This window comes from Pan troglodytes, chromosome 5 (genome assembly GCF_028858775.2).
Source record: "Pan troglodytes isolate AG18354 chromosome 5, NHGRI_mPanTro3-v2.0_pri, whole genome shotgun sequence".
NCBI classification, from domain to species: Eukaryota; Metazoa; Chordata; class Mammalia; order Primates; family Hominidae; genus Pan; species Pan troglodytes.
Genome location: NC_072403.2, coordinates 96,678,785 through 96,822,963, shown reverse-complemented (window position 1 = coordinate 96,822,963; position 144,179 = coordinate 96,678,785). Strand labels below are relative to the sequence as shown.

At 38.9% G+C, this 144,179-nt stretch overlaps 1 protein-coding gene, 2 long non-coding RNA genes and 1 pseudogene across 5 annotated transcripts; 1 reads left to right on the top strand and 3 right to left on the bottom strand.

The window, feature by feature from the left end:
- The first annotated feature begins 43,215 nt into the window (after positions 1–43,215).
- Positions 43,216–90,430, top strand: TBX18 (T-box transcription factor 18). Of its 2 annotated transcripts, none has more exons than XM_530953.8 (8): positions 43,216–43,957; positions 45,099–45,303; positions 47,495–47,596; positions 50,980–51,151; positions 59,759–59,926; positions 63,705–63,769; positions 69,442–69,536; positions 70,624–75,419. In XM_530953.8, exons 1-8 carry the CDS (start codon positions 43,666–43,668, stop codon positions 71,346–71,348), a joined length of 1,824 nt encoding a protein of 607 aa, XP_530953.3. In that variant the 5' UTR covers positions 43,216–43,665; the 3' UTR covers positions 71,349–75,419. The 2 variants fall into 2 exon arrangements, with proteins under 2 accessions (XP_530953.3, XP_016811442.3); XM_016955953.3 differs by lacking the exon at positions 70,624–75,419 and adding an exon at positions 90,090–90,430 and having other exon boundaries at positions 43,244–43,957.
- On the bottom strand, positions 61,255–61,312 carry LOC112209631 (U6 spliceosomal RNA; annotated as a pseudogene).
- Positions 71,737–83,674, bottom strand: LOC129144299 (uncharacterized). Its single transcript, XR_008548599.1, has 3 exons — positions 83,581–83,674; positions 82,490–82,557; positions 71,737–71,815 (listed from the first exon to the last, which is right to left on the bottom strand). It is a non-coding gene; the product is annotated as an uncharacterized LOC129144299 (long non-coding RNA).
- Positions 90,431–98,496: 8,066 nt separating the features above from the next.
- LOC100609683 (uncharacterized) lies at positions 98,497–118,554 on the bottom strand. Of its 2 annotated transcripts, XR_001718564.1 has the most exons (5): positions 118,415–118,554; positions 113,987–114,066; positions 112,869–113,067; positions 101,313–101,449; positions 98,497–98,756 (listed from the first exon to the last, which is right to left on the bottom strand). It is a non-coding gene; the product is annotated as an uncharacterized LOC100609683 (long non-coding RNA). The 2 variants fall into 2 exon arrangements; XR_680865.2 differs by lacking the exon at positions 101,313–101,449 and having other exon boundaries at positions 118,415–118,553.
- Between the last annotated feature and the right edge of the window lie 25,625 nt (positions 118,555–144,179).

The window sequence follows — 144,179 nt, the reverse complement described above, 5'->3', positions numbered from 1 at the left end:
GATTAAACATAATAAATAGAATATATATATCTTGAATTCAGATGCCATAGAAGAGATGAAAGGTTATAATGAACTGAGAAGAATTTGAGGGTCACATGTTGCTCATGATCCATGCAAGGAATTTCTAGTGATATTAAGTTAAAGTTGTCCAAAAGGATTGAAGTCAGTATGTGGTCATAAGGACGCAGTTCAGATTTTACATCTGAATCTGCCTAACACCACAAAGTGGAACGTACATTTCAAGGTCCAGTTAACAGCCTCAATAAATTTAGCCATGCCAAAGCACATACTGAGAAGGTATGTTAAGAAGGTGCCATGGGGAGGCACATAACATCATAAATGAAAGCAAAAAAAGGCTGGTCTCAGGAGTCAGAGGATTTGGGTCTAATGATTTTCTGGGTCACCATGGATAAATACTTAATTTTTGTGGGCTTTAGTTTCCCTCAGGCTGGCTCCCCTGGATTCTGGTTACTGGCATTGCTTCCTCAGACCCAAAATGAAGCTACTCTGTGTCATTTCCTAAAAGTTCACTGACAATGCCATAAAGAGGGAAAATATAACTGGGAAATGCTGCCCTTGACAAATCATGGGATAATATGTGTATATTTGTAGGTGAAAGTCAGATAAGAACTTTACCTTCAGTTTATAGCCTTATAAATAAGCAATTACTAATGTACCCTTACTAATAGCATCAGAGCAAGAAATTCTGCATGTTCTTGTGGGAGAAAACAAGTAGGAATTTGTCCCATCAAAGAGTCCCCTCAAATTCTGGAGCAAAGGCCCCACAAGAATATGTAGCTCCCTTCTCAATATATTGAACATTTTTACCTACATTATATTCATCAGCTATGGTTATACTCATTTATAGGTAATAACTGTACACTACCTGTGATAAAATATTTCTCATAGTTTTGTGTATTTATGTATTTATAATCATCTTTATTTACATTAGCTTGGGTTCCATTGGAACAATAAAGATGTTCAATGAGTAACCAAATGACTAAAATTGGAGCTAAGTACAATTTTAATTCCTTAAAAATGTTGTGCTTTTACATCTATACTCTTATGAAATAGAACAATTGTTTGATTATGCCAAAATTTTATATCTCAGTATTTCAAAATTTAGCTTTGTTTAGACAACCCATGAAAGATTGTTAAGAGTCCTGTTAGTCAAATGAATTAGGGGTCAAAGCCCCTAATGAATGTGGGGCTTAAAACCTAGATGACAGGTTGATAGGTGCAGCAAACTACCATGGCACATGTATACCCATGTAACAAACCTTCATGTCATATACACCTATCCCAGAACCTAAAGTAAAATAAAACAATTAATAAAAAGAGTCCTGTTGCTTTGAATGGCATCTGAAGTATAAGGCACATGTTAGTCTAATTTGAAATAAGCCACATTTCCAAATTTAGTTTTAAATAATGATCCTGTAATGGGTATTTAATAAATGAGATTCCTTATTATTATAACCTTCTACACATGTAATGATAGACAAAGACAAAAACTGTAATAATTAAGACAAACAATTAGATTCTAGTACTTATTAAACTAATGACTTAGGATGTAAAATATTGTCATAATCTCTAAATTAGTCACTGAATAAGTTGAATAAGAATATTCCACTAACACTACCATTAAGAGAGTGTTATATCTCATGAAAAATGAAGTATTATACAGAGATAGAAGCACTAGGGTCTAACAACCAGCTAATAATGCATCAGTCAGAGCCACTAAGAAGTTATGTATATTCTTTTGTTGTATACCAATGCAATAAGTATGTACAAAGCTGCTTTCAAAGGAGGCACGTCTAATACTTCTAGTAACAGTGTAACGTAGTTTCACCTTTGAAATGATCTGCCTAGGAACATACATGGGCTGCCACAATGTGACCAGTTCCTAATTATTTGAACTAATGAATATCCTGGATAAGTTAAGTCAACAAATAAACCCAGATCTCTTATTTTAGACATTGTTTACAACATACTTGTTAGAAGCGTTGCTGGGGTGTTGATGATATTTGGTTATAAGACCCAAAATAGATATATTCTACTCCAACAATCATCCCTCTGAAGAGGTACTTGGTGGGCCACCACAAACACAGACACACACACACACACACTTGCACGCACACACACACACAATAGGCACAAGGGAAGCAAAGCACAAAGTGTTGGAGGGCTGGGAATTGGGGGGTGTTTGTTTTTTACTGGCTTAGCCATGGCCAATCACCTCCAGTACCAAGTGAAGGTAAAACAAGTTTGACTCTTTATTCAACATAATCTAAATAAATAAATGGAGCCTTTTCTTTATCCCCAGGCCCTTACTGACATTAGGCTGTTATCATCTTCTGGCCAGAAATATGGTACAGAAATCAAAGCAATGATTAACAAATGCAGGTATGCTTTGGGAGAGAACAAGACAGCATTTGGCGTTCTTGCTGCACTAGCAGCAAGATGCAGGGTCACAGTAAAGAGTTCATAAATGCATGGTCATGAACAAAGTGACCCTGACCACCAATCAGTCATCCCAGACTATGAACAATCAGCTTAGCAGCCCTTCCTTGATTGGGGACGAGCGTGGAAGAGGCTGAGCAGACAGGGATTGAAAAGGTAGGAGGATTCTCTCTCTGCTTCAGTTTTCTCTTTGACCAACAATCTATCAGTTCTATATGTTTAATGAGATAGGCTGGGAAATGGAAAATAATTGTCAGATTTTTTTTAATGACATATTAGGTGGGGTCAAAAGAAAGTCTGCTTGCTAACGGTGATCTCACAATGAGTAACTTTAGGAAAGAAAACATTAGGAAGGTGGAAGTTGTGGGGGAGGCAATAGAGATCTGGGAATTACCTGGAGTGGCATTTCATGGCAGTCTATGGACTATAAAATGCTACAGGGATAAGTTTGCTGATGGCTCATAATTCACTGAAATCCCTTTCCCCCACCAACCCATATATACCATGTAGCATAGGGATAATGAGAATATGAGTCCACCCCACATGAAGGAGCAGGTGGACCATCTGTTCCACAAACAGAACCTGTCTACTGTGTAATCATTAAAATGATGTAACTTACATCTTCCTCCTCTGAATGAGCGAAATAACTTTTTTCTAAAGAAAGAAAATAAGAAAGGCTAAAAAGATGGGAATTAAATACCAAAGAAGAAAGGGAAAGCAAGAGCCTAAAAGAAACCACAAAGAAATGAGTCAGACCTCAGTAGTTAGGGTGATTGGTACTGTGATAAATCGAATAGTTTCCCCTGAAGAATTCATGTCCACCCAGAACCTGTGCATGTGATAATATTTGGAAATACGGTCTTTGCAGAGGTAATCAAGTTATGACGCAGTCATACAGGATTAGAGTGAGCCCTATATTCAGTATGACTGGTATCCTTACAAGAATAAGGAAATTTGAACACAGACACAGAGGTAAGATGGAAATGTGAAGATGGAGGCAGAAATTGAATTATGCTGACATAAGCCAAGGAAAGCCAAAGACTTCTGGCAACTACCACTACCTAGGGGGATGCAGAAATCAATCTCCCCCTGGGGTTTTCAGGGAGAGCATGGCCTTGCTGATACCTTGATTTTGGACTGCTAGCCTTAAAAACTGTGAGAGAATAAATTTCTGTTGTTTTAAACTACCCAGCTTGTGGTAATTCATTATGGCCCTAGGACACTAACATAGACACTAATGGTGCATTACTAGAACTTGTATGTTTATTACATTGCTTTTTCTTTACATGACAATTTATTCCATTCACGCATGTACACACACACACACACACACACACAAACACAATTAGCCCTTTCCATCGGAAAGTAATACTATTTATCCACTCCCAGAAAAACATGCCCTTGGAGTTTTTTTCCCATTAGTGGGAATTTATTGGTACCATATTCTCCCTCCACTTTCTCTTCATTTCTCTTGTAATCATCATCATGCATTTGCAACACAGACTATAAGGATATGAGTACAATTTTTAATTATGGAGCAGAATGTTTCTCTATGCTATCAGGCTTACATGAAGATAAGATCTACAATCCAGTCTCATTAGGACTATTATCTCCTGAATGACCGAATTAACTGATCCAAGCCACAGTGAGGTCATGAAAATGATTACAAAGATTACATAGACAAATTGCATTATTTATCTTCAGTATTACTTTTCTTTCACTATAATATATTTTGTATTCAAGAACTTGGATGAAATAGCCTTGCTTCTCTAAGTTGCAGTAATGCCTTTTTATGTGCTTAAAGAATTTTTTCCTCTACCTCATGGTACTGATTAAGAATTTCTTCTCTAAATTAGCTTAATTTGCATCAAGGGATACATAAAAATGAATGGCACTAACCATTATCTTATAAATGTATTCAGAAATAATGATGATCAGAACTATCCTGCTGTGAGTTTTATCAATCACAGGAATATTGGCAAGGGTAGATTTATCATATAATGGGCCTAAGGGAACCCAACTTTTGGTTGCACTTAGATGTTGCCAAGTATCCTGACTTGAGCTGAGGTTTTGGTCAAAAGCCCAGCTCTCAGCATTTTTATCTCAGTCCCTATGTCTGGGTCCTAAATACAAATGATCATCATGATAACAGTAATGAGAATGACAGCTAACATTCATTGAATACTTGCTATGTCTTAGGAACTGTGCTAAGAATTTTACCTATATTAACTCACTTAACCATCACAAAACTTCTGTGATGTAAGTGCTATACTTAGGAAATAGATTTAGAGACGAAAGATAATTGTACCTGATGGGATCCATCCCAGCAGGGAACAGAAGGAAACTTCAAAAGAGGTAAACAAAGATAATTAAATGAAGGGCTATTTACAAAATTGTGGGAATGGTTAAGGGAAACCAGCAAGCAATGGTGAAGGGATAGCACCATTAGAAAGTCCTTATTGTCCCAATCTGGAACATTGCAAGACCAGTCAACAGCAGCTGAAGCCTTTGAGACAAGTGCACAGTGATTGACAAACTGTGGCCTGGAAGGCAGGCATCTGGGAGAATAACTACCCTCCCCTCCCGCTCTTCTTCCTCTCTTGGATCTTCTGAAGCATCTCCCATTAGTTGAACCCAACTGTAAACCAGAGGTAAAGAGAACTTGGCAATGCAGTCCCTAGAGGCCAGCCTCCAGGCTGCAGAGCAGGGTGGAGAAGACTGGAGAATAGATTTGGAGAAACAGATGAAGCCTAGTACAGAAATTTACCCAGGACATACAAAAGCATTTTGGTGGGTGAAAGCAAATGCAAATCTGGGCAGGGCTTACATTTTTAACCACTACACTGTTTATGAGAAGGAAGAAAATTCTGATAAAGAACCCAAGAGGTATTGCAAAGAATGATGTTTCTCTCTCCTACCCTTGTAGAAATCCACCACAGCCTTCCTGCTCCAGCTGAACTAATCTTTGCAGAGAGCTCCTCTGATGCAGACAAAGAGGGTTTCTGCAGAAATGAGGGAACACACAGCCATACCCCACTAGAATGTAAGCTCCCTTATTATGGAGATTTTAATAAGCTTGTTCACTGCTACCTCCCTTAGAATTCAGTTGCTGAGATAAAAGAACTGTCTTTTAGACCAAAAGATAATGAGCTATCCATCTTCAAAATGAAACCACCAAGAAACAGAATTTAACAAATGAAATATTCTGACTCCCTGCTTATCTTTCTTGTTTCCAGTCCCTCATTTCTTTGATCCTTATAGTTGTGAAATGGTTCTAGTCTTTAATTAACTGTTGAATATTTTTACAGGGAAAATCTATTGAGTGTGATGTGTTATGTTTTGTGCTAAGAGCTTTATGTACATTATCTTACTTGGTCCTTACCACAGATCTTTCTGAGATAAACACTATTATTAACTCAATCTTATTGTTAAGTACACTAAGATTCAGACCCAGGTATATCTGACTCCAAATGTTAAATAAACTACTTACCTCATACTGCCATCTGATTCTGATTCTTAATAACACTGTTAAAAAGCAACAACTGAGCCGGTCATGAAGGTTCATACCTGCAATCCCAGCACTTTGGGAGGCCAAGGCAGGTGGATTGCTTGGACCCAGGAGTTCTCAACCAGCCTGGGCAACATGGAGAAACCTCACCTCTGCAAAAAATGCAAAAATTAGCCAGGTGTGGTGGCGCGTACCTGTAGTCCCAGCCATTCAGAGGACTGAGGTGGGAGGATCCTTTGAGCCCAGGAGGTGGAGACTGCCGTGAGCCACGATTGTGCCACTGCACTCCAGGCTGGGTGACAGAGCAAGACCTTGTCTCAAAAAATAAAATAAAATAAATACATAAATAAGTTAATGGAGAGTTATGTTCATGGACTAGAACTTCAATATTACGAAATATATTGTTCTATAATATGTCTCTCATTGTTCTATAAAGTTATATTGAAATATATTTTTTAAATTCCTTCATAAATAGAGAGATATGCCATGATTATATATTGAAAACTCAACATAGAAAGGTTCTAATTACCTCCAAATTCAGCCATAAAATGATACAACTACATGAAAAATATTTTGGAAAATATAAATACAAAGAAAATATACAAAAAAAAAAAGAGGTGGCTAAGTTGTTTTGATGCCCTATAGGTGGATGATGAGTAACTGTGAGTCATTAACAGACAGTTAAAACCTAACCGTGAGAATCAGGACAACACTTTGGTAGCTTAAAAAGATGCCCTTATCTCTGAAGTGGAAGAGTAGACACAGCTGAGCAACACCCTAGAGCTTCGACAGTTGAGTCTCAGAGCTCCAGAGACACTTCAACTTTCACCCAAGGCAAGTCTGTTATGCTAAGAACCCTGGTTGGGACACCCTAAACTACTGGATGGGACACCTGGATGGATTACTCTGAAAACGGTTCTGCAGTGTTTCCTGAGACTGTTGGAATTGTGTGTCATCTCATTTTGGGTAACAGTACGAGAGAACTTCTTCACCTACAAAAAGGATAGGTCTCTCTTGTTAGAAAGAAGTATACAGGAGTGCACATGGAAGCTGAACAGTTTCCCTTGATGACTTTGCAGCCCTTCCAGTGACCACCTCACTGCAGTCTTCCTGTTGTCAACACTGGCGCACCCCAGAACTTGCACTGGCAATGGCGCCCTAAACCCTTCTCCATGCTCACCCACCAGCCCCAGTTCACCTATACCCCAAAAGGTTGTTTTCTGCCACCTGACAAAAGCAGACCAACTTTGGCCCAAAAAAACCAGCAAACATCTCAGCCATCCAGTTGCGACCATACCTACTCCACTGAGGTCTGAACCCTGGCCTTGGGAGGACACCTTCTTTCCAAGATGTTCCTTCCTTGGATATGTTTCCTTAGTCCTAGGAATCACTTTAGGGTCATTTTTATATCTTTATAGTTATTCCTGTACCATAGTTTAATAATTCTTTACTTTTAAAACCCTTTGTTCATATTACATTGTAGTTTCTGGTTTGTAATTAGACCCAGATTGGTAAAAGGTACTATATCAAGGGATCCAGAATGTAAGATTAAATAATCAAAAATTTACTGGCTTGAGGACACTTTCTTGGTGAATTATATTTAGTACTCTGGCAAAGACTCCAGGTAATACAACAAACTCACTGCTAGAGTAGCTCTTTGATGCTCGAAGAAAGTTACGGCAAATGCTGAGAAAAGTGGAAATTCCTGAGTTGCCTTGGCTTATAGTAGAGGCTGAGGGAAGAGTGTGTGCTGGAATGGATATATTGTTAAGACTAGATGATTATGTTCTACATAAAGCCTGGAGAGCATACCATTCACTAAGGCCATTAAAAATGCATGGGTGGGAGTAGTATGAGCATCACTGAGAAGTACGTGGTACCTCTCCTCAGAAGGCTAGGGCTGACTTTAGGGAAGGCAGTCATCATTAATATTCATGATGATGATGGGACCTGAAAGTAATAGAGGCTAGGTGGGTGTATTTAACCAACAGAAACCAGGAAGGTGCAATTACCATAATCCCTTGCAAGGTTGTTGAGGTAGCTAAGAGTCTTGTCCCACAGGGAATTGTGAAGATGGTTATTAGGACATGGCATCTTCAAGTTATACAACAGACGAGTAGCCAGAAAGTGTGCTGTATAACCTCTACAACAAGTAAAAAGGGAAGAATGGAAGAACAAGAAGCTGAGGACAGTCGCCCTAATTAAAAGTTACAATCTCTTGCTCAGTTTCTGGAGTTGGGCCAATTTGTAGATCCAAAACGCCTTGACTTCAAGGGGTCCCTAGAAGAAGAACACTGCAACACTGCAATAAACATATACCGTAATGATTTCCGCAGTCCTTCCCCAAAGAGATATATGTCCATATACTTGGGTGACTGGATACACTGGGAAAAGAGGAATACCCAGACATATCAAGACACAAGGTCTGAGTCGACACTGGTTCCCAGAGACCCAAAGCATCATCATAGCCCCCTTTTAAAGAGGGAACTTTCAGATGCCTGATAATAAATGGAGTTCTGCTTAAAATCTAGCTTATAAGGTGTATGGACCAAGTGGTCATTTCCTCAGTTCCCCATTTTATAACTGGAATTGACATACTAGGCAGATGGCATTACCCTACATTGAGTCCTCAGCCTATGGAGTAAGAGCTATCATAGTGGAGAAAACTGAATGGAAACCTCTGAAAGTGTTCTTGTCCCACAGACCAAGACAGTCAATCAAAAACAATTGCACAAACCGGAAGGGAAGGCAGAGATTAGTGTCTCCATTAAAAAGATGCCAGGGTAGTGCTCCTGATTACATTTCTGCTTAATTTGGCAGTCTTCTCCCTGCAGAAAGCAGGTGCCTCTTTCCAGCCTTAAGCTTCTTTATCCAGAAACAGACCAGAGAGTGATTCTGTTGTCACGATTATTACACATGGAAATTTCATCACTTGAACTCTGATTTATTACTCAAATTATGAATACTTGCAAATCACACCAAATTAGGACTCTTTCATTTTTTGTAGAGTTTTTTGGTTTCGTTTTGTTTTTCTTTTCTTTTCTTTTTTTTAAAGAGCTCGAGAAAGAGAACAACCTGGGTATGCTTTTGGACAGGGAAGATTACATTCTGGACACATTATATTCATCTTGACTGCACTCCATCAACAAGAAAATTCATGACATTCTCAAAAGTGGCACATTGCTGTTTGGTGCTTTGCTTCTCCAAGTTCCTCCACGTGGATTGTTTTTTTCCCTATATTTTGCCAGATACACTACAGCTTCTATTTTCAGACCCAACACAAGGGCTACCTTGACCAGGACACTTCCCTGAAACTTCATCTACACACCACATGAGTTTAGTTGTCCTTTCTTGGTGCTCCAGCAATATCCTCTGCAATTTAAAAACTGCCAATAATATTGCACTTATTTTATAACCACATTTTAATATATCTGTCTCCTTCTTCAACTGAGAGCTCCTTGAGGGCAAAAACTGTGTTGCATTCATCTTTGAGCCTCAGTGGTTTAGGATAGTGCCTGACACATGCTTGGTAGTCCATAAATACTTGCTAAGTAAAGGAATAAATAATAAAATAAATTTAAATGTTCTAGTGTGATGCTTGGATTGTATACCAGATCCTTAGAATGCAGCACTTTATGAGCAATTTCCTCCAGAACACATTAGACTGTTTCATGAATGTGTGTGTAGGCAATTTTCCAGCTCATTCTTTTGAACTGGAACAACATCCTACTCCAGACCACCCAGCGAGGACCAGTCTCTTTGCTTACCACTCCACACCCAGACTGAAACATTGGCCTTCAGTTGATTCCAGGTGGACTTCTTGGCACACACCATCTCCACAGATGTGTCCACAGAAGGTCAGAAGAGTTATCAACAGCAGAATTATTGATTAAATTGTGGGACATAGTGTGTTTCCTGAGGGCCTGGGGTACTGCTAGAGCCTCACACCTGCTTCATCTGTTAAGGGTCCCTTTAGGTGATGCCACTTTTTACTTCCAGCTTAAAGCATCATTTTACCAGGCTCCACAAAACTATGTCTGTCATGTGCCCAGTGAGAAAGTTCTGTCATGGCAGTTAGGTCAGTTGCATATCTTAGGTTAGATCTTATATTAATTCTCAAGCCATACAAGCCTGATTTCACCACATAGAAGAACCTGCTGCAATCAAAGCTACAACCAAGATCTGCATGCACCACATACAGGAAAGAATTACAGCACAATTAACATAAATATTTAACTGTTTAAACATCTGTGCACAGCAGCTAATAATATGTTGGTTACTCTTTTATACCTGTTTCCCCTGCCTGATTTGTTTTTCCTAGGTTCAAAGTATAAAAATATGAAACATCAATAAATTCAGATATATGTCTCTACCAGAGCAGAAAGGATCCAACTATATGTTAGGATCAAACAACTTCACATAGTTAGATCTTTTATCATTGTTCAGGGACATCAGGGAAGGAAGTGGGATTATCAGCTTTTGAAATACACTAACCTAGATTCTTATCTAGGCTCCACCACTTACCAAATGTACAACTTTGGACAAATTATTTCATCTCAGTTTTATTCATTCAGCTGCTTCCGTCTTATGCTGCTCCTCATTATGAGATATGATCTTTGGTCTTGAATATATGGTTCTAAATGGGAAAAAAGACAGAAAAACAAGTAAAATACAATTTAAACACTTTCCAGTTACTCAGGAAAGTATTGGCTCAGGTTTCTAGGAAAACAGAAAAGGCATTCAAGTTAAAAACAATATATACATGCCTCTCCCAGAGGCTCATATAGAATATATACTATGGAATAACAATATCATGAACACTTAGGATCAGAGCTACCCACTTAGTCATCATTCTGACCCCAAATGAGTGTTTATATCACTTGGCTATGTAATGTGCTTTTTAATGTGCAAATAAAGCCCATCAAGCAAATTCCAAATGTCTGTGCCATAATACTCTGCCCTCCGGACGTCTCAGCATAATTGATCCCAAATTGAATCTGCCTACAAGTTAAGATTCAGTAGCTAGCAAATCTACTACTTACTAGCTACTTGACCTCAGCTTCTCATCTGTAGAATTGTTTATAATACATATCTCATGGGGTCAGTGTGAGGATCAAATGTGGTAGCATATTCATTTTAAAACATGCCATCAATAATTGTCAAGCTCCTAATTGTGTCTTCAGCATTATGGATAGAGTGATAAATGAGAAAGAATAACCACTCATGAGGAGTCTTAAATCAACATTCATAGCACAGTGCCTGCCACAATATTCTGCTCTACAAATAGTAGTTTGTAGGATTCAAAATCTGACAGCCAGAAGGACATTCAACTGTTTATAGTCACAAGAAAGATACATACCCTTGCCATATCCTGATCACATGTCTACAACAAGGTTCTGTGCCTGTGGTCCCCATATCTATATTACTCAATTTTGTGATCATGGGCACACTCAAAGATTATTGCAAAACAATTTAGTTCCAGAAGATTCCAAGGATGATTTATACCAACTGCCCAAGGCTGGGCAATTTACAAAAGAAAGAGGTTTAATGGACATACAGTTCCACGTGACTGAGAGGGCCTCACAATCATGGCAGAAGGCAAGGAGGAGCAAGTCACATCTTACATGGATGGCAGCAGGCAAAGAGAGTGAGAAAGAGCTTGTGCAGGGAAGCTCTCATTTTTAAAACCATCAGATCTCTTGAGACTTATTCACTATCATGAGAACAGCACAGGAAAGACTTCCCCCCATAATTCAATTACCTCCCACTGGGTCCCTACCACAACATATGGGAATTCAAGATGAGATGTGGGTGGGGACACAGCCAAACCATATCACCAACCCCCACTTAAAAAGCTCCCACTGATAAATACTTTTGCTGCTATGTATGTAACATTTATTTAAACTTAATAAAAGGAATAGTATTTATTTCCAAAAATATCCCCTCAAGTGGTATGATATCACTTATTACCTATGCATAGTTTTATGTATATCAACCTAAACTGCATGTTATATAATTTCTTCTAGCTGAGCTTCTGTTTTTCTCATTCTTCCATAGAGCAAGTTATCAGATCTAATTTTGAAATATGAAAGCTATTATTCAAAATGTACCAATATTTCCAGGTGCACTTTATGGAAGTGCAGAACTATTTCTCAGAAGCATAAAAGAGTCATTGAAAAATGCTTTAAAGTGCCAACAAGTTAAAAGTCTGTTGAGTTGAGCAGGGTCAAGCTCAGTGGAGTGGAACATTGAGATCTATTTGTCCCAGTCCCACATTCATGATGGGCCTCATATTCAGACTTTTGACAGCCTATGGTAATAAGGGAATTATAATAATTATAATAATTACAATAAGTTTTACTTTGAGAGGTAAAAACATTATTTTATTGCTTGTAAACATTTAAAATATACTACAGTTATTTTAACTCCATGTAATGTTTATTATCTAATACCCTGCAAGCATCAAAAACAGCCCAGGCTCTCTCAAACTTACAGAAGACCTGGAGGAGACAAAAGATGTTCAGACAGCCTTTATATTCTAATATATTTGATTTGTCAAAGCTTCAAGTTGGAACATTAGTGATCAAACAATTTCTCTAGTGATCAGAATTTTGGAAAACTTACACAAGTGAAGGTCATGAGAGTGATTTATAGCAAAACCCCAAATTAATGATTTACTATTAGAAGTACAGCATATCATTTACACTAAGAACAGGAAAGCTGTTAGGAAAGCCTATTTAGGGGCTCCCATCATGAGTAGAAGCAATTTGCTGATGTTATGTTTTTTGTTCTTCAACAAGCATTTATTGAATACCTAAAATGTTCTAAGTAGCACATCAGGTATAATGGCCAGTGGTAAAGAGAGCAGTAGAATTGGTCTCTTTAGAAGATTTCACTGGCCATTACAGTGGATGCTTAATCCTTAATGCTGAGCTAAACTTTGATCCTTAATGCTGCAGTTACTCCTGTAGACATAATTAGTAGTTAGGTCCCTACTCTACCTCATTCTAGACTTCCCTCATCCTTGGCTGGCATTGTGCTGACTTAGTGGAATTAGACAATCATTCCTGAGAAGTCAAAGCCTTCAATTATACTGCTATGGTGGATGGAATTGCCCACTACCCCTTATCACTGGCCACAGAAGCACATCAGTAGACAAACCAGTGAGTCCTTTGGCTATCAGACATAAATTATTCCATGCCCCCAAATTTGTAGTCACAACCCAAGGTCCTAATGATAATCAAGATTCACTATGCCTGGCTTTGTTGGTCTAGTTATGCTTAATACAGAATGGCCAGGTAATAATTACAGCTTTCAGGTCAGTGGATCTGACTTTGTCTCCTAGAAGAAGTCACTACCATCTGTGACCAAGGAACTCTAACTCAGCAGACCCTAAAGAGGCAGGTCAGGGAAACAGAAATTCCATAAATGGACTACTGGGAATGGATAAATCCTACTTCTACCTTATATTAATTTGTATCATCATTCAAGAAATACTTTCTACCACTCCAAGATGGTATTATTTGTTCAATTTATGTATTAAGGAAAATGCTTGTGGTAGATAAAAGGAAGAGGAAAAGGAATAAACAGTCAGAGAGTGCAATTCAGGTCTGATATCTGTGAAAGGAAGTAGGGAAGGTGAAATGCTATCTTTGCTATGTAAATGAAATTGCTTTTATTTCTTCCTACTGCTGGAGATCAAAGGAAAGCATTCCCCAAATTAATAGTTGCATACCAAGTGTCTCGATGCTGTAGTAGCCAAAAATGAAGCTACCAATACCCACCACCACTAACACACACACACACACACACACACACACACACACACACACTACATTTCCAGTAGTCCTCTTTCATCAACCATGATCCATCTGGTTTTTGCAGAGGTCTGGTTGGTAAATTTAATGGAGACATGATGGAAACCACTTTACATCTTCTAAGTGTTTGATAGCAGTGCTCATTTCAATACCCCTCAGGATGCTGTATGCTTTTGGTACACTTATCCTGGTCAAGAGAGTGGAGGTTAGCCCTAGGAGCTTGTAATTGGCCCTTCATTGTGAGGAGTCTATCATCTTCTAAGTATATATTTGAAGTATAACCATGGGGTAGATCTGTGAACTGCGTGGACCCACAATGAGAAAACCTTGGACTAAAAGTCCGTATAGTATCTGAACGTCATAAATCTCCACTCTACCCAGAGAACCAGCATGGTTCAGATCTCCTATTATAAGTGTCAGCTCAGCCGCCATATCTTGCAGTCTTCAAAAAGTCTAGATGTTCCATTTTTCCCAGAGTAAAATTACCCTGGTCACAGGGTCTTTGAGGAAAAGACCTGAATACATTTATCATATGTATCTGAGTTGGCACTTCAGGTTGTTTTTCCAAGAGGAATAGCCTCTTTTTCACTAGACTCTGCTGCTGTGAACTATACCCAGTCTGGAAACCAGGTAAGGTAATGATTTTTCCATGGCTACAACTGATGTCAGCTGTCTGCTTTTTAGATATCAATTATTTTTGTTATACAAATCAAGCAACACTCAAGTCAACTTCCCCTCTATCTTGGTCCTAAGAAATTTATAATCTATTAGCCATCACCATAGGTCTGTGGTCAAGGCTCACTGATTGCCACTCTTGTCTTACTGCCCATTATAGTAATCATGTTCCTTTTACCTCTGATAACTAATGCTGCTACCAGCCTCAGTTGTTATATAATAACATCATCCCCATTGATATTGGGATCCAAGTTCTATGACCTTCAGAGGACAACCACAGCCAAAGGTCTCAAAGATATTGGAGGTTCCCTTCACCAGTGCTTACTGCTTTAGAGAATGGATTTTTCCCTCTTGCCTCTCAGGGACATAGTCAGGGGTCTCAGGTGCTAATTCAGTTCTAAGATTTCCACCACACCAAGCCTTCTGACCTTCTTCAATACTCTGCCAAAAAAAGTTCTGGCATTACTACCTTACTTACTGTAGGCCACTGCATATCCAAGTTTCAAGGAGTTATCTCAACAAATTATTAAGACTAGCTATAGACATACTCGTTAGAACACTGAACTGGGTGAAATCCCTATGAATTCTCTCTTACCCAACCCATATGCTTCACCTCACCCCAGTTAACCCCCTCAAGATCCCATCCTGCATGTAATCCCATGTTCCTGCTGGTGTGTGTGTGTATTCATTAATATATATATATATTCATATTCACATATATGTATATATACATACATCCTGTTTCTACAATTCTGTTGGTATGTAATTGTTTCTTCTGCATCAGTCTTGTACTTCCCTGCTTAGGCTGTGCTGGGACCTAACCCCGGTTATTGTCTGGAAGCAATGAAATATGGTGGGGACAGATCTTAATGACAATGAACATCATCGTCTGGGGCATTGACTTACTCGAAGTAATCACATACTCTCCAAGGCCTGGCAAAGGGTTACACATACTCTCCTTGACCTCCTTGGGGTTAATGGCTCTCAGGCATATTCACCCAAGTGTTTGTACCCCAGTTCTCAGAACTCTTTTCCTTATCAGAACTCTCATTTAGACACAGAGGAACTATTGAGCCTGCACATTTAGTTTTTTGTACAGACTTGCCATCTTATAAACAGATCGAGGGACTGAATTTCAGTCCAGTCAGTCATGCAGTTACAGGAGATGAAAGTTTTGTTAAAATTGCCATAAGGTCCTCTGACTGTCACAGCATGACATAGGTTATCAGTCAGCTGTCTTAAGCCCATATTTTTTTTTTGCAAGGCTTCTGTTGATGTCAGAAGCAGCCATCAACACTGCAATCCTTATAATTATTGTTTTCTCAGATAATGTTCAAGTACAGGAGATATATTCTAATGCTATGTCACTCACCTGTACCTCAGCCAAATTAACCATATGTAACAGCTTTAACAACATATTAAAGCATATTAATATAGTAAAGCACAACAGGGGTTAGTACAATGACACTTCTATACCAATTGCCTTACACTGTGTTTCCTACAGCTTTGTAACTCAAAATGTGATCCACAGACCAGCTGCATTGGCATCACTTGGGAGCCTGTTAGAAACAGACTCTCAGTCCCCAGCCCGAGTATTGAATCAGAATCTGTACTTCATTGAATTACTCAGGTAATTTTTATGAACATTAACATATGAGGAGGTTTACTCTAGAAAACAGATCCTGAAGCAAAGCTTATATGCTGCCACTTTTTTGGATAATACAACCCCAGTGAAACAACAGAAAGGGAAAACTGAGGTGGAAAAAAAAAAAGGAAAGCAAATGCATTGTCAATTCACCGTAACTCCTCAGGAAATCACAGGCTCAATAATTGGTCACATGGTATTTCTTCAGGGAGACCACATATAATCATAGTAATTTGGAAGAGTCTGTTGTTGGGAGGAAATGGGGGAAGTGAGCAATTTATGTGCTGACTCATCTCTGGTTTCCTATCTATTGGTCAAAGACTTCCACAAGAGGCTTTAGTTTCCCAGCACTTCTGGGTGTACTACCTAGCCCCTTTACACAGCCACCCCAGAAGCCAGAGTTTCTTCAGGTCCTGTGAGACCATACCTAGTTGCTCGATCGTACCCAGACATCCAGGGAAAGTCTCTGTTATAAAATATGTTAACCAAAGTAAATCTAGAGGAAGAGCATCTTAGAATAAACAGTATAGTGAGGTGAAAACTTTACAAAATCTATTAATAGCAGCAGAGAAGACAAGGTAAGTGAAAATGTATTGCTTATTATTTATAGAAAGTTTCAGTTGAAACTTCAATTTTGTCATATATCTTCTAGAGTAATTTATATCAGTCTCTTCTGCAATGTTACATGTTCTAATCTTGAAATATGAAAGCTATTAGTCTACAGTAAAATAAGAGATAAAAGATGGTGCATTTGTAAGGCAAAACAGAAGGATTTTTTAAAGAAACATTCAGGGAAAAAGGGAAGAACCCTTCACAAGTAAAATATGATAGCAGAAATGAAAACTATATGGAAGGAATGGAAGTAAATTTGAAGAAATTTCCAAGAATGTAGAGCATAAGGACTAGGTAAAATATGAAAGAAAAAGTATATGTAAAAAAAACAAAATACATAGAAGTTCAGTTCAGGAGGTCCAACAAAAGAAGTTTTAGAAAAAAAAAAAAGATACAACGCTAACGGGAAAATCTACAAGGTAATTTCAGAAAATTTTTTGTAGCTGAAGGACTTGAGACTCTAGGTTGAAAGTGGCCTAATGTTCAGCATAATAAAATTTAAAAAGATCTACACCAAGATACGTCACCATGAAATTTTAAAACAGTGGGAAGAAAGAAATTATAGGACTTCCAGTAGGAAACAACAAGTTACATCCAAAGAATCAAGAATCAGAAAATCAGATTTATCTACAGCAACATGGAAGCTAGAGGAAAATTGATACAAATAATGGATTTAATGACTTTAAAAATTGATATAATACATTTGGAGGAAAATTGACTTTCACCTGAAATTCAATATCAGCAAAACTTAGTCAAATGCAGGAGTAAAACGAATAAATTTTAAAACATTCAAGCTCTGAACATTTTTACTCAGTGTGTGTGCTTTATCAAGAAGCTATGGAAAGAGGTATTCCACCAAATCAAATAGTACACCAAGAAATAGAAAACACTGAGTCCAGATAACAGAAATCCAAGAACAGAGAGAGAAAAAGAAACTCCCCAGGACTCCCTTAGATCCCAGAACCAGAACTGTGCTCAGTGAGTAACTGGGACAGATTAGAACAGGTCAAAAAACTCTGGAATGCAAACCTAGTAGAAAGTGTAATGTGTCTGAATATATTGAAGAGAGGGTTTGACATTTAGGTATCAAACAAGCTCACCTGCAATACCATTTACATAGTCATAATAATGTAAATACTAATATAGATCTAAGTAAAATTGTGATATAACTATATTCTGAGGAGAGGAGATGAGAAGTCGGCAAGTGAGTGATGAGGGAGAGAAAGAAGAGGTGTGAGAGAGAACTAATTTCTCCCCCACCCAGTGTTGAAAGTTAGTAGATAATGCCTTAAAATGAAAAATTAAGAATCTTAAAAACATGGTTTATATGTAAAAAAAACTATTTTGTTAACACAATTTCGTGTTTTAATTATGTTGCTATGAAGTGTTTGGTACCATCTGGACCCATTCCTCTTCATTAATCATATTTTTAAGTATGCACACAAACACCCCTCTGCCCCAACGTGTTGCGTGCACACACACACGTGCATGCACACACATTTTATTTTTAAAACAGTTTTACTGAGATATAGTTCACATATCATACAATTTACTCATCTAAAGTGAATTTAATGTTTTTAACATATTCACAGATACATGTGAGTATCATTACAGTCAATTTTAGAACATTTTAACCACCCCAAAAAGAAACCCTGTATGTCTCAGCTACCACCTCTCCCCACCCTCCCTCAACCTCTTCCAACCCTAGGTAAATACTAATCTGCTTTCTGTTTCTATAGATATGCCTGTTCTGGACATTGCATAAGAATAGAAGCATGTAATATGTGGTATTTTGTGACTGGCTCCTTAGCGTAATGGTTTTCAAGTCTCATCAATGTTGTAGCATGTATCAGTACCTTATTCATTTTTATGGCCAAGCAATATTCCATTGTGTGGATATACCACATTTATTCATCCATTCATCAGTTGGTATTTAGGCTGTTTCTACCCTTTGCCTATTATGAATAATGCTGCTGTAAATTTTACATTTGTTTCTGGGTGAACACATATTTTCATCTCTTTTGGGTATATATTTAGCAGTGGACTTGTGGACTCATATGACAACTCTATGTTTAATCATTTAAGGAACTGCCAGACTGTTTTCTAACACGGTTGCACCCTCTTTTATACTCCCACTAGCATTGCATGAGAGTTCCAATTTCACCACATCCTCACTAGTACTTGCTATTATCTGACTTTTTTTTATCATAGCCATCCTAGTGGTGTGAAGTGTAATGTCATTGCAGTTTTGATTTACATTTCCCTAGTGGCTAATGACGTCAAACATCTTTTCATGTGATTATGGGCTATTTGTATATCCTCTTTGGAGAAATGTCTATTCAGATCTTTTGCCCAGTTTTAAATTGGGTTATCTTTTTATTATTCAGTTATAAGAGTTTTTTATGTATTTTAGATGCAAGACCTTTATTGGAAATATTATTTGAAAAATATGTGTAGAATTTTGTTTTTACTTCCATAGGTTTTTTTGGGGAACAGGTGGTATTTGGCTACATGAGTAAGTTCTTTAGTGGTGATTTGTGAGATTTTGGTGCACCCATCACCCAAGCAGTGTACACTGAACCCTATTTGTAGTCTTTTATCCCTCACCCACTTCCCACCCTTTCCCCATGAGTCCCCAAGTCTATTCTATCATTCTTAAGTCTTTGTATGCTCATAGTTTAGGTCCCACTTATGAGTGAGAACATATGATGCTTGGTTTTCCATTCCTGAGTTACTTCATTTAGAATAATAGTATCCAATCCCATCCAGGTTGCTGTGAATACCATTAATTCATTCCTTTTTATGGCTGAGTAGTATTCCATCATATAGACATGTACACAGTTTCTTTATCCACTTGTTGATTGATGGGCATTTGGGTTGATTCCACATTTTTGCAGTTGTGACAAGGGACTAATACCCAGAATCTACAATGAACTCAAACAAATTAGCAAGAAAAAAATCAAACAATCATATCACCAAGTGGGCTAAGGACATAAATAGATATCTTCAAAAGAAGATACACAAATGGCCAACAAACATATGAAAGATACTCATCATTACTAATGGTAAGGGAAATGCAAATCAAAACCACAATGTGATACCACCTTACTCCTGGAAGAATGGCCATAATCAAAAAATAATAGATGTGGGCATGGATGTGAACAGGGAACACCTCTACACTGCTGGGGGGAATGTAAACTAGTATGCCCACTATGGAAAATGGTGTGGAGATTCCTTAAAGGTCTAAAAGCAGAACTGTCATTTGATCCAGCAATCCCACTATTGGGTATCTACCCAGAGGAAAAGAAGTCTTTATATGAAATAGATACTTGAACATGCATATTTATAGCAGCACAATTCACAATTGCAAAAATGTGGAAAAATATGTGTAGAATTTTATTTGGCATGTTTTGGTAACTCTCTAAATGATCACAATCTCCATTTAGACATATTTTCTGTATTCAAGTTAACTTCAGCATGTTTTGTAATTAAACCCTTAGAATTAAAATTAGATGTGTTGGATACATATTAGCTGTGTTGCTTAGGATGCTACTTCACTTTTCTAAGGCTTAATTACCTCACCTGTAAAATGAGTCTAGAGATAATATCTACTATATGGTGATGTACTAGTGATTAAACTGGGCTAATAGAGTAATGATTTGGCTGCAATTTCAGACAAAAATAGCAATAGCTATTATGTTTATTATTGTTGTTATTATTACGATGTGTACTCTGTTCCAAGTATGTTTATATTATCTAATTTAAACCCTCAGAAAATTATATAAAACCAATATTATCATAGATAATATTTTCCTTCTCTCAAAATTCAGGAACACTTTAAAATATTATTGTTCTATAACCATAAAAAAAGCATTCAGGCCGGGCGCGGTGGCTCACGTCTGTAATCCCAGCACTTTGGGAGGCAGAGGCGGGTGGATCACGAGGTAAGGAGATCGAGACCATCCTGGCTAACACAGTGAAACCGCCTCTCTACTGAAAAAACAACAAAAAAAATTAGCCAGGCGTGGTGGCGGGTTCCTGTAGTCCCAGCTACTCACGAGGCTGAGGCAGGAGAATGGCATGAACCTGGGAGGCGGAGCTTGCAGTGAGCCGAGATCGTGCCACTGCACTCCAGCCTGGGCGACAGAGTGAGACTCCATCTCAAAAACAAACAAACAAACAAACAAACAAAAAAAGACGCATTCAATAACCACTGCCTGGCTAAAGATAATTACTGGATTAGAATATCTGTTAAAATTATTTAAATTTAATTTTTCAAAATCCTGGTTTATTTACCTATCCTTGTGGAGTTTAATTATTTAAACCTAGTATGACTTAAATATATACTGTTTTGTTTTTAAATATATACTGTTTTATTTAATGAAAAATATTGACAGTGTTTATTTTGGCATCCAGTTAAATTCTTTAGCAAACATTCACTTTTTTATTAAATATATTTTCAGTTTCCTCAAACATGTTTTAGTGATTTATATTCACTCATCACATTAATAAACTAAATGATAAGCAATTAATTAAAATGTTTATTTAAAATACCAGAGGATAATATTTCAGTAGACAGAATTTTTTAAACAGCACATGTTAAAAAAGAAAGAAGGAAAATGTTTTGTGGCGTGTACTATAAAATTCCATTGTCTCTGAAAACAGTCATCATGCCTTTTGTATTTGCTGAATTTTTAATTTACAGATGGCATTAGAGTGCTAATTATAAAGACACCTTTTGGAGGGCTGCAGAAAGTTTCTATAGGCAGTTATTAAAACCAAATACATTAATCTGTGTAAAGGCTATTTCATCTTTGGATAAATAATGTATATGCTCAGATTCCACAATTATTTGAGAACCAAACACTGAAGTGAATGCTGTCATATCCCTGGAATATTATTTCTTTTACTCCTAAGAGCAATGAGTAGAGGCAAGTTTTATTATTACCCCTATTTATACAGAACAGAAAACAGAAGTTAAAAGAAGTTGTATGTCTTGGCAAAAGTTCTTCAGCTCCGAATATTTAAGAAAAATCTATTCTGTTGCTTGCATCACGAGTAGGTGATGAAGTCTTAATTAGTGAGTAGAGTGGGCTTTTCTTTCCTTCTTCTTCTTCTTTTTTTTTTTTTTTTTTTTTTTTTTTTTTTTTTTTTTTGTCCAACAACTATTCTATCCTTGGTGCTCTATAGCAGTGATTCTTCAAGTATAGTCCTGGATCAGCAACAGCAGGATTGCCTGGTAACTTGTTAACAATGCAAATTTCCCAGGCTTACTGAATCAGAATAGGAGGATAGAGGGTGGGTGTGGTCCAGTATTCTGTGTTAAACAAGCCCTCCAGATGATTCTAAAGTGTAAGAATCACCACTCTATAGAAATTGCTCTCTCAAGGATCACTGTCAAACTCTTAATTCCAAAGTCATTGACCTTAGTTTCTATGAAATTTGCCTCTTTGGTGGCATTTAATATAACTCACCAACATCTCATTCTTCAACATCTCATCTCTTTCAAGAAACTCTGTTTTCTTGAACACATTTTTGTCTTTTCACCCCTTCTGAAACATCCTCTCACTGGTTTTCCTCTTTATTCCTAAAGGAGGAGATTTCCTAAGGTTCCTAAATTCTCTTTTTACCTCTGCTCAGGATTGTTCATTTCACCAGCATTATACATATATCACTGACTTCCAAGTCCCATCTCCTCCTGAGAACTTTCAATTTGTAAATTATTTTGTCATTAACACCATTTGTTGGGACATTACAGGAAAAAAGAAAAACATGCCCTCAGGAGCAGATTATAGAAATTTACAAAACATTTGTATGACGATTAAACCTTCATGTTTTATGGGCATTATCTCAGCATTCCCCAAGTTACTAAAATCACCTTTCTCCCTAAACTTTATTTGCTTTTTGAGTCCAATATCAGTTAAAAGTACCATCATCTACATTGAAACTATCTGACCCCTCGCTTTCCTTTATCGCCCATACCTGGCCAATACCCAAGTCTCTTTGTTTCTGTAAAAACATGTCTCGCATGCATCTCCCTTCCTCACGGCCGATGCCTTGTGTCATGTTCTCATCTATGCTGTAGTAGATTGTAGTATATAATAGACTGCAGTATATTACTACCTGCTTTTCCATTCTTTTCTCCATCTAATATATCTTTCACAGTGTTGTCTTATTTCCCTAACATTTAAGTTTTAGTATTTAAAGTCACAACATTACTCTGCTTAAAAACACCCAAATAAACAAATGAAACACTTTAATACTCCAAAGTGCCCACAAAGACAAAATTCATAAATGAAACACTTAAAATTCTAAATGTAGCTTTAAATTCACCTTTCCCACTTATACGCTGGGCTGTGGTGGAAGGCATCAAGGCTCCATCTAGCTTGTGGCTGTGCTTTACATGGCCTCCATTCCCAAGACAGCTAAACATATAAAGGAATTATGTCCACTTTCCAGTTATTTTCCTTTCAGGAGGCTTCCCATAAGTTGTCACACTGAGGTAGCTTAGAGAGGGTGATCATAGCCTCCCTTAAAGGGGCACAAACTTGCCATAATGATGGAGAGAGCAAACTGCTCAACAGTGCACAAATTGCACCCTGAGCTTCTGGCTAGAACATCCTGCAACAAGGGAGTAAAAGAGCAGAAGGGAAATCCTCATATTCACGCAAGTACAGAAACCCATGATTAGTCTCCTTGGGCTGACCTATGCTCACTATAATAATAAAAAACACACCCCTGGGTGGAGAATTAAAATGTTAATGAGACATGTCATATATGTACTAGTATGTACAGCAATATCACATGCACATCCAGGAGACCACTCACAATATGCTTAACAACAATGCCCATTCCCATTCCTTTATAAATAATCATGCAAGATTCCCATAAAGGAAGTTTCCTCAGTGCCAGATGGTATTGTCTCATTCTAGAACAGTCTGCTCTGACCAAACTATCAGAGTGTATTTTCACTTTGCAATAAACTTCTTTACCTACCTTCACTTTGGACTTGCTCTCAAATTTTGTGTGTTGAAGTCAAGAACCTGAACCAGCCCACTGAAAAAAGCACTTCTGCTTACATCCTATTGTCCAGAATTTAGCGCATGACTACAGCAACTGCAAGGAATCTGGGAAATGTAATTTCTATTCCAGGAGTTATGAGTTCAGCTAAAGATTACGGGTTCCGATACTAAGGAAGAAGGAGGAATAAAAGGTGCAAGACCATCAGCATCCTCTTACCCAGTGTTTCAAGCTTCCATTCTCGGAGAAATTCCCTAATACACAGTCTCAGTCTCACTCTCCAACAATACATAAAGGAAGCATTTCTGTATTTGAAAGATAAGTGCCCCTCCCACATCAGCATTTTACTGTCAGAGTAGAAAATACCTTAGAGATCATCTCCAGTGATAGTCTACAAACGGTTTGTTACTAAGGCATAAAGAGGTAAGATCAAAAGTTGAGAATAAACACTTAAGAATTCACAGAAATTTTACATTTCTGTAACATCTAAGCTCATGATCAGTATACTTACCTCGTTGAATAGAGTACATACCAGTTTGAGTGTAATCTAATTCTCTTGGTAAATCATACGTGGCACAAGCTGTGTGTAAGTCATGTATACTAGGACCATGTATCAGTCCAAAAAGAATTGGAAATTTTTTAAATTAGTCCTTGACAGAGTTTGAGAAGCATGGATCTAAGCCAATTTAAGGGAAGATCTGGGGCCAGAACATGGGGTTTCTGACTTCTGGACCAGCATTAGCTGTCAGGTTCTTAACTCTTCAGATGCTGGCATTGATGCCACCAATCCACATCTCTGACCACCTGGGGGTTCCATAGCCATTCCTCATCAGAGCTCTAAACCTACTGTGGCTACTGCTGAAATCTGATTGGCTTCTTTCTATCCAGACTTCAGTGCTCCTGGGATGGGTCTTGCACACCTGAGTTCTATGGGATACATTCCCCAGCATTTGCCTCCACTCCTATCTCTTACCTTCAACACCATTCTAGATCCTTCCCCAAATTGCATAAACTGTAGAAAAATTATGACTCTCCTACCCAGCTTTAAAAATTTCCACTGCCTAAATGACACCCCTGCAGTATTCCCCCTTCCGTCACACACACACACACACACACACACACACAAACACACATGTGAAAAAAGCAGTTTGGACACAATCCACTCTCATTTGAATCAATAGTCACCCTTTACTGGTCTGACCAAGTTGTTAAATAACTAATTCACTGAATTGTTATTGATTTTTTTCAAAATGTTAGTTTTAGTGAAACTAATCAGTAGTAGATTTAGCAAAACTACATCAGCAGTTTTCACAGATGATTTCATAGGTCTGTTCATTTCAATGTCAGTTTCCCATGTGTTTCACATTTCAGATGCTGAAGCATTTTTCCAGGATTTAACATTTAAAACATAAGCAGACAAGCTTTCCTTTAAGTACAGTTTACAGCCTTCTCTTTTCCCAGTGGCATGTGCCCCATCCTTGCCTCTACTTCTGCTAGTGAGAAGCCTTTTAAAGCGCTCTTCTTTCTGGTAAAATGTACTTCCTGGATGGTTACCCTGCAATTGGTAATCTGGCAAATTGATTTTCAGACAACTGATCTAGAGCCACCACCAAGGGCTACCTCCTCTCATAGTTAAATTATGTCTTTATTCACAAAGCAAATGTTTTCAGCAGCCTGGAAGCAAATGTTTGGTGGAAAAATTATTCACCAAAATTACTGTTTTTACATATATTCAGGATGCCAAATAGCATATCAAAAAATTCTCCCCCCCCCCATCCCACCTCCCTAAAATGTGTTGCTTCCTGTTGGCTTCTTCCATGTGCTGAAATGAAGGGTCACAGCTGTTTGTGTGTGGATGTGGGGGTGTGGAGGGGGGAAAGGAGAAAGCAGAGAGGAGAGAATGACATGAGGAAGTACAAGAGTAAGGCCTCTCCTTGCCTTTACTTTATGTGGCACTTTACCATCCTAAAGCACTTTCAAATATATAGTCTCATCCAACCTGCAGAGTCAGTTAATGCATTTGCCAGGGCCCACATTACGCTCTTCATTTTTCATTTGAGGAAATGGAGGCTCATAAAAGTTAAAGAACTTACCCAAAGTCATACAGGTAGTAAGTGAAAGAATCTGTACCAGAAACAACCTCTCAATTCTTATGGTTTGCTTTGTCCTGACTCCTACTTGGACACTTTTTGACATTTTTCCCTAAAAGAATATTACCCAAATATTTTTACCTACATTTCCTTTACGTACTATCATGGGTTTGCCTCTGACTATGCTTTCCTTGCTTTATTAGTAGAGTTAATTGATTTTTTATTTACCATACAGTTTACTTGGCTATAAACTCCTGAAGGCCAAGGCCACATCTTCTCTGTGGTCAGTACAGTTTGTAACATGTATCTCCTGTCACTCGGTGGATCTCCATTAAATTATTTTATGTGGCTAGAGGCTTCCTTAGGTGCTTTTGATATGGCCAGTGAACATTAGCCAATAAAGCAATTTATAAGATTCTGGAGGACTTGTAAGACTACCATACAAGTTCAGAAATAAGAATAATGTTAAGCTATTTTAAACAATAAATGCAATTGTTCTAAAAATAGACAACACAGATGTTTTTCTAGTCTCTTTGACCCAATACAGATTAGCTTGCAATGTCCATTTTCTCTCCTAGAATAGAAAGATTTCTAGTTTTCTTCTCTGCTGTACTTATCATCTGGAAAATTTGATGGTAATGGTGTTGAACCAACTATCCTAAATGGTATTACAATATACTGTTTGGTGAGAAGGTAAAATGCAAGACTGTAATGGAAAAAAAAACTTAACAAGAACACTGCAACCACTTTAGAAGTATAAAGCTCCTTCCACAGGGTAGTTGGGACACTAAAACTTCCATCAAAGCACAAGAAAATAACATCAGTGGTCTGTTATCCTCTCATAAATTAACCAGACCTGAGCAAAGACGTTAGAGCAATGTCAGCCCTTGTCAAACCAATAACAAGATTTGACATCTGTTAAATCATTAAAGATACAAATAAAGTGTTAACCAAGACAGTTTGAAGGGCGAGTGCTGATAGCATGTATTAGTACTAAAAGTAAAAGACCAGAAAAGAGGTGATCAAATCATGGATTTTGGAATATCACTACAGCTTGTTGGCAAAACTTTCCCAAGTTTCAAGTCACTGGCAACTACTTTGGTAATAAAAAGACTATGGAAATCTGTAATAGAATGGCTTTGGGGGCTTTTAACACTGATACGGCTGTTACCACAATAAGTGGGTATCCCTTAGTTCTTCACATCCTCATCTTCCTGCGGACACCTTGTTTCAATTCCATGACATGTATTTCTCCCCGACCTCAAAGAGAACTTTGTCCTTGAACCAGTTCCATAAGTGCAAAGCCAAATAATGGCCTATAGCACTCCACCTAGTTTTTACACCTGATTCAACAGTAGATTCTACTTTCTCTGTCATTTGAGTCCAGGGGCATACTGGCCTTGGTGTTTCTCCAGCACAGAAAAGATAAAAGTTTCCCTTTAAAACTTATGACAGACAGAAAGCTAGGTAGTCATCAAATTGTTTTATTTCCTTTTTCCTGGGAACAAAGAAATGCTACATTTCTCCAGATTCTTCTGCAGGTACATGGGGCTTTGGGGATGATTTCTTGCCAGTAGAATGTGAACAGAAATTACAATGTCACTTCCAGGCTGAGGTAATTAAGAACAGGTGCACTTTCTCTATACTCTTTCCTCCCTTTCCACTGCAAACATGGAAGTCAAGTTCCATGGAAGTCAACTCCACAAAAAGGAGTTCCATGGAAGTCAGCTCCACAAAAAGGAGTTAACTTCTGGGTCCCTGAATCACCAGTTGAAAGAAGGATGCACAGAAGAGCCACCTGATTCACTCGGCTCTTAAGTGAGAAGAAAACTATTGAGTTATTCCACAGTTATTCAGGGATTGTGTTATATTGCGGTTAGCATTAATTTTGATGACTAATGAATAACCGCTAGAATGTTGATAGCTTCTAAAATAAATAATCCTAAGATTTACAAGATAAATGTACTGAAAATCTACCATATAAAGATTTAGATAATACATGGATGGGAATAAACATACATCCAATTGAGCTCAAGGAAACCTAACTGGCCTGAAGGGGAACAGAGATCAGCTTCCATGTGTCAATACATGGAGATTCCTACAGCTACAAGGGGAGGTACAAAGGAAGTACTATTTCACATCATACCCCACCACACCCTTGGACCTGGCAGTCAAGGAAAAGATCTTCAGCAAGAATAGCCAGAGTGCGTTAGCTCACTGAAAAGGACTTTCACTGCTGTGTGGGGATGGGGCTAGGAAAAGAGAAGCAGGAGAACCCAGAGCAGGAGGGAAAGGCAACAAAACTGGACCACTTTAGCAATGCCTCCAACATGCAAGATCCAAGCTTGTACCCAGGCTCAGCAATGGGAAATCGGTTTGACCATGGAGATGGCATCAGTAACAGAGGCAACAGCAAAGTTCAGCCACTTGGTGGCATTCAGCAGTAGCAGCAGAAGCTCCAGAAGCACCAATCTTCTAGGGAAAAAGTGTGTGAATTCTGGGCCAGCTGGCTTAGGCTGAGGCTCTGGGTTGGCTACAGCATAAAAGGCTGCTTGGGGGAACTTCAGTTTAAGGTGAGTATAACGGCCTGATGGAGGCAGGGCTGCAGTCCCAAAGACCTCACTGGTAGAAGGAGTTAAAAAAAAAAAAAAAAGACTCTTCATAGGGATTTATTGTATCTTCTCTTAGCAGTATTACTCTAAAGATCTAAAGAGCAGTCTACTGGTTATTCTGGAATCCATTACAGAAGAGGAATCTAGAGACATACATTTCAAACAAGAGTAGAGCTGTCTTCTCACTCCTTTTTTTTAAAAAAATCTCCATTTCCCTGGGAGAGTTTTACAGAGTTGGCAAATATGGACAAAGAAACCATGCCACAGGAACAGGCAGGCCTCTCCGTCTGCCCATACTGGGGACTAGGGAGACACAACTCAATACCCACTACCTATCTTCATCAGATGAGAAAAAATTTCCCCCCATGTGTCTTTCTCCTTTCTGCCATCATAAAGCCTCCTTCTTTTCTGCCACATTCTATACATTAGCTAAGGGAAAGAGGTGAATAATTGTTCTATACCATTCAGCCTGTACCCTTCAAACAAAAATAACAAGCACAAGCATGACTGTATATATCCTGGCTGACATGGAGACAAGACAGTAATACTTGACAGAGAAGGAGCCTATGTGTACCAGTGCCCCCAAAGTCTAGCTGTCTGTGCCAAACAATGGGAGAGTGTTAGCTTGCTCTCTAATTATTTTTATTTTTTTGAAGCAGGGTCTTGCTCTGTCACACAGGATGAAGTGCATTGGTGCAATCATGGTTCGCTGCAGCCTCAACTTCCTCGGCTCAAGCGATCCTCCCACCTCAGCCTTCCGAGTAGTTGAAACTACAAATGCATGCCACCACAACCAGCTATTTTTTGAAAAAACAGAGATAGGGTCTCACTATGTAGCCCAGGCTGATCTCCAACTCCTGGGCTCAAGCAATCTTCCTGCCTCAGGCTCTCAAAGTGCTGGGATTACAGGTGAGAGCCACTGTGCCCAGCCATTGCCCTCTTTTTAAATCAAATTAGTGTATGTTATAAAGGGTCAGATTTTATTCACTCGAAACTACTTATTGAGCACAGTTGTGCAAAACATGGAGCTGGCTCTTTTGGAAACACTGATGTAGACACCTGTCCTGAACTCATGGGGCTTATGCCTAACAGAGAAGATAAGAAATAGTTTGCAATCACTATAATACCAGGTAGGAGTGCTATATCCCTTAAAAGACGAAGACAGAAAATGCCATGGCAGTTAATTCAGAGAAAGATGAAGTCAGTCTCAGCTATAAAGTGGATTCAGGACCATAAAATGTTGGTGCTATGTGTCACTATTGGGATCATCCTGTCTAAATACTTCAGGTAGAAGCTCAGGATGTTGAGTAGTTACTCAAATTCATAGAGCCAGTGACAGAGCCAACAAGCCTCGGGCACCCTCTTCTGACTCCAAGTCCTTGTCCTCCCTGCTATGTCATGTGGCTTCTTGGAAGTTTAGTCATGGGGCTGCATCAAGCTGAAACAAATTATCTGCTGTTCTAGATTTGGCCAATCAGTACATAAACATCATGAGGTTTCTGACCTTAGGAAGCTTACAATCTACTAGAATACATCAAACATGCACATATACTTCCCTATACTTTTCTAAGATACAGCTAACCTTGGGAAATATAATATAGGGTCTTAGATACACTGGATTGATAGTTAATCTATTATCAACCCACAAGTTTTTGCAGGAAGAGAAGGGTAAGAGTTTAGTGGATGCTTAGCAGGTGAAAGAAGGGAAGACAGAAGAGGAACAAAAACAGAAGACCTCTCTGGAGGCCAATTGCCTGGATAGTCTTAGGTGATAGATCCAGAACAGAGAGCTCATCTCCATAAAACCTGGCACCACTGCTGGGTCTTAGCAAGTACTCAGTTTAAAAGCACTACACAGGAAGTGGCAGGATGAGGAAGGATGGTGGGAAGAGAGTGTGACCTTTTTTAGGCTCCCCCAAATCCCCAGTACTGAATACTTTAAAAGAATATTGACTTTCTGTAGTGACATGCAAAACCTCCCACTCCAAAATAATATTCTTTACCTTCTTTTGGATATACTTACCTCCTTTTGGAACTAATTCATGCCATGACTTATCCCAATATTAAGGTGATTCAGCTAGCTGCCATCCCCACTGGTGACTAGGAGTGGGGCTGCTACAGAGAGCAGTCAGGGACTGGCCCACTCCTGTACTTGCTGATCTAAGGCACATCTTACCAGCACTCACTGCTCTCTCCCAGAAACTGGCTCCACTCTTTAACCACTACAGACAAGCAGGGAGCGTGAGGGAGCTCAGAGATCTTGCTCATCTGTACTGACAGATCTTGGAGCTCACATTTTAGCATTCTCCTTTGCTCTGAGGTCCAAAAGAAGAAGTACCCTTGAATGCTATGAAATTGTGAAAAAGGGAAAGGAAACTAACATTTGTGGTACATTGATGACAATTAAAACAACAATAATAGCCTAACACTTATAAAAAGTTTCTGACATGTCAGGCTATAGAATAGTCTCTCTTTCAGCTAATAGGATAGATTTTTTCCATTTTAATAAAAATATGGGGTCTCAGAGAGAGAGTGAGAGAGAGAGAGAGATGAAGTGCCTTGCCAAGGGTTACAGCAGAGCAGGAAGTCGGCACTCAATCCAGGTCTGATTCCAAAATTCAGACAGCAAACTGCCTCTCTATTATAGAGAAGCAGCTTTAATCTATATGTAACAAAGTAAAAATAGCCCAGGAAGAACAGCTGTGTGTGTTGAGGTGAGGCAGGGACAGTTGGTTTCCCGAACAGAGCAGCATGTTAAACATACTATTGCTACTGCAGCAAATATCATATCATCGTCATCATCATCATCATCATCATCACCACCTTAGGGAATATATTGCTTTCTGTAAGTAACTGATATGATTTCTTCTTGTCTTTTGATAGGGTCATGTTTTGCTTTTTACTTTTGCTGCTAGGAAGCTCTAAGACAAATTTAAAGTTCCTCTTTAACAACTATCTAGTATTTTCCATGCATATCAGAGTTCTTATTTTCTTCTAATCTTGACTCTGGATTGTGATTTCAGTTTTACCCGGTTTTAATCATTTACTCACCATTTACATATTTATTATATGTATTCTCCAGAGACTTCTCAAAACCTTAGTGGAATAAGGTAAGGTATGCATGACATTAAAAAGAAAAGTAATTTACCTGGGTAGGGCTTTCATCTGTAGCATCACACAGATTCTTTAATCCTTTTAATTCTATTGCTAAAAAAAATTCTGAAGAAAAATCAAGACACCATCTGGCTGCCTTTGGAAAGACAGAGGTACTTCGGGTCTTTGATCTGTTCTGCACATGGACTGGGAGAGGGAGAGAGGACCAAATCTCCCTGACACAGACAATCGTTTGCTTTATTAAACAAGTGTCTTGTATTACACACAGAGAGTATGCATTATGTGGACGCACACAAAAAAATATGATGAAAAGTAGATACTAAGCATACTGAGTACTTTGGGTTTTGAATCATTAACATCACAGCTGTTTCTAATAATTTTTCCCTAAATGCAAGCTTATTTCCACAACATGTACTAATGTAACTGTAACTGCCCCAAAATGTTTCATTTTGTAAAAAATGAAGTCTTAGAAATAACTATGCAACTGAGAGTCCGTAAGCACTTTAGATCACCACCCTATATGCCTTTACTTTGCTTTTTTTTTTTTTTTTTTTTTGGTCAGCTATCATTCAAGATGGGGGCAGTTTGAAACAGTTGATTTACTGATAAACTTGTGAAATGTGCCTTTCTAAACAAAAAAAAAAAAGTGGGGGGGGGCAAAAATAACTTCACTAATGAGAGAAGTCAAAGAAAGTTACAGGTGGAGTGTCCTGGGATTTTAAATGGAAATGCAATGGAGGAGTTGCTCATTCATCCACCACTATATGGAGCGATGATAACGGTAATGGGTCTTGGGAACTTGACTGGGAAATATCCCTTAGCTGGCCAGGGCTTGAGGATACTTGGCATTTTTGTTTGTCGGTTGGTTCGTTTGTTCCATTAAAATTCTGAGGTTTAGACAGAAATTCATAAAATAAAATCTGGGGTTATCTCACACTCAAGCGCAAAGAACATTTACGTTAATATTCCTTTCAGGTCCCTCCTCCTAATTACCTTTTATTTTTAATTATTTCCCTCCATCCATGTGGTTGCTCGCTTTTCCAGATGGCTTCATATTTTTGTAAACGGTTGGGAGACTTAGAGTCTATCTCGCGGAGGTTCGGCGCACAGAGGCCAGTGCCTTCTTTAGGTCGCTTCTGAGCGACTCGAGACGGCCTCCCTCGAATCCGCAGCAAAGAGCAACAGACAGGGCTTCCCTTTCAGTCTGGGTTGCCATGGGGCACAGCTCCTGCTCCGGCCCAGAGTGCCAGAGTCTCCCAGGGCTGCTGCCTTCAGCCAGGTGGAGGGGTCAGCGCGGAGCCAGGTACAGAGCTCCTCCGAGCCTGAGGCGGCGGGAGGTGCTCGGCTAGGCTGCGCCTCCCCAGGCAGGACGCCAGGCAGTGCGGCGGACGGTCCCCAGAGGGCGCCACGTGCCCCCGCCCGGTGCCCGGCGGCGCTCACCCGCCCGCAGCCCGGGGAGTCCAGCGGAACCTAATTGCCCATGAACCCCTTTCTGCGGGGTCTGGAGAGGGGGAGCAGGCCGGGGCCCGAAAACCCCCCACCCCACCCCTAAATCTGGGCGGATTGTGAACAGCCACACAGTGGGACAGTTAAGTGTCTCTGCCAAGCTCGGTCCTTCCCTCACCGGGATATATTATCCCGCCACCATCCGGCAGGCCGGCCGGGGATTATTATCCCCGTTGTAACGCAGAGGAAGTTATGGCCGGGACGCGGTCAGGGTCACGAAATAAAAACATGTGGACCCACGGCGCGAGCTGAGCTCTGCCGGCCTACCCCGCCCCCGAATCCTGTAGAGCCAGGCGAGGCCGAGGCCCAAGGCCCAAGGCCGGGGCGTATTCGGGTTTACGTCTGCGGGAGAAAGAGGTGGGTGGTGCGGCTGGCGAAGTCAGTGAGGGACCGGAGACAGCCAGGCCTGGAGAGAGCCGGGACCGGAGAGTCGGGGCGCGGGCGCCGCGGAGGCTCGGAGCCGCAAGGAGGCCCAGGCTCCCCGGGACGCGGCCACTGTACCTCCATAGCCAAAGCGGCGGGCGCCCAAGGCCAGAGCGCTACCGACGAGAAAGTCGGGGCCGCGCCGCCCGGGAACTAGAGCTCCTCGCGGGGACTTTTAAGTTTTCACTCACTAGGCTCTGAACCTATTTTTAAAAAGCAATTCTTTATTCAGATATGTAGAAGACTATGAATGACAGCTCCTTCTCCCCAACACCATTCCCGCCGGAGCTGCCCAGGTACTCCACACCTACCGCCTGAAGCGAATCTGCGGGCGCACGCACGCTCGCCCGTCGCGCGCAGTCTCCGGGTCGGCTTCGCCTCATAGGCTGCCGGTGCAGTGCGGGAGCGCAGCCCGGGACACCGTTTGCGCGGTGGTGCGGTCTTATAGGTTCCAGGGTTTCTGAGGCTTTTGGTGAGCATTACGAGTTCCCCTTAGAGGAGTCGGGCGCCTTGCGGGACTAGTGGCATGTGTTGGCCGTGGCTGCGCGCCCTTCTCGGCCGACGCTCGGAGGCGCAGGCGCGGCGCGGACGCCCGCACTAAGCTATAACCCTTGACGGGCTCTGAAACGCAGGCAGCTGAGAGGCGTTTTCGAGACAGCCGCCCCGGGAGATGATGTATTTATTCTTCGCACTTACTGTGCACTTAGCACCGAGAGGGCCGTACTTTGCACTTATCAACAGAAACCCGCGTTCCGCGCTCCCTGACTCCCCGTGGCCGCCGAGTGACGTGCTGCCGCCGCTGGCGCGGTTCTTGGGCCTGGGCTTTCCAACAGGTGGAGAGAGCTGGAAGCGACCGGTCGGACGAGCCCCGCTTAGCCTGACACCCACGCCTCGGGGGTTCGGGGGCGCGGCCGGCCAGGTCTTTCCAGGGAAGGGGGCGCGGGCTGGGCTGGAGCCGGGATTCCGGAGCGGGGGCTTACACTGGAAAGTGAATGCGCAGGCGGCCTCAGAACTCCAAGAAGCCGCGTTGTAGAGCTTCCCTAGGCGCCGCCTTTGATCTCTCTTAAAAAGGGTATCATTGTTAATCGCTGAGACGAATCTCCTTTTCTAGTGACTTAAGCAATCAGAGGGACTCGTCTGGGATCCAGATAAGTTGGGAATTATTTCGCCTTCCTCAGTGCTTCCCACCCAAGTTTGCCTCCCAAGTCTTTTTTGATTTTACACGCACACACACACACACACACACCCCACTGGAGAATTCTCGATGATGAATTAATTAGGAGGTCGCTCCTGCGTGGGCTTGCCTTTCTCTCCCAACACGCCCTTTCCCCAGAAGACTCCGAACCCCTGGCGGAGTCCGATTCCTGCCCGGGCTCCCGCGACGGAGCCCCGCTCTCTCGGACTGGGCGAACCCAGAGGCAGCTGAGTGCACCTCCGAGCGCTCAGCGTCCCGACGCCACCGCGACGCTGATTTATGGTCCAGTCGCTCGCTTGAACCCAAACGCTTTGGCTGGGTTAATTTTTGTCGATTGTTCCTCATCACACTCAGATAGTTTGTAGCTTGAGACGGATTTTATTTATCACCCTGCACATGTGAAATACAGTCAGACATAAAAATAACTGACTCTGGAACTCTGGCACAATATTGGAGCCGTCGGGGAATAATTTGGCTAAGCGATTTAGACGTTTCACCTTCTAAACAGAAATGCAACTCTCAGTCAAACTGTAAATCAGATTGTCTTCGGCAATGTAAAAAAAAAAAAGAAGAAGAAAAGAAAAGAAAAAAAAAAGCACCAAAACCAGAAAGAACGAAAACTAAATGAAAGAAAACGCAGATATTGCCCAAAACAATATGAGCTTCAGAAACCCAGACTGGATTTTAATTTCAGCTGTGGAACTTCATCGGAAATACGAATTCCTTAGTATTTTACCAGTGGGAACCGCCCCCAGGGATTTTAGGGTGTCCCCGGAAACTGGACTGACTTCTTTCTTTTTACTTTATTGAGAGTTTTGTTATTAAATAATATCAAGTAATAAATGCTACATAAAAAATTAATAATCCCGAACTAAGCTTACTCTCGGATGGAGTCAGGTTGGGGCCCCCTTACAAAGTTCTAATTATAAGTGGAAACAAGGGGACGTGGAATGGCCTGGACAGGGCAGGACAGGAGCTCAAGAAGCAACAAAAACTTGGAAAATAAAAAAATCAGAAATTTCTGCAGCGCTCTCCTTGTTTCCACCTTTCCGTAGGCAGATGGAAAAGAAGCTGATAGGTTTTTCTGCGCCTCATTCGTCTCCCACGTCTTTCTGGAAACCCATAACATGAAACGCTCGATTCCTCACTGTCTCACAGAGACCAAGTGATCCAAAGCCTGGCCAGGGGGAGCCCTGGGCAAAGCAGGAACTGGGAAAGAAGAGAAAACCAATACTGGCGACCACTCGATTGATCGCAAAGGGGAAATTCAAAACACAACCAAATAAAACTTCTGCCTGGGTAGGGAACATTTGCTGTAATTTTACATTATTCTCCCCTCAAATCCGTTTCATTCTTCTACAACAAAGTGGAGACCAATCTTGCGTGTTTCCCTATGCCTCCACGATGGAAATCTAAAGATGGTTTTCTTGAAGCGAACTCACAGCGAACTTACCTGTAGGCACCTGCCTACTTTCAGGGTATTTATTTGTTTGAACCCATTTTTGACCAAGACCATTTAGATAACTTGCTTCACAAATTTCTCCAAATAAACTGAAACAAGAGAGCTCTGACTCTTAAAATCTACAAAATTAAATGTAAATTTAAAGATAACAGGGTGCTACAGGTAGAAAATTAGAGTGATTTTTTTAATCACTTTGAAGGTGAAGGGAAGATGTCTTGGTAGTTGATAGTACTTGATATCCATTGATAATACTGAGTATGTAGTATTACATTATTATTGCAATCAAAATGTGGTTTCAAACGTGTTAAATGAAATAAATTGAATATTTTGATGGAAAATAAATCAGCAAGCACTTGGAATTTTTTCTCAAAAGCAAGTTTAATTGGTGTGTTTTTGACATATGCATGGTCCAGATCTTAATCTGATGGTTTTTATATCAGCCCCAAGCTGGCTTTCCTCAATTGATATCTCTGCTTCTTTGTATAGGGAATTCAATATACAGCACGCCCTGCTGACAGGTACCTCCCGTGTTGTGAGTAATTATTTGCCAATAGATGGCCTGATGTCCTTTTCAGTATAACAAGCTGAGAAATAAAAGAAAAATGTTTGCCACTCCACATATTTATTTTTATTTGTTAGGGTTTTTTTCTTGATTTTTAAAAATACAACAAGATAAGTTCTTTATCTTAGAATCTCAAACCACAAATATCTCAAAAAACATATATTTCAAAAATTAAATCTACAGATGTAATACATACTGTGAACCCTATAAAATGCGTTTACAATTCTGACTTAAAGAAAGAAATTTATAACTTTCATATGTACCTTCCTTGTGCAATAGGCAACTGCCATATGTTTCCGACTTCCATAATTCAGTTTTCCTGGACATCTGTAGCAGGTAGTGAGTGCTTCTTAAAGTACATTTTATGTAATTTGAGAAGGAACCCGCACTGAAGACTAGAGGTGAACATTAAAAAGCACAAGACTTTCTAGAAATGCTAGTTATTCTAAATTTACATCACCTGTTATGCATGGCCTGCGATAGGTTTTTTTTCATTCCCTTTTCTTCATGTGACTGAATTTGGAAATTCCAAAACATGTTAAGTGTTTTGGTAGAGTTCCTCTCATGATGACTACTCTTTAGCCTTTTACTTGAGGATTCTCGTTTGACTATTTCTGAAAATTCAGCTTGGAAATATATTCCAGTATGATTATTGTATTTGAAATAAATTTTAAGAATTCTATATTGAAGTGGGAAAAACCCTAAGCTGTTTCATTTTTTAAATTTTTTCTTAATTGTTTATGATACACTTTTTAAAGGACACAATGGTTTACACAATTTAAAGTGAAGAAAAAACCAAACCAAAAGTCATGCTGAAAAGTCATAACTTCTTGTCAAACTTTTGCTCATGTGTTTAAATGCAGGGTTCATTCCTAATGCTAATACTCTTTTTTGATTTTTCAATAGCATATTTCTTTTTGCATAATTCCAGTGCTGGCTTTAAATTAATCCATTAAAAATCCTTTCATTCAGCTGAAACTGAAATGCCTCATCTGTCAGTACAAAAATATGAATAAATTCCAGCCACGTTTTTCATTGTTTATACTTTCAGCAGATTATATGAATGTGCACAAAATTTCCACTGTTTAAGAACTGTCGGTATCTACAGATGTAAAATATGAGAACAGGACCTAATTTACAGCCAATTAGAGGGTGCAATAATTTTTATTAAAAGCTAAACACTAAATCTAGTGACTCTTAAATGGGGCCTAAACGGGAACATTTATTTCCATTTTCAATTCATTTTGTAAAACCAGCAGACTCAAGGTAACTTTTTGTCTATAAGGAAAAATAACATTAAATATTTAATTCAAAGAATAGGAAGCTGTGTATTTTAAATATCAATTTAAACATGTTTTTATATAGCATAGACTATTAAAATGCTCATTATAACTAATTAGAGAATATTAGTTAGCTTCCCTATTGAATAGTTTGCTTTATGTCCAAATTGATCTGTTGCAGTGTTGATATTAGCAATGTCCAGCTAGGCATCTTCGGGTATTCATTTACATCTGGGTGTTAATTTCAGTACTTCCTTCAAGCCATCTTACATGTCACATATTAGTGATAAAGACAAGTGTGGCCTTCTTGAACATTTCTGTTACTGATCCCTCAACACTGTAGTTTTGTGGGAGGAGTGTGAGTCAATAAATGAGGGAGATAGGGCAGCGGTTTTTCACCCACGGGGTGAAAAAAAATAATTGCAGTGTTGTTTGGAGGTAGAGCAGATACTGCTGGAGATACACCAAGCATGAATACGGAAGCTCATTTTCCCAGAGGGTGAATTTTCTTCTGGACGCATCACAGATTCATTACTTCCTCAATGTCCCTCGACTTGGTGGGCCAGAAGACCCCTTCTCCCCTTCCTTTCTCCAAGCTGGAAAACGGAGCGGGGGAGGGTGGAGAGAGAGAGGAATGAAGACAAGCTTACCCTGGGAGTATACTCTCATTTGACACTCCAGAAACCGAGCACCTCCCTGGAGCCCCAATGAGAAATGATCATTGATTTTAAAAAATCAGCGCTTAAAGAGATACCCCGCGGGCTCAGACCTGATTCTGATTCTTCTACCTGAGAACTGCGGAGTTGTTCCGTGGGCTGCACAGGTCCTTTGTAGAGGGCTTCAGTCTCAGCTAATCGGAATTGAGAAGGACGAATTGTTGGGGGAAGAATGGAAAACAGTCGCCAACAAGTGGGGAGGCGATGTCTGTGCGTGCAAGTCAGCCACAGGAGTGAGCAGGGAGGAATTGCAGCTCCGGATCGCTTTGTTCACGGGGCCTGGGTTTGCATCTGCAGCACCAGACCCGGCAGAGAAATCCGCAAGAGTGCAGTCCTTGAGCCCTGGGACGCCTGAATTTACTACCGTAGGCTTTATAAACTTGTACAAGATAAAATATTTTCATTAACCCAGATCAGAAGGAGAGGCGAGAAGAAAAGTATGTGCAAAGAGAAGAAAGAGAGTGGGAAAGAGTAGGGACAGGAATCGCGGAAACGGGAAGCCCTAGCCCATTTGTGCGGCGCTGCCTGGTGACTCAGCGTAGGCTGATGTTCACGGTCTCCAATTAGGCTATGGCTCCTTCCCAGATTAAACTATAGAGGAACGCAGCCAAATAAGTACCCCTCTTGGTGTTTGGATTTGGCCGTTGCCCACCCATACTCTCTGTCCCATTTCTGCTTCTAGCTCACTTCATCTTTTACTAATAATAAACTTCTCTATGTGTGGCAAAGAAGTCTGGGTCCGGATTATTTGGAGACTCGGGGACCATTTGATGTGCCCTGAGATCAGGGGCAAAGAACCGATTCTTGTCTGAACAGACTCAGGGCTTACCTTATCGAGTCTGAGAAATTAAATATAGGGGTTAAATACAGCGAGTGTCAAGTGTAAAAGAAAAAAATTCAGTCTTTCGAAGGAATGAAGACCGGACGCATAGAGCTTTAACAATTATAACCTAAAAAAGAAAAATTGTTTATAAATAAAATGTAAGTATCTTATAAATCAGGTAAGATGAAATAGCAAACTATACACAACTGGCCATGTATCAATGCTATGTAAACAGGCTCCAGGCTAAAAAGCAGAGTGGAAGCCGACAGAGAATGAGTTTAAAACAACAACAACAAAAAAGCACTATTTCGGAACTGTCCAATTTTAAACTGCACCAAGAAAAATAAAGAAGAGACCGGATATGCTTTTTAAAAGTCCATCTCCCGCCCCTGCACGCCCCCTCCCACCAGTTAGTGTTGCTGTCCGGCAGGACATGGATTCCACTGTATATCGTTGTCCCAGATCTGGGAGCTCAAGGATCTTTTGCCCTTCTCTCTCTCCCCAAGTCCTTGAGACTGATTCATTCTGACAATATTCTCCTCTGGCTGACTTTTATTTAACATAGAATCCGGCTGGTCTTGAGAGAGGCCTGACAGTTTATTTCAGTTTTGTTTCCTCAATGTAGCTCAATACTGGGAAAAGACATTTTAATCTCCTAAAGCAACAGAAGACACACATTCTCAGGTACTTAGACCCCAACTGCCAACAGACACATTTACACTTGAGCAGGTGCACATGCTCACGCACACATGCAAACACAGACACGTGCACACGCGCGACCGGACATTGCGATTACGCGCCCTGTCCCCGCTTTCTTTGCTCTCTTGACTTGCAAAGTGCGAGGGCCTGGCGCTCTCCTCGAAAGGGCATGCCGCGCTGTTGGTAAAAGGCCTTGCTAGGACGAGGCTTTGCTGTCACTCGTCACTCTCAAGGCTGCCACTCCGCCCAGCCAACTCGGAATGTCTTTCCCTCCCATGCCCAAGAGAGATTCGACGCCCCTTCTCCAGGAGCCGAGGTTGGAGTGGGCTGCAGTCTGTGACACACTGCCCCTCGGGACCTGAGTTAGCTGGTCCTGCTCAATCCAGTAGCCTGAGCCGAACTTAACGCAAGTTGGAGGCGGCGGCAGCAGTGGTGCGGCTCTACTGCTATGATTCTCCTTAGCCAGTAGCAGGACTAGGGGGCAAACGCCTTGTCCTGTCCTCGGCGCCCTACTCACACTTGAATTATTTCTAAGGGCCACGTTCTAGAAACATCGTGGATGTAGACGAGGCTCTGCTTTCCAGCCTTTCGGCTATGCGGACACCAGTCCCCGGGTGTCCCCGCCTGCTGGGGTCTGCTGCCCAGGGTGAAGGCGAAAGACATAAAGAAATGGCAGAGGAAAAGAAGAGGGCGTGAGGCTGTATGATCCCGAGAGCGCCTTGCAGCCCTGTGTATCCCTTTCTAAATCAGTTTGAGCTGCAGGACATATACAGGGAGAACTCCTTTGCAGAATAGGCTTTGCGTCAGCAAACAGTGTTTGTCCCTGGCAGTTTCTCCCAGGGTAGGGGCTCCCACTACCCCTGCTGAGCCCCAGCAGGCCCGAGGGCTCCGATGACTACACCCCTGGGCAGCAGCAGAGTCTCCAAAGCTGTAAGGACCGCTCGGAGAAGCACCGGATATCTCCCTTCTTGGGGTCCCCGAGAGCCTGGGATTGGGGCGGGGCACCTTAGCTGAATGGAACTTCTTACGGCGTCTACTCCTGCTAAGTTAGCTCCCGCCTTGTCCCACTCCCACTCCCGGCCCAAACTCTCTAGGCGGCCTCTCAGCTCTCCCTGCCGGCGCCCGCCTTCGGCTAAACTTCAGAAATGGGATTTGCGCTTCTTTTTAATGATGTAATACCGGCCTAGGGTGCCCCGGAGCTTGGAGACCCACTAGGGACCACACAGCTCTAAATCGGTCGCAAAGCCTTCATTTTGTAAAATGCAAAACACCTCCTCCCAACTGAGTTTGTTTCTCAGGCGTCTAAAAGAGGCTTCCTCCGCAAGGACATTACAAAATCATTTTTGACCTCAAGGCTGCCAGGTTTGGCTGGGCGGCTTGCTCGTGCCTCTGCTCATCGCCTGCCAGGTTCCTACTCCCGCTGTGGTGTCCGGCCTCCAGGAACCGCGCGTTCTCTTCTACAATAAAAGGATCAGTCTCAGTGGCGGATCTACCCCCAAATGCTACTCTACTGAAAGTTTACAGAGAAGTCAGAGATAAAAGGGCAGCCAACGGTTGCGGAGATTGAATTAAACGAGGGACGAGGGAGAGGAAAAAATTCCTTTGTTTTATATATATATATATATATATATATGTATGTATGTATATACACACACACATATGGAGAGAGAGAGAGAGACAGAGACGGAGTCTTGCTGCGTCGCCAGGCTGGAGTACAGTAGCGCGATCTGGGCTCACTGCAACCTCCGCCTCCCGAGTTCAAGCGATTCTCCTGCCTCAGCCTCCCGAGTAGCTGGGACTACAGGCGTGCACCACCACGCCCAGCTACTATTTGTATTTATTTACTTATTTAGTAGAGACGGGGTTTCACCATGTTGGCCAGGATGGTCTCGATCTCTTGACCTCTTGATCCGCCCGCGTAGGCCTCTCAAAGTGCTGGGAATACAGGCGTGAGCCACCGCGCCCGGCCTGCCGTGTATTTTATACAAAAGATGGAGTAATATGCACGATTAATTTTATTCCACAAGAGATTTGCTCTATTTATACCAAACATATATATATATATTTGTTAATCCTAACAAAAAGTCGAGTTGAAACTACAAAACAGATTGTACAAACAAATATATATGGTGTCATTTAATTAAAAAGCACTGATTTTATTAAATTTGTTTTAAATAAATCAATGGACTCCTTAAAAGCCTGAAGTAACGATTGTAAATTGTCAAAAGTAGGCCAAATATAAAGTTACTTAAATCACAGAGAAGTTTTTCAAATGGGGAATTTTATTGCGTCTTCATACTTATTTCATTTTGCGAAGTTTTAAGGGGTTTTAAAGTTGTCCATATCGTTAAAGACGTACAGAATGAAAATCCCATGACCTACGTTTAAAAATAACTACCACTCTTTGAAAGAAAAGGGGGGCTGCGGAAAGGGCGTGCTTTTTCTGACATTTATATGACGGACTGAGCGTTAACGTAACATTTTGCACTCCTAAAGAATTTACATATTTCTTAACCTGGTATCCCCTAAGAAAAAAATCACGGAGTAAAGTTTAAATAAGCCTAAGCCATATCTGGCGCAGACTGAGTGCAGGAACATTTAAATGAGAAAGGAGGGGCCTGCGAATTCTTCCCAGCTTCCCAGTATTCTGAGTTGTAGCAACATTATGCGATACGGAAGTGGGACGGCAATTTACGGAACCTTGAAAGATTCCTGATTTTCTAACTTGTTGAACGTCTAGTTTAAAGCCGGGAACTTCCGCCTTTCCAGGTCCTGGTGAGGAAAGCTGGAGACTACGGGGCTGGACTCAGCTACGGACGTGAGAGACACGGAGTTCAGCGTCCGTGTGGCTGGCACATCCAAGCCAGACGGCGGCGCTTTTCACTCCTGGTTTTTCGCTACCTTGTAAGGAAGTGGGCGCGGGCTGCGCGGAGTCGGCGCCTCCTGATTGGCCGGCCGTCTGGGTGATGGACAGGGACCCGGGCTCCGCCCCCGCCGCTTTATTGACACTAATGAGCAAGTTCTTCCCACCGCTCTCCTGCCTGGAAGTGCTGACAGATCAAGGCAACAAATTTCAATTACAATCCCTAATTTGTGTCCACAGAGTGTTTTTTACCCATGTTAGTCCTCTCTGGCGCATCAGTTGAGGCAGACCTCGGAGCAGCAGGAGGAGGTGGAAGGGGTGGGAGCAAAGGAATGCATCAGTGAGAGAGCGCGCGAGAGAGACCCAGGAAAGGAGACTTGGCCGGCGCGTCGCCGGTTCCTCGGATCCCAACACAAGCGAGAAAGCGGAAACGCCAAATCTGTTTTTTGCCCGCGGTGGGGAAGGGGGCAGATCTCGGGAGGCCCCGAGAGCCTTTTAGTTTTTGGTGGGGGAAGAGCGAGAGCGCGCGTGTGCCCGCGTGAGTGTATATGAGAGAGGGGCGGGCGGGCGCGGGGCGGGGGGGATGGCCGAGAAGCGAAGGGGCTCGCCGTGCAGCATGCTAAGCCTCAAGGCGCACGCTTTCTCGGTGGAGGCGCTGATCGGCGCCGAGAAGCAGCAACAGCTTCAGAAGAAGCGGCGAAAACTGGGCGCCGAAGAGGCGGCGGGGGCCGTGGACGACGGAGGCTGCAGCCGCGGCGGCGGCGCGGGCGAAAAGGGTTCTTCTGAGGGAGACGAAGGCGCTGCGCTCCCGCCGCCGGCTGGGGCGACGTCTGGGCCGGCTCGGAGTGGCGCAGACCTGGAGCGCGGAGCCGCGGGTGAGTGGGCCCCTTCCTGCCTATAACGTCTCTCCGGCGCGAACCTGAACTTCTGCGAGTCTGTGGGTGTGCGTGCGCGCCGCGTCCCTACATGGCCAAGGCCACTCAGCCACTAGCGCATTGGCCGTGTCAGTCGCAAAGCTCGCCGCACAACCTGGTCACCCTCCAGACGGTTCAGATACTGCTTCCAGCCTCGCCTCGCGGGCGGCCGCCGCCCACTCGGCGACCCGCGCCTTCGGCCGCGGCTGTTTGCTGCGCCTAGCGGTGCAGCTCTGTGCTTCCTGCATCTGCCTCCCTTGGGGTTCCAGCCAATGGGTGCTCTTTTTTGTTTCCTAACTTTTAAAAGCACAGTGCGGGGAGGAGGGGAGCGACGGCATACCCCACCCTAAAACCGGAACGAATGCCCTAAACCGTTTGTGCAAACCAGGAAGAGGGCGGCGTATTTGGAAACTTGGTTTCCCGAAGGGTAGTTGAGCGGTTCCCTTCCCTTCTCCTCTTGATTTCTCTGCCAAGGCCGACGGCGACCGCGGGCTTGCTTTTCACACTTTTCTCTGCTGGGCTGGAAGCGCAGGGCGCCGGGAGTTTGGCGAAAGCGGGGTCTGAAGAGCCTTCTAGAAGATGCCTCTGGCCCGGCCCAAAAGGAGGCCCAAAACGAGGCGCCGCAGACACTTATGGCTTAAGGAGGCCCAGGCTCTTGGGACCAGAGTCCGGGCGCTTTTGCTGCGTGCGCTTCGAGGCGCAGGTTGCGTCGGAGTTTGCACTGGGGACTCTGGACCCGGGAGCTCCTCTGACTCCGTCGGGCAAGCTTCCCAGACCCCGGCGGCGGCGTGAAGCCTTTTCTGCTGGGGCCTTGGCCCTGCGGAGGCCCAGCGGGTGGGGTGGACGCTGCCCGCGCGCCTCTCCCGGGCTTGGGACTTGGGGACCAAGCAGGCCACACTGGAGCTCTGAATGCGCCCCTTCGACAGGCAGAATGTGGGTGTCTATCGACTGGCTTGTTCTTTAGGAGGACCTGATGGCACCAAAGCTTCCCCTTTTCTCCCGGTCATTTTCCTCTTCTCAGCCACCCGGTGGGCCCGTCTCCGCGGCTGGCTTCCCCTCTGTTTCCCTCACCAGTTCCCTTTCTCTGTCCTTTGCTGTCCAGGCGGCTGTGAGGACGGCTTCCAGCAGGGAGTTTCCCCTCTGGCGTCACCGGGAGGCTCCCCCAAGGGGTCCCCGGCGCGCTCCCTGGCCCGGCCCGGGACCCCTCTGCCCTCGCCGCAGGCCGCGCGGGTGGATCTGCAGGGAGCCGAGCTCTGGAAGCGCTTTCATGAGATAGGCACTGAGATGATCATCACCAAGGCCGGCAGGTAATGGGCAAGCTGGCGTGGACGCCCCTCCCTACCCCAGACCCTGACCCTGTCTTCACTCACCTCTAGCTCAATCAGGAAGAAGGGCCTGCAGCTCGGTGGGGGTTCTGGATAGCAATTTCGGTCAAACGGGACCAGGCCCCAGACCGTGGTTCACTTTGGAGGCTAGCTTTGTCTACCCACCACTAGTGCAGTCGGTGCACAGTCCAACTGCCCTCTGGTTGAATGCCAGGGAGAAAATTACTGTCGCCGCTGATGCCACAGCTGTCGCGGTTGATGTTCTGCGTTCAGGGCGGTTATAAATTTGAGGTCATATTTACCCTTGTCCAGGTATTTAGGCTCTAGTTGTCAGTTCTGGAACTAGGAAACATTCTTTTTTTTTTTCCTTTCTCTTTTATTTTTAAACAGCAGTTTACTCCAGTAAACTATGATTTGCTTTTTCAGATTTGAAACTCCCAGGCAGATTGGTTCTTTATCAGAAGATATCCTGGCAATTTGATAAGATGATCTGTCCTGCTATTTCATGTTAGACTAGGAGGAAAAGTCACTGGACTCACCCACAATACATGTTTAATCATGTATAGGTGCAAGAATAATTACCCTGATTTTTAAAAAGCATCCTGTTTATAGATTTAGAGTACCTGGTTATTTATTTATTTATTTTTGTCCTAAATGGAATCCAACACAGCCTGAATTTGCTGAGGAATACTTAAAAAATTTTTATAAAAAGGTACATAGGTTTTTTAAAAAGTGTGAAATTTTCCCATCCATTGGTTAGTAAAATAAATGGATTTGTTGGGCAGATCATATTAATTTGAGGTAGGCACATGAATATTTGCATTTTAAAGTTTTCAGTTTATTTAGTGCAGTGAAATCTATGAATAATGAGCTTCCTTAAACGGAACTTTAGAAAGCACACACAACTCTTTCAGGGAGTACACATGGTAAAAACCTGGATAGCATAAAAAGTATCCAAACTTATTAGAAATTACAAAAAAACATATTTTATTGAATCCACATGCTACCTTCTACATTTTCACAGAGCTTTTATTAATGATCCAAATTCAGTCTTCACCAACACAAAGCAATAGTTGTCTTATAAAGGATGTAGTTAAAGACCTTTACTCTTTATCTTACAGGTGCACTGAAATAATACTAAAACAGCCAGCGTATTAAACTGTTCTCATACCTAGTTAGGAGTAATAGACTTTATTTTTTTCTAGAAGTAGTCTTTCATGGTATTTTTGTTATAGAAAAAAATTTGGTAAATAACTACTAAAATTTCTGTTATAAGGTTAAAATTAACAAAAATTAGATTTCCTTGGAAGAGACTTAAACGTAAGTCATTAAATGATATTTAAAAATCAAACTGCTGTATTTGTTTTTTATATACAATAATTTACTGTTGTATTCTTTGCTGCTGTGCCTTTTTAAAAGGATGGGTGCATTTACTCTAGCATCTCCTTTGATATGCATCTTTGGGAAGCCAGGGTAAATGCAAATTTTCACCTGTTTTAATTAGCAAAGTTTTAAGTGTGGTTAAGTAAGAAAACATTTTCATGGTATGGCGGGGGAAGAAATGATTTGGTAAATATACGTTGTGTTTAGTTTCTGCTTTCAATAAAGAAGTTTTACTATACCTTTCAAATTTAGAGCAACTTTTGCACTTCACCTTTACCATGCTGCAGACAGGAAGTCCTGTCTCAATAAAGAACATATTGTTTGGTTATAGCATGGCACATTGGCTCCTTGTGGTTTTTTATAACCCTTTAAAAATTTCACATTATAATGTATTTTATCACTTTCAGAGATCCAAATTTTATATTTCTACCATTTGTTACATTTTATTAGTTGTATTACTAAAGTAAATATGCTTATCAATTTTGTTTAAAAAATAAGATGCTTTCTTTTGTGCCATTACTCCCTCAGTGTAAAATTATCTTACTTTTAGCTATACTGACATTTCAGTAAACACAGAACACATGTACACAGGGTGCAACAAATTACATTTAAAAATCTCAGTTCTGATATGTTCTATGTCCTGACTCCTTGAATTACATTGGCAAAGTGAATACTATAAATTTATCCATATTAAAAATAGAGATCCAAGAGGTTTCTTTGCTTATTCACGCTCCATCCTTAGTCACAAACAAAAACCCCAAACCCTCTTTCTCTTCGCCTTTTTAAATAGGCGCATGTTTCCAGCAATGAGAGTGAAGATCTCTGGATTAGATCCTCACCAGCAATATTACATTGCCATGGATATTGTACCAGTGGACAACAAAAGATACAGGTACAGTGATTAGATACTGAACAATTAAAAAAAAAACACTAGGATTTTGCAGGCTAGTGCCTGTTTGATCTGTGAGGACTGTGATCTTTGCTTCCAGAAGTCTGTAGAATTTCCAGATCCATACTCTAACGCCCATGGGTGCCAGCGGCCCAGATGGTGCCTTTTCTTGCGGCAAATGTGGAAACTTAATTTTTGTTTTGTTTTTAATAGATAGAGAAATGTTTTCAAATACTGAGAACTTTTTAAAGGGGATAATTTGGTGTTGCCAAACTAAATGTGTCTTTTATATTGACTTACACTTCAATTCGAATTTTGAGAGGAAATGTTATGTAATGTTTATAGATATAAATTATATTAAATGGAAAGTCATAATTTCTTTGTGATCTTTTGGTCATGTAAATTTCCTTTATCTTGTTACATACAAAACCATCAATGTTTGTAGGCTTTTTTTAAAATTTCAGAATATTATTTAAGGTTTTCTACAAGTAAGAAAAATTAAAATCTTCTAATTTATGTGATATTAAGACATCACTAAACTGGTAATAAATTTTTACCTTTCTGTTGTTTTTTTGGTATGTGTTATAACTTTTAAAAACTTCTAATATTTGGATTTTGAAAGAGGACATATTTATGTAAAGATCAAGTAAATTTTGAAAATATACACGTTCTTCAGTTTCAAACCAATCTTTACTCTTTTTTTTTTTTTTGCAAGAAAACAAATCAGGAATTTTCAGTGACAATGCTTTATATTTTTCTGAAGAGCTAAAAACATTAACATTTAAATAAGGAAGTTTTGTGTGTTTGGAACATTCGAAGATACTGTTTTAAATTTTGCTTGTCTTCGTTTCTTTCTCGCTTTTTGTTGTTGCATGGGACAGAGCTTTTAATAAGTTTAAACAAAATCAGATTTGTTTTTTATCACTTCAACAATTTAAGGAGTCGCTTTTTTGAAATAGCCTACTGGTATCAAAAGTACACAGATTTTAATTAGTACATGGACATATGGAATATTACAAAAAGGGGTAATAAAAAAGACAGTCTTATTATTTGTTTTGTGTATAAGTTATTTTAATTAAATAAGTCATTAGGGAGTTTTGCTAAAATGATCTACCACATGACAGAAGCTAGAAAACATTAAAGTTCATTTTTTAAATATACTTGATTTAAAACCCATATTCCAAATGGGGTTTTGTGCTGAGGAAGATAATACAATTCTTAATAAGCTTAATAATTATTCCTTTTTCTTCTAAGTTTGTCTCCTATTTATTTTCCCAATGTCTTCCCTACATTTTGGTTGGTTTATTTTACTTAATTGATTCAAATTTACTCTCATAGAAATAAAGAAATTTCAGAAATTAGTATTAAGATGTCAGGTTTTAAAAGATCAAATTGTAAAACATAATTTGTTTTCACTTATATTGCTTCCCAAGAAGAAATTTGTTTGTACTATTTGTATTTAGAATGTTTTACAAAGAATGTGTAACTTGTAGCTTTTATTTTGTCAGTGGGTGTGGAGTTTTGACTATTCAAAATGCATACTTTTTCAAGGTTTTGTTAGAGCCTATTACTCTTTGTTTTGGCAGTAACTCAATTCATTTCCACAGTGTAATTTTTCTTGAATCTCTAAGATTTTCATTTCATTTATCAATGTTTTCAGCAATATTAGGAAAAAATTTGGCTTATTTTCTAATGTTTGAGTGGTATTTAGTCAAGTTAAAAATTATTGTCACTTATTAGAATGTAAAATTAATATTCACAAAAGCCCACAGTTAGGAACTTATTGAAATTACATCATACCAATTAAAAGAAAAAGGTTTCTTTTTCTTTCTTTCTTTTTTTTTTTTTTGAGATGGAGTCTTGCTCTGTTGCCCAGGCTGGAGTACAATGGCGTGATCTCGGCTCACTGGAACCTCCGCCTCCCAGGTTCAAACCATTCTCCTGCCTCAGCCTCCCGAATAGCTGGGATTACAGGCGCTCCCCACCACACCCAGCTAACTTTTTGTATTTTTAGTAGAGACTGGGGTTTCACTATGTTGACCAGCCTGATCTCGAACTCCTGACCTCATGATCCGCCTACCTCAGCCTCCCAAAGTGTTGGGATTATAGACATGAGCCACCGCCTCTGGCCTAAAGGAAGATTTCTGAAAGACTATCCCTAATTTTATGATTGTATATGTTTTCCCAAGAAAAGAAATGAAAGACTAGAAGGCATATTGAGCCCAAAATGAAATATGTGACAAAGAATTGAAACAAAGGGCCTCATCAGAGACGTTCTGAAAATATTTTATGCTCTTATAAAAAGAAATGTGTATATAACACAGGTAGACTTTTCTGAGACTATTTGCAAATTATAGCTTTAAATTGTATGCTAATCTTAACACACAAATGGAAGGAAAATATCTAAGTATATAATTTTATTTTATAATTTTTTCTTCATTGTTATACTAGTTTCTAGTTTTTTAATTAGCTTATTTTAAATTATTAATAAATGGTAATCTTAATATAGTTAAATATTAATATTTCTTACTTGAGGCATTGTTATTCAAACGTATTATTCTTACTGAGTCAATATATTTGTCATGTAAAGAAATAGAAAGGATGTTTTGTTTCCTAATTAGAAAAGTAATATTAATTAGATATACCATTATTTTCAAAGTTTATTTTTTGGTTAGCAATATTTGAAAATGATTTGAAAGAATTTTTTATAAGGATCAAGAAAGAAATATAGGAGATGAATAAGGGGCTACATTTTATGATAATACAAAATTTTCCAATTAAACTGAATACTTTGTCCTCAATATATAGTATCATAGTATTAGAAAAAATACCAAATGATAACAGATAAAACATTTTTTCCTATTAAAATAAAAGTTTCTAGAACTTCTGACTATTTCCTCTTGCCTTTCTACTGTCTGTTCCATAAGCCTTTACATAGTCTAACATCAGAAATGATCTTGAAGGAAGCGGGGCATTTTAAAATGTAACTCTCAAGTATTTTTGAGATTTACTTAAAGGTGAACTTGACAAGCTATTTGTTTTTTCGTGTCGATGGAATATTCAGAAGAAAAGTGGAAAATATCAGAGATGGAATGTCTGGGGTGAATAAGTGTCATTCATAAGAATGAATATGCTTGCATTTATGGTGGTGATAGTATGCATATTTTTCACTAAGCCCTTAACACGCCCCTTAGTCTGAATTATCAGTAGGCCACTGCTGCCTCAGAATGGTTTGGAAAAGCGCTTGAAATTTTATTTTTAGTGTAAAGAGGAAATTGATTTATTTTAAAACTGAAACAAAATAGGCACACATTTTGTCTGATTCTACTGAGTTGGACATGCCAAGATAAAAACAGTATACTGAACGCCTGGTCATTGCCTTCTAGGTATGTTTACCACAGTTCGAAATGGATGGTGGCAGGTAATGCTGACTCACCTGTGCCACCCCGTGTGTACATTCATCCAGACTCGCCTGCCTCGGGGGAGACTTGGATGAGACAAGTTATCAGCTTCGACAAGCTGAAGCTCACCAACAATGAACTGGATGACCAAGGCCATGTGAGTAGATGGCCTCTCTAATGCATCTGTAGATGGCACAGCCACATCTACACTGTGCCTGACTAAAGGAAATGGATGCTTCTAAGATCATAATGTTCATTGCCTGATTGATTAGTATGTACACTGTCTGTGCAGAATCAAGTTTATATTGCATAGACTGTGCCTGTTGCCAGAATTATCCGATGAGGCATTTAATAGGTTAAAACTAGATACTGCATTTTTATTGGAATGAAAGTACTGGAAGCAGAGACGTTGTTAGGCAAAACATTTGTGTGAAATCTCTTGAGGTGCTAATTATTATACTGTGAATATGAATACTTTGGAGTTGGGTTAATAAGGATAATGATTTATTGTGTCCTGCCTGCATCCAGCTTTGTCAGCTGAGGCTCATTGCTTCTCAGTAATTGTCTAGGCTTATGCTGTTTGTGTGTTCCATCTGCAAGTTCCCAGTTGTTTTGTAATGACATCTAATGTGTCAAAATGTTACAACAATCATTCCTTTTATTCTTAAAACTGCTGAAACATGATACATAAGTCAAAGTTCAGCCGTTCCAATAATGCAGTCATTTTTAACACCTTAGTAATTTTTATGTAGTATTGTTCCCAGGCAAGATTTCTACACTATTATTTTAATAAATAAGTAACTGGATACATGCTGATTTCTGTTCAAAGCCAGCATTTTTAAAATTAGGTTTCTGTTATTTAAGATAGTTTTGATTGAGGCAGGATTAAAATGCCTTTCGAAGAATATATCATACATAAAAGAAATACCAACTTGTTTATTTCTCAAAGGAGTGATATAAAGATAGCATATTTATGAGAATATCTTCTAAAACAAAATGCAAGTTGTCATAAACTAATAATATAGTGATGACAGGATATGGTTTGGAAGTTGCTAAACAATGTCTTAAGAAATTGACCTTAATGAGAACATTCCAGTACAAATTTCACTGTGATACAAATGCAGTAGGTGGATTTTTAAGATGCAACTAGTAAGATCTCACACTGCCAGTGTTTTTGTTTCTTGATTGTTGCCTTTTATGACTTAAAATGGAAATAAAAAAGTAACATAGTAGATTTCTTTTCTGTACCCAACTTCATGTCCTGTATTTTAGTGCATTACTCCTTGGCTTTCCTTATTTTTATTCCTTATTTTTACAATTTAACACAGTCAAGTTGTAACAATTATTTTTCACAGGAATTCAGTGAAATAACCGATTTCTTCTGTGTCCCTGAGGCAGCTGACTGTGAAATATACTCAGCACATTCATTGAAGGACTTTTTTTTGGAATAGAACATTTTAGACTTAATGTTTTTAGTGTTACTTGTTATCAAAACCTTAAGTACACTACCATTTTTTGTGAGTTCTACAGTTTAAAGAATGTATGCTCTAAAGAGATAAGTGGGGATAAAAACTATATACCTTCATGTATATTATAAACTTCTTAATAATTTAAATCAATATAATCATTTTACAGTTCTAGTTCTTTCCGTTCAAATTACTGGTTTTCTATCTAATATCTAATGTACTAAATATTAGATATAGATCTAGTAATTTATCAACCTATATGATATTAACTTTATGATTTCAATAGACTTTATTTAAAACAGCATTCTTCAGAAAATAGGGTGTGTGCATGTTTGTGTGTGTGCGTGTGTAGAGAGGGAGAGAGAAAGAAAGAGAGAAAAACAGACACAGAGAGAACAATTTATTTTAAGGAGCTTACCCAGGAAAATTTGGGTCCTGACAAGTCCGAAATCTGCACAGCCACCTGGAGACCTAGGGAAGAAGTGATGTTGCAGCTTGAGTGTGAAGGTAGTTTTGTAATAGAATTCCCCCTTCTCCAGGGATTTCAGTCTGTTTTCTCCTACGGTCTTCAACTGATTGGATGAAGCCTACCCACATTATGAAGGGTAGTCCACTTTTCTCAAAGTCTGCTGATTTAAATGTTGATCTCATCTAATAAATACCTGGCAGCAACATCTAGACTGGTGTTTGACCAAGTATCTGGGTACTGTGGCATAGCCAATTTGACACATAAGATTAACTGTCACATAGCATTTGTTTAAAACACAAAATAATAGATTACAAATGAAATTCAGTTACTTAAACCTAAATAATTATAATATTTTACTATTAGGGAAATAAATAACATAGCAGAAAATAGGCAAAATATAGAGATGTATATTGTCTAACTGCTGAAATTTTTCTTTTAAGGTTGTAGCAGGATGTACTAGTTGAATAAATACAGGTACATTAACATGTGGGGAGCAGGGAGAGAGATGTACCTGTACAATTTGGAAGCAATTGAATTGCCTTTGGTAATGGTAAAAATGTACATACGTATTACTTGATACTAGAGGATGATGTAGGAGGGAAAGTGCTCTTTTCCATTATTCATTTAGAAAAGATACTTCGGAAGATGTTATCCTGTGTGGTAAAAGATGCAAAGCTGGGCACGGTGGCTTGGCCTGGGCATGGTGGCTCACGCCTGTAATCCCAGCACTTTGGGAGGCCGAGGCAGGCAGATCACCTGAGGTCAGGAGTTTGAGACCAGCCTGGCCAACATGATGAAACCCCGTCTCAACTGAAAATACAAAAATTAGCCAGGCGTGGTGGTGTTTGCCTGTACTTCCAGCTACTTGGGAGGCTAAGGCAGGAGAATCACTTGAACCCGGGAGGCAGAGGTTGTAGTGAGCTGAGATCATGCCACTGCACTCCAACCCAGGTGACAGAGTGAGACTCTGCTTCAAAAAATAAAAAATAAGATAAAAGCCATGATCTCTGCTTTCTGTGAGTTTCTAGCCCATGTGGGGAGAGAAGAAACCATGAACACAGATTATCATCCTGCCAGCTCAGAGAAGTACAGATGCCAGTGTCACCGTATTCCAGCCAGGAAAGATGGGAAAGGCTTTATGAAGAAAGAATCTGTTTATTTACTCAGCTTGATGACCCTAAATTAAGAGGCTAGATTAAATATTAGGAATTTGTTTCTGATTTTATTGTTGATTGTGTTCAGGGTATAAGAAGACAGTAGTATTGTTATGGTAGGACTTTCTAATTCAAGTCCCTTTGCTGATGCAGAGACCTCTTGGGAACTTACCCCTCTACCCTTACATAGTTGAGGTTCATCCCATCTGCCCCTGCCCACCCTCAGCCCTCAATTCCAAAAGAAGTAACACTGATCTCTAATTAGTAAAGCTATTGACTCAAATGAGAGGTGATTTTCTAGCTTGCTTTCTAAATTGCTTTTTTTTTTCTCTTCTCAGTTCCTAGTTTTACTCTGCCAAGTCTGTGCAAGTGTGCAGCATAGTGACTTGAGAACTCCTTAGAGACCTGGGACTTTATTAATTTAACACAAAATGATTGCAGGAATCAAATCTTTGCAGTGCTTTGACTGGACGTAGGAGCACATGAGACATGAGATGATGTGACATTGAGGTTTTCCCAAAAGTGACTTTTCAGTTGTTCAAATATCATGAATTATTTGGAGAGGAATAGTGGTGAAATTCCAGAGTGGAAATGTTCCAGCACTCCACAGCTAATTTTTGAATGTTTTGAAGACCTTAATCTCTTCCTGATCCTTGGTGAATCCATAGCGAGCTTTATGCTGGCTTTTATACAAATGAAGACTGGTCCTTGAGCTACCCATATGCAGAAGAGTTAGTATGCTTGAGTAGGGTAATTCCTTCCCATCATGTACATGTTTCCCAATTCCTCTGGAATTTTCCATCTGAAGGAAAACATTTAGTTGACCATTTTTATTAAAAATTAGAAGACATTTAGCAGGTAGTGGTGTACCTTAAGCCTCAGAAGGATTTGTACCCACGGTGCTGTGGTGCTTTGGAAGGAAGCATGGCCAGACAGCCACAGTGGGACCTGTGGGAAGACCTGTACTCCCAGCTGCTGAGGACTCAGTGATACTGATGCCTTCACTCTTTGTGTTTCTCCTTGAGAATCAGGTGTGGAAGCAGCAAGTTATAGGGGAGGTTGCTGAGGTCTCCCTGGTGGAAGGACCTTGCAATTACTTAGAGGTATGACACATTTGTGTTTGTTGGCAAGTCACTTTCATTCTCTGAGGGTTGATTTTTCTCATGGGTTATATTGGAATCAGAGAACTTAGGGTGAACTAAATGAGCTAATGAACTCGAAAGGACGTATTTGTAAAGAGTCCATTATATACAGCATCATGCGTAAAACAAAAAGAAGGCTACCTTGCTATGGAGTTTGTGATTCATTGTTACAGCCTTGATTCCTACCATTTAAAGGGAGTCAGTACGTGGTGTTACCAAAAAATGTAGGGAGCAAGGTTTTTGTTATCTGTTTCTTGTTGGTCCTTTGATTGACTTATTATATCATGGGAATTTAGGTCATCTGGAAAATTTCCAGTCAGCAGGGAGTGTTTTCTTATTGAGCTATCCTGTAAGACTAGACACAGTTGCCTTTCTGTCAGATCTCAGGCTCTTTCGACTCATCAGATGAGAAATAAACAATATTATGCTTTTTTTTTTGACTCAAATCTAGGTGTCCTTAAAGTAGAAAAATGTGTATTAGCCTGTACTGCGAATGCAGTCTGTATTTATGGACTTCTGTGACTGTAATACTAGCTAAACCCGAAAGAAAATAATCATTCTAAACAGATCAGAGAGCACTGAACATTACACATCACATAGAATTATTTGAAATTATTTGTGTTTTGGAGATGGGCATCATATCATTGTGGTCTTCTTGTTTATACGACCAGTGGTTCTCCTGGTTCTATTTGCTCTATTAAATAAGCAAACTTTTATTGAGCATTCGTGATTGTAAGTTTGGTAGTTAATAATCAAATGGTTCATCCCCTGTGCCCCTGCCCACCTCAGAGCCCCCAATTCCAAAAGAAGTTAACACTGATCTCTAATTAGTAAAGCTGTAGACTCAAATGAGAGATGATTTTCTAGCTTGCTGTCTAAATTGCTTTTGTTTCTCTCCTCAATTCCTACTTTTACTCTGCCAAATCTGTGCAAGTGTGCAGCATGGTGACTTAAGAACTCCATATAGATCTGAGACTTTTATTCATTTCGCACAAAATGATTGCAGGAATGAAATCCTTGCAGTGCTTTGACTGGACCCATGACCACATGAGACATTAAAAAGCACATAATGCTATCATAAAAAGAGGAACTGAGGCTTGTTTCTCCATCCCTAAAACATTCCAGGGATACATAAAGTTCTTATAGATAATACTGAATACATATTATTTTTCTTGAGCAATCTTCAGATTACTATTGATAGTTGCTTCTTAACATGCAAACAAAGACATACATCAGCCATTTCTGTATCCTACTCCAATATACCCCACTTGAAGTCTTTTTTGAAATATGGTAAGGATATTTTGAAAAGTAACCTTAAAATATATACAACTATATGGAGAAATCTGCTTGAGAGAACAGTCTTCATAAAACAAGAACCTGCTTTTCATTGACTAGTAAAAAGAAACCCAAATGAATCTTTGTTTCTTTAATTACAACTCAGTCCAATCTTCTGAAATTGGCTATGCATTTATTTTTGTTTGTTTAATGTAAAGTAACTTTTCTCCAATTTTTCTTCTGCTTAGAAATTTGTTTCTAAAAGATATGCTAATTCTCCCTGGGAGTTTATAAATGTCATTGTTTTGTCCCTTGTTGTTTGCTTACCAGTGGCATTTTGTTTCTTACCTTGGAGAAGAGGAAGGGTTCTCCCTTAAACTCCCCTGCTCCCCAAAATATCAAGTGAATCTCACTTTCTAATGAGATAAATTAATTAAGAAATAAAGAGGGAGGGGGAAAAACAGAGTTAACATTAATGGTTGCTATGATATGATTGGTCATTTGCTGTTTTATATTTATATTAAAAGAGTGTGTTAAAGAGTATGTTAACTAATGAGACACCAGGTGGGGCTTAATTAACTGCTTCTATAGGCTGAGACCCTTTTTTGTGTTTCCTTTGTTGGACCTGGCCCTGTGATGATGCCTGCCCAAAAAATACGAATTTATAATGAATGCACATGAACGTGGTGGTGGGAGGACGAGCATGGGCCAAGGGACCCAGCTTCCAGGTTCAGCCTTGAGGATTCAGAAGTCTCTTGCTTGTGTAGACCTTAGTTTTCTATCTGTAAATTGGAGTATTAATGTCAGTTTTTTCAGACTTAAATATATCTAATGTAATGTCACACAGAACCCTGCATATCAAACAGGGAAGGGAAGCACCTCTAATTGGAGGGCGGTAAATAGACCTCAGAATCCATCTTGCCTACTCCTTTTTCCTAATGTAGTTCTGAAAAAGAATATCTACTGGGTCCACATGTCTGCAAGATACCTTTCAACCCTGCTGAGATATTGTGCTTCCAAGAACATAAACTTAGATTTAGATTATGCCTTTTTTTTTTTTTTTGAGATAGAATCTCGCTCTGTCACCAGGCTGGAGTGCAGTGGCATGATCTCGGCTCACTGCAACCTCCGCCTCCCGGATTTAAGCTATCCTCCTGCCTCAGCTTCCCAAGTAGCTGGGACTACAGGCACGTGGCACCACGCCCAGCTAATTTTTTGTATTTTTAGTAGAGACAGAGTTTCACCATGTTGGCCAGGATGGTCTAGATCTCTTGACCTTGTGATCCACCCACCTCGGCCTCCCAAAGTGCTGGGATTACAGGCGTGAGCCACCATGCTCGGCTGATTATACCTTTTTAAATGAGGATTAGTGAACATATTACTCAGGTAATATACAAAAGAAATGAGAAAAATATCCATATTCACCAAAAATCTGTTTAGAGTGTGCTGATCATTAGAACCATTAGAATTAAATGTTGCTTCTGTGTTTTTCAAACTTTCTACCTAACAGCAAGTTATATATTTTATTTTCTACTTTATTTTGTACTTTTATTTATTTAAAAAATTTCTGGTTGCAACCCTTCATGTTGATTTCATAAGTCACTAATGGGTCATTAAAATTCTTCCCTTTACATAGAGCAAAGAGAAATTTCCAGAATTTCTAGAATTCTGGAAAGAGAATTTTCCTGAGATTGCAGATTTGCTTGTGTCCTCAGGTGATGATGAGGGCTGTTTTCCCCTGTTGTCCTTTCCTCACACTCATGCTTCCTCTCCTAGTGTGTCTGGTTGGCATGATCATGTGCTATCTAGGCATTTCTTTCACTGATAGAAGGAAAACTGCAGGGTAAAAAAAAAAAAAAAAAAAATCTTAGCCACAGCGCTGCCAGAAAGTAAAGAATCTTCTTGTGGCAGCAAACACACTTTCCAGATATAGGACAATCTGTGTTTGGGCTGACCAAATATTCTGAATGTGTCTTATTAAACTGCCCACATCATAAACACAAGGCAGGCCAACCACTACATTTCCCTAAGACTTTTCTGTAAACATTTGTTCTATAAATTCATAATGGCTCAGAAATTGAATTCAAATCTTATAGCTCAGGAAAGATACAGGTTTCTCAAGGAAACTCCTTAATGAGTACCTGAATATGGAATCCCAGCAGCAAACAGAAAATCCCATTGGATGAAGCTGTTTCTTCACCCTACCCCATCAGCCTTGAAAGCATAGAACATACAAAGAAGAAGAAAAAATTCACTCACAATTCCATCATCTAGAGGCAATCACTGTTTATATCTTTCTATGGGTCATTTTTACTCTATTTTTATGTAGTTTTAACAAGCTTATAAACAATTTAGGTCATTTTTTAAATTTAAGATTTTAAAAGTATTATTTCATTATATGGTAAAAAAAAAATAATGCTGTATTTCATTGTGTGGATTTCATTCACCTAACTAATTTACTCATGTTGGATATGTAAGTGGTTTATAGTTTTTCTACTGTTACAAATAATCTGATGCCCGTCTTTGTACATGAAAAGCTTTTCTGAATTTGTAATATTTCCTTAGGATAAATTCTCAGATGTGGAATCATTGGGTAGAAGGTAGTTGAACCATATTATCAGATTTCCCCAGCAGCATCTGAGAGGGCCAGCTTTTCTGTTCTCTGCAGTCTGAGTAATGGAAGCCTCATTGTGATAGAGGCACAGATACTGGGCGCTCCCAGCAAACCAGAGACTTTGTGAGCCACACAAAAAACAGATGCTGGAGTGTCCTTAAAATTCCCTTTGCCCTTGAATAGACATATGTAGTCACGAACTGGGGAAACATTTCCTCTGAAAAAAACCTTGTCTGTGAATACTTATTTTTTAGGGGATGGGTGTGGTGCAATTTAAATGATGATTTCAGTCTCATTTGTAATTTTATTGGTTTGGACTCTGTGTTCCATTGGGCTCATTATAAATAAAATGCTTATTAATTTATTCCTGTGTTTTTAGCAACAGAAAATTTGATATTAAGTTCACATGGTTGTACACAGGGTTTCACTAAAATAGTGCTTTTTATTTTGTATTTTTATGTACATTTTACAAATAACTTCTTAGCCTTCCTTCTCCAGTTCTGATATTTCTTATTAAATTGACACCTCTGCATCCTTGGAAATGATTTCCAATCAGAATTGATTGTACACATTAAATATTTAGTCAGGTTGTTGAGGTTGGGCAGAGGCTTCTGATAAATTCGGCTTTTCCTTCTTTGATATAGATTATTCTTCATTCTATGCACAAATACCAACCGCGAGTGCACGTCATCCGTAAAGACTGTGGAGACGATCTTTCTCCCATCAAGCCTGTTCCATCCGGGGAGGGAGTAAAGGCATTCTCCTTTCCAGAAACTGTCTTCACAACCGTCACTGCCTATCAGAATCAGCAGGTATTGTTCTCAGAATTGGAATCTTTGTAGACTTTTCATTTCAGGTGAAGAGAGAAAGTTAGCTATCCTTCTCACTCTAAATATTATGAATTATAAAGCATTGCCATATATGACATTCAAAGTGTATATATATGAATAACAGTTCTTTATCCATGATTTTCCAAGTAAGTCTGCTCTAATGTTGACTTCTTTAGACAAACCATGTCTTGTGACCGACAGTGTAGGTTTACTTTCCATTTTGAGCTTTTGAATTATGATATCATAATTAAAATTAGAATGTATTTTTATTGCCTAAAAAATAGACATGTAGAATATTAAAAATGAATTGTATCATAGAGCATGGGACTTGATAGCTCACTTTATTTTTAAACTACATTCTTAAAATAGTTCAGAAACATTTATCCTGTATAGTCATTTTGGTACATATACAAAAGGGCTATTTCTTTCAAGATATGCTTTAATTGTGATAGAGGATGATAAACTTGCTTATAGTCTGAGAGATCAGCAATGGTAGAATACTTATTTCATAAAGTTAGAAATAGTTTGAGAAGTGAAATATTTCCTTTCTATATGGGTAAATATATATATTTCTCTAAGGCTATGTTTATATGTGTCAGTTAGGTAGAGAATTGAATCAGAGGCAATATGTAATCCATGCTGGAATTCCAGCTGGTTTTCATAAGAAATATCCATGTAATATAAGCCGATGTGGCCTGTGGTAGATTTTTTTTTTTTTAATTTCAGTGGTCAGCAGAATTGTTCTGGGTCTCCATTTCTCTTTACATTTATATACATTTCAATTACAAATTTAAGGCTTTTAAATCTCTCTGTTGTGGTTTCTGTTGTTATAAAGCTTCTTAGAAGATTTGGATCCTATCCCATGTGTTCTTTGGGCTGAGAGGCTCAATAGCTCTTATCCGTATGGAGACATCAGTATCACAACCGAAGCTGTCCTGTCCTCTCACACTCATGTTGCCACTCTTTTATAAGCTTTTAGGAAGGAACATGAAATGTAATTTTTAAAAGATCCATGGATAATATATTTATTATCTATGCTAATAGATATAATTTATTATCTATGCTAATAGATATAATTTATTATCTATGCTAATAGATATAATTTATTATCTATGCTAATAGATATAATTTATTATCTATGCTAATAGATATAATTTATTATCTATGCTAATAGATATAATTTATTATCTATGCTAATAGATATAATTTATTATCTATGCTAATAGATATAATATAGGACCATGCTAATAATATAATTTATTTATTATCTATGCTAATAGATATAATATAGGACCATGCTAATAATAATAGGACCATGCTAATCTTCTCTGTATTGTTTCAATTTTAGTATATGTGCTGCTGAAGCAAACATATTTAATATAGCATATTTAACGTATTATATATAACATATGTAATATGTTTAATATAGTATATAATTATAATGTATTTATAATTTTAATATATTTAATATAATAAATATATAAGGTATATATACATTATATAAAATATATTTATAATGTATGTAATTATAAATAAATGTATTTATGATTTTAATATATCAACTATATTAAAATTATAAATATCAATATAAATATATAAATAGTAAAATATACTGTAAAATAATATATAATATATGAAATGTTATATAATATATAATTATAATATACTTAATATAATTATATTTAGTATATTATGAGATATAATTATATATTTAATATATTAAAATATATTAGGGACAGAAAATGATTTTTTGGGAGAAAAAGTAATACATGAGAAAATAGCAGAGGCATTTAGTATTCTTTTAACAATCTCAATTCGTCGCCTCTTTCTGTCTCTCTTCCTCTCTTTTTGTCTCTCTCTCACAAACAAATTAACTGTGCACTTTGCATATTTTCTTCCACCCTCTGTGGTACAGTAAGTGCAATGCAGTCAGCTTTTGGTACATGTTGTGACTAACACAAATTAGTGAACATTGAGAAGTTGATTAAGATGATGGACAAATTAGAGGAGAAATTGATAATGATAACATGCAATCACATTTACTTTTTAGTTTCCTGGCTACTATTTTTAAGAACTTAACGGAACATTGTTAGCAGATTAGTGGTTAATAGCATGAGCTCTGCAGCCTGTGGTCCTGGCTTACTTAAGCTTCAGTTTAAAATAAAACACAAAACTGAGATAATAGCTATACATAAGTTGCTCTAGTAATTAAATGAGTAGTATGCCGAAAACTTAGCACAGTGTACATTTTATGCACTCAATACATATGTTAGTAATAAAAATGATGATAGTAGCAATTGTGTTATGTCTCTGTTTTAACAAGGCACCATTATATAAATCTGTACTTTTTAAAAAACAACATTTTAAATGAACATTTACATTGCTTAATGTTTTTAAACATTATTAAAATAAACAGAAAATTGAGCTATATTGATCTGTAAAGAAGAATTCCTTCAATGACAGAGTGGCAGACATGATGACTTAATTAGCAAACCCTTTCATTATATCATTTATAATGTAGTTTTATCCACATACTAAGATAACATCATATGGAACACATATGTCTTAAGTGTTGCGTGGCTGACTGGAGGGCGTGCACAAGCAATGTAGGGGGACTGCAGATGACTTTTATTTAACAGTTTTTGTCCTTAGCCAAGATGGTGCAATTAGAAGTATGTTCATTAACTTTGTAGAGTTCATTAAGCCCAGGAATTTAGAAGCCAAAACATGATGTGTCTCTTAGAAAATAGGCTGTAAATTCCTCTGGGCAAAGTGGAGATCTGGTAATAAGCAGATGGGATGGTATTTATTAGTGTCAAGTTCAGGATGGCATAACTAAAAAGACTATTAATGGAGATAATTAAACCATTTGTAAAAAATTTCCCTCTTAATCTTGGTGTCTTAGTGAGCAAAAAGTTGGTTATGAGTCAACAAATTAGAATTCTTGTTAAAACTAAAACATCATATATAGGAACCATTTCACTACCTATACATATTTCATAGTATGTTGTGTACCTCCATATAACACAATACAATTTATTTTGAAAGAAAGTTAAAGTGAAAGCATCATTTATTTTTACTCCATTTAGTATGAGATTTGATGTCATTAGAACCTTCAAGTAGTGGTTACCTCTGGTTAGACATTCACTGTAGTGCTCTGACCAGGTTAGGACTCCACAGATAAAAGAATAAAACTTTCAGATAAAAGCCACAAAGAATATTAAAGGAGAGACAAAGAAAAATACAGAGACAGAAAATTAAAGGAATGTGTACATTATTAGCTAATTTTAAAGAAGAGAAAGCTGTGTAGGAGCTTAACAACATTTAAATGGCTGTTAAATAAAAGTTGGATACAAGTTATTCCTCATTAGCTTTATTGAGATAGAAACAGGATTAAACCACATCTCAGAGTTAAAGGGAAGAACTTCAGTTCAGAGGGAATTGTCAATTATAGGGCACGTTACCAACAGATGATTCAGAATCTTTTTTTCCAGAAATATTAAAAAACAAAACTAACATATCTATTAATGCAGATTGAAAAGGAGTGAAGTATCTTTTTTAGAGCAGATGAATGTTCTAGATGATTTCTGAAATTTTCCTTAGCTTTACTGCTAGGATATTAAAATACTTGGGGAATAAAAGAGGCGTATACAATAGAGTCCTCTAACAGTTAACTTTTGACTCATTGTAGTTTTGCAACCAAGTAAAAACTTGCTTGACATTTATATAAGATTTGATATTTTTTTTTCCTACTCTGCAGATTACTCGCCTGAAGATAGATAGGAATCCATTTGCTAAAGGCTTCCGAGACTCCGGGCGCAACAGGTGGGCCTTAGTGAAGACCATTCCGGTTATGATAAATATATTTGATATTTTATTATGAATTTTCTATTACAAAGTAAATGGCTAAATTTACTAATACGATATTGAAATCATTTCTGATGAGGACTGTTGTGCCTCGGAGATAACTTATTTTTGTAGTGTAATGGTGTGACCTACCCTAAGGTGAATGTTCATGTGCGCTGCTGAGCTGAAAATCGAAGCTCTCAGGATGTACACTGCATGCTGTTTCTGAAGGGGCCTTGAAGAAACCTGCCCTTACAGGCACAGAGGCTTCAGTATCCTAATTAAATATCCTCTCTGCCTCTACTATTGGTTTAGAATTTCTTTAGTGATGATGCGACTATCTATTGATATTGTCTGTGGAGTATGATAGGGTCTTTCGTTAAGTCATATTTCCAGCTGGAATATGAAACTACTCTCCATTGCCAAGAGAGGTGATGTTCTTTAGTTTCCAAATTTGTCTTGGCTCTGCTGACAGCCACATACTTGTTTATTTTTTCTGTTTCACGTTTTGTGGTGTTTGTACTAAGTGGTAGAGCCACAATAATGAATTCCACTCTTACTTTTATCAAAAAGCAGATCACCTAGTCTATGTGCCAAAGGGTTTTTGAATTTATTGATATGACTCTACTCCAATATAGTTCAGTACAACATTTTCTAAAGTAACTGTTAGTAAGTAGTAATAGAGAGTAATAATAGACTACAGTTCTGCAAATGCCTTTTCAGAGTAAGGCTTCTACTTAAATGTTTTTAAAAGCAGCTTGTTTTTAAAAAGAAGTATTTGAACAATCTTTATGACTTTACTCCTGAAATTATTCTAATACTCCTTGAAAATCCCCAATTATTTTAGAGGCAGTTTCATTTGAAATTTTAGAGGGAAAACAATCCAGATTCTTAGTTCTTTCAGTTGATTAATTGAACAAGATGGGTGACAGAGACCTTTTCTCAGAATACACTCAAGTTCTTGCAGAGATGTGACGTCATTGTTATATGCAGTGGCATCATTGAAACACCACGCAACATGAGGACTGAAATGCAGCTAAAATGCACTGAGAGTAGAGTAGCCTTCAACTTAGTGCAGGTAGATCAGGAAGACTAATAGCAGGGCTTCCCTCTGAAATTTTTCACTCTGTAGGAAAGTTTGCAGATATTCCTAACACATGAAAGTTGTCTGCTGTATTGAAATTATTTTGTTTTTTAAATGTGTGTTTCAATGTAGAGAAAAAAATTGCTTGTCTTTTGTTTTGTTACATTAGCTCCTGGTTAACCTTGTTTTTCAGAGGTGTTTCTGAAAATTAAAATGCAAATTGAACCATCATTTAATAACTGGAGATGGCCACTTAGTGAGGTGACTGAAGAGAACCTTTGGGATGACTCCTATTCTACCTTGGCGAATGCTTTGATGGAATTATTTTGTGATTTTTGTTATAGCAGAATAGTATTTGTCCATTTAAGAGTCTTGTATTACTTTCAGTTTTTTTTTCTTAACCAGAAAAGGAATTTATTAAAACACTGAAATTCCAGGAGAGAAATACTCAGGCTTGAAGAATATACAACTAGCAACTATGTCCAAGCTATCAATTACTCTAGCAAAGTCTTCACTGCTACTGACTCAGGGGTCACATGCTTGTAAATAGTCCATTTTTGAAGGGATAAATTTAAAATATTTGAAAAATACTTTATATTTTGAACAGATAATAGTGAACAAACCTCTACAAGAAGCGAGATGACAGATACATATGACAAGTTTTCAGGAAGAATTCTAGATACTCAGCATAATGAAAATACATTTGGATACTTAAATTTGGTCAGTGAAAAAGACAGTGGTGTTGTTGAATATAAAATACTAGGACTATATTGTTTGATATGGTGAGTTCAAAATGCTAGCTTTGATATGGATTTTTCTATCCCTTTGGCTATTTCAGGAGTATGTAAGCCTGACATCCATGGTGCTTGTTACTATTTCTTCCCTGACTCTAAAACTTTAAAAATTTTGGAGGAACATACAGAAGACAGTGAATTATGTTTTAATGCTTTTAAGATTTTGTTAAAATTTAAAATTTTTATTTTGTTCCAAGCGTTTAAACAATATTATAGTACATGAAAAGCACATTGAGCCTATATATGGCTTTCTTGCTAGTGAAATAAAGTTTCAACTTTTTTCCTTGCTGAAACTCTCTTGCTTATTATAGACAAGCTATTTACTAATACTTCTTACTTTGGAATGCTAAATATCTATAAATCATTATTCCTCTATTTAAAAATCTGATTGTAACATTTTCCGTTGACAAATGCGAAAGACACATTTGGAGAAGAGATAATTCAGTCACCTGAATTACATAAGTGAGCATTTCTAACTTGTGTATTAGTTTCCTTTAAAAAAGACCAAGTTATATGTAAGATTTGGTGGAGGGCACGGTTGTTTGGAGAGCATGGGCATGAAGGGGCATGATTTTTTAATTATATTAGTAGAGAAGTAAAGCTATGAGAAAAAGTTTAACATATTTCTTTATTACCCCTGGTTCTATTGTGCTGTTGTTAGTGGTTTTTAAAACAAATTCTATTTTTATTTCCCCGACCCTGTACATGAAATATACAAATTGACCAGGACAAGAAATAAACATAGACTTGTGATTGTTTAAACTTTATGAAACAATTTGCCTTAATTAAAAATTATCCTTTTCTGGCTATTTATGGCTGCACAGCCTATTTTACAGGAATCAGTAGCTTCGGCCCTTAAGAGCTCTCCTGCAAGACATTTGCTATGTGAGAGAGAATTTATGTGCTGAGAATAGTTTCATTCTTCAGTTAGGCCTTAGGTTTGACCCTATAAAATTTTTTACTCAGGAAGGTACAAAAATTTCTTCTCTTTAAATACTTCGGGAAAAACATAACCATTTTACTAAATAAACTTGGCCATTTGATAGCATAAATTAGGGCAGTGATAAAACGTGGAAATTGTTCAAAGGCATCTTGTATAAATTATCGCCTTGGCTGCACTCCTGCAGGAGGTGCCTTTTATCTTTTCTTTAACTAGCCAGGAAAGGTCTCCATTACTGGAGAAAATGAAGGCTTTTTTAAAAATGTCCAGATTCAGCTAATAAACATTTTATAACTGTTTCCTGCAAAATATCTAAAATCCTTTCTGGAACTTGTAGTGTGAAACAGCAGCCTCAGGAAAAATATCGATTGCTCCAAATCAGATCACTTGTAGATATGTCACCTTCAGAGCATCTCTTTAAAGCTTAGGGTTATATATTTGTGATGATCAATAACTTCTCCCTAAGAATTTAGTTTATGGATTTGTATTTGAATCATAATAAAGTTTACACTGCTAAAGCAAATAATGCAGTAAGATACATCTCTGTAGTCAGTTTCTAAGTCCAGTGGTTGCTTGTTAATTATCTTAGTAAACTTCCCTCAAGACTGCTCTATAATCGCTTTAGTATTTTTAATATTTAAAACTACAATTAAACTCATCTATGTGGTAGTAAGAAGCTGTTTTATATTAAGCTGTGTCTTAACATTCTTTTGCATTTAAAATCGTTGTGTTTCTGGAAAGTCACAAAATTTAGTATTGGTATAAATTGAATAGAGGGTGATCAGCTAAACAGGACCCAGAGTTCATTAGTCCAGTGTTAAACATACCCACAGGCAACATGGGGTTTGGAACTGACCAGGTCTGCCAAACTGCCCAGAAATCAATGCGCTAGTACAGAAAATACTATCAAGTGGCATGAACTTGGATTTGGCTTGTAGTTTGGCCACAGATATGATGACTGGTTTGGAAAAAAAATCTCTTAGAATGAAACAATGTTAGGATTTATAAGGGTTTCAGACCTTTTGTAATCTCATCCTCTCTTTGTGAGAAACTGAAGTCCAGGGAGATTAGCAAATTTGCTTAAGGTCAGACAATGAGTTTTAGTGAGTTGCAGTGCCAATGCAGTCTTTCTGACCCCAATCTAGTATCCTTACCACTAAATAATTCTCTCTCTGTGGCACATTGATTACATCTGAAGCCAGATTCTGTTCTCTCTCAGGGTAGGCCAGGTGGAGCAGGTGCAGGTCCCCTCTGTGCTCTGCTCTTTTCTTTGGCAATCCTGCACTATCCCCTCTGGGGCTGCAGACATCTCTTTGAAGTGCCCTCAGAGCTGCACCCCCAGAGCCTGTGACTTAAGAGATGAGTCAGGCTTATGTGCAGCCTCATGAGGTGTGTTTGTGCATGCAAGCCTGTGCATGTATACACACCACCCCTCCACACATGCATAGCTACATCATTCTGTCACTAAGATGGGGTAGGCATATTCCTCCAGAGTGAGTACAGAAATCAATTAACAGAGACTATACCCTGAACACTCTAAGGAAGTAAATTCTGTGTGTGAAGCCTTGGAACAGATGGACAAGTAGTGTAAGATAGTTTTATTGGCACAAATCACTTACCTCTGGTGTTTAGAGAGCTTTCACCATATTGTGTATGTGGTATGACTCTCTGGGGTGGATTCCTCTAGTCTTAGTTTGCAGGTTATGACTTGGGGTGCAGGGACTCCGGAGGTGGTAGCACCTTGAGTCAAACTATTAAAGGAGATGTCTATTATTGGACATCCCAGGAAGCAAGTATTTTCTACAGTGGAGCTACAGGTTTCATGAAAAGTGTAATGTTACCTAGATCAACAAATTACTTAGGGCTGAGGTGGTTGAAGGAAGAGTGATGAGGTCTCAGGTGTGGCTGTCTTGAGAATGATCTAGTTGAGTGAATGGCCTCATTCCCAGAACCCAGAGGACTTAGTCACTTGATATACAGAGGGGAAGTCTCTGAATCATTCGTGGTAGGAGATGGTTGATATATGTATTTAGAGTAGTTGCCCTTGTTTTAAAATATATGTATGTCATGTAAGTAGTCTATATGAAACTTACCCTGTCTCTTTAAGTATCCATTCATTAAGTGTATTTCAGGGTTTTAAAATAATTTGTGATTTAATAGTAACTCTATATACTAGATAGCCCTGTGAGGTCACCTTCCTGCTCTCCTCCCACACACTGCAGGGAGAGGCCAGTGCTGTTTCTTCATGGCCCTCCTGTTGCTGGTGGGAGCCCAGCCTGGCTACACTGGGTGTAGTAGAGATTGTGCTCCTGAGAGAGAAGTCAGTCTTCTTTGGAGGAGTGCTTCCCTGAGCTGGCTGCTGAGGCACCAAATGATGGGCAGTAATGACCCTTAGAAAAGAGCTGGTTTTCTAGGAATGTGCTTTTGTGGCAATGCCTTCCTCACTTAGAGGGAGAAGTAACAGGACAAGGAGAGTGGGTGTGTTCCAGATCACAGCAGAGCCTTGGACTCACAGCAGCCAGGAGGGACTCTCTTCATCTCAGCTCCTTAGCCCAAGGGAACAGCTTTTCACCCCTCAGGTCAGCTGAGTTTTCCTGAGAACATTAACAGGCATCTTGGGTGGGTGATTTCAGTTCTCTCCTGCTGCTGGTAACAGGATGTTGTTAGCCCATTGCTGAAGCATTTCTTCTTGCCAGTGGCAAGATCCTAACTGGACAGTGTGGGGGTACTGTCAATACCAGTGTTGTTTTGAGATGCTTGCTGCTGGTGAAAGATCCAAATGCTCCTAACTAGACTTCTTTTGTCCACCCCTATCCTGACCCTTTCCATTTAGAATGGGTTTGGAAGCCTTGGTGGAATCATATGCATTCTGGCGACCATCACTACGGACTCTGACCTTTGAAGATATCCCTGGAATTCCCAAGCAAGGTAACTCACAAAGTCTCATGGGTCATATATACAGCCCGTTCCTGCCTAGAAACTCAGGCACTAAAAGTATACAAGTCATTATTTATACTTACAATAATGACCTCATCACCAACATTGTCCTACAGATTCCATCTGTCTTCTGCATGGTATGGGGATGGATCAGGAAAAAACGGCTCTCATGGTCACAGATTAAATCTTAGATGTCTTAGGTTGTTTATATATTTCATGACCTTTACCTCATCCTTAAATCTCGTATTAAAATTAGAGGTGCTCTGATGCCAGGTCCTGTTCACAAGAAATTGTTGATGGTGCCCCCAGTCCACCCTTTCTTCAGATCTTGTTTGTTTTGTTTCTTCAGCAGAATTGCCTCTGGGTAGGGTTCTCCTGTTGGGTTAATGATGAGGAAGGTCAGGCACATTCAGGCAGACCCTCCTGGGCTCATCTCTGAATATTTCTCAGCAGCCCAGGGCTGATTTCTTCTCAGAGGGAACTGCATGGAAAGCGATGTTGCTTCCTCTCTGGTCTGCTCCATAGGTAACACTCTCAGCTCACTTCTACATTCAGGCTTTTTACCATCATCCTGCCCAGATTCCAGTGAGAATTTGCTATGCTGGGTTTCAGATAATTATCATTGGTTGGATTGGGCTTTTGGATTATTTTGAGACACTATATAAAACACCATCAATACAGCAATGAAGGTTTTACAACCTGTCCAACCCTTTGGAATTCTCCTCTCCCCTTAAGTTCTGTCAAGTTTGCAAACATCAGTCTGCCAGCAGATCCAGAGGGGGCACCATCACTGCCATTGGTTGGACACAGGGTTAACTACCCTCTCTAAGTTTCACAGGACTGTTGATTTGTTGGACCTCTGCTCTTGTATTAGCATGTGATTCAACAACTTGTTTTCTAATTGGAAATGAGATTTTTCAACCAGATAATTCCTTGAAAGCTGAGACCATCTCCTTTTCATCTCTGTAGCATTCCTCCAACCCTTGCCTTGTAACAAGCTGTGTCTAGCTCATATTTACAAAATTGAAAGGAAAGGATGACTGTGGAGTCATTCTTTACATTTCAACTTCTTTTGTAGGCAATGCAAGTTCCTCCACCTTGCTCCAAGGTACTGGGAATGGCGTTCCTGCCACTCACCCTCACCTTTTGTCTGGCTCCTCTTGCTCCTCTCCTGCCTTCCATCTGGGGCCCAACACCAGCCAGCTGTGTAGTCTGGCCCCTGCTGACTATTCTGCCTGTGCCCGCTCAGGCCTCACCCTCAACCGATACAGCACATCTTTGGCAGAGACCTACAACAGGCTCACCAACCAGGCTGGTGAGACCTTCGCCCCTCCCAGGACTCCCTCCTATGTGGGCGTGAGCAGCAGCACCTCCGTGAACATGTCCATGGGTGGCACTGATGGGGACACCTTCAGCTGCCCACAGACCAGCTTATCCATGCAGATTTCGGGAATGTCCCCCCAGCTCCAGTATATCATGCCATCACCCTCCAGCAATGCCTTCGCCACTAACCAGACCCATCAGGGTTCCTATAATACTTTTAGATTACACAGCCCCTGTGCACTATATGGATATAACTTCTCCACATCCCCGAAACTGGCTGCCAGTCCTGAGAAAATTGTTTCTTCCCAAGGAAGTTTCTTGGGGTCCTCACCGAGTGGGACCATGACGGATCGGCAGATGTTGCCCCCTGTGGAAGGAGTGCACCTGCTTAGCAGTGGGGGTCAGCAGAGTTTCTTTGACTCTAGGACCCTAGGAAGCTTAACTCTGTCATCATCTCAAGTATCTGCACATATGGTCTGATGAAGCCTTTAAGTTAAATGACATTTGGATCTGTCTAACATATTTTCTTTTTCTTTTTTAAAAGCTATGTGGAAAGAAACTCTCTGTGGTTTATAAAATGTACATATAGTAGAAAATGAAGGCTCACTGGGTTTTTTGACTTTATCATGGTGAGATTGTAATTATCTATGGTATATATGTATGCTGTATATACATAGCACATGGAGTATCACGGCACCTATTGTTCCCCTGTTTCATCCAGTTGCACAGAGTATTGGCATGCGTGTAGTATGTTTAAGCAAAGTTCTCAGACTCTTTTAAAAACAAGATGGTAAACTTAAAACTTGGCAATGATACTATCCAGAAGAACACTTATAACTTATCAGAAAAATGCTCTAAACGGTTTCATACTTGATGTGTTGATAACCAGCAGTAACCAGCATGTAGAGTCTTGTGATTTCTGTTATTCTTGGACACAGTGTGAGAATCTAAAATACAAAAGCCAGTTGAAGTCTTAGTGTTAGTCCTGAGGTATTTGTAATCATGAAGGATCAGCTTTTTCATTCCTGCTTATTATTTACCACACATACCATATGACCTTGGGTCTATAAAAAAATCATAACCCATAATAATTGTTATTTTCTTAAGGAAGGTAAAGGAGAGGCTTGTGATTTTTTTTTTTACACTTTCCATTGGGCACATAAGAGGTTCTTATTCATCTGTAGAGAACAAATTTCCAGTATTTTCGATTTTTTGCTTATTTTATATATCAAATAGACCATTAAAGAATGTTCTATAAACATTTTTAAATTCCAATTTTCACCAGGGGAGGAATATGTGATATGAGTGGAATGGCAAAAGGAAAATAAATCCACCTCAAATTCATTGATTCCAATGAGAAATGTCTATCTTTTAAATCAAGAGTAATACTATTGTTAACTATACCTTATGTTTTTGTATAGTTTGTTTTTAAATTTAGAATATTTTTTCCATCTTGCTCTGAGCTTCCTGACCGATAGTATATAAGTAAAAAAAATGCATTTATGCTACTTATTTATATCTTGTAATTCCTACACATTGAACCCTTTTCCCCTTCTTAACCTTGTCCGTCTGCCTGGGTCTTTCCCAAAACAGATAGTTCCTAGGCCTGTATGGTGTTAAATAACGCGGTGAGGAATTTCAGTAGGTTATCTCCAGCAATCTGTCTTTTGGGAGCTATAGTGCAAAGGCCAAAGCCCATTACTATAAAGACCCTCTTGGAGGACTAAGAAGGAAGATACTAATTATGATAAAGGAACTATAAAACTTTTAACCTCAACAGAATTTGTAACGTCAGAACTGGAGAAATTAAAATCAGTATTAAATTTTTTAATTCCTAAAATAATATATGCATGGTTGAAGAGTTAAAAACAAGTAACTTTGAGAGCACAGTATGAGATAAATAAAAAAGGCTAAGAATACATGATGAGGCACATTCCCCTTCTGAGGAGAAAGTGAAATAACATGTCTGTGCATTGACCCATTCATTACATTTCATGTATCTTAAGCAAAAGAGCATGATTTTCTCTCATTGCTAAAAAGAGTTGCTTTAACTCATCCCTGGATTTGGTGGGGAAAGGGTACAACTCCTGATTTGCTGTTTCACTTTCAAACAACACAATTTGTTAGATACTTAGGGAGATATACTGTTGAATTTGCACAGGATGTGACTCTGTTTATACATATTAACAAATTTCCTTTTGGATTCCTTAGCAGTTCATCAAATTAGTATTAAATTTTTAAATTTAAAACTAGCATGAAGGGACATGAAATATTTGCAGTAGGTGGATCTATGTAAGATGTTTGGGTATGGCATTAATAGCTAGACAAAGATTTGGGGAAAGGTGTTAAGAATGAGTCCATCTCAGCCAATAGTGCTTGGTGTATAATTCAAGAACAGAGTTTTCCATCTTGAAAAAACATGGAAAGTAATGCTCTATACCCATATGTATTAATAAGAGCATTTTCCTTCTTGCTGTTGATAATTTCAGATGATACCACAATATGAGTATAATTTTTTATTAATCTTTTTTCTGGTAAAATTTTAGCAATATTGTACAAATGCTTTTTTTAGGTTTTACTGTAAATATTAATCACCATGTCACTTCAGAGACTAGCCTTTTATTGCTGAATTAAATGACATGCATACATTGATAATTATATATCTGTATTTTATTAAAAAGTACTTAAAATTATATTAAAATGTGTTATTAAACCCTTTTATGATTTTGGAGGGTAATCATTTTAATGTCTAAAAATATTGATCCAAGAATAAGCACACACATGCATACCCCAAACGCAAATTCTGTACCTCTCAAATACACGGCAGAAAGAAATGGGCCTGCTGTTCATGTTTCATGTGTTAAATGTAATTTCTTGGTGTGTTGACCATGTCATTGAAGGTGAAGGCCCTGACAAATGTTGAACACATGAAAATTTGAATGTGAGAGGAGAGGGATGGGGTGGTATGTTTTGTTTTGGGTCCAGGGGAGAAAGGCAAGGTTACAAGAATGAGTGGCTTGCACCACTGACTAGTGATGACAGATTACTTCTATGCCCCTTGACTAGTAAACATTCCAAGGGACATCACGATGGGGTGAGGTTGCTGCTATCAAGACCAGTCACATTTTGAAAATTAACACTTGCTTCTTTACAAGCTGCCTTCCAGAGGTCAACAGCTTTTCACAAGTGAGGCACCCAGTTGCTGACCCTTGATTTCTGGAATGTAGGGGGTCAGGAATCCTTGGTGGCCCCCAGAGAAGGTTGGGGCACAGTGTAACCTATATAAGGAAGGATCATACTCACTCTTTACATCAATTAGCAAAATTTTGAGGAAAAATAATCTCACTTTTAAAATGTAAATAGCTCTTCATCACCCCTCCAGACTTAATCCTACCAGTAACTCACACCTTAGTGTGAAATTAATAAACAGCAGCTTTGGAGATAGCTGGAGGTTTGACTTAGAGGAAAAAGTAATTTTTTTAGCAGGACAATTCTGGGAAGATTTGTATGGGAAGGAGAAGGTGCAAGAAGAGAGATCCCTAACTAAACTCTACAGTGTCCCATGAAGTCCTGGTGTAGAGCATTAAAAATAATCATTTCATAAACTTCTTTCAGGAACCTTGGTAGAGGTGGTGGATGCTACCTACCCTGATGCTGTCTCTAATTAGAGAGGTTTGTAAAGATTCCTTTGTTGCAAAGTGTAACACAGTGTTATTTCCTCATGAGAAATTTATTGGCTCATCTACATGAAGGTTTTTCTAAGCTTTCCCTTAAGAATTAATTGTATTAAATTATTACCATGTTGTGTTTTAATCTCATTGTTCATCCTTTCTAAAAAGAAATGCTCAGATAAGTTGAGAGTAAGGTTAAATATATGAGCAGTTAAGTACTCATACATGATTACAGCATTCTAAGAGTTCAAACCTTAAAAATTATCAGTGCTAGAAATTGACAAATATATTCAAGTATACAAACATTCAACAGATATATAAACTTAGTATCCCTCTACATGCTGATATATTTTCAAATAATGTGCTTTCTTTTCATTGAACTTTGGTATGATGAGAATAACATGTCCTCGGGAATTAGAGAACTTAGTTTGAGACTATGGATTTCTCAATCATGATTTTGGGTAAAAAAATTAGCTGCTTTATGTCTCAGTTTTGCTATGTGTGAAAGGAATGGATGGGATGATAATTGTTAGTATTCCTTTTAGTTTCCAATTCATACGGTCCTATTATATAAATATTTAGCTTAATATTGGGAAACTAGTTTTATAAAACTATTATATCTTTTGGAATATATTCTGTTTATTTTTGGATTATATATATATACTGTATCTGTGGCTTTACAAAGAATATAACACTATCAGTATTATTTTCAACTTGTTGAATTATGTGAAATTTATCCTTTAAATGGAACTGTGCTTTAGTTTTACAGGATAAATTTTAGTATTTTAATATCAGAAGGAAGTTATACTTAGTAACGTATTTGCTTTCATAGTGAATAGTAAAAGACATTAATAAAATTTCTTTTTCATGATGCTCTTAATTGCATGGCATTAAATTATTTTGTTGTGAAATAAGCATAGCAGTCTATTATAATATATGGAGATCATTCCAAGTCCATTCAAAATACATTTAAATCCTCGAGAAAACACTTGTGTCTTTTTGAATAATTTTATTCCTACTGAGACTCAGATACAATAATATGAGGCAGTTTATTACTCTGCAATTCACTGAGTTTATACAAGGCTGAATCAACACACACATCCTATGTCCATATTTTTAAATCATATTAATTACATCACTAGAATTACTTAATAAAAAGACGAAGAGATTTTTCTAAATAACACCTATATTGAGATACAATTAACATGCCATATAATTCATCTATTTAAATTGAACAATTCAGTGGTTTTAAATATGTTCACAGAGTTGTGTAACTATCACCACAATCAATTTTAGAACATTTTTATCACTGCAAAAAAACTCCGTGCCCATTATTAGTCATCTTCCTTTTCCCTCCATTCCTTCCTTATCACCAAGTCCTAGACAACCACTGATCTGCTTTCTGTCTTTATAGATTTGCCTGTTCTGGACATCTATGTCAAGGGAACTATACAATATGTGGTCTTTGGCACTGACTTCTTTCACTTAGCATAATGTTTTCAAGGTTCATTCATGTTGTGGCATGTATTAATATTTCATTCCTTTTTAGTGCTGAATAATATTTTGTTGTGTCAATTTACCACAATTTGTTTATATCTTCGTTAGTTGATGGACACTTGGGTTGTTTCCACTTTTTAGCTGTTATGAATTATGCTGCTATAAAAATTTATGTACAAGTTATTGTATAGACATACATACACTTTGATTTCTCTTGGCTATATAGCAGTGGAATTGGAAGGTTCTGAGGTCACCTTTTGAGGAACCACCAGACTGTTTTTCAAAGCACTTGCACCATTTTGCATGCTTACTAGCAATGTGTGAGGGTTCTAGTTTCCCCACATCTGCACTGACTGTTGTTATTATCAGTCTTTTTTATTACAGCCAGCCTAGTGGGTGTGATGTCTCATTGTTTTTGTTTGCATTTCCCTGATGACTCATGACGTTGAACTTATTTTTCTGTGCTTTATTGGCCATTTGTGTATCTTCTTTGGAGAAATATCTATATAGATCCTTTGACCATTATTTAATCGGGTTGTCTTTTTATTATTTAGGTGTAATAATTCTTTATATATTCTAAATACAAGCTTCTTATCAGATATATGATTTGCAAATATTTTCTCCCATTCTTTGAGCTGTCTTTTAGTTGTATTGATTATGTCTTTTGCAGCACAGAAGCTTTTAATTTTGAAGAGGTCCAATTTATCTATTTTTTTTTTTTTAATTTTGTTGTTTATGTCTTTGGTGTGAGGACCAAAGCATTTTGATGAGCTCTTTCAATCAGCCTTTTGACATTCCTAGTAGTAGTAGTAGTAGTAGTAGTAGTAGTACTAGTAGTAGTAGTAGTAGTAATATAAATGTATTTTGAAGGTGCTTTTCAGGTGTATAAATTTAATAGTACTTGATAAATTACCCCTCTTCCCAACACACCTGAATAGTCTTGGAGAAATAAATGATTCCTTCAGTATCTTAAAGGAAGACAGAAGGATTCCAAAGCATCAGAAACATTTTATTACCATAAGAAATGGTAGGCAATTTCAATATTTATTAAATTAATAAATATTAAGTATTGACTATTTCCTTGGCATCATTTTAGTCATTTGGGATACAATAGTGAAGAACACTGTTGGTATAACCAAACATCTTGTAAAAGCTGATTTGCTGGCAAAAAACATGTGTATATATATATATATTCATACTGCAATATATCACAGTTGGCAGGAAAAAAAAATTATTTCCTCTTGGCTTTTCTATGAGTTGGTGCCCTCGCCCTTATTACTATGTTACATATCCCAGATGGTCACTGCAAAATGTTTGCTTCTGTGCCAGGGTACAACAGGGATGCATTATCACCTTAACTCTGAGTTTGTTTTGTGGTTTTCTTTGGAAACCCTAACATCGTTTAAAATTCATTTTTTTGAATTTGGCTGTTTACAGCACTGTAATAAGATATTTCTCTATTAATAGCAGGAAGTGAAAACCGTGCTTTTTAGGGCTTGGGAAAACTCCTGTACATTTTTCTTAAAGGTATTTGGTGAAATGGATTGCAGAGATTTGCAGATTCCTTTTTCTTAATTTGCCTAAATGAATTTCAAGGGAAAATTTGTTGAACCATATGTTTTTCAAACAATTGAAGCTGTCACTCAGCAGTAATAAAGAGAATCTTAAAAAGCACTTCTATCTCCGGGCACGGTGGCTCACGCCTGTAATCCCATCACTTTGGGAGGCCGAGGTGGGTGGATCACCTGAGGTCAGGAGTTAGAGGCTAGCCTGGCCAACATGGTGAAACCCCATCTCTACTAAAAATAGAAAAATTAGCCGGGCATTGTGGCACAAGCCTGTAATCCCAGCTACTCAGGAGGCTGAGGCAGGAGAATCGCTTCAACCCGGGAGGCAGAGGTTGCAGTGAGCCGAGATCGTGCTATTGCACTCCAGCCTGGGCTACAAGAGCAAAACTCCATCTCAAAAAAAAAAAAAAAAATGGCACTTCTATCAAGTAGTGTACAAAGCCCTAGTAGTCCATTGCCTTGGGGAAGTTTGGCCAAGAATGAATGAACCTTATGGTGGACCCATTGTAGCTTTTGTTCATTTTGTCTTTCTAAGTTTGATAACCTTGGTATATGGGGAAGAAAGGAACTAGAAATTGTGTATGTTTAAATATTTGCGGTCTACTCAGTTTAACCTTGAGGATACCAAGAAGACAGACAGACAAAAACATAAAAATATAGAACTGGAAGGTCCTTAGAGATCAAATAGGAGATAGTTGTGTGGAGACCCATGTGACCTTCAGAGGTCACCATTGTGACCCATCTACAAGCTTCAGCAACTTCAGTGACAGTCCCCTTGGCAGGCTTCATAAAGCATTTTCAAGCTGCCTTGTCTTTCTTCATATTTTTTTTTTCTTAGTCCTGGATGTCCTTTCTCACCCACCTTCTTATTTTCAAGGACTTACTCAAGGACTTTTGTCCTCAGCAAAGACTTTCCCAATTTCTATTTCTCTCATCTACCTTTCCCCAGGAGAAATCAGCTCTCCATCTAAAATATTGTCACAGTGCTCTCTGCCCTCTTGAAGAACATACCTAAACATCCCCTTTTCATTTAGATCAACCAGCCCAGCTATAATGGGAGTCCTCTGGGGCAGGAGCTATATCTCATTTACGTATTTGCCACAGGACCTAGCAAAGATAAAATGATTAATAAAAGAGGGAGTACATAAATAAATATGTGATTAAGTGAGTAAAGCAATGAATTTTGTAGGCTTTGGAATAAAACCTCAAATTGGGAGGTCTGGAGGTTTTAATTGGTCAGCTGCCCATTTGCCATATCAGAAGAGACAAAGAGGACTATAGATTCCTCACAAAAAGACAGGAAAGGAAATGCTTCTTTTTCTTTTCTTTACTTTTTTTTTTTTTAAATTTGTTTTTTCCCCCTGCTTGAGCAGATTCTTATGAACAGAGGGTTGGGCCTGACATCTAAATAAGATACTCCTCCTAAAATTGTAGTATTTTATCATTAATATCTTCCAAAGCCATTAGGATGTTATATGAATCTAACAGAGAACTACTCCTAAGGGAAGAAGGTAGTTCTCTGTATGCAACTTGGACATCATTCCATCTAGGGAGAACTTCAGCTGTAGTTTCAGGAATTGACAATTTCTGTTGCAGGTACCCCCTAGAGTCTAGTTTAGGAATAACATCAGGAAAGAGAGGCTTTTTATGTCCTAGGGCATCCAGCTTGCCACAGATGTATCATTGATAGCAGTGAGACAGTTTATGTGACAGAGAAGCCCAAGCTTCACAAGAGATGGACATATTATATCCTGGTAGGTATGGGCCCAGGGTCTCTGAAGGGATTGATGTGTTAGGTTACTAACATGGTTACTTCTAGGTTATCTCTGCAAGTGAGTTGATATTGCAATAAATATTATTTCATCTAGAAAAAAGTACTTGTTTTCTTATATAGAATAATAAGAGTATCTAGACCACTCTCTAATACCCCATAGATTAGAGGTGCTCTGTCAGACAAAACATTTTTTTCTCTCTAGGGAGGGATCCAAGACATTTTGGAGAAAACCTCTCTTCTGAGAAAAAGCCACATTGGTGGTTGTGGACCCAGAAACTGATGCTGTGTGAGGATACATCCTTTAGATGAGTGAGGCACTCCATATTGGGGTTGTTCATTTTTTGATGTTGTTGAGTTGTAGTTCTTTATACATATATGCATGCTCATTCTTGCTTTCTGCCTCATTCCCTTTTCTCTGGAACGTATGGGACTACTTTGGCTTAGTATTTGCTCAGGTTCTTATGGTAAGAGCACCTAAGAGATTGGGGATAAAATAGGCATAGACTGAGAAGAGGAGATATAGAGTAGGCAGGAGGCCTTCCAGAGTTCCCTACCGCAGCTTTTACTATAGCTCTGCTTTGTGGGTACCAGATATCTGCCCAGATTAATAAAACTGTATTTGGTTTCTACATTTTTTCCCTATGCTTCATGTGTGTGATGCATCTGTCAGAATTTCAGGGGGAGGGATATGAATGACACCTTAAGTTCCTAACACATGTTTACTTGTTTACTCGAAGTTCAATCATTCATTTATACCTGCATTTAGCATTTGTTGAGTACTTGCTAAGTGCCATAATCTGTTGCTGGAGATGTGGTGATGAGCAAGGAAAGTTGTTCTTTTGGAAAATTTCAGACTCATCAGAAGGTCACATGTGCAAACACATAATCATAATACAATGTGATAAATATACAAAGAGAGGCGTATTAGTTCCTTTTCTGTTCCGTATACAGAATACCTGAAAGTGGGTAATTTATAAAGAAAATAAATTTATTTCTTACACTTATGGAGGCTGAGAAGTTCAAGGTCAAGGGACCATATTTAATAAGAGCCTCCTTGCTGGTGAGAGCTCTCTGAAGATTTCTGAGGCTTTGTAGGACATCACTTGGTGAGGAGGTTGAGTGTGTTGACATGCTAACCCAAGTATCTCTTCCTCTTCTTATAAAGCCACCCATTTCTTTCTCATGATAACCCATTAATCTATTTATCCATGCATGGATTAATCCATTCATGAGGGCTTTGCCCTCACTTCTTTTTTTTTTTGAGATAATAACACATTTTAATTTTGTCGTGAACTTAGCAGAAATTTTATATTCATAAATTTGACAGTCTTGGGTTTTTTGCCATAATTTTTTTAAATTTTACTTTAAGTTCTGGGATACATGTGCTGAGCATGCAGGTTTGTTACATACGTATATATGTGCCATGGTGGCTTGCTACACCTATCAACCCATCATCTAGGTTTTAAGCCGCACATACATTAGGTATTTATCCTAATGCTCTGCCTCCCCTTTTCCCCCACCCCGCAACAGGCCCCAGTGTGTGATGTTCCCCTCCCTGCGTCCATGTGTTCTCATTGTTCAACTCCCACTTATGAGTGAGAACATGTCGTGTTTGGTTTTTTGTTCCTGTGTTAGTTTGCTGAGGATGATGGTTTCCAGCTTTGTCCATGTCCCTTCAAAGGACCATGAACTTATTCCTTTTTATGTCTGCATAGTGTTCCATGGTGTATATGTGCCACATTTTTTTATCCAGTCTATCATTGACGTCTTCCCTCGCTTCTTAAAGGCCTCACCTCTCAATAATGCCACACCGATGATTAAATTTCAACATGAGTTTTGGAGGGGACATTCAAACCATAGTAAGAGGTATTTACAAAGAACAGTAGGAAAATTGGAGATTGTGACTTAGGTTATATGGGGGAGATGTGAGGGATCAAGAATCAAGGAGAGCTGTGAAGATGGGGGACCATTTGCTAATAGCTAGGGAAGGGTGATGGAAATGGTAAGTGAGTATTCTAGAACAGTACTATTCAATAGAACTTACTGCAAAGATGTAAATATTCTTTGTCTACACTGGCCAGGACAGTAGCCACTAGACCATGTAACTACTGGGCACTTGAAATGAGACTAGTCTGCCTGAGGGTCTAAATTTCAAATTTTATTAAATACTAATTAATTCAAATTTAAATGTAAGTTTAGCCCCATGTGGCTAGTGGCTACCATGTTGGGCAGTGAAGCTTTAGAAACTCTGCAAAGCAGAAAGTAATATGCACCCTAAAAGAAATGTGAACAATGACAATGGGAGAACAGTTCCCTGAATGCACAGCTCACCCTCTGTGTGGATGATGCTTCTGGAGGGTTACTATGAGTAGTCATGACTCTGTGACTATATGAAAACTGACTGATAATGCTAGGTGACTCTGCCAGGCAACTGCTTCATGACAAATCAGTGTATTGAATGCCTAACCAGTTCTGTCCTCCATAGTTAGTCTTATCACACAATTGTCCAGAAATGACCCAGGACACATGTCATTTCCTTTCTATAAGGTAGTGGCCAAAAAGTTTCCTTGGGGGAGTTATACATTGTAACCTCCTTTGACAAGGTTGGTTTTGGGAAGAGCAGCCATTAATTCTGAAGAGGGGAGACTGACACAGAACACGTACAGTGTCTGACTGACCTCCTAGATGAGGAGATGCTGATGCCCTGCTTTTTTCTCCTGGTCCTATGCTCATTATCTCCATATAATGCCCACTGTTGAGCCACTGGAGAAAAGCTTCTCTGCTGTTGCTTCAGCCTCTTCCCTTCTCAAACCAGACCAAAACCCAGCTAATCATTTGCTGGTGAATGTGATTCTTTCTCTTGCCTTACCTCTATTAAATTAAATGCATTAAGAAGACAATGCCTCCCAGGGGAAGACAGAAAAAAATTAATGCAGAATTTCCCTCATATGAGGTACAAAAAAACCCCACTAGAATTTACACAGCATTTTATATTACACACCACAGATTCCCATGCATTATTTCATTTTGTCTTTCCAACAATCCTGTGAGATGTTTTTATCCTAACTTTGTATGTAAGAAAACTGAGGCTCACAGAAGTTAAAGACTTACCCACAATCACTTGGCCATCAAGGGAAAAGTTAGGACTCAGCATAAGTCTTCTGATGCCTAAATGGCATCTGTAAACATGGAAGGAAGGAGATTAGGGCAATAATAATTATTAGGGAAATAATTCTTACTGAGAGAGAAGGAGGGAGAAGAGAAGGGAAGGGAAGAGGAAAGAGAATGAAGGTTCTTTCTCCTTGCTGATTTTTCCTGTCTTGTTGGAGATCCAAGACACTTTGGGGAAACTCTGCTTTGCTCTGAAAAAAACCATGTGGATGGCTGTTGACCCAGCAGCTAGTGGGTGCCATCTTAGGGGTGAAGTTCCTGTCAGTGAAAGCATTGATTGGTAGAAGCAATCACCAAAGCATATCCTTCAACAAAACTTCCCTTCATCTAGCTACTTATTTCCATCCAGTAAACAACACCCTACCATGAGTGGGGAGCTGAGGAATTCAGAGCTGGGGCACAGCCAGTGGGAAAGTCTTGGTGATTTTTTAAGAGTTTACTATTAAAGATTGGAAAGGGGGAAATGAACCTGTCAGCTTTTGCTCTTACGATATTAGTTCCCCTAGAGATATATATATGTACAAAACTTCCAAATGCTATGATAAGTTATTTCTAATGGTGAGGTTTCCAGAGAAAACTCTTTTTTCCAGACCTCTGTAAACATTTTTATTTTATTTTTTTGAGACAGAGTCTTACTCTGTCACTGATGCTGGAGTATAGTGGCACAGTCATGGCTCACTGCAGCCTCCACCTCCTGGACTCAAGCGGTACTCCTACCTTACCCTCCCAAATAGCTGGGAGTACCAGTGCAAGCCACTATGACTGGCTAATTTTTGTAGGTTTGGTAGAGATGCTGTTTAAACATATTTTTAAAATATGTTGCGATAGTAAAGATAAAGATAATAATAATATAAACTTATTTCTGGGAGGGAAATCTTATGATTGTTGACATTAACTAATATTCATATAACATGAATTGTGACCCCAAAGCTACTTAACATATTTTAGTCCCCAAAACCTAAATAAGGAAGGTACTATTTAGTATGATTTTATAAATATGTGATTAAAACAAAAATAAGGGACTGACCTACCAGGGCTACCCAACTGGAAAGGAGCAAAATCAGGATTTGAACTCAAGTCCATCTGATCCCAGACTTGTTTTCACTGTGTTGTAAAACATAATGCTAGGTAACAAGAGAAAAAAACAGATAAATTGGACTTCAAATTTAAAATCTTCAATGCATCAAATGACACTATTAACAAAGTGAAAAGGTAACCCACAGAATGGGAGAAAATACTTGCAAATTATCTATATGATATGAAATTAATATCTAGAATATATAAAGAACTACAACTCAACAACATCAAAAAATGAACAACCCTATTAAAAAATAGGGAAAGGACTTAAATAGACATTTCTCTGAAGAAGATATACAAATGGCTGGTAAGCACATAAAAAGATGCTCACCATCACTAATCACTGGGGAAATGCAGATCAAAATCACATTGAGATACCACTTTATACCTACTTGGATGATTAACATAAAAGCAAATTAAAAAACTAAAAAATAACTTTTGGTGAGGATATGGAGAAATTAGAACCATTGTGCATTGCTGCTGGGAATGTTAAATGATGCAGCCACTACGGAAAATGATATGAGGGTATTTTAAAAATGGAAAATAAAATTACCATATGATCCAGCAATTTTATTTCCGGGTATACACCCAAAATCATTCAAAGCAGGGACTCGAATCAATATTTATATATTCACATTTATAGTAACATTATTCTCAATAGCCAAAATTTGAAGAGACTGAAGTATCCATCAATGCATGTGTGAGTAAACAAAATGCAGTATTCATGTCTACGAATTCCTCATCCATGGATTCAACTAACAATGGATCAAAAATATTTGAAAAAAAATGGATGCTTGCATCTGTACGGAACATGTAGGCCTTTTCCCTTATTATTCCCTAAACAATACAGTGTAACAACTATTTACGTAGCATTTACATACACTGATTAAGCATTATATGTAAACTACAGATGATTTAAAGTATATGGGAGAATGTGTACAGGTTCTATGCAAATACCACACCATTTTTTATAAGGGACTTGAGTACCTGTGGATTTTGGTATTCAAGGAGAGTACTGGAACCAATCCCCCAGAGATACTGAGTGATGGCTGTACATACCTTGGAATATTATTCAGCTTTAAAAGGAATGAAATTCTGACACATTACAACATAAATGAACTTTGAAAACATTATGCTAAATGAAATAAATCAGACACAAAATGACAAGTATTGTATAATTCCACTTACATATACCTACAGTAGTCAAATTCACAGAGACACAAAGTAGAATGGTGGTGGTCAGGGGTTGGAAGGAGAGGGGAACTGGGAGTAAGTGTATAATGAGTACAGAGTTTGAGTTTGGGAAGATGAGAAAGTTCTGGAGATGGATGGTGGTGATAGCTGCACATCAATATGAAAGCACTTAATTCAATAGCACTGTACACTTAAAATGGTTAAGATGCTGGTGCAATCAAAGCACTGTGCTAATTTTAGTAAGACAGACTTAAAATAATCCTCATGGCTTTCTGAAAGTCAGTTGCACAATTATCTGCCTATTAATATTTTCAATCTTTAACAAATATTTATTGAACATCAACTGTGAATCAGGTATCATTCTAGAGATCAGGAGTATTGTAGTGAACACGATGTAGAACTTCTCTGCACACATACAGTATAAAATCTAGTGGAAGAAACAGTAATCAAATAATAACTCAAATAAATGTAAACTTACCACAGTGTAAGTGTTCGTGAAAAGGGCATTGATGGTGCTATGAGAACAAATGCTAGGGAGAACGTGATTGATGGAAGAAACACTTTCTAGGTCTTGATTCTAAACAGAAGACATAAAAATGTACACTTCCATCCTGGACACATTGTATTGCTGCCTCTAATATAATATGAGTAACAGTATTTTCTTGAGTCCCTCATTTTTGCAAGCCAAGTGTATTTGTGATATTGCTTTACTAAGAAAGCATGGGAAATGTTTCTTGTGTGACTGCCAAAGTATGGCATTAAAAACAGAAGCCTGATACACAAATGCAAGTGGTATGTATTTGATCCTCACCTAACTAGCATTTAATTCTCCTGGCAATCAAAACAGGCTATCAACATTCTGTAGTAAATCTCGATAGTCATTTCTATTAGATCATAAGTAAGTAAGAAGGGGAAATCATTTGATTTTATTTGTAGGTAACAAGACACAGGAAAATTCCATTATTTCTGTACGTAAGTGTTGCTCACCTGTAAGAGACCAAATGATTCATATATTTTTTTTTTTCATTTTCAGCTTTTATTTTAGATACAGGCGGTACATATCTTAAAACAATCATTTGAAAAAGTATATAAGAAGATATGTAAACTTTATCCAAACATTCCCTATGTTAGAAAGGAGAGCAGGAGACAACTTGTTATTTACCAAAAGAAAATTAAGTCCCTTATAAATGGATCACTGTAGCCCCCCAAAAAACTGAGAGCACAAACTCTTTCACAAGTCTCCATTTACCTGTTTACTTATATATTTAACTTTTTAAAATCTAAGATGTGTCATTAGTTATTGAACCAGGAAGAAAACATGATGCCAATTAAACTTGATACAATGCCTTATCCATAGTCCTGTGCAGCATGTCATCAGTCACATCAGTCCCTCATTACTTTGAAGTCTTCTGCTTTCCATTGCATTGTTTGGCATGCAATAGTCTATCCTTTTGCCTATGTCTCAAACAAACTCTAAGTTGATTTCTACTAGTTTGGTTCCATAAAGTGCTTTATTGTTGCTGTAAGAAGATGTGGAATTGACACCATTCCTTCTGTGACCTTCATTAATGTCACGTTTATGCCCCACCTTTTTCTTTCTAAGCCTTATGTGCACAGTAGTCTTTTGTTTCAATGCTGCTATGTAACCTCGTTGAAGACATTTTATTTGGTAAATTCAATCCTTGCTGTACCAGCAGTGCAAAGAACTCAATGAAAGTGATTAAAATTGAACAAGCATGCTGCCTGCCCTACAGTGATTGTAAGATGCCATCAACTCTGAAAAGCATTCCTATTTGGAAGATTTTTGAAATTATTTAAAAATTACATAGCCTGAGGCTGGGCACAGTGGCTCATGCCTCTAATCCTAGCACTTTGGGAGGCCAAGGCAGGTGGATTGCCTGAGCTTAGGAGTTCGAGACCAGCCTAGGCAACATGGTGAAACTCTGTCTCTATTAAAATACAAAAAATTATCTGGGTGTGGTCATGTGTGCCTGTAGTCCTAGCTACCTTGGAGGCTGAGGCAGGAAAATTGGTTGAATCTGGAAGGCAGAGGGTGCAGTGAGCAAAGATCACACTGAGAGACAGGACTAGCTGGATTTCCTAGGCCAACTAAGAATTCCTAAGCCTAGCTGGGGAAGGCAATAGCCCTACCTTTAAACATGGGGCTTGTGACTTAGCTCACACCCAACCAATCAGGTGGTAAAGAGGGCTCACTAAAGTACAAATTAGGCTAAAAGCAGGAGGTAAAGAAATAGTCAAATCATATTGCCTGAGAGCACAGGGGGAGGGACAATGATTGGGATATAAACCCAGGCATTCAAGCAGGGAGCGGCAACCCCCTTTGGGTCCCCTCCGATTGTGTGGAGCTCTGTTTTCACTCTGTTAAATCTTGCAACTACACACTCTTCTGGTCCATGTTTGTTCTGGCTCGAGCTGAGCTTTCACTCACCATCCACCACTGCTGTTCGCTGCCATCACAGACCCACCGTTGACTTCCACCCCTCTGGATCTGGCAGAGTGTCTGCTGCATTTCTGATTCAGCGAGGCACCCACTGATGCTCCCATTTGGCTAGAGGCTTGCCATTGTTCCTGCATGGCTAAGTGCCCAGGTTCATCCTAAATGAGCTGAACACTAGTCGCTGGGTTCCATGGTTCTCTTCCATGACCCATGGCTTCTAATAGAGCTATAACACTCTCCTCATGGCTAAAGATTCCATTCCTTGGAATCCATGAGGCCAAGAACCCCAGGTCAGAGAACAAAAGGCTTGCCGCCCCATCTTGGGAACTCTAAGAACAAAGACCCACCGGGTAACATTTGGTGGCCTCGTATGGGGATTCTCCAAAGTGGTGAGTAATATTGGACCACTTTCCCTTGCTGTTCTTTCCTATCCTTCCTTAGAATTGAAGAAAATACCAGGCACCTCTCGGCCAGTTAAAAACAATTGGCATGGCTGCTGGACTTAAGACTCAGGTGTGAGGCTTCCTGGGAAAATGCTTTCTAACAACCCCCAACCCTTCTGGGTTGGGAGCATTGGTCTGCCTGGAAGCAGCTTCCGCTTTCACAATTTTCCTGGGGAAGCTGAGGGCCTACTAGAGGCAGAAAGCTGTAGTCCCGAACTCCCGGCATTGGCCAACATCATGGTGCAGCCAGAAGTCTCTACTCAGTCGCCCATGCGTGCGCCCCTACCTCTCCTTCTGACCCTTACCTCCTGGGTCCCGACCATGACTTTCTTGAAAGTGTAGCCCCAAAATTCTCCTTACCTTTGAATCTACTTCCTCCAATCCCTGCCTCCTAGGTACTAATGCTAAAGACTTTCAATTCCTCTCCCAAGTATTAGAGCAAGTTGTATCTCCAAAGGGATCTAAGGAAGCTCAACACTGTGTCCTTGGGCAACTAGGCCATGAACCCAGGGAGTCTTGCCCCTGGTGTCCCTCCCAATTTAGGTATACAGCTCTTGAATGGGCAGTTATGTGAGACCCATTCCCCACCACCTTTTCAGGGCCCCAAGTTTGTAAATGGCTAGGAGGATTGTTCTCTCATTGTGTAAGATGCTCTCCTCCCCCATTTCTACCCAGCTTAACATCCCCTCCCCTCCCCCACCCTGGCAATACAATCTCCAAGCCTTGGCTCCTTGGCCAGGGCCTTAGAACTGATGACCCAGTACTTTAATAACTGGAACTGGGTCTACAACAACATAATAGATTAGGATGAAAACGAATTGAGTAAATTTAAGGGAGGCACATATTCCTACAGTGGCAAATGGGGGCAATGAGCAAACATCCTCCTGCTGTTTTCCCAAAATCCATCTACAAAAAGAGAGAGAGAGAGGAAAGGGAGGGGAGAGAGAGAGAGAGGAAGGAGAGAGAGAGAGAGGAACAAGAGAGAGAGGAACGAGAGAGAGGAAAGAGAGAGAGAGGGGAAAGAGAAAGGCAGAGAGAGAAGTAGTAAAGAAAAAAACAGTGTGCCCTATTCCTTTAAAAGCCAGGGTAAATTTAAAACCTATAATTGGTAATTGAAGATCTTCTCTGGGACCCTATAATACTCCAATACCAAACAAGGTCATAGCCTGAATCACTGAGACCACTGACAACCAGTAGCCTTCGTATCAAAAATCCTTAACCCAGTAACCCACGGATGGCCCAAATGCATTCAATCTGTAGCAGTAACTGCTTTGCTAACAGAAGAAAGTAGAAAAATAACTTTTAGAGGAAACCTCATTGTGAGCACACCTCACCAGTTCAGAACTATCCTAAGTCAAAAAAAGCAAAAAGGTAGCTTACTAACTCAAAAATCTTAAAGTATGGGGCTATTCTGTTAGAAAAAGGTGATTTAACACTAACCACTGATAATTCCTTTAACCCAGCAGATTTCATAACAGGTGATCTAAATCTTAATTACCATACAAAGGTCGAAACAAACCTAGGAGGAACCCCCTTCAGGACAGGACAATAGATGGTTCCTCTCGCGTGATTGAGGGGAAAAAAACCACAATGTGTATTCAGATATTGATAGGGAAACTCTTGTAGAAGCAGAGTTAGGAAAATTGCCTAATAATTGGTCTGCTCAAACGTGGGAGCTGTTGGCACTCAGCCAAGCCTTAAAATACAGAACCAGAAAGGAACCATCTATACCAATTCTAAGTTAATTTAGACTAAACAAGGTCTTATTAATAACAAAGGATAATTGAAATTCCAGACTTACAAGGTTTTCAACAAAAGTAAATTTTGCTAAAAGTTCACAGTGTAACCTGTATTATCCTAATTTCTAATCTTGTGGCCTTAGACAGTTTAGTCCACACACATAAAGGAAGTTTGCTTTGGAAAAAATGGTTATCATCTTCAAAAAAAACTCTATCTCAATCCTGACTCAGAAGATTACCTACACCCTCTCTGAAATGAATTTGCATAAGAACTGTTGTTTATGGGAATGCATCTTGATGGGGCAACTGGGTTGTTACGAAATACTCAGGAACCCAGCCCAGCTCTAGAACTCACCCTGAGAGCAAAGGCTATTGCCAATATTTTGGGCATGCTGGTAAAGGACCACAAGAATCCAGCAGCCCAGAACCCTTTCTCTGTGGTCAATAGAGGTGGGAAAACAGGTGCAGAACTGCTACATCGGTGAGCATAACTAATCTGATAAGCAGAGGTCCATGGTTGGTTACACACCCTGGAAAGGAGTAAGCATTAGGACCATACAGGACGCTCTAGGACTAATGCTCATCAGAAAATAACTAGGGGTGCTGGCATCCCTATGTTCTTTTTTCAGATGGGAAACATTCCCCCCAAGGCAAAAATGCCCCTAAGATGTATTCTGGAGAATTGGGACCAATTTGACCCTCAGACGCTAAGAAAGAAATGACTTATATTCTTCTGCATTACCGCCTGGCTACAATATGCTCTTCAAGGGGGAGAAAGCTGGCCCCCTGAGGGAAGTATACATTATAACACCATCTTACAGCTAGACTTCTTTTGTAGAAAGGAGGGCAAATGGAGTGAAGTGCCATATGTACAACCTTTTTTTCATTAAGAGACAACTCGCAATTATGTAAAAAGTGTAAATTTATGCCCTACAGGAAGCCCTCAGAGTCTGCCCCCCTGCCCCGGTGTTCCCCCGGCTCCTTCTCCAACTAATAAGGACCCCCCCCCCTTCAACCCAAATGGTCCAAAAAGAGATAGACAAAGGGGTAAACAATGAACCCAAGAGTGCCAATATTCCCTGATTATGCCCCATCCAAGTGGTGGGAGGAGAATTCGGCCCAGTCAGAGTGCATGCAACTTTTTCCCTCTAAGACTTGAAACAAATTAAAATAGACCTAGGTAAATTCTCAGATAACCCTGATGGCTATATTGATGTTTTACAAGGGTTAGGACAATCCTTTGATCTGACATGGAGAGATATGTTACTGCTAAATTAGACACTAGCCCCAAATAAGAGAAGTGCCGCCATAACTGCAGCCTGAGAGTTTGGCGAGCTCTGGTATCTCAGTCAGGTCAATGATAGGATTGCAACAGAGGAAGGAGAACAATTCCCCACAGGCCAGCAGGCAGTTCCCAGTGTAGACCCTCACTGGGACACAGAATCAGAACATGGAGATTGGTGCTGCAGACATTTGCTAACTTGCATGCTAGAAGGACTAAGAAAAACTAGGAAGAAGCCTATAAATTATTCAATGATGTCCACTGTAATAGAGGGAAATGAAGAAAATCCTACTGCCTTTCTGGAGAGACTAAGGGAGCATTGAGGAAGCATACCTCTCTGTTACCTGACTCTATGGAAGGCCAAATAATCTTAAAGGATAAGTTTATCACTCAGTCAGCTGCAGATATTAGAAAAAAAACAAAAGTCCACCTTAGGCCCGGAGCAAAACTTAGAAACCCTATTGAACTTGGCAACCTCAGTTTTTTATCAGAGAGATCAGGAGGAGCAGGCAGAATGGGACAAATAGTATAAGAAAAAGGCCACTGCTTTAGTCATGGCTCTCAGGCAAGCAGACTTTGGAGGCTCTGGAACATGGAAAGGCTGGGCAAATCAAATGCCTAATAGGGCTTATTTCCAGTGCGGTCTACAAGGACACTTTAAAAAAGATCATCCAAATAGGAATAAGCTGCCCCCTCGTCCATGCCCCTTATGTCAAGGGAATCAGTGGAAGGCCCACTGCCCCAGGGGATGAAGGTCCTCTGAATCAGAAGCCACTAACCAGATGATCCAGCAGCAAGACTGAGGGTGCCCAGGGCAAGCGCCACCCCATGCCATCACCCTCACAGAGCCCCAGGTATGCTTGACCATTGAGGACCAGGAGGTTTACTGTCTTCTGGACACTGGTGCAGGCTTCTCAGTCTTACTCTCCCGTCCCAGACAACTATCCTCCAGATCTGTCACTATCCAAGGTGTCCTAGGACAGGCAGTCACTAGATACTTCTCCCAACCACTGAGTTGTGACTGGGGACCTTTACTCTTTTCACATGCCTTTCTAATTATGCCTGAAAGCCCCACTCCTTTGTTAGGGAGAGACATTCCAGCAAAAGCAGGGTCCATTATACACCTGAACATAGGAGAAGGAACATCTGTTTGTTGTCCCCTACTTGAGGAAGGAATTAATCCTGAAGTCTGGGCAACAGAAGGACAATAAGGATGAGCAAAGAATGCCCGTCCTGTTCAAGTTCAACTAAAGGATTCTGCCTCCTTTCCCTACCAAAGGCAGTACCCCCTCAGACCCGAGGCCCAACAAGGACTGCAAAAGATTGTTAAGGACCTAAAAGCCCAAGGCCTAGTAAAACCATGCAATAGCCCCTGCAATACTCCAATTTTAGGAGTACAGAAACCCAACGGACAATGGAGGTTAGTGCAAGATCTCAGGATTATCAATGAGGCCATTGTCCCTCTATACCTAGCTGTACCTAACCCTTATGCTCTGCTTTCCCAAATACCAGAGGAAGCAGAGTGGTTTACAGTCCTGGACCTTAAGGATGCCTTTTTTTGCACCCCTGTACATCCTGACTCTCAATTCTTGTTTGCCTTTGAAGATCCTTCGAACCCAACGTCTCAACTCACCTGGACTGTTTTACCCCAAGGGTTCAGGGATAGCCCCCATCTATTTGGCCAGGCATTAGCCCAAGACTTGAGCCAGTTCTCATACTTGGACACTCATGTCCTTCGGTATGTGGATGACTTACTTCTAGCTGCCCCTTCAGAAACCTTGTGCCATCAAGCCACCCAAGCGCTTTTAAACTTCCTCACCACTTGTGGCTACAAGTTTTCCAAACCAAAGGCTCAGCTCTGCTTACATAAATACTTAGGGCTACAACTATCCAAAGGCACCAGTACCCTCAGTGAGGAATGTATCCAGTCTATCCTGGCTTATCCTCATCCCAAAACCCTGAAGCAATTAAGGGGGTTCCTTGGCATAACAGGCTTCTGCCAAATATGGATTCCCAGGTACGGTGAAATAGCCAGGCCATTATACACACTAATTAAGGAAACTCAGAAAGCTGATACCCATTTAGTAGAATGGACACCTGAAACAGAAGTGGCTTTCAGGCCCTAAAGAAGGCCTGAACCCAAGCCCCAGTGTTAAGCTTGCCAACAGGGCAAGACTTTTCTTTATATGTCACAGAAAAAAACAGGAATAACTCTAGGAGTCCTTATACAGGTCCAAGGAACCAGCTTGCAACCTGTGGCATACCTTAGTAAGGAAATTGATGTAGTGGCAAAGGGTTGGCCTCATTGTTTATGGGTAGTGGCAACAGTAGCAGTCTTAGTATCTGAAGCAGTTAAGATAATACAGGGAAGAGATCTTATTGTGTGGACATCTCATGATGTGAACGGCATACTCACTGCTAAAGGAGACTTGTGGCTGTCAGACAACCGTTTGCTTAAATATCAGGCTGTATTACTTGAAGGGTCAGTGCTGTGACTGTACACTTGTGCAACTCTTAATCCAGCTGCATTTCTTCCAGATAATGAAGAAAAGATAGAACATAACTGTCAAGAAGTAAATGCGCAAACCTATGCTGCTCAAGGGGACTTTCTAGAGGTTCCCTTGACTGATCCCAAACTCAGCTTGTATACTGATGGAAGCTCCTTTGTAGAAAAAGGACTTTGAAAGGTGGGATATGCAGTGGTCAGTGATAATGGAATACTTGAAAGTAATCCCCTCACTCCACGAACTAGCGCTCAGCTGGCAGAACTAATAGCCCTCACTCGGGCACTAGAATTAGGAGAAGGGAAAAGGGCAAATATATATACAGACTCTTAAGTATGCTTACCTAGTCCTCCATGCCCACACAGCAATATGGAGAGAAAGGGAATTCCTAACTTCTGAGGAAACACCTATCAGACATCAGGAAGCCATTAGGAGATTATTATTGGCTGTACAGGAACCTAAAGAGGTGGCAGTCTTACACTACTGGGGTCATCAGAAAGGAAAATAGAAGGGAACCGCCAAGCAGATATTGAAGCCAAAAGAGCTGCAAGTTGGGACCCTCCATTCAAAATGCTTATAGAAGGACCCCTAGTATGAGGTAATCTCCTCCAGGAAACCAAGCCCCAGTACTCAGCAGAAGAAATAGAATGGGGACCCTCACGAGGACATAGTTTCCTCCCCTCAGGATGGCTAGCCACCAAAGAAGGAAAAATATTTTTGCCTGCAGCTAACCAGTGGAAATTTCTTAAAACCCTTCACCAGACCTTTCACTTAGGCATTGATAGCACCCATCAGATGGCCAAATCATTATTTACTGGACCAGGCCTTTTCAAAACTATCAAGCAGATAGGGCCCGTGAAGCATGCCAAAGAAATAATCCCCTGCCTTATCGCCATGCTCCTTCAGGAGAACAAAGAACAGGCCATTACCCAGGGGAAGACTGGCAACTAGATTTTACCCACATGCCCAAATGTCAGGGATTTCAGTATCTACTAGTCTGGGCAGATACTTTCACTGGTTGGGTGGAGTCTTTTCCTTGTAGGACAGAAAAGGCCCAAGAGGTAATAAAGGCACTAATGAAATAATTCCCAGATTTGGACTTCCCCCAGGATTACAGGGTGACAATGGCCCCGCTTTCAAGGCTGCAGTAACCCAGGGAGTATCCCAGGTGTTAGGCATACAATATCACTTACACTGTGCCTGGAGGCCACAATCCTCCAGAAAAGTCAAGAAAATGAATGAAACACTCAAACATCTAAAAAAGCTAACCCAAGAAACCCACATTGCATGGCCTGCTCTGTTGCCTATAACCTTACTAAGAATCCATAACTCTCCCCAAAAAGCAGGACTTAGCCCATACGAGATGCTATATGGACGGCCCTTCCTAACCAATGACCTTGTGCTTGACTGAGAGATGGCCAACTTAGTTGCAGACATCACCTCCTTAGCCAAATATCAACAAGTTCTTAAAACATCACAGGGAACCTGTCCCCGAGAGGAGGGAAAGGAACTATTCCACCCTAGTGACATGGTATTAGTCAAGTCCGTTCTCTCTAATTCCCCATCCCTAGATACATCCTGGGAAGGACCCTACCCAGTCATTTTTATCTACCCCAACCACAGTTAAAGTGGCTGGAGTGGAGTTTTGCATACATCACACTCGAGTCAAACCCTGGATACTGCCAAAGGAACCCAAAAATCCAGAAAACAACGCTAACTATTCCTGTGAACCTCTGGAGGATCTGTGCCTGCTCTTCAAGTGACAACTGTGAGGAAAGTAACTAGAATCATAGATCCCCATGGCCCTCCCTTGCCATATTTTTCTTTTTACTGTTCTCTTATCCCCTTTCATACTCACTGCACCTTCTCCATGCCACTGCACTACCAGTAGCTCCCCTTACCAAGAGCTTCTATGGAGAATGCGGCTTCCCGGAAACATTGATACCCCATAGTATAGGAGTTTTTCTAAAGCACACTCCACTTTCACCGCCCACACCCATATGCCCCTGCACTTCAGGCCATACATTTCAATCCCTGTATCTTTAACCTCCTTGTTAAGTTTGTGTCTTCCAGAATCAAAGCTGTAAAACTACAAATGGTTCTTCAATTGGAGCCCCAGATGCAGTCCATGACTAAGATCTACTGCGGACCCCTGGACGGGCCTGCTAGCCCATGCTCCAATGTTGATGACATCGAAGGCATCCCTCCTGAGGAAATCTCAACTGCACAACCCCTACTACACCCCAATTCAGCAGGAAGCAGTTAAAGCCGTTGTTGGCCAACCTCCCCAACAACACTTGGGTTTCCCTGTTGAGAGGGGGTACTGAGAGACAGGACTAGCTGGATTTCCTAGGCCAACTAAGACTTCCTAAGCCTAGCTTGGGAAGGTGACTGCTCCCACCTTTAAACACGGGGCTTGTAACTCAGCTCACACATGACCAATCAGGTAGTAAAGATGGCTCACTAAAATACAAATTAGGCTAAAAGCAGGAGGTAAAGAAATAGTCAAATCATATATCACCTGAGAGCACAGGGGGAGGGTCAATGATCGGGATACAAACCCAGGTATTCGAGCAGGGAGTGGCAACCCCCTTTGGGTCCCCTCCGATTGTGTGGAGCTCTGTTTTCACTGTTAAATCTTGCAACTGCACACTCTTCTGGTCCACGTTTGTTCTGGCTCCTGCTGAGCTTTTGCTCACCGTCCGCCACTGCTGTTCACCGCCGTTGCAGACCCGCCATTGACTTCCACCCCTCTGGATCTGGCAGGGTGTCTGCTGCATTTCTGATCCAGCGAGGCACCCACTGACACTCCCGTTCGGGCTAGAGTCTCACCATTGTTCCTGCATGGCTAAGTGCCTACGTTCATCCTAATCAAGCTAAACGCTAGGTGCTGGTTTCCATGGTTCTCTTCTGTGACCCCATGGCTTCTAATACAGCTATAACATTCACCACGTGGCCCAAGGTTCCATTCCTTGGAATCTGTGAGGCCAGGAACCCCAGGTCAGAGAATAAAAGGCTTGCTGCCCCATCTTGGGAGTGGCCTGCCACCATCTTAGGAGCTCTAAGAACAAAGACCCACCCAGTAACAGCACCACTGCACTCCAGCCTGGGCAACAGAGCAAGACTCTGTCTCAAAAAAAAAAAAAAAATTACATAGCCTCAGACCTCTGAAATACGGCACATTATAAATTATTTAAAATATTTTACAGAATATTTATGGAAAGTCTATCTGATTGAAAGTTAGATAGAAATGAAAGTCATGTGGTATCTGATCTCAGTTTACTTGCTTCATGTTCCACCTCCATTTTGCCTCTCAAACTCATCAAGCCTTTTCTTCCCTAAGAAAGCAGCGGCTTTGCAGACACAGTATCTTTGAGGTATTGTCATGAACTTAAACCTGCTATTCATATTCTTGACTAAGCTCAGTGAGAGAGATACCTCCAGTAGAGGTTAGGCAGCTTTTCTTCATGATCTGTGGACACTTGGCAGAAGTGCTGATGACAGTTGCAAGAACATGATGCACAGCAGTATTCTTTACAGCAGTTTAATCTGTGTCATCAAATCCCCAGAAACCATGATTAATAGCAGCACTTTAGTTTGTTCTCAAGTTGTATATTTGACAGTGGTGAACTTTGATCTACAGTCCCACTTTACAGAATCATTTTGACAAAAACATTTTGTGTAATCCTTTCATCTCATTAAGCACCCCCCCAAAAAAATCACATACGGGACATTTAATGCCATTGCTGTAAGCTGTGTGTTTAGTATACCATTTAAGTACTTTTAAAAATGTTTGAAACTCAATTTATTTATTATATATGCATGCCAAATTGTGCTATCCAAAAACATGGACCTCAGATCATGTAGACATAAATGAACGAATGAATGAATGAATAAAATTTTATCTTCTATAACCTTCTACTGGATTACTAAAGGATAGAGGGGTGAGTTGTGATCAGACATTGAGTAGTCAGCATCACACAAGGCAATCTTACCACCCAGAAGTGGCCAGTGAAGGATTTCTCAAGGTCAGATTTAATGAGGAACATGGAATGGAAAATTAATCCTATGGGGAATAATGAGTCCATGATTTAGTCTCAGATAAAATTATTTTTCTTTCATGTAGTTAGCTGGGTTAAATTAGTATTTTTTCATTTTTTCCCCCTCTATTCTTCACCCTATACATTCCGGGTGTAGAGAATACTCTTTCTATTCTTTTTATAATTCTCTTTCTGGAGCATCATTGCCCAATAGAAATAGAAGATGAGCCACATATGCCATTTAAATTTTTCTACTGGCCACATTAAAAGAAAAAAACAGTAAAATTAATTTTAATAATTGATTTAACCCAATGTATCTTAAATATTATTATTTAAACATATAACTAATATAAAACTTAATTCTGTAGGATTTTACTGTTTTTGTACTTAGTCTTTGAGCTCCAGTTTCTATTTTACACTAACAGTAAGTGAATTTTCACTTTTTACACTGCTTTCGGTTTAAAATGTAAACTTATATTAATTAAGATTGAGCAAAATTTTAAAACTCTAGTTCTGCAGCTACATTAGCCACACTTCAAGTGCTCAGTAGCCATGTGTCTGGTGGCTACCATACTGGACAGAGTTCTGAAGCATCAGTCAGAGAAATAGCTCTATGACTGGGGAACGTAATGTTATTCTGTTGAATACTATAGCAAATGTAGTCTTACCTAGGAATTACTGGAAAAATGAGAAGTAGGAGCATTAGGATATCTGGTACCTGTGTGTACTTTGTACCTGGTAGCGAAACGGTATCTTTTGTTTAAAATGTAAGGACTGAAAAGAGAAGCACACAGAGATGGAACGCAGGATCATTGGAAAGCGCTTTAAAAGTGGTAGCCACTACTGTGAGCTTGTTAGCCTTAGATTAACAATATGAATGTAAGATCTTTGAAGTCACAGAATAGGTCTGATATATAATAGGTATTTAGTAAGTGCTACTATCCTTTACTTCTTTCCTTATATTCATTGTAGTAGCCATATAGTACTTCATCAGTCAAAGGAAAAAATTGAGTCTTTCTTTATAGATGGTTAATGGTTGTGACCCAGGATATGTTCTCATATAAAGACGATCTTTAGAGGATTGTTGGAGAAAAGAGGAATTTCTTTCATACTCCATGGAAATGATTATTGGTTAATAATAAGCAGTAAATACACCAGGTGTATTAGTGTTACGTATATTTTGGAAAGAAAGTGCAGTTGAAATTGGGTATCAGATTTATTTGCCACTTTAATAGAAGCGTTAGGGGGGCAGGTGGTGTGGAAGCAAGTGAAATTGCTCAAAAAAATGTGCACTGGCCAGTGGAGTATTTCTGAGCATGGCTGGTCCCCTGCTGCTTTGTCCCTGGAGAGCAGAGCTTTCGTCCCAGCCTGAGTCTTCTCAGGATGGCCTGTCTGTTGTTTCTCCCTCTGCCACATGGTTTTAGATGCAATCCGGGATTTCCAGGAAGGCACTATGCCAAGGTTTCTAAGCTGGAAGACAAGATAGCAACTTTTGATGGAAATATGTCTGGCCTGTGTGATGCAGTGATTTAATTAATTATGTTCAAAGTACTAAACTACCATCAGCTGTAATAGTTACAGGAACTGAGGCTCCATGAAGAACACTGAAGTAATGGAAATCCAATAAAAAGTAACACTGAGTTGGCTTAGATAAGGGGAAAAAGGGAGATATCAAAGAGGAGGCTGGACTTCTTCTCTGTGTAGTTGACTCATTATAAACTTCAAGAAAAATCTGCTGGGCCCCAACACCATCTTTCATCGTAAAGTGAAAATGGTTGTATAGGAAAGATTATCACTGTGGCTTCTAGAGACTATGATCTGTTTCTGCTGTTACTGAGTTTATAAAAAGAAAAAAAATGCTTTTCCCAAAGTGATCATTTATGGGGCCTCCGCATTGGGATGATTCTGTTAGTTCTTGAAGCACTTGAATCTAAAATGTCCTACCAGGATAAGTGTCACTTTTGGAGATTGCATTAAATACAATATCTCATGAAAATTATATCATATTTAAGTTATTTTTAAATTCCTTTTGCTGCTGGCATATTTGGGTAGGCATTTGCAAATGCCATTAAGCATCTATGACTAGAAATGAGGAAAGAGAAAGAACTGAGCTTTCTCATTCTCCTTCTTACTGGTTTAGGTCATTTCTTTTCCCATATCCCTCCCTACATATGATCTGAGGTTGTGAGTTGACTAAGGCCTCAACTAAGGGCTCTGACACATGTGCCACTATGGGCTTTGGGGGAAGGGATGGGGGCAGGAGAGAGAGAGAGTTTTAATGGATCAAATACTTAATAATGGTTTGTATGTGCCAAGTAAAATTCTAAAGATATCTTATATATTAACACATTTGCTCCTAACAACAAGCCTCTGTAATATATGCTATTATTATCACCCCATCTTATAGACATGAACACTGAGTAATAAAGAGAGATTAAATAATGTGACCAAAGTCACTCAGCCTGTAAGTGTCAAAGTCAAGATTTGCACCCAAGGATCCTGGCTCCAGGGACCATGCTTTTCATCACTCTGCTGTCCCACCTCCTGTGTTATGTTATGGAACTTCAGGGTTTCCAAAGCACCTTATAAATGTTTTCCAAAGCATCTCGGTAGTAGAAGCTCATGAAACTGGTGGGCTACAAGGCTGGGATTCAGTCCCAGGTGGTCTCTGTCCAGGATCCTCTCTACTATATGTCACACACATGTTAGGTTCACAATAATATTTGTTAAGTAAATGAATATTCTAGAGAGGACAGGGAAAAAGTGCTTTTAAACACTGTGATGTTGTGATACTGAGAATCATACTGGGGTACTGGGAATGGATATTCTTAATTCTCAGTTGTAGAACATAATTTCCTCACTCCCTCACCATGCATATACACACACACACACACAGATGTACACACACATACACATCCTATTTTGTTTCCAACTAGCATATTATCCAAAACCAACTAACTGATCAGTGTCAACTTCTTGCACAAATGCATCCTTTGAGAGTTTCTTGCTGAGAAAGAATAAGTGTAAATTTTAAGAATTAGTGCAAGGTATTTCTTATTTTATACCCTTTGTGGGGATTGCCTGCCCAGACCCTAGCACAAACCTACAGAGCTAGCAGAGTAGACAGAGAATGACTGCCCAAGAGTGTCCCTCAGGGTCCCCAGCTGAGTGAGGCCCTTCACAGTGAGCGAGGACAAAACATGTGAGGCAAAACACATGAGCTCTTGAACACAGCCTGTTTCTTTCCCCGCAGCTCTGTAAAATCAAAGTTGGAGGCACCACAGGAGCTCTTTTAAAATGTCCTGGCCAGCTTGCTGCAGCCCAGATGTTGTTCCAGTCATTTTGCTGCAAGCTCCAGTAATCGCATGACTTGAGCTGCTCCTCTGCAGACCCGCTAGCCTCCATTGGCACTGCTCCTGTAGATGTTACAGATGCCACAACTCATTTCTTTGAAGTCAGTGTGTTTTTTTAAAAAACACCACTTTCAACAGATTTGGCCCAAATTCTCATTATATAAGCTGATCTTCTGGAACATCTGTCACTGCTGTGGCTTCAGCCTCCATCCTCTACTGAAGTATGATAAATTGACATTAATAAATAATGAGGCAGTGGTGAGTTTAACATACATATTATGAGGCATTGAGGCTAAAATGGCAGACTTTCATCTTTCAGAAAGACCAAAAGCATAGATTAAGCAAACAAAGGAAACACAGCTAGGTTCCAGATGACAACCTCCAACTATTGCTGGCTTAAAAAAATTATAATGTACCTCACATAATTGACTGTCTCTAAATAATACAAATTGACACAAGGTTAATGGGAATGGCTGGGGCTTCATAGCTGGAGACATATTAACACAGCATAATTTCCATTCTATACCCTCTTGGTTCCCATTTCTCCAAATGCCCTCTTTTGTCCAGAGAAAGTATTTTCTTAGCAGAAATAACCATTGCAATTCAGTCTTATGTTGACCTCTACCATAAAGAATAATGTCATAGTGGTATTATGCACTTAGGTAACACCAACCTATCTCATTGCATGGTGTGATCTCATTGGCCACAGTCTCATTGTTACTGTCAATGTTTAGTTGCTCATTATTCTTCTGTGGGGTCATATTGTGTTCCTCCTATGTGAGTACCTTTAGGCATATGCTAGTGAATGCCCTTTGTGAAAACAGAAAAAGAAGCAGAATCTGGTTACTCTCTAGTGTGAAGTTCAATGCTTTTGAAATTCATATATTTCCATTTATTCATGGCCAAAGATAACCTAAAATCAAGGCTAACACATGTAGTAAAAAAAATAGCAAATGGGCTGTGGTTCAATCCTTTGTTCTTTGGCACACACACACGTGCACATACACACAAGTTTGCATACTCTTAACCTGTACTTGTGTGCCCAGCCTCCACCTGTCTTTTGTATCATAAAAGCTCTCTGAAGCCAAGGACAGCATCTGGCTGGTTTAGCCTGTATAGCTCCAAGTTTGTGTCATGCAGTGGATGCTTAGTAAATATTTAATGACAAAGGAAACACTGCTGTAAGTGAGGATGACTATTATTACTATTTAGCAATGAATGAATGGAAGGAGAGAGATGAATTGCCTGATGCCAACACAGCAAGTCAGTTGCAAAGTATACTTTGGAAGGCTGAGTGCTTGGACTGTGCCTGGGCTTTTTCAGATTTGGGCATAGAACACTTTGTTGTTGGCTTAGAGCTTGCTAAAATTAAAGCAAGAACACAGACCTCTGGGAGTTTACATTTTAAAAGCAAATATAGTGTGGAAGCCAAAACTAAGAGTATCAAAAAGTGAGAAGACCAGCTGAAATCAGCAGACACTGGTAACACAGAGGAAAAAGGATAGGAAGTTTCTCTGTTGGTGCAAAACCCAGAAGTGACTTCTCCTTGGTTCCTTTAAGGAATACTTCCACCATAGGCCAATATGGTTATGATAAAACTTCATTTTATTTTACAGCCAACAGTTCAGCATTATGTACCAGTCACAGTTCTTAGACATAAAGAATGTAACTCACTACAGGCTTACAGTCTAGATCACAAAGATAATTAATTACTCCTGCCCATACTCACTTCTAGACTTGACCTATCTTAAATTGACATACTTGCAAGTCGATAGTGCAAGTATAGCAAGTATACATATCGTACTTGCATTTATTTTCAATTTTAATGCAAATTCTCATATATAGACTTTTTTCATTTTTAAATCGAATTATTTTTTTTTCCTTTTTTTATCATACTTTAAGTTTTAGGGTACATGTGCACAACGTGCAGGTTAGTTACATATCTATACATGTGCCATGTTGGTGTGCTGCACCCATTAACTCGTTATTTAACATTAGGTATATCTCCTAATGCTATCCCTCCCACCTCCCCTCACCCCACAACAGGCCCCGGTGTGTGATGTTCCCCTTCCTGTGTCCATGTGTTCTCATTGTTCAATTCCCACCTATGGGTGAGAACATGCAGTATTTGGTTTTTTGTCTTTGCGATAGTTTGCTGAGAATGATGGTTTCCAGCTTCATCCATGTCCCTACAAAGGACATGAACTCATCATTTTTTATGGCTGCATAGTATTCCATGGTGTATATGTGCCACATTTTCTTAATCCAGTCTATCATTGTTGGACATTTGGGTTGGTTCCAAGTCTTTGTTATTGTGAATAGTGCCACAGTGAACAAACCTGTGCATGTGTCTTTATAGCAGCATGATTTATAATCCTTTGGGTATATACCCAGTAATGGGATGGCTGGGTCAAATGGTGTTTCCAGTTCTAGATCCCTGAGGAATCGCCACACTGACTTCCACAATGGTTGAACTAGTTTACAGTCCCACCAAGAGCATAAAAGTGTTCCTATTTCTCCACATCCTCTCAAGCACCTGTTGTTTCCTGACTTTTTAATGATCTCCATTCTAACTGGTGTGAGATGGTATCTCATTGTGGTTTTGATTTGCATTTCTCTGATGGCCAGTGATGATGAGCATTTTTTTCATGTGTCTTTTGGCTGCATAAATGTCTTCTTTTGAGAAGTGTCTGTTCATATCCTTTGCCCACTTTTTGATGGGGTTGTTTGTTTTTTCCTTGTAAATTTGAGTTCATTGTAGATTCTGGATATTAGTCCTTTGTCAGATGAGTAGATTGCAAAAATTTTCTCCCATTCTGTAGTTTGCCTGTTCACTCTGATGGTAGTTTCTTTTGCTGTGCAGAAGCTCTTTAGTTTAATTAGATCCCATTTGCCAATTTTGGCTTTTGTTTCCATGGCTTTTGGTGTTTTAGACATGAAGTACTTGCCCATGCCTATGTCTTGAATGGTATTGCCTAGGTTTTCTTCTAGGGTCTTTATGGTCTTAGGTCTAACATTTAAGTCTTTAATCCATCTTGAATTAATTTTTGTATAAGGTGTAAGGAAGGGATCCAGTTTCAGCTTTCTACATATGGCTAGCCAGTTTTCCCAGAACCTTTTATTAAATAGGAAATCCTTTCCCCATTGCTTGTTTTTGTCAGGTTTGTCAAAGATCAGATAGTTGTAGATATGCACCATTATTTCTGAGGGCTCTGTTCTGCTCCATTGGTCTATATCTCTGTTTTAGTACCAGTGCCATGCTGTTTTGGTTACTGTAGCCTTGTAGTATAGTTTGAAGTCAGGTAGTGTGATGCCTCCAGCTTTGTTCTTTTGGCTTAGGATTGACTTGGCAATGCAGGCTGTTTTTTGGTTCCATATGAACTTTAAAGTAGTTTTTTCCAATTCTGTGAAGAAAGTCCTTGGTAGCTTGATGGGGATGGCATTGAATCTATAAATTACCTTGGGCAGTATGGCCATTTTCACGATATTGATTCTTCCTACCCAGGAGCATGGAATGTTCTTCCATTCGTTTGTATCCTCTTTTATTTCATTGAGCAGTCATTTGTAGTTCTCCTTGAAGAGGTCCTTCACATCCCTTGTAAGTTGGATTCCTAGGTATTTTATTCTCTTTGAAGCAATTGTGAATGGGAGTTCACTCATGATTTGGCTCTCTGTTTGTCTGTTATTGGTGTATAAGAATGCTTGTGATTTTTGCACATTGATTTTGTATCCTGAGATTTGCTGAAGTTGCCTATCCGCTTAAGGAGATATACAGTCATGTCATCTGCAAACAGGGACAATTTGACTTCCTCTTTTCCTAATCGAATACCCTTTATTTCCTTCTCCTGCCTAATTGCCCTGGCCAGAACTTCCAACACTATGTTGAATAGGAGTGGTGAGAGAGGGCATCCTTGTCTTGTGCCAGTTTTCAAAGGGAATGCTTCCAGTTTTTCCCATTCAGTATGATATTGGCTGTGGGTTTGTCATAGATAGCTCTTATTATTTTGAGATACATCCCATCAATACCTAATTTATTGAGAGTTTTTAGCATGAAAGTTTGTTGAATTTTGTCGAAGGCCTTTTCTGCATCGATTGAGATAATCATGTGGTTTTTGTCTTTGGTTCTGTTTATATGCTGGATTACATTTATTGATTTTCGTATGTTGAACCAGGCTTGCATCCCAGGGATGAAGCCCACTTGATCATGGTAGATAAGCTTTTTGATGTGCTGCTGGATTTGGTTTGCCAGTATTTTATTGAGGATTTTTGCATCGACGTTCATCAGGGATATTGGTACAAAATTCTCCTTTTTTATTGTGTCTCTGCCAGGTTTTGGTATCAAGATGATGCTGGCCTCATAAAATGAGTTAGGGAGGATTCCCTCTTTTTCTATTGATTGGAATAGTTTCAGAAGGAATGGTACCAGCTCCTCCTTGTACCTCTGGTAGAATTCGGCTGTGAATCCATCTGGTCCTGGACTTTTTTTTGGTTGGTAAGCTATTAATTATTGCCTCAATTTCAGAGCCTGTTATTGGTCTATTCAGAGATTCAACTTCTTCCTGGTTTAGTTTTGGGAGGGTGTATTTGCCAAGGAATTTATCCATTTCTTCTAGATTTTCTAGTTTATTTGCATAGAGGTGTTTGTAGTATTCTCTGATGGTAGTTTGTATTTCTGTGGGATTGGTGGTGATATCCCCTTTATCATTTTTTATTGCGTCTATTTGATTCTTCTCTCTTTTCTTCTTTATTAGTCTTGCTAGCGGTCTATCAATTTTGTTGATCTTTTCAAAAAACCAGCTCCTGGATTCATTGATTTTTTGAAGGGTTTTTTGTGTCTCTATTTCCTTCAGTTCTGCTGTGATCTTAGTTATTTCTTGCCTTCTGCTAGCTTTTGAATGTGTTTGCTCTTGTTTCTCTATTCTTTTAATTGTGATATTAGTGTGTCAATTTTGGATCTTTCCTGCTTTCTCTTGTGGGCATTTAGTGGTATAAATTTCCCTCTACACACTGCTTTGAATGTGTCCCAGAGATTCTGGTATGTTGTGTCTTTGTTCTCATTGGTTTCAAAGAACATCTTTATTTCTGCCTTCATTTCATTATGTACCCAGTAGTCATTCAGGAGCAGGTTGTTCAGTTTCCATGTAGTTGAGCAGTTCTGACTGAGTTTGTTAATCCTGAGTTCTAGTTTGATTGCACTGTGGTCTGAGAGACAGTTTGTTAAAATTTCTGTTCTTTTACATTTGCTGACAAGTGCTTTACTTCCAACTATGTGGTCAATTTTGGAATAGGTGTGGTGTGGTGCTGAGAAGAATGTATATTCTGTTGATTTGGGGTGGGGAGTTCTGTAGATGTCTATTAGGTCCACTTGGTGCAGAGCTGAGTTCAATTCCTGGATATCGTTGTTAACTTTCTGTCTCATTGATCTGTCTAATGTTGACAGTGGGGTGTTAAAGTCCCCATTATTATTGTGTGGGAGTCTAAGTCTCTTTCTAGGTCTCTAAGGACTTGCTTTATGAATCTGGGTGCTCCTGTATTGGTTGCGTATATATTTAGGATAGTTAGCTCTTCTTGTTGAATTGATCCGTTTACCATTACATAGTGGCCTTCTTTGTCTCTTTTGGTCTTTGTTAGTTTACAGTCTCTTTTATCAGAGACTAGGATTGCAACCCCTGCCTTTTTTTGTTTTCCATTTGTTTGGTAGATTTTCTTCCATCCCTTTATTTTGGGCCTATGTGTGTCTCTGCACATGAGATGGGTTTTCTGAACACAGCACACTGATGGGTCTTGACTCTTTATCCAATTTGCCAGTCTGTGTCTTTTATTTGGAGCATTTAGCCTATTTACATTTAAGGTTAATATTGTTACGTGTGAATTTGATCCTGTCATGATGATGTTAGCTGGTTATTTTGCTCATTAGTTGATGCAGTTTCTTCCTAGCCTTGATAGCCTTTACAATTTGGCATGTTTTTGCAGTGGCTGGTACCATTTGTTCCTTTCCACGTTTAGTGCTTCCTTCAGGAGCTCTTTTAGGGCAGGCCTGGTGGTGACAAAATCTCTCAGCATTTGCTTCTCTCTAAAGGATTTTATTTCTCCTTCACTTATGAAGCTTTGTTTGGCTGGATATGAAATTCTGGGTTGAAAATTCTTTTCTTTAAGAATGTTGAATATTGGCCCCCACTCTATTCTGGCTTGTAGAGTTTCTGCCGAGAGATCAGCTGTTAGTCTGATGGGCTTCCCTTTGTGGATAACCCGACCTTTCTCTCTGGCTGCCCTTAACATTTTTTCCTTCATTTCAACTTTGGTGAATCTGACAATTGTGTGTCTTGGAGTTGCTCTTCTCACGGAGTATCTCTGTGGCATTCTCTGTATTTCCTGAATCTGAATGTTGGCCTGCCTTGCTAGATTGGGGAAGTTCTCCCGGATAATATCCTGCATAGTGTTTTCCAACTGAACCTGCAGAGTGGTTCAATTCTCCCCGTCACTTTCAGGTACACCAATCAGACTTAGATTTGGTCTTTTCACATAGTCCCATATTTCTTGGAGGTTTTGTTCATTTCTTTTTATTCTTTTTTCTCTAAACTTCTCTTCTCACTTCATTTCATTCATTTGATCTTCCATCACTGATACTGTTTCTTCCAGTTGATTGAATTGGCTACTGAGGCTTGTGCTTTCATCATGTAGTTCTTTTGCCATGGTTTTCCGCTCCATCAGGTCCTTTAAGGACTTCTCTGCATTGGTTATTCTAGTTAGCCATTCGTCTAATTTTTTTTTCAAGGTTTTTATCTTCTTTGCCATGGGTTCAAACTTCCTCCTTTAGCTCAGAGTAGTTTGATCATCTGAAGCCTTCTTCTCTCAACTCGTCAAAGTCATTCTCCATCCAGCTTTGTTCCGTTGCTGGTGAGGAGCTGTGTTCCTTTGGAGGAGGAGAGGTGCTCTGATTTTTAGAGTTTCCAGTTTTTCTGCTCTGTTTTTTCCCCATCGTTGTGGTTTTATCTACTTTTGGTCTTTGATGATGGTGACGTACAAATGGGTTTTTGGTGTGGACGTCCTTTCTGTTTATTAGTTTTCCTTCTAACAGTCAGGACCCTCAGCTGCAGGTCTGTTGGAGTTTGCTGGAGGTCCATTCCAGACCCTGTTTGCCTGGGTATCAGCAGTGGTGGCTGCAGAACAGCAGATATTAGTGAGCAGCAAATGTTGCTGCCTGATCATTCCTTTGGAAGTTTTGTCTCAGAGGAGTACCTGGCTGTGTGAGGTGTCAGTCTGCCCCTACTGGGGGTTTCCTCCCAGTTAGGCTACTCGGGGGTCAGGGACCCACTTGAGGAGGCAGTCAGTCCATTCTCAGATCTCCAGCTGCATGCTGGGAGAACCACTACTCTCTTCAAAGCTGTCAGACAGGGACATTTAAGTCTACAGAGGATTCTGCTGCCTTTTGTTTGGCTATGCCCTGTCACCAGAGGTGCAGTCTGCAGAGGAAGGCAGGCAGACCTCCTTGAGCTGTGGTGGACTCCACCCAGTTCAAGCTTCCAGGCTGCTTTGTTTACCTACTCAAGCCTTGGCAATGGCGGGCGCCCCTCCCCCAGCCTTGCTGCCACCTTGCAGTTTGATCTCAGACTGTTGTGCTAGCAATGATTGAGGCTCCGTGGGCATAGGACCTTCTGAGCCAGGCTTGGGATATAATCTTCTGGTGTGCCGTTTGCTAAGACTGTTGGAAAAGCGCAGTATTAGGGTGGGAGTGACCCAATTTTTCAGGTGCTGTCTGTCACCCCTTTCTTTGACTAGGAAAGGGAATTCCCTGACCACTTGTGCCTCCCAGGTGAGGTGATGCCTCATCCTGCTTCAGCTCTCACTCGATGCGCTGCACCCACTGTCCTGCACCCACTTTCCGACACTTCCCAGCGAGATGAACCTGGTACCTCAGTTGGAAATGCAGAAATCACCTGTCTTCTGCATCACTCATGCTTGGAGCTGTAGACTGGAGCTGTTCCTATTCGGCCATCTTGGCTCCACCTTTTTTTTTTCTTTTTTGACAGAGTCTCACATTATTGCCTAGGCTGCAGTGTGGTGACACAATCTCGAGTCACTGCAACCTCCACCTCCAAGGTTCAAGCAATTCTCTTGCCTCAGCCTCCCTAGTAGCTGGGATTACATGTGCCCACCATCATGCCTGGGTAATTTTTGTATTTTTTTTTTTTTTTTTTAGTAGAGATGGGGCTTCCCCATGTTGGCCAGGCTGGTCTCGAACTCCTGAGTTCAGGTGATCTGACCACCTCAGCCTCCCAAAGTGTTGGGATTGCAGGCATGAGCCACCATGTCTGGCCAAGAGACTGATTTATTTTAATCATGATCCATTCCCTTCAGGCTGTGAGGCTGGGTAAATATTTATGTAATTTTTGCTTGATTCAGCACAAAAATATCAGCCACCTTAATGTGCCTGTGCTCAAGCTGTTTGCTAAAATATCGGATAATTTTGGTATTTATTATTATCCCGGGACTAAGATCTTTTAATTCAAAAGAATAGTTGAGTTGTCAGTGTTATTATAACTGATTCATTATATCACATTCTGTTTGTTAGCAATTCATGACTTGGTCTCAGAACTCAGAAATTAGAGCAAAAGAATTATAAAAGTATTTATATATGGATGTAATAATTTGGGATATTTTATATCCCATCTGCCTAGAGTTGACTTGTTATAACAAAAGCCTGTGTAAATTCATAGGCTACTATGTAGAGCTTAGCCCTGCACAGCAGATGTATTTGTATAATTTCTGTTACCAAAATATCTTGTAACCTCCTTCCACTACTGGCTTTGGGCTTTTGGGTACACATTGAAGGTTGTTTACCCAATAACCATTCTTCCTTTCTTCCTTACTATCAGAACCTCGGTTTTCTTTGGGGAATTATTTGTTCCCAGAGTTCCTTGCAGCTATTTGTAACTACATGAACACTTCAGGCCAATAAGATATAAATTGGTGTGTTTTAGGGATTTGTTGAAAAATGTTTGCTTTTCTAGTACAGAGTCTACATTTTACTTCTTATTCCTCTCCTGTTTTATTCTTCTCACTTAAATTATAATATAATTCCAGAAGTGGAAGAGCTATTTTGTGAGCATTCAAATCAAGGCATAGTAAATATAAGTTTAAAATTGAAGCTTTGAGTCAGGTGGCAGAGGGCCTTGTACATGAGGCTATTAACTCAGAACTTTTCCAGTGGGCCAGGCAGAGCCACTGACAGGTTTTGAGCACAAAACTGGCAGGAGTAGAGTGAAGTGCAGGGTCAGTAATAGGGAAAGAAGATTCTTTACAGAATTGGAGATGGGAAGCATGGACATGAGGAAGCTGGACTTTAATTAAAAGACTCTAAAATAGGATCCTCACTCATATTACAATTTACTTCTGAATCAGTAACTCAGTAACCAAAGTTTGGTCGAGGTCAGCATGATGTAAAATTAAATGATAAAAAATGTGCAATGTGTATTTTAGGTAGATAAACAATTTAGCTAAATAGCCAGTATATATGAATGTCCTATTCTTCTTTTCCACTTTCCCTGTTCCCCACCATTCCCCTCCCTCCTTCCTCCTCCCTCACTTCTTTCTCTCTCTTTTTCCACCATCCCTATTTGTAGCTTTATTCTAATCCAGGAATGATAGACTTTGGGGGAAATTTAGAGATTTCATTGTGTGTGTGTGTGTGTGTGTGTGTGTGTGTGTGTTTTAGCCATCTAGCTAGGGTAAAATCAATGAAAGGGTACATTGAAGATCAACTCACCAATCCATGGGTAATAGTGATTTATGTTAAAGAATTCATCAGCTTCAACTTGCAGTTCCCAAATCCCTCTTTGTTAGATGTGTGGTATTAAAAGCCTCATTGTTACAGAGAATCGTAACATCATGACCACACAGTGGCAAAGGCGTGGCAAGCTAACTGGTTCTATTTGGTCCAGAGTAAGTTTTTAAATTAAAATAGTCTAGATGTGCATTAATTAACCTGAACAGTACTTCCTGCTCTCATCCTTTTTTCTCCAGATTAAGGAGTATCACTGTTGTTTATTTGTTTGTTTGTTTGCTTTGTGCCTGCTGCATATTTGAAAGGCATTCAGCTCCTTCATGGTGAGTATTTAGTTTATTGCTATTTGGGAGGTAGGCTCTTAAAGTGAGAATGTTGCTGTTTCCCTTTCTGTAGACAGTCAGAAACAAACAAACCGAGAAAATCTATAGGCTCCTAACAGATGGGTTTTAAAAAGTAGGTCATATTTTGAGCCCACCAACTTTGATGACATCCCTATAACAGAAACTGGATTCCTAAGTGTCAGGACAATATAAATGAGGTTCTAAAATGGCCTCTGGATCTGTTATAGCTTCCAAGTACAGCTGGGAAAAAAATTTCAGAGGGAAGTCTCTAAGGATTTGGGAAAGTAAAAACCACTCTGGGAAGCCCTGAATTCATTGCTCTGTCTCGCTTTTTCCCTGATAGACGATATTGGGATTGATTCAGTCTTGAGAATTAAAGAATTCAGATGATGTGGAGATTTTGGGGGGAAAAAAGGGGGTATGTAAGTGTGTGTGTATGGCAAGGAAAAATCAATTTTCCTCCTTTTCGATAAGAAAATTAAAGCATATGGAGGCTAAAGTCCAACTATGCTGCTGCTTCACTTTAAGATAATCTGTTTTTGGCACCTGAAAGGCTAGAAGGGCAAGATGTGAAATCTGTGAGGAAGAAAGAGACCCCATCTTCCACCTGGTCTAGGATGTGTATACCAGGGGCACTTTAGGTAATAGAATTATGTACAGATCAAGTTAAAGAGCATGAAGCTCAGAGGAAGAGGGTTATAGGTTTATGAGAACTCACAGGACTAAGATAAAGTGCCCTTGTGTATTTTCCACTCTGGGGAGGGGAAATAAAATACCTTCTTAGATCCAAATATCTGTGGTTTCTCAGGCTTCATGCCTCATTGCTGAGTGAGAACAATTGGAAACCAGGAGGTACATTTATACATCAACACGATTTTGCCTCCAATGGAATGAAGGATGAAATGGCCTCCCCAGATTACCCCTTGTTGATTGCTTGATATCCCAAATGCTAGTCCATCAGAAATGTTTCCCAAGCTTAACTCCCCCAAATACTGTTGAACTAAAAATACTTTTTCATTACTTTTTGTCTTGTCTAAAGACTGCTTGCTCTTCCTCTCTCCCTCATGATCTATGTCTGAGATCCAAAAATATTTCTTCTTTTATGTCTTCCTCATTTTGACTATAAATTTTGGCCAAGACAGAAATTCTGCAACACAGGCTGTTACCAGGCATTTTTCACATTTGTTGCCTATGTGCTGATTTTTGTGCTATTATTTTCCAAAATTGATTATTCAATAAAGTAAGTCCACAACTTATGAATATGTATTGTCAACCATAGCCTTCCCTTTCCAATCAACCTGATGGATATCAAGTATTTTATACTGGTTGAGGATAGAAGGGGACAAGACAATATAATGAAAGCAGTTACAGTGATTGTATTTAGTCAAATGCAAATTTAGTACATGTATGTATATATACATATATATATACACACATATATATATTTACGTACACACCATACCTCAATGGTATTTGAATACATTGAAAATGTTCCTATCTCTACCCTGACTCTTTCTCTTTCCTTTCACACAAAACTATTGTGAGGCAGAGCTTTATCCAGAATGCGGAAGCTATTGTCCAATTGAGTGGAAATAGAGCCATTCATCTTGAAAATCTTGAAGCATATCTGCAATTATGTTAATTGCTATTGCACTATGAACAACGAAACTACTACTTATGCCAAAAAAAAAGTTAACAAGAGGAGGTTAACAACAAATGCACATGTCCAGCATATAGACAGCTGCTGGGCAGACTCAAACCATAGCATATGTCTTATGACTTTACGAAGAGAAATAATTTAAACTAAGGGTGTGAGGGTTGGATGCTCCAACTCATTTCCCATTGGGATAAACAAGGTGCTATTTACCATGCAATCAGACAGGACTTATTCTAAAATACCTCTGTGGGAAGAATTAACAATACATAAGATATGTGATTTCACCCTGACTTTCAACAGGAGATATTGACTTTGTCTTTAACTTCCTATGGATTCTCCAAGCTTTTCTATTCTAGGAGTAAAGAAGCCCCTAGAAGAGAAGGAAAATTGAGGAAAGTTGATAGTCCACAGAACTTTAATTCTCCTGAGCTTTGACTTTCTCACCTATCTGGAATATCGTGCTTTTCAGCTGACATTCTGAAATAGTTCTTTTGGTTCTACAGGCACATAAAAAATCATTTGGTTATTTTATGGCCTCTTATTAGAAGAACTTTGTGCCAAATTTGCAAGTCCAGGTCCTTATACATTTCAGCTGTGAAACCTTGGGCAGTTTCATAACTCCTCTAAGCCTCAGTTTCCTTACCTGTAAAAAGAGGATAATAACAGCACTTACTTCACAGAGATTTTGTAAGGTCAAATCATCTCACAAATGTAAAGCACTTATAATGGTGCCTGGCACATAATCAGCACTTACATAGCTTATATAGCACAGCATCACCACGTTAAGTATACACACTGACCAGTGGGATTTCTATTAAAAAGTTTGGGTGGCATTAGACATAAAAAATGACAATGAAGTACTCTAGGCTATTTGGTAGAGCTGGGGGGCAAAGTTGCCATTATATCAAGTATACAGTATATAGTACGGAAACTATTGTATTTAAAATCATTGTTTCTTCATTATAAAAGGGTTATTCATTTGCACTCAATTTTTATTTGGGCCTTTAAAATATGGAGTGCACTTAAAATACTATCTAGGATAGTTTATATCCTAAAGGTAATTATTAAACAAGGAAAGTGAAGATAAGACACACTGTTAGCAATCTTTCTTGCTTGTCCCATCCCATGGTCATATTTTCTTGGGGTCCAGCAGGAATATTATAGAATAAAAATGCACAGAACAATCTGACAGGAAGCTCCTTTACCACCCCTCACCCTTTCCCACTGACTCTATTTGGGAATCCCCAGGAAAGATGACATGCCCATGAGATCTCAGCAGATCTGTCTCACTACTTTACTTACTAGTCTGCTCCCTACTATATACCATCAAAATGGAAAACTAATGAATTCAAAAAAACTTTGGCTACTGCATCCTACATGGATTTGAATCTGCATATTCTGTCATTTTTGCTAACATTAGCACACAATCTAAGATTGCTCTAGTTTTTCTTTCAAAATTGATTGTACCACCTTACTTATTTTTGTAATAGGATCAATGATAATGAAATTTAGTTTCTTTTGCTCAATGATTTGGACATTTTAATCTAGAAAGGATTACCAACCTTTTAAATAAATACACCAGACATCGTCATTAGCCATGCTTGTTAAGATGTTGACATCAAATATAGGATCTTTGTAGAATCTGAAATGTAAATCTATTACTTTTGGATGCAATAGACAATATTTGTGGGACCCTATTTATTATGTTCAACTTTTAATAGCTTTTAATAGAATGTGTAAATTGTTTCATGAAGTAGATCAATAGAATCAGCATGAATAAAGACTGATATTCAATTCAATAAATATTTATTGAAGTATATTGTGGGAAAATTACAGCCTCTGCTCTCTCTTCCCTCAAAAAAAGCATTTGTTTAAGAAAACTGAGTGATAAAAGAATTAAGGAAGATCTGGCAAAACAACTGAAATCTGATAAATCCTAGGTTTCAGAATTCATTTGAATTTGAAACCTAGGATTTTGACAAGTCATCGTTAGATTCATCTCACCAAGTCCCAGTAGGTGGAAAATTCGACATATTTTTGTAATATATAATTAGGTGGAATGTGATTCTAGAGAGGGCAAACTGAATTGAAGTAGAAACCACATTTTTTCCTTGAGTGCTCTCTTTTGTAAAAACTGTGAGCTATGCAATCATGGTTTTAGATTTCATCATCATCATTTTTGCAACAGATCAAAGAGCTTTTATACATAAGCAATTATCCAATATTAACAGATGCACCCAATTTAAAAAAACCATAAACAGTTATGTACAAAACATATACCTACTTGCTTACAAAGGCAGAAGCTAGCATACTTTACTTAGACTGAAATGTATTAATATTATTCTGGTTGCTCTTCATCCATTACTTTAATCATATTAAGTGAATAATAACTATGAGGCATTCTACTGTCTACTAGGGATAAAGGTAAGTGGTTACTACCTCCAAGAAATCGACAGTTTAGTAGTCTAGGATACAAGTACAGAAATAAAAGTTTGGAGAGGCTATATAAAAACACATGTAGGATCTAGTGGGATCACAAAGGAATAAGTGATAATTAGGTTAAAAACAATTTTGTTGAAAATAAATCCAACTAGTTTGATTCTTGGCATCATTTATCATTTCACAATGCATATATATACATATGAACATCAAGTTGTGCAACTTAAATATATACAATTTCTATTTGTCAATTATATCTCAATAAACCTGGAAAAAAGTCTTGTTAACATAAAAAAATCGAGTGGATATTCAGTGAAATAATAAATTGATCAGAAATAAACATTCCTGATTATTGCTTTTTAATATAATGTGGGTAGTTTTGTTGCACATGAGAGCAATATCAAAAATTTGTTATTAGTATTTAGGCATTTTTTTTTTACTATTTCCAAGAATTAGAAATAATTAAAAAGAAGAAGAAGAAATTACCTAGGAGCAAGGAGGGAGTCAGTCTCACATCCAATTGGGGTAAGTAGGGGCATAAGTAAGACATTGTCATCAGAGGCCTCTTAGAAATGATGTTTAAGTTGAATTTTAAAAGACAGCTGAGCACCCTTATGTTTGGTTCAGGGCAGCCAGTAGCCTCCAGTGGGGTTGGGCTGAGCATAGGTGGCTGCGATCAAGGCTGCAGATGTGAGGGAATGGGGCCAGAACAATAGGAGAGCTGGAGCAGCTGGGTGTCAGAGCAGTAGGGGGTGTACCAGATCCTGCAGGTAGGCTGGAGGGATGAATTCTGATAACTTTGAGGCTGTGTTACTATAGAAACACTGTTATGAAGATAGTAAGCACTGGAAATATTAGTGAGAGAAGGTTGAATCTGGGTCTTTGGTTAAACTCTTCTGGAAGACTGAAGTAGATCTGGGTTATAAGTGCCCACCGATCACCAGCAGGGGCAGAAGAAAACTTTCTCTGGAGGAATGTTTCCCCGAGTTAAGGCTGTAGGACTTTCACAGAAAAATATCAAGCCATGAGTTCATATACAGAAATTAGTTAATACACTAGAAAGTAGGCCATGTGAAGGACAGTCAATAGACAGAATAAACAATACATTTGAACCTCTATGAACTGCTAAGTTTGAAACATTTAACAAAATAAAGGATGCAATTAAAAGATGAACAAACAACAAAAGACAAGCAAATATGGTAATTAAAAAAAGCTGAACTTCTAGAAATAAACAATTGTAAGTGTTGTAATTCAAAACAACTTAATGGATTGGTAAAAATAACAGATTAAACAAAATTAAAGAAAGTTTGTGAGCTGAAAAAGTAATCTGAAAAATCTATCTAGAATGTTGCAGAGATGATGAAATGAAATGTGATATCAATGTTGAAAGATATAGAAGATAAAAATAGAAGGTCTTACATATGTTCAATAAGAGTTTGAAAAAAGAGATTTGAGAGAATGGAGGAGAGGCAAAATATAACAAAGTAGCAAGTATTAATTTTCCAAAACTGATGCACATGTACCCTAAAACTTAAAGTATAATAAAAAATAAATAAATAAAATAAAATAAAATAAAATTATGACAACACATTTTCAAAGAGAACAACACAGCTCCAGCAGGATAAAGAAAAAGAAGTCCATCTTAAAAGCATCACAATACATTTTCAGAATATCAAGACAAGGAGAAAATACAGAAAGTAGCCAGAGAGAAAGGGTTGATCACCTACACAGGAACAACAATTATAATGACAGCAGTGTTCTCCACAGAGAAAAATGGAAGCCAGAAGACTGTGGAATAATGTTTTTAAAATGCTGATAGATAACTGTCAACCTGTACTCCTGTTCTCTTCCTCCCACTAAAAACAAAACACAAAAACATCTTTGAAGAATGAGGGCAAAATACAGTCTTTTACAGATACAAGAAAATTTACAGAAATTCAAGGGAATTTACTACCAAAGAATCCACTCTACAGGAAGTCATGAAGGCTACATTTCAAGAAAAAGGAGACTGATCTCAGAAGGATGGTCTAGATACAAAAACAGTGAGAATGTAAATGATAAACAGAAATGTAAACATTGTGTAAAGTAAAATAACACCATATATTTTATGGTGTTACAAAATACATAGAACTAAAATATTGGACAAGTACTTTATAATTTCAGTGGAGGAAAAGTTATTTTCAGGTCTGTATCATTCACAAGGGGTTCAAGACATTTTTAAATTTTAGACTTTGTTAAGTTAAATATGCATAATACAATTTCAAACAGAACCATTAAAAAATAGAAATAGAGCCAGTAGTGAGCTGGTAAATGTGGAACAATTGGCTCTCTGAAGACAAAGCCCTAATTTGTGGCATTTGCCAATTTCCATGGTGTAAATAGTCCCACCATGAATGATTTCAAGCTACCTACATGAAGTCACTGAACTTCATATTGAGCAAAGGATCAGAAGTGAAAGGAAAGGAATCGGAAAGGATACCTAGAAGGACATACCAACGAGATCAAAGGAAAACTAAGAGAGTGTTGTATTCTGAAAGCTAAGTTAATAAAGTGTTTCAAGGAGGGAGGGAGTGATCATATTAATGGAGAATATTAGTACTCACTAAATATCCATGTTTATTTCATTGATATGAACCTCCTTATGTTAGGTTGGTGTTGTGTCACTAGATTCTGGCTAATGGGGTGGATATCATAGTCCTTCCTGACCTTAAGTAATTAGAAGGAACCAAGGGCCAACCTACTGAAATAGAAGATTCCCCCGTGGCTAGCAAAGTTATATAAGACTCCAACAGACATCTTATGATGTCTACTGTGTCCTGGGCACAGTGCTACTCCCAAAGAATAAAACAGTGAGTAAAACAGGAATTTTGAAATGATTGTGTAGCAGTTATACTCTTGTTTCAAGTGTTTTCAAGTCACAAGACCATGTAGTTCAGTTCTATAAACAACTACTTTAACAGTGGCATATTCCCAAAGGAGCATTCTTTATGGGTACCAGAGTATAGCAATACATGTATGTCCCTTCTCTTATTCCTTCTCTACATCAAGCAAACATAGCCCTAGGCACTGAAACATAGCCCCAGGCTTCTCTAGAAACTAATTTCTTCAGTGTTGAAGGCCATTGATCTCTACTGCTTTTTTGTTTTGTTATAGTGAGTCACATTGTACTTCAGTGCTGGCAGTGGTTAGGTCCTGTATCAGGTGAGATAAAAACACGAATACACTTGCACATTAATACATGAACATAAACGTACACAAAATTTCAATGGCCTCAAGTCACATAAAAATAGATTCATATTCATTAGTGTAGTGTATGAGGTCTGGAATGGACCCACCCAGAGTGTAGGCTTATCAGAATGGTGTCTGTATAGCTTACCAAATTCCACATGAGTAGAGCTAGAGGAAATCTGAGAGATCATTCAATCCAGTGTTTATCAAACATTCTTCTAGACACAATACATAGAACTATATTTTAAGACACACACATGCACACACAAAAACAGAAACACACACACACCTAACTGAAACAAAAGTCTCAGGAAAGAATATACCATGCAGAAGAGGACTCCAGTCTGCTGGCTGGGTCAGAGCCCAGCTGAGGCAGGCAGGGGATATAAGGAAGAACCAGCACCCCTTTCTCCTCAGGCACCCCTACACCCACACTAGGTCTCTCCTGATGAATTGAGGTGGACAGTGACCTCACAATGCACTTAAAGGGCAGGACAACTGACAACATCCTATACAATGGACTGTGGAGCTGTGTCTGGGTGGCACTGTCTACAGCTTGTACCACCTTGGCTGGGTTTTCTTCTAGAAGAAGTGAGATCAAGAAGCCTGGTAGACCTGGGGAAGTTGTAAAAACATCAATGAATGCTGGCTTCTGTGAACACCAATAAAAAAAAAATGAAGCAGTGTGATATTTTCTATCCTGTCCTGTCCTAAGCTATCTTATCCTATGTTCCATCCCATCCCATCCCATCCCATCCCATCCCATCCCATCCCATCCCATTCCCTACTTTATCCCTTATCTTATCCTCTTTCCTTTCCAAGCATTGCCTGTTGCAACTGACTAAATTGACTTTATGTCCCACAAATGGCTCCAAATCACAGTGTGAAAATACTGTTTTAGACCAACCCCCTAATTTAATGGAAAGAAAAACTGAAGCTTAGCGACAACAAATAGTTTTTCAAGGTCACAGTTATTGCAGAGCTAGGACCAGAGCCTAGGTACCCTGGTCCAGAGGGTTTTGTTCTTATCGGAGGGCTATCTGCACCTCTCTTTGAATCTCTTGGAATAGGGAGATAAGGAGAAGAAGGAAACATAAATTGATGGCTATGCCCTGCCTTCTCCTTTCTGCTTATCCCTGGTCAAGGTTGCCAGAGAATTCAGGCCCTTCAGAGCCAGCTGAGATGTGCTGAATGCTAAGTGATTCCTCATCTGATTCCTTGCTCCAGAATACAGGGACTTGAAGACAGACTACATTTTTCCTGAGCGAGACAATTTGGTCTCAAGGGAAACCAAACTGTAGCACAGAATGTGAGGTGAGTTTGCCCTTGCCCTTTCATTTATCTTCCTTTAATCAAACAGACTAAACGTTTTCATTGGAAAGAGAAGATTGTTATCCTTGGCTTTCTTGTGTCTCCAGCAGTATTTTTCTTAGGAATGTGTTAATAGCTGTAAAAATTTTAACACGTCTTCAAGTGCCTCTCATGTTAGGAGATTCTTCTCAGTTGTGGGAAAAGTTGTTGTCAGATTGCCCAGTATTTAAGTGAAATCAAAATGTTTCTGACAGGTTGATTATGCTCTTTCTTCAAATGCCCTGTCTTTTCAGAGTATGCAGCCAGATGCTTCGGAGGGAGAGACATTTTTCTTGCCAATCCCGATTCCTTCAGTCCTCAATCACTCCCCAGAAAGTTAGGCTCAAAAGACGGTTAACTTCAGGAAAAGTTAAGAAAAGATTTGGGTGTTTTCAGTTTCAAGATAGTGTGGTGCTTGGCCCTTTTGTAAAGAGCTTATTTGCTCTGGTCACCAAACTTCTTTACCTTTATGTTTTGTTTAAAGAAACAAGAACATTTAAATAACAAATACGGAGTGTGTTACGTAGAAGGCAGTTCCAGAAGAAGTTGAGAGCCAAATGTGCAAATATAGGAGGGAGATTCCTAAAAATTGCTGTTAAAGTTTTTGTTACCCCAAAATTTATTAATTATTTAATGGAAATAAAAGAGGAAAGGAGGAACATGAATTCATCTAAGATTACATATTCCTGAGTGTTATATTGAAAGAGAAAATTGGCTCTGAAAGTGGGATACCTTTGCTTGAGAGAACAATTAAGCAAAGCCCTTCTTCCCCTGTCTGCCTTGCTGAGTTTTCTCTATGACGTTTCCTGTTCGAGTGTCCACATGCTTCCCTTCTAACACCTCCCCTTTCTTTCTTGTTCTACAGAGAGAGCAACAATAGGATGGAATGCATAAAATCCTTCCCCAGAGCAAGCTTCTCCCACTTCTTGAAAGGCTTTATTTTTATATAGCCTCTGGAAGCCAGACAAAGTATCACTTAGAAAGCGAGCCTCACAGGGCGGCTCTGGAGAGATCTGAAGGCTGCGTTCTTAAGTTCAGAAAGAACAAAGTTTATGCTTTAGGCCGCTAGACCGTAAGCTCTTTGAGTTCAGTTTTTATCTTCATTTTATTTCAAGAACTGTGCAAGTATCTGGTACCTGGAATATGCTCAATAAATGTTTGAATAAATATTGAAAACCCTGAATGGATTGATATGGATCTGAATCTTTTTTATATCTCCAGCTTTGTTCTTAATGGATGGCTTTTCCTGGAGCTGTTTAAATAGACAGCTTGGAAAGTGGATTTCATTTTCTAAGTCAGGAAGCGGGTTACACATAGAGATGGACATCAGTGCTTTCTATTTCAAGACCAAAGGTAAGTCCAAAGAAAGAAAAGCACCTCTGAATCAAGTGTTTATATTCTAATCAAGAGGTGAAGTTCTGTGCATGGGATCTTGGTTCATTTGGTATCCCTGAGTGATACAGAAACAAACAAAAGTTAATGTGTATTTTAAAAAGACTTTCATGCATCCACTAGTTTCCTTACAACCTGCCTCCAGAGCCTATTACAGCAACTTCTGTGGCCTTGGGCAGTCCAGGACATAGTTTTAATTTGCTGAGGCCCTAAATTACAGACTATGCATTTGCAACTGATTTAACTAGTCAGCAAAGTAATAGTTTTCAACAGATTTTAAAGGAGGCATTTCAATTCACAGGTTAGAGTGTTTTAGATTATGTTGTTGCAAAATAAAATGAGATTTAGGTTTTTCTCCTCCTGAGGAGTGGTGTAATCGAGCAGCATCCAAGAAAAGTGAATGGTGCTCATTCTGTATTAAATTGCTCATCAGAACACATAATTTTTTCTTTTACTTTTTAAATTTTTTTGGCAACTATCAGTTGTAGCAGGTACTCAAACTGGCCCAATAAATCAGGACTTTAGCACAGTCAGGAGTAAACAAATGATCTCCATGAGATATATATATGGGTAAATTATTCTCTCAAGAGCCGGAATCCTGTTACAAATATATATGGTACTGACATGTATTAGTACATATGGTGCTGATAATACATCAAGGTGCTAATAAATGTACAACCAGAGCAAATATTAATTAGATTGTAATACTTTAAATCCAATAATTAAATGTTATGTGCTAGATACTTCGGTTTCATCTGAGCCCTTTGCCACATCAGTGTATAGTATACTCCTAAGTATTTTAAAACTTTGCTGTCACTGAAATTCATCTTTATGTTCCATCATCTCATGTTTTTTAGTGCCTAATAAGTGTTTGTTGAATATATGAATGGAGATCTGTGTTTTCTTCAGTTACGTATTGGAGGTTTGCTCCTCTTAAAACTATTCCTGCAATTCCAGGCATTTCCACCAGGGGAACAAAAGAGCTGCTGTAGTTTGGCTAACCCTGGAGGAGTATAACTAAGAAGGGAAGTAATGGTAACACGTTATTATTTTTTGAAAGAATCCAGCTACTCATTAATATATTCCTACAGATTAGATATGTTGGTAGGTAAGAGGTGAAATAAGCACAAAAAGGTCTATATTAAGATTTTAAAAAATAATATTTGAACATAATATGTTAACTCTTACTCAACTAGTGCAATAACCACTAACTTTTATTCTGCTTTTCTCCTTTTCCTCTCAAGATACTTAACAAAACAAGCCCTAGCTCTAGTTTATCTACAAACAGATTATTCTTAGATTATTCACAGGTCGCTTTTAGCTTTAAAATTAAAACTCCTCCAGCAATTTTCCCTTGTTGAGTTACAAGATCTGTTGCTTCCCAATTACTTATTTAAGGATGTTTCCCATGGATGCTGATTTCCCTACTCAACCTCTGCTTTCAGACTTTCTACTCATCTCTATTCATTCCCTCCAAAAGGAAGTATGATGTGTTTGTTTTTAATAATGTTCTAAACTTTCAAGATATTATTAAAAGTGATAGCCTTTGTTAAGCTTGGGAACTATGTCTTCTTAATATATTTTAAAGGGAAAAATCTCTGAATAAACATTATTTTTTCAATGCATAATTCCCAAAGTGATATCATGAAAGAGCTTTAATAGATCTTCTAGAACTATCTACTTGCTCTTTTGTTGTAGATTATCCAAATCAGTTTTGGACTGAATAAATAAGAAGGTTTTACTTTCTAGTTTTTATATCAGGCATTAGTCATAATATTATTTTGTTCTATAATAAGCCAAGTAAAAAAAGCTTTTCCCATGGGTCCCAGCTTCAGTAAGTCGCAATATTTCTGAACCTTAGTTTAAAATTTTTGTTTAAAGTGCCTACAATGTCTCAGGTGCTACATTAACATTAAATTCTGGGAATACAGTGATAAACAGGAAGACAAAGTTCAGGCTCCCGTGGAAATTGAATCTAGTGGAAATTAAGTAATAGAAAAATGGGAATAACATCAACCTCACAGTTAAGTTTTAAGGATTAAAGTGAGATAATTTATATGATATTGCTTTGCAAACTCTGTAACATTAAATATTAGATATTATATTAACTTGAATGATTTTTAAAAGAATCTAATGGTGAAAAGAAATGTGAGTATATGTGTTATATACTTATTTTAAAAATGAAACTGATCCTTAGAGAGGTGTTATGATCTGCCCCAGGCTACACTACTTGAAGTGGTACCACTGGGTTTGAGCCTAGGTTTTCCAACACCTGCATTCAGGCTTTCTCACATTCTCTGAACATTTAGGACTCTGTAGGCTATTCTATCAATCTTTACTGGTTAATTAAACATACATGTATTTCATTCTTATTTATGTACATGTGCTGCACATACTTTGTTGTTTTGGCAAAGCAGTCTGCTTCCAGAGGCTGCATCTTCTAGAAGCAGGCTGGGTACTGTCCATGCTCATTGACTCTTTGTTCTATAATTTGTCAAGTGGATATGATAGATTTATAGTCCAAATTGGGTTTATGTAGTAAAAATCAATTGCTGTTCTCTATGTTTCAAAATATTCAGAGCATAGTTGGAGTGCCTACTGTATACAAAACTCTGGGTTAGGTGATTTTGGAAGGGGGGGTACAAAACAAGTAACTTTTTTTCTTTTCTTATTGTATTTACTAGGACTTCTTTTGTTTCTGTGTTTTACAGTGAATAACAGATATCCTTATATTGTTCTTGACTTTAATGACAATATTTCTAAAATACTCCTATTACTCATGTTGTTTGATACACTGCTTTGGATAGATTGCCTTTGTCATGTTAAGGACATTCCCATCTATTCCTTTTCTTTCTTTTCTTTTTTTTTTTTTTAAGACGGAGTCTCGCTCTGTCGCCCAGGCTGGAGTGCCGTAGTGCAATCTCGGCTCACTGCAAGCTCCGCCTTTTGGGTTCACGCCATTCTCCTGCTTCAGCCTCCCGAGTAGCTGTGACTACAGGCGCCCACCACCAGGCCTGGCTAATATTTTTGTATTTTTAATAGGGACAGGGTTTCACCGTGTTAGCCAGGATGGTCTGGATCTCCTGCCCTCGTGATCCGCCCCTCTCAGAATCCCAAAGTGCTGGGATTACAGGCGTGAGCCACTGCGCCCAGCCCATTTATTCCTATTTTTATAAGTTTTTTTAAACTATAAATATGCGGTGAACCTTATTGAATATTTTATTTATCTATTAAATTAAAATAATTTATGATTTTCTCTTTTTTTCCAGTAATGTACGAAATATCTTGATTGATTTTCTCATGTTAAACTTTGAGTTATTGGAATTCCTTCTAATATCCTGGTGGGTTTAGTTACATAACTCTTTTTTAGAATTTGTATTAGGTTTCTCTAGAGGGACAGGGCTAATTGGATAGATGTATATATAAAGAGGAGTTTATTAAGGAATGTTGACTCACGTGATCACAAGGTGAAGTCCCACAATAGGCTATCTGAAAGCTGAGAGGGAAGCTAGTCCTAGTCTCAAAACTTCACAAGTAGGAAAGCTGGCAGTACAGCCATCAGTCTGTGGCCAAAGGTCCCTGAGCCCCTGGCAAACCACTGGTGTAGGTCCAAGAGTCTAGAAGTTTAAGAACTTGGAGTCCGATGTTCGAGAGCAGGAAGCATCCAGCATGGGAGAAAGATGGAGTTCAGAAGACTTAGCCAGTCTAGTCCTACCACGTTCCTCTGCTTGCTGTTATCCTAACCACGCAGGCAGCTGATTAATTGGTGCCCACACAGATTGAGAGTGGGTCTGTTTCTCCCAGTCCATTGACTCAAATGTTAATCTCCTTTGGGAACACCCTCACAGACACACCCAGGAACAATACTTTGCTTCCTTTAATCCAATCAAGTTGACAATATTAAACATCACAGAATTCTTACATCTAAATTCACAAGTTAAATTGGCCTATACTTTCATCTCTGAATTTGCTTTTATTTTGTTTTGGAATAAAAATTTCATCTTAAAACAAATTTTGTACTACTTTCACGAACTAAGTCAGGCAGAGTTCCTTGTTCTCCCTAACATTTTAAAATAATTTTTATAAAATAAGGATTTTGTATTTCTTAAAAGTTTGGTAGAACTCATCTTTTAAACTAAATGGACCTCTATTAGTGGTGGAGAGAGAAAATTTTATTATTATTATTTTAACTTTCATAGACATTATTGGTCTATTCAAGTTTGAAATTTCTTCTTGTGCCAATTATGGTACTGTTTTTTCAGAAATGTATCACATTTTCCCTGGACTTTCCTATTTATTGCCATGCAGTTGTTCATAACATTCTTTTATGGTTTTAAAATCTCTATAGTTTACTTCCCTATTTTATTATGCATTTGTTTATGCCTTTTTTTCTCTTTGAGGTATTAGTCTTATCTGAAGTTTACCCTATATCCTATTCAAGAACCAGATTTAGTTTTGTTAATCTTTTACTGTCGTTACTTATTTCATTAATTACTATTCTTTTCTTTTTGTGTTCTTCCTTCTTGATTTTTTTTTCTTTTTTTTTTTTTTGGTGGGATGGCTTTTGTAGGGATGGTTTATTTTATTGCTCTTTTCCTGGCTTCCATGTTGAAGTTTGAGCTAATGGTTTTTAGTTTTTCTCATTTGATGATGTTACAGTAGGTAGTTCAGACATGAGCAGGGCAGGAGAAGCCCCCCATCCACCAGGAATGTCAGGTGACTATCAGGTATGGTCAGGCTGTTGTTAAACTGTCTCTCTAAAATATTAATTGCTCGCAGCCAGCAACAGGGAAAGGCAGTCTCTCCCAATAAAAAGAAACACCTGAAACTAGTGATCAGCAGCTTCCCAATAAGATCTCAGGAGTTGGGCAAGTGGGCTCAAGCATGCGCATTCAGAGGCCAAATGTCAGAGTTTAATTGGTATCTGGCCTTCTCTAGGAATGCTAGACTGGTAAGGGAAAAACGCCTCAAGTGAGCATGCGCACAACTTCAGTCAACACTAAACACACTGCACGTGCAGCGCCTCCCAAGTGCTGGCAGGCCGCTGTGCATGCGGACAGCCCACCCCAAGGAAAGAATTAGGAGAGAAGCAATGCAACCCCGGAAGCATGCCAATGTATAAAACCCCAAGTCAAATGTCAAACGTCAAACTGCGCACTTGAATCTCTCAGGTCACCCACTTGGCCCTTTTCCAAGCGTACTTTACTTTCGTTCCTGCTCTAAAACTTTTTAATAAAGTTTCACTCTTGCTCTAAATTTTGCCTCAGTCCCTCCCTCTGCCTTACGCCCTCCATCGAATTCTTCCTTCTGAGGAGGCTAGAATTGAGGTTGCTGCAGACCTGTACGATTCACTGCTACTAACAATGATAAAAGCACTTGAATGTTTAAATTTTTTTATATGTTTCCCGCAAGTTTTGATACGCAGTAATTTCTTGTCTTTTAGTTCTTCATATTTCATATTTTCCTTGTGATGTCCTTTTTAACCTAAGATTTATATTGTATTTTGTCTAAGTTACTGGGCATATGGGGCTATTTTAGTTATTCTTTTGTTGTCATAACAGGTTTGTTGCCTGATGTAGAGCAAGTAAATACACCGAGACACAGGCACACAGAAAGAGGTTTAATGGTAAGCAGCTGTATGAGGAGAAGGGAGGAAACCCCAAATGTGCCACTCCGCGGAGTATGAGGCTAGGGATTTTAAAGACTTTGAAAGAGTAGTGGGCCAAAGTATGGGGACTGTTGATTGGTTGAAGAGTGCAAAGTGAAGTTATGGGATGGGAGATAAAGGAACTGCATTCTCATGCTGATTGGGTTCTTCTGTGAGGGTCTTCAAACTGGTTGATGGCAGCCATTCTGCTGGAATTCAGGATCTGAAAAACATCATAAGCAATTCTTAAATAAAAGCTTTATGATTCTAAGGTCAGATCTATGTATAGGAACAATGGAGATGCACATGGTCAGTATCTAGTGCTCTGTGTCTTCTGGTTAGTCAACAGCTATAAGGGAGTGAGACAAAGTGCAACCTGATTAATATTTATTATGTGTCTGTCCAGAATCTGTAATTCTTGTTAACCCTGTAAGGATGGTTCCACTTTGTTATTGATTTTTAATTTTGTTGCATTAGTGTAAAAGAATATAGTCTGTATGAACTTTATGACCTCAATCTTGCATAATTTATTTAGGCTTCACATGTTTTCCTGCACAATTTTGTGAATGTTTTATTCTCAGTAAGAATATGTTTTTCTGTTTATTAGTTGTTTAACTTAGTAATAATGCGACTCAGATTTTTATTTTCTTTATTTACCTGATCTGTCAGATTCTGAGAGGGATGTGTTCAACTTCCTAATCTGTAGGTTAATTAATTAATTCTTTTCCATAGCTCTAGCACATACATACACACACATATATGTATATATATGCTATCTTTTATTAGTATATTTTTGTATTATTGACTTATTTTTCTTTCCTGAGTATATAATACTTTATACTTTATGTACACATTATCTTAACCGCTACTCTTTTTTTAGTTTGTTATGAGACGGAGTCGCATTCTGTCACGCAAGCTAGAGTCCAGTGGTGCAATCTCAGCTCACTGCAACCTCGCCCCACGCCCCACCCCCCTGGGTTCAAGCAATTCTCCTGCCTCAGCCTCCTGAGTAGCTGGGACTACAGGCACACACCACCATGCACAGCTGATTTTTTTTTTTTTTTGGATTTTTAGTAGAGACGGGGTTTCACCGTGTTGGCCAGGCTGGTCTTGAACTCCTGACCTCAGCTGATCTGCCCTCCTCAACCTTCCAAAGTGCTGGAATTACAGGCGTGAACCACTGCGCCTGGCTAACTCTACTCTTTTGATATTAAAATAACTAATTCCGTTTTTTTTTTTTTTTCTGGCCAATATTGGCCACTAACGTTTATTAGGTTGCTATAATCTAATAAATGAAAATCAGAAATTGTGTTATCTTGTGTATAAATCCCTCTTTTCTGTTTCATTTTTAAAATTTTCTATATTCTAATTTACTATTTGATGAGTTTTGACAAACGTATATACCTGTGTAACTACAATCCCAATTAAGATATAGAAATTTTGTTTCACCCCCTGAAAGTTCTCTCATATCCCTCTGTAATCAATCCATTTCTCACCCTACCCCACCCTAACTCTAGCAAACTGATCTGATTTTTGTCACTAAAGATTGGGTTAGGCTGTTCTAGAACTTCATATAAATGGGATCATCCATTCCATTCTCTTGCACCAGGCTTCTATCGGCTCAACATAACGTTTTTGTTATACATCCTATGAGCATGTATAGTACATTCCTTGAATGTAGTCTATAGAGGAAAATTGTTGCATTACATTTTATTACACTACATTACATTAAATGTAATTTTAAAAATACATTTTAAAAATGTATTTAGGCAGAAATCAATAAAAGTCAAATACAGTCATGCAACACATAACAACATTTTGGTCCATGATGGACCACATATATGATGGTGGTCCTGTAAGATTATGATGGAGCATATATAGAAATTTGATATATGTCACTTGATACTAGCATTGCAGATTGAGTAGAGGAAATGGTTAATATTTAGTAATAGTGCTGGGGCATTTGGTTTTCCATATAAAAAAATATAAATAAAAAATACATATATCATCTAGGTTTATCTAACTACACTCTGTGATGTCAGCATAATGAGGAAGTCACCTAATGACACATTTCTCAGAATGTATACCTGTCATTAAATGATGCACGATTGATACTAAATTACATGAGTGACCAGCTTATTTAGTATTTTCAACCCATACATATTTGGAGGGCAGCACATTATTCATATAAATGTTTTCTAAATACTACATGATATAGAAAGAGACATGGATTTTAGAATAGACAGGCCTGGGTTAAGATCCTATCGCAACTGCATGAGCTGGGTGACCAAGGCTAGTTGCTTACCCTCTAGTAGCTATGGGATAATAATACATACTGGCAAGGATATTGTTAGGTTAAATGAAATAATATTCGAACAGAACTTGACACATAGTTGGTGTAAAATGGCATTATGTTGAATTAAACTATAATTACTTAAAAATTTCTCTAACACTTGTGTTTGCTAAATTAAAATAAATTACATTTTATTATTTTAAAGATGCATGGTCACCAAAACTAGTTTGTAAATATGTTTCTAAATAGCAGACATTGAGAAATTGGTAGTTTGAAATTGGAGCATATTAATTTCCTATGTATAAATGGGCATTTATAAAGTACTGAATACCAATTTATTCTAAAAAGTAATTAGACATTTGAAAACTATTGTTTGTACTGTTAATTTGCTTAGCAAACCTTTCCCCATGTATTTGTAGTGACAATTCTCAGCTTTGCCTTTGTACAAATGATACTGATGAGAGTGTATCATTGAGCTTTTACCACTTTGCTGACTTGAAGTGTCCACGTGGGACTAGTTGTTCATATATGGTAAAAAGTGATGGTATTTCCTTGGCAAAAAAGGTATTAAAATATATGAGAACATTGTAGATTACTACCTGTTAGAAATCTAGATTTTTTTTCTCTCCCAACACACTTACTTCTCTTTCCTCAACCAACCAATTCACTGGCTACTTTGGCACTAATAAAATAATGATACTGATAATAATAATAATAGCTAATAGTTTTTGAGCACCTGCTATGTTCCAGTCATTATTCAAAGAATATTTTACATACGGTATTCCATTGAATTACTGAAAAATGCTACGCAGCAAGAACTACGAGTATCTCTATTTTCTGGAAGAAACAACTCAGGCACAAGAAGATGCAATAATTTACCCAAGGTTGGACAACTTGTATCAGAGCCTAGACTTATGATAACAATAGCTAATACTTATTGAGAACTTACTATATGCCACGCACTAAGTGTTCCATTAGTTAACTTTTTAAAAATCATCTCAACAACCCTATGACACAGATACTATCATTTCACAAATGATGAGATTGAGGCAGAAAAGGGTTATATAACTTACTGATATTACACAGCTAGTAAGTGAAGAAGTTGGGATCAGGCTGGGTCTACAACTTGTGCTTTATTACCTCTTAGTATTATCTCTCAACCAGACAAAATTATTTATAAGTACTTAATGTGTGCACAGTATTCTGGGGACCACAGAAGAAACATAACTTTGTTTTCTTTATTCGTGAACTTACTGCCTTTTAAAAGAAGTGAAAAGAAGACAAATGAAACCATTATAGGAAGGCATGAGTGTTGAACTCTTATTACAGAAACTAAAAGTAAAGGGTTTAGAGAAGAGAGAGATGGGTATGTACTGGAACTCCAGAGTGGACGTTTAAGTACTCTGAGTGAATAGGAGGAAGGTGGAGAGAGGATACTTTATAATGTGGAACAACCTATTAATTCTCCATAAACAACATGTCTTTAATTACTTTCAGGGCTAAAACTCATTTATCTTGTTATTTTTCCTCATTAGGGGAAAAAATCACCTTCTTAGTATCTTTATAGCCCTTTCTAGTAAGATTAAATTAACTCCATAAAGGTTTTTGAAAATTTTCTAATTTTTTATTCCATCAGAGTAAAAATATTTAATGTCTTATGACATTAACTAGAAAAGCTAATTTCCTTTGCCTTTAATTTTGGCAATACTTTCCTTCATATAAATAATGACAGGAGGAATAAAAATTTCTTGTGACTCTTTAAATGTAAATTTGACAAAAATGACATCTCCTTATGCACACAGAACATTTATATGTTTTGGATCAAAGAGTTTTTGGCAGAAAAAAAGAAAATTAACAGGTTGGTTTAATGGAGAGTCTATCTGTTTATAAAGGCTTATAAGAAATGGTTTTTCCTTTAATCACACCAGTAGATAGATTCATTTAAAATAGACTAACTCAGCATGTCCAAAATGGAACTAATAATCTCACTCACCAAAGTTGTTCCTTTTCCCATGCTCCTTATCTCAAGTAGTTACATCTCAAATTATCACCTACTGCCACTCACCTGCCCCTGCTCCCTCATTCTCTTATGCCTATCAACCTCAGGGGCTGAACCTGACCCTGCTCCCTCACTCCTTCCTTTCTACCCATCAACCTCTGGGGCTGAACCTGCCCCTGTTCCCTCACTCCTTTCTCTATACACATCAACCTTCTAGGGCTGAACCTGCCCCTCCTCCCTCACTCCTTCCTTTCTACCCATCAACCTTTGGGGCCGAACCTGCCCCTACTCCCTCACTCCTTCCTTTCTACCCATCAACCTCAGGGGCTGAACCTGCTACTGCTCCTTCACTCCTTCCTTTCTACCCGCTAACCTCTGGGGCTGAATCTGCCCCTGCTTCCTCACTCCTTCCTTTCTACCCATCAGCCTCTGGGGCTGAACCTGCCTCTGCTCCCTCACTCCTTCATTTCTGCCCATCACCCCATCAGCCTCTGGAACTGAACCTGCCTCTCCCTCCTCACTCCTTCCTTTCTACCCATCAACCTCTGGGGCTGAAACTGCACCTCTTCTCTCACTCTCTCATACTTATTAACCACAGCGACCTGTTGATTTTTTTTTTTTCAGATAATCTCAGAAATCACTCTCAAACGTCTATAGGAGCCTGGCAGATAAAATAAAACAGGCTGGAATTGGTGGAAGGGTATGTGGTCAGGTGGGGAGCGTATGTTGTCTAAAAAGAGCATATGCTTCTTACTGCCAGGCAAGGTATTGTCATGAGGAAATGTGGCTCAGTACTGCAAATCTACTATATTTCTAAAGAGGAGGTAGAAATTTAGGTTTTATGTAGTCTTCGGATTTTATGATGTTGTCAATGAATTCAAGTAAAAACAAGCTCATATTGTATACTTCAAACAAGTCATTTAAGACAAAGTTGGGTTTGTGGTGTTGTCAGTTTATGGCATCTTTTCTAATACTATTCTTGTTCTCCATTCTCACAGCTGTTGTTCTAATTTAGGTCTGTACCGTCTTTGTCTAAATATTGTAGCGTCTTCCTAACTGTTCTCCTTGACTCCAGTCTTGTTCCGGCTAAGCCCTCCTTTATCCTGACTCCTGACTGGGATTTTTAAAATACAAAGTTCATCAGATTACTCCACTGTTAAAAAAAAAGAAAAAGAACAAAACAAAGCATCTTTGATGACTCTGGTACTTAGATTAATTCCAGACTCTCTGGCCAGGTGTTCCAGGCCCAAAATTCTATGGACCCACCCCAAATTCCTGGACTCTATCTCTGTGGTTTCCCCAGCCACAGCCTTGGTTCTACCACACAAGAACATTCAACATTCTCAGAACATGTCAGTTTCTTTTGGGTATCACACATGCTGCACTTTCTACTGGGAACATCCCTCTCAAGTTCTGCTCATCAGCTCAACTCAAATATCATTTTCCTGTGAGGCTCAGCTCAGGGTATAGTATATGTTCAACCAATAATTTTTGAATTAATGACCAGCCCATAGCCTTCTCTAAGACAGATACATACCATGCTAGTCAGAATTAGTCTCTTAATGTTTTTTCATACTGTTAGTTTGGTACCTATCACCCAGATTATGGCTAGATGTACGGTGTGCATGTTTATTACCTGTGTTGAATTGTGACCTCTCTTTATCCACAGATCCTAGCACAATGCTTAACACATGATAATCAGCCAATGAAGCTTCTCAAATTGAAGTTATTTTATAATATCCTCTTACTGAAAAACATTATTGAGGTTTTTCTGTTTTAGGTTGTTTTTTGTGCTCTAAGAGTTCAGCATGGAATGACATGTGTAGAATGCTTTTTCTAGAAATTAAAACGTTTATTCAAGAAAGGGCTTCTCTGTGGCTGCCTATGGAATAATTATATACCAAGGTCAAGTATTTTTAATAGTCATGCCCCAAATTATATAGCATGCTTATCTAAGGACTTCAAGATCCTTTGTGAGCCTGTTCTAAGTAATCCATACATCGGTCCTCTGAGATGAGTCAGATATAAATATAGGCCCTGAAGTACAGGAAAAGGCTGGGTCTGGGTAACCCCTCGACATGTACCATTTCTGAATCAGTTCAAGTGAGTTCAGTGCATAAGAGAGAGAATACAGAAGTACTGAGTAGTGTGAAACTCACTTGGAAGAACTGCTGCTTGTATGAAACATTACTAACAAAAAGGGAGAGAGGGCATGTCATCTCCTCTCCATTATAAACAAGATTGAAAAATAAAAATCGCAAATGGGCCTACACATAATCATATCTCAGTGCATTTGGTGAGTTAGGTAGGAATCACTTCCCTAAAATTTAAATAATAGGATTTTCCCCAATAATAGCTTAAAAGAGAAGAGTGTCTTTAAAGTTGATGTGCTTGATCAATGCTACATGGAAAATTACCTGAAGAACATGACTATATTAAATATCATAAGATATTGAGAAGGGTTTCTTTTGCATAGACAACACAGCTGTGCTAAGATACTCATTCTACTTGGCAGAGTCTAGGAGCATATGAGAGTTCTGTCACCTGTCACTACGTTGTCTTTGGGGTTTCTGTAGCATTGTTTATTATTAGCTCAGGAGATGCTGCATGTGAGTACAAGATCTCATCCTGCTGGGAGCCACAAAGTTGGATGAAACTCAACTTGGGGAGCTTGTTGGCTCTGAAGAAAGATACTGTCTTGAGAAATAAGACCCACAGTCTTCCACCTTTTCCCTCCCCTGTAAAAGATATAATTTGTGGGCAATTGAAGTCACAATACAGAAATTGCAACATTATCCCAAACAATAAAATACTTGGCTTTTTTATTTTTTATTTATTTTTATTTATTTATTTATTTTGAGACAGAGACTTGCTGTGTCACCAAGCTGGAGTGCAGTGACATGATCTCGGCTCACTGCAACCTCCACCTCTCAAGTGATTCTCCTGCCTCAGCCTTCTGAGTAGCTGGGACTACAGTCGTGTGCCACCATGCCCAGCTAATTTTTGTATTTTTAGTAGAGACAGGGTTTCACCATGTTGGCAAGGATTGTCTCGATCTCTTGACCTCATGATCTGCCTGCCTCATCCTCCCAAAGTGCTGGGATTACAGGAGTGAGCCACTGCACAAGGCCAAAATAGTTGGTTTTTAAATGATACGTGTTAGTTTCTCAAATTTTTTCTCAACTAAGAAACGTAAAAGGCAAGTGTTGGTCCTATGCCATGGAAGGGCAAGGCGAGCCCAAGGCAAATCTTATGGTGCTGAAAAAAGTTCATTTGGAGCAGCTGTTTAGGAATGGGGCAAGAGGAAAGCTCTCAAATTTAAATTATGCATTTTGAAAATGGGTTTAATTTGTTGAATAGTAACAAAATCTTACCTTTTATTTTGTTTTATTTTAGTTTTGAGGCAGGGTCTCACTCTGTCACTCAGGCTGGAGTACAGTGGTGTGATCACAGCTCACTGCAGCCATGACTTCCCAAGGCCTCAAGTCATCCTCCTGCCTCAGCCTCCCAAGGGACTACAGGCACATTCCACCATGCCTGGCTATTTTTCTATTTTTTAGAGATGAGCTTTCACCATGTTGCCCACTCTGGTCTTAAACTCCTGGGCTCAGGCTATCCACCCACCTTCTCCTCCCAAAATTCTAGAATTACAGGATTAAAACACTGCCCCCAAGCCCAAATTTCGCCTTTAATTAACAATACAAGGCAAATTGATTTTACCAGTTCTAAGGTATATTTTTCCTCAGCAATCAGGTATGGAGACTGTACATGTCAAGCACTGCTTTGGGCAGTAGTGAGACAGCGATGAATGAGGAGGCAGAATCCCTGCCCTCATGGAGCTTACCTTCGGGTAGGGAGAGACAGGTTATATACACAAAGAATCATTTAGATAAAGTCACATTCAGATGTGAAAAAAATAAAATATGATAATATGGCAATTGCAGTGCCATGGGCCTACAGTACAAAAAGTTTGTAGTAGGATGGAGTGGTGAACTACATCTGATACTATCTGGAGACTAAGGGAAGACAGACCAATATTGGCTTCCCAAGATGTAGCTCATGTGTGACCTTGATAAAAGCAATTTTACTGATAGGTTAGGATTAAATCTCCAAATATAATGGGTTAAGATAGGAGATGAGGAAACTGGGCTCCGCTAAGAAAAAAAAAAAAACTATTTGATTTTTTGAAAAAGATTTAAGGATAAAATACATTCATAAATTTTATTCCACTTAGTTTCAAAACACCTGGTTATTAACACAAATCTCTATATAGGAGTTTTGTGATTATTTATTTCTAACATGATTTACTCAATATTTCACTTCTTTTAAAAAACACGGATATTGGTAGATCCAGCCTATTAGATCACACACCTTAGATTCTTTCCAAAAGAACTGACAAGAAAAGCTTATGACAAAAGTATAATTTTGATGCATTTTTAATTATTTTTCTCAGAACAATACATGAAGAATTACTAGTACATAAGTTTCAGAAAGACAATTTAATTAAATATCTTACGTTCTTACAATTAAGCAATGAGCTTTTTCGTTGTTGTGGTATTTTTCCAGTTTATTTTTATTCTGCCTTCTTTGTTCTTTTCTTTGCAGCCTTGTTTATATCATAAGATACAGACACAGAGCAGCCTTTGCCCTTCCAACAAGATAGTTGCCATTTTGATCTGCCAATCAAACTCAAGGGTCTGCCCTGAAAGTTGAAACAATCGATCATAGTTTGAACACTTGGGCAGTGTCAACTAATTTTAGTCACCAAGCCTGGGTTGATGTGAGGAGTGATTGGCAAGGCACTTGTCCAAGACCAAGCAAGGGTTATGACTGTCCTTATGGCTAACAACTGCACAAATAGAAACAGGCTGCGTCTGTGAACGTAGTTTCAACAAATTATTTGGAGTATGAGTCTGCCTCCTATCTGTATTTATTATTCCAGCTCTCAGCATAATAAGGATGAAAAACTCTGTTTACTTGAAGCTTTTCCCACTAAAGGACAAGTGATGCTTTCACTTCCCAGCTCTGTGTGTACATAACCAACCATATGCCTAATTTAAGACACCACCTAAACAAAACCCCCAAACAACCCCTCACCCTAATCAACATGAGGTGTGTATGAGAGGCAAGTTTCCTGGCTTTACCTTCCCTCTTTCATTAAATTTTTGTGATAGGGAAGGATTGAGTGAAATCCTACCTCAAAATTAGAATAAATACATTAAAAAACAAATACAGGAAGTGAAAAGTTTAGAGCCTTGGCAAGTCTCTCCTCTCCCTATAAATTGCTGCTTTCGTAAAGGAGCCCACCCAGGACTTTAGACAATACAATGGGAGTGTGTGTCTAGGAATCTTTGGTAAAGTTTCTGGATGGGAACAAATAAGCCTCTTTGCTACCTTTCAGTTGCCTTACACATCAGACACTGGCACCAGAAAATGACACACAATGAGATTATTCAGGGTTTATTGCCCTTCTTACTTGGCATGCTCCCACCTGACTGCTATTGGCTTGGAAGCCAGGGAAATGTAAGTATGTCAAGATTTTATTGGGTCAGTGGCTGCCAACAAAGCAGCTTCCCAGTTTCCCAGTTTTTGTGCCCAGAATCCCATCAGTTCCATCTCAACCCACAATTCAGAGTAAGCGAGTGGTTTTCCTGATGGCAACAAATTGCCATTCCTTAATCTATTCTGTCAAGAATTGACGAACTTCTATAGTTGACTGAAGCAATGATAAAATAAACTCAAGGTATTAAGAATACAACATATAAAAATGTTGATCTTTAAAACATTTTTTAATTAAAATATGATTGGTAACAATTTAAATAAATTTTAGATCTTTAGTTTTTAATTATGAAGATAAATGCACATTGTAAAATTTTAGAAATGACAACAAAATGTCAAGTAAAACAATCCCTTCTTCCCAACCTCACTCCTCACTGATGACGTTTTAAGGATTTATCCCTTCAGATATTTTATTCTACAGATATAATCCTATTTGTAAATAATACATAAACATGTGTACATTCTATTATTTCAAAAAAGGAATTGTAGGGCCAGGCGCAGTGGCTCATGCCTGTAATCCCAACAATTTGAGAGGCTGAGGTAGGAGGATCACTTGAAGGCAGGAGTTTGAGATCAGTCTGGCCAACATAGCGAGACCCTGTCTCTACAATAAAATAAAATAAAATAAAATAAAATAAAATAAAATAAAATAAAATAAAATAAACCAGGCATTGTGGCACATGTGTGTAGTCCCAGCTATTTGGGAGGCTGAGGCAGGAGGATCCTTTGAGCCCAGGAGTTTGAGGCTTCAATGAGCTGTGATTGGACCACTACACTCTGGCCTGGGCAACAGAGAAAGACCCTGTCTCAAAAAGAAAAAGAAAAAGAATTATAGTATCGTGCTTTACTATTTTTTAGTTAAATTTGTCATAAACATTTCTCCATGACATACATAGCACATCAGAGACAGATAAAAGTGATTTTTCCGATCTTTCTATTACACTGCCATGTAAATATACAAATGAAGATGTGAGACATAGACCTGGAATACCACTCACAAACATTATTTATTCACTCACAAACATTTATTGAGTCCATTCTATGTGCTAGACAGAGCTTGATTTTTCCCACTTGAGAGAGTGCCTATTCACCTGATGCTAAGAAAGGTGAGAATTTGACTCTAGTTACTCTCAACACCTCTCCCACTTGCTCTCACTTCTCCACATCTCCCAAAATAGTTATATAACTTTTGTGAAACCTGTTTTCAAGTTTTCCATTATTATGCCCATGTGAATATTACTCTCGGCTGAGCCACATGGTGTATAACTTCTCCTTCCTGTCTCAGCATTTCTGAGGGGCAGTGTAACAGGCAATAAGAGCGCTGACCCTGAACGCTGGCTCATATCTCATTTTCTCCATTACTAACTGGGGTGACCATGGGCAAGAATTGCAACTTCTCTGTGCCTCAGCTTTTTCATAATAGTAGCTGCTCCACAAGAATTCTATAAGATTAGAATGAATTACTATATACAAAATGCTTAGAACAGGGCCTGGAAACAGTAAATTTTATATAAGGTTCTTTTTTTTTAAATTTTCATCATTATGATCTCCCAAGAAAGGATATAAGGGAGGTACTTTTTTTAAAAAATCTTGTATTTTTATTTTATACTCTCACTTTATGAATAATTTGGCTGTGTATATAAATCTAGGTTGAAGATTGCTTTATTCACCTGAGACTTTGAAAACGTTTCCATTGTTTTCTGGCTACTTAGGGTTCTTTTACCATTCCACGTCCTGTTTTTTTGTATGTAATCTATTTTCATTTGTGTTTGTTTATTTTTTTTTCTGTTTAGTTTTGTTTACTCTCTCTGGAAATTTTTAGTATCTCCTCTTGATACCTAGTTATTTCACTATTTCATAAAGATATGCCTGTATATGGGTCTTTCTTAATGATTGTGCAGGCAACTTGGTGAGCTCTTTCAAATCTGGAGATCACATCCTTTAGTTGGGAGAGTTCTTCTATGTTTTTATTATTATTATTTATTTCTCTCTAGTTTTTCTGCATGATATTTCTGGAACTCCTATTAGTAACATATCTACCTTCCTAAAGAAAGCCTCTGGTTTTCTCATCTTTTGCCTTCTGTTTTTCATCTCTTTACCTTTTCATTTTAATTTTGAAGTATTTCCTCAACTTTACTTCACAGCTCTTCTATTGAAACTTTTATTTTAGTATGTTTCATATTTCATTAAATTTATTCTTCCCTGAATGGTCCTTATTGTTATTTTTTATACTTTTACTTTCATTTCAGAGGTACATGTGCAGGTTTGTTGCATAGGTAAATGTATGTCATGGGGATTTATTGTACAGATTATTTCATCACCCAGGTATTTTATTTCATCACCCATGTATTAAGCCTAGTACCCATTAGTTATTTCTCCTGATCTTCTCCCTTCTCCTATCCTCCACCCTCTGATAGGCCCTAGTGTGTGTTGTTCCCCTCTATGTGTCCGTATGTTTAGCTCTCACTTATACGTGATAACATGCAGTATTTGATTTTCTGTTTCTGCATTACTTTGCTAAGGATAATGGACTTCCGTTCCATCCATGTTCCTGCAAAGGATATGATCTCATTCTTTTTCATGACTGCATAGCATTCCATGGTGCATATATACCACATTTTCATTATCCAGTCTATCGCTAATGGGCGTTTAGGTTGATTACATGTCTTTGCTATTGTGAATAGTGTTGCAATGAACATACATGTGCATGTGTCTTTATAATAGAATGATTTATATTTCTTTGGGTAAGTAACCAGTAATGGGATTGCTGGGTCAAATGATATTTCTGTCTTTAGGTCTTTGAGAAATTGCCACACTGTCTTCCATAATGGCTGAACTGATTTACACTCCCACAAACAGTGTGTAAGCATTCCTTTTTCTCCACAACCTTACCAGCATCTATTGTTTTTCGACTTTTTAATAATAGACATTCTGACTGGTGAGAGGTGGTATTTCATTGTGGTTTTAATTTGCCTTTCTCTAATGATTGATCAGTGATGTTGAGCTTTGAGCTTTTTTTATGATTGTTGGACACATGTATGTCTTCTTTTGAGAAGTGTCTGTTCATGTCCTTTAGGAACTTAAATTTACAAGAAGAAAAAAGACCCCATTAAAAAGTAGCCCTTATTATTTTTAATAACATGTTATAGTTTAGTGGCTACTGTATCTTATATGCTAATATTAGTGTTTTAGAATTGTCCCAGTTCTTTTCATTGCTCTGTTATATCAAATTCCCTGTTTACTTGTTTGTTTAGATGTCTGTCTTCCATGTTAGAGGCTTCCCCAAAGAGTAAACTTCCGCCATCCTGGACAAGAAAGAGAACTTGTAAGATCTAACTGCTTCTCACATAAACTTTTAACCAATCATGCTGTTTTTACTTCTGCCCCTGACCTTTTGTTACCTGATGTAATGTCTACATTCCATAGCCAAATTTTTGCCCTTCTCTAACTTCGCTTATCTTTAAGAAACAGGATGTCTACTGTAAGAATTTCCCTTTGTAATCAGACCAGCTGAGACTGGTTAGAACCAAGATAGCCTATCAAATGACTTAAAAAGACCTTACGCTTCCTTATAATTTCATTTCCATCTAGATGACACTCTCACCAGTGCCATGACAGTTGATAATCACCATGACAACAACTGGAAGAAGTCATAAAAGGAAAAAAGGAAGACAGCACTACTGGTTCAGAGAAGTTTACCACCCTATTCTGGAAAAGGCATGAATATTGCTCCCTTTGCTTTTACTGTACAAACCCTTCATTAAAGAGACTCTATATTTTAACCTCGTCATCCTTCACTAGTTGAGAAGTTGATTTGCAAGCCACGTTCCCACTTCTCTATTCCCTGGCCATTGAATAAATCTTGCTTTGCTTGATGCTCACTTTTGGTTTCATGTATTTGCTCTGCAATACGTAATTGGAAACATCCCATCTTTTGGGGCTACCGGGTTTATTAGTAATATTTTGCTTTTATAGAAACTTGGAACTCCAATTCCTGGGCCTTTCCCCAGTTCAGTGACATGAATTGCTTATGTCTTAGTGTCTTTCTCTCTTCTCCCCTACAGGCACATAGGTTTCCTCACTCTGTTAAGTCAATGTTCACTCTTCCTTTTAATTTTCTTCTTCAATTTTTGTGGATATCTTCATTTGCTTCCATCTTCTGTAATGTTTTCTTTGTTTCTCTGTGTTATACTTTATTATTATTTATTTGCTTATCATGCTCTAGCCTCATTTTAATTGGCTTCCAGGGGAGACTAGAGATAAACATATGTGTTCAGACTATTATGCTTAACCTGAAGTCTGTAACATTTTTCAATAAACACTTTTAAAATTCAGAACATTTATTCAGTGCCTACTATATGCCAAGCTCTTGGCTGAGAAGCTGCTCCTTGAATTTTTAGTGTTTACAATGATTATTGAAAATATATTTCAGGCTTCATTAAAACAAGCTCCTTATGTATTTCTGCCAAGTAATAAATATATTAAGTAAGTGATTCTTTTTGGCCTGTTGCAGTTACTGAATATGTCCAAAAAGAAAACATTTAAACAGTATTATGTTATAAAGTTTTCATAAGTCAGATTGCTTTTCTTCCAACTAGTGTAATTCAGAGTGCTTTTTACTTTTCTGTCTTCATGCTTGTGAGTGTGTATATGTGTGCAAGTGTGTATATGTGTGTGAGTGTGGATGTATGCATTTGTACCTAAAAGTGTATGTGTGAGAATGTGTATATGTGATGTGTGCCTGTGAGAGTGTGCATGTGTGTGTACGAATGTACATGTGTACAGGGGCATAAAAGTGCCTATATGTTTATCTATGTGTGTGACTGCATGTGTGTGTGTCTGTGTGTGTGTTTATGGCACAAATAGGAAACAACTCTGCTGGTGACACTAACACCAAGGTCCTCATAATCCCTCCATGCTCCTGTTCCTCCACTTATAAAACTAGAATTACCATTCGTCTTGTAGATATTGAAATGCATCTTATTATAAAACACTGGGAAATAGCTCTATTAGACATAAAATAAACTGCTGCCTATAAAACTGGGATTAATGAAATGTTAGAAGCAAAGGTGTTTTTACTCATGAGGCTTATGTTCCACTCAGGCAGGATTACTGGGTCTGGATTTGTTCTTGCTTCCCGGAATTATATTGCTTTTCCATTTGAGAACCCAGTCTCCAGTTAAAGAATTATGTTGATTAGCTACCAAGGGGTTGCCTTTGTTCTTTGCCCAGAGGACTGGTGGCAAAACAGAGAGAGGAAGAAATTGGAAAGCAGCTCATCTTTAGTACTAAAGGGGCTCCAGGGAGATCACTGTAAAAATTAAATAAAAGTGAATAAATAAAACTTCCCTTAAAACCTTGCTATGTAACACCTGGAATGTTCATATAACTATGCAGCTATCTATTCTACATTCAGAGATATAAAGGAAAGACTTCTTTTAACCTGATAGCATAAGGTTTTAGATAACAAATATGCCATCCTTCAATCTCAAGTAAAGAAACACTTACTTCATTCAACAGTTAAGTGAGCTGCTATCTGGCCCTCATTATATCTGTGATTTAGAAGGACTATCCAGGCCTGTGTTGTCCACATCAGAGACTACCAATATAAAATGCAGCAAATGGGATTTTTATCTTTCAGCACGCCTCAGAGTTGTTGCACAAGATACACTTCTCAGTCTGCATATCATCAATCTAACGCAAACTATTATCTCTGCACAAGAGACTAAACCGAAAGCTCTTATGCTCAGCATCATACGTAAACATACCTGACACTCACAGTTCCCGGGATTCCTTGAAACTCTCTGGGCCATGCAAGATGTTCCATGCTGTGACAAACCTGGGCTGAAAGTAAAAGGGCACTATCTCATGAGAAGTTTGTTGACAGGTTGGGGAGTGAACATTTCACCAAAAATCAATCAGTGATTTGTTCCCAGGCTTCCAAATTAGCTGGCAAATGCTGGCATATCAGTAGTAATATTATCCTTAAAAGTCAAGCTCAACGTTCATACTTTTGTTTCTTGCAATTAAAAAGATATGCATGGAAACCTTATATTGTTTTCATTTGCTAGCAATATTATTTACAGATTCTAAAAAAATTGAATTTAAGCCTCTTTAAAAAATTATAAGAATGTTGTATCTTTGGCAAAGCCCAGAATAATGGGCAACTTACACCACCATTTTGACCTTGTACAATTTGACATGTTATCTTGCTTTTTAAAGTTTTCTTCTTACAAAACCATTTTCAGGGTGAATGTTCAACACAGTTCTAACTTTTAATATTTAGTGCCCTCCTGTTCTCTGAATCACTGAGCTCATTTTCTCCTAGGTTAGCGAGCTTTGATAATCACATTAGAAACATTCATTAGGTCTAAAGTTTCTAGTCTTCACCAGAACTCACTTTGTAATAAATGAATAAACCTCTTGATTTCAATAGTAAGCGGTGAGTGAAGCCTGTGGTTCTAGCAAGGTGTCTGTGAAATCAGGTCACATATTAGATACCTCTCGGGCAACTAGCTTGTCCGTAAACTGCTGGGACACGATCTCTGGTCTCGCAAATGCACTCTCAAAGACACAAGAGAATCCAGAAAGGTGTGTGTGTGTGTGTGTGTATAAAACTTTACAAATTAAATTAAATTCTTGAACTTTCTGTGTTACTCAGTGTGTGCCTTGTTTTGAGAGAAAGTGACAGCATGTTACTTTTTAAATCAACTTGGTTCACTTAAAGATTGAAATGTAAAGAAAGAGATTGATCACTACCATAGGTTCTCTGCTTCATGTATAAGCTTCTAGGTTAACGTTGATAGTGTAAATATTAAGAAAAGGACTGTCATAAAGTATGAAAAGGGAGTAGATTAAATGTATCAAGTTCATACAGATATCTGGAATGTTAAACCAAAGAATTCAACACAATTGAGATAATCAAATTGTTCAAGTAAAACACTTACCTGTAAAGACCTGCTTTTTATTATTTCAATAATTTGAAAGAAGACTTTTTCAACTAGACTTCTGCAAATTGGTGTCAATTCCATTGTCTCTAGATAATAACAAGATGAACAGACCCCACAATCTCAAGAGGACCTCTTTGGCATTTGTTTCTTGAAGCCTTGGAAAGTCTTCACTGGCCATACTAAGTGAGTTAAAAAACCACATATTTATTTCCAAATAGTTAAACTGGTTCTGGCCAGCATCTATTTTGGGAATTGCATGCTGCCAACATAAAGAATTCCCCACATCATTTCTGTTATAAAGCTGTTCTTCATTTCCTGCCCTATAGTGGAGCTGTGCTTTCGTTTTTTATTTCCCTCATGAATTTGGCTGTCTTATAGTGAGGAGGGAGAGGCAGTGATTTCTTTATTTTGAGGCCATCTTTCAGACAGTAAGCTGCCAAACTCATTCGTGTATTTTCCAAGAACTGGCATTCTTATACTTCACCTTGTAGCTGTCCGGGAGATATCCCAGAAACTTCATTTATTGGGTACAATAAAACTCATGGCTTCAACATAATTCTTTTCCTATAAAAATAAAGGTATGTGCAAGACATATTGAGAACAGCAAATATGTAGATAAAAGGCTCACAGAAACTTCTTCTCTTTCCACCCATGACAGGCATCAGCAATGCCAACATTTGCTAGAAACCCACCATGGCTGTGATGCTCAATGGCATCACAGCTTGGCTATGTCAATTACAACCAAGTTTGAGGTTGTTGAGGTCTCAGTGTATATTATGTTGATAGAGCTAAGAATGAGCACTAATTTCTGCTCCAACCAAAAGGGACTGTGAATCTGTAGTATGCTCTGGCTACTGAAACACAGCAGGAGGCCTGTGAGAAGCAAGCCAAGAACATC

What these genes read in the sequence shown, in the direction of transcription:
- TBX18 (XM_530953.8), top strand. Translation starts at nt 43,666, where the DNA reads ATGGCCGAGAAGCGAAGGGGCTCGCCGTGCAGCATGCTAAGCCTCAAG. An exon ending in ATCATCACCAAGGCCGGCAG is followed by an intron (nt 45,304 to 47,494) that starts GTAATGGGCAAG and finishes CTTTTTAAATAG; the next exon opens with GCGCATGTTTCCAGCAATGA. An exon ending in CTGCCTATCAGAATCAGCAG is followed by an intron (nt 59,927 to 63,704) that starts GTATTGTTCTCA and finishes CCTACTCTGCAG; the next exon opens with ATTACTCGCCTGAAGATAGA.